The sequence below is a fragment of the Sminthopsis crassicaudata genome, chromosome 1, assembly GCF_048593235.1.
Source record: "Sminthopsis crassicaudata isolate SCR6 chromosome 1, ASM4859323v1, whole genome shotgun sequence".
NCBI lineage: Eukaryota > Metazoa > Chordata > Mammalia > Dasyuromorphia > Dasyuridae > Sminthopsis > Sminthopsis crassicaudata.
In genome coordinates, this window is record NC_133617.1 from 528,387,045 (window position 1) to 528,531,223 (window position 144,179).

The 144,179-nt window shown below is 34.4% G+C and overlaps 1 long non-coding RNA gene across 1 annotated transcript; it reads left to right on the forward strand.

Moving 5' to 3' along the window:
- The first annotated feature begins 40,119 nt into the window (after window positions 1–40,119).
- LOC141550806 (uncharacterized) lies at window positions 40,120–103,809 on the forward strand. The gene is made up of 3 exons (XR_012484685.1): window positions 40,120–40,307; window positions 64,099–64,193; window positions 100,445–103,809. It is a non-coding gene; the product is annotated as an uncharacterized LOC141550806 (long non-coding RNA).
- Window positions 103,810–144,179: the final 40,370 nt, after the last annotated feature.

Sequence of the window (144,179 nt, forward strand, 5' to 3'; positions counted from 1 at the left end):
ACCAATGTTATCTTTTTTTAATTTCCCAACAATCTTGGGAGGAAGATACTATTATTATATTCATTTTATAGATGAGAAAAAAGTTAAGGAAGGAGTTGCAAAAGGGGAAGAAGGGAATAAGGATTTATAAAACAGCTACTATGTGCCAGGGATTGTGCTGTAATATTATTTGATTATTGTAATAACCCTGAGAGAGGAGGGGGCTGTTACAACCCCCATTTTACAGTTGAAGAAACAGACAAATAGAATTTAAATGATTTGCTATAGTCACATAGCCAGTCAATGTCTAAGACTGTATTTGAGCTCAGATCTTCTTGACTCCAGGCTCAGAGCTCTAACCACTGCATCACCTAAATACCTTAAGGTACCTCAGAAGTCATCCAGTACCTCAGAGGTCATCTAGTCCAACTCCATTTTTTAGGTAAGAAAACAGAAGCCAAATAATGGTTTAAATGTCTTAAGTGATTTAAGACCATACTAAAAGTAAATAGCAGAAAGATTTAAATTCAGCTCTTTTGACTTTAAACCGGACACATTTTACATTGCACTGTTCTGCTTCTTGCTACTCCAAGGGAAGATTGAATATACTTTTCTTTATGTATCATTTCCCGAATTAGGAAATAATTTGTTTGGTGGTAGTAACATTTATTTACAAAAATAATTCATAACAGCATAATTTTTAAAAATAGAAAAAAGTTGAAAACAAACCCCTGAATGGGGAACATTACAATATATGAATATAATAGAATATTATTATACCATTGGATTAATGATCATGAAAATTTATAGAACTAAAAGAAGGCATGTCAGATGATGCAGAATTAAAGAAATCAACATAAAAGAATATGTATATATATATATATATATATGTATATACACACACTAACAAGAACTCTGCAAATGAAGACAAAATTAGATAACAAAATTCAGGTTAAATATAATAGGTGACATTGGTACTATTTTGTCAAAGTTAAAGCATACCTTCTCTTCCTTTAGCAAATGCTTACCTACAAAACCACTGGCTGTCCTCTGCTCTCAGAAACAAACTGTGTTTTGTATTGTTTTGTCTGAGTTTTGTGTTTTAAATGTTTATTTAAAATTGTCAACAGCGCTAAAAGACAAAAAACAAAAAAGTTGCCAGGAACATAGTAGGCATTTAATAAATTCAGGATAACTTAACTATATGTTATTTACTTTTGGTGAAAACAAGCAGATTTTCATAATTTTAATAAATCTATTTAAATCTGCTTGTGAAGTACAACTCAGTTGATATAAAAGAGATCCAAAGAGGCCCAGCTTGGACTAGCTCCTTCTGACAGAGTACTCTCAGAATAAATTTTAATTTAGTTTCTAAATATTGATGTGTTTCTGTGTCTTCTAAAATATATGCTTACTGGAAATTCTCATGCTATCCTTTAGTGCTTTGCCAGCACTCTATCCACGGTAATTTGCACAAGAGATTTGTAAATATCCCAGAGTGGTCAATGACAAAAAAAAGGTCCCATAAATACCAAAATATTCATAGTGGCATTTTTTGTAAAAGACAAAAAAGAACCCAAATCAAACCTGGAAACAGGGTGAGTACACAGTGGATAAATAATGGCTGAACAAATTACACACATAGATATAATGGAATATTATCATACTGTAAGACATGATGAATATGAAGAATTTATAGAAACATGAGAAGACTATATGAACTGATGTAGACAAAAAAATCATAACCTGAAGAACAAAACCAATGCCAATAATAGTAAAAGATACTCTTAGTGAAATTAGATGCAATGACCAATCCTGGCTCCAAAGAACTAATAACAAAATGTGTTTCATTTCTTGCAGTAGAGAGGTGGTAGGGTAAGGGTTCAAAGATATATATGTCATATAAAGTTATTGTATTGGATAATTTTGTGCACCTATCTTTTAAATAAATAACATTTCTAGAAGAGAGAGTGTAATAGAAACTAATGGTGGAATAAAAACAAAAAAGTCATTGAGACTTTTGAAAAATTTTAAATACCTTGCATTATTGTTCCTAGTTATTATTTTTTAATGTGAACAGACAGAATCATTTTGCTTCATGTTGCTCATCATTGACTACTTTACTTTAGAATCCTTTTTCTTTTTCTCTTTTGAACATCCCAAGTTATCAGAACTTTAGCACTTAAATGACATTTATGACCAGCAAACAGAGGAGCTGACTTTACTTATCAATATTGACTCTAGAAACAACCAAAACAAGGATTTCCCAAAAAGCTCAAAGTCACTAACAAAGGGCATAGTGTTCACCACTATGCAAAATGGACTACTTAGATATTGGATTAACTATAAGGTCTATGTTCTTCAGTTATGAAGTTACATTATAATTGCAGTTGATGTTATATCCTCAATATAAAGTCTCTATTCAAGACATTAGATTATTCCTATGGAAAAAAATAGTCTGTTAACAATCCATTCTTGGGTAGGGACATATTATATTAGGATAGAAAATAGGTAAAATTGGCATAGGGAACACAAGTTCAAAAACAATTTATTTTACTAATGAAGGCTTTCCCTTTCTTTGTGATTTGGAGTTTTAGAATGTTATCTAGAACAAGGAGAAAATAAGTTATCTCCCAGCATCATAAAGTCAGTATGTTACTATTGTTGATTAAGCCCAGAAAAAAAAATCATTTAAATAAAATAGCGCCTTCTACAATACTTTGAATTTGAATTTACAATCCATTAAAATTGCCTTGAAATGCTATATTTATTTTTAAGTTAGATACAAATTAAACTCATATTCTTCTATAAAACATATTTGAAGGCAACTTAAATATAACTACTGATAAATTTTTGAAGAAAAGGTAAATTTTGGCAACAAGGTCAATTAGATGAAGTTATTTTTAGGACAGAGCAATTCTGCGTTTACAATATAATCCTAGCTTTCTTTAAAGGATATATTTTCTCAAAGATAAACTTCATATATTGTCTTATTTATATTTTAACTTAATAGAGAGATAATGAGCAATGTGGTTCAGTGGAAAGAATGATGAATACTGAATCAGAAATTGGGTCTGAAGACTGGTTTTACCACATACTAACTACCTCTCTGACTTTGGGATTTGAAGTCTTTAATCATCAGTTCCTTCAACTGTCAAATGAGGGCTTTGGATTAGGTCCCACCCAGCTCTAAATCCATGGTCCTCTGCCTTTAAATCAGAAGAGCATATGTTAATCTCTATATGCTGAACAAGGAGCTGGAAACCAAGGCCCATAAAGGGTGACTAGTCCAAGGTTATGCAGGTGGTGGCCATCAGAGAAGAATATCTATCAGAAAAAAAAACCAAACAAACAAACAAAAAAAACTTTGCACTCAGTGCTTGAATGTGAGTCAACATTCTTTATACTGTCCTATGATACTTCCTATTATAAAGCCACTAGTTAAGAGTTAGTAGAGTTGGGACTTGAATTCGGGACTTAATTGGGTAACCCCAATTGCACATAGAAACAGAAAGATTATGTGATAATCACCTATGATAGACTTTTGGTATTCTATGGCATAGAACACCAGCCATTTTTGGAATGAGTCAGGTATAGTTCTTTTTAGAAAGGAGGGATATACTTGAAAGTTTCTAGATTATTCTTCCACCAATATGATTCTATAAGAAAGGGCAGTAAACTATGGTCCCTGGCCAAATCTGGTCCACTTTCTGTTTTTGTATAACGCATGAACTAAGAACAAATTCTACATTTTGAAATAAAAATATAATTTTTGTTAAATTTAGTAAAAAAAAAATTTTCATTTTAAAATCTAAAAACCATTCTTAACTTTCAGGTCATGTAAATACAGACAGAGTCAGATTTGATTGGCTGGTCGTAGTACTAACCTATGTTCTATAATGTCTCTTTCCTGTCCCTGAATCTATTTCAAAGGTTGGGTACAATTTCTCCCTTCCGCGCCCATGGACATTGTATGAATATATATGACAGAATGTTAGAAATGTCTTGTGATTTATTTTCAGGCTTATATGCTTTTGGCATTTAAATTACTATTACATAAACCACAAAAAAGAGATGGCTCTGGAAGGAAGCTTCCTCCTGGAGGGAGGCTGACCTCCCCCCAAAAATAAAATTCTTCTCACATTCATTGGTTCATTATGCTTCCACCTCAGAACAGAACTTTGAGCAAAATCCCTTAGGTATGATTCATGTCACAGCTCTCCTAAAAGGATTAACAGATGTAACTTCTAGAAAACTTGCTAACTGTACAAAAAAATTGCTATCAGATAAAAGACAACTATTTCCTCTGCCACATAGAAATTCTGAGAGAGATTCAAAGAGAGAGACAGATAGACAGAGACAGAGAGATAAAGAGAGCCAGAGCCAGAGACACACAGAGAGAAAAACACAGAGAGAGACAGAGGGAGAGAAACAGAGATAAAGACAGAGTGATATGTCTTGAGAAATACTTAAAACACAAGACTATTAGTAATGACTTACTTTGATTTATATTCTCCTGAGAGTTAAAAACTCCCAGAAGACTTGTGGGCTTGCTGAACAGATACTTGATTTGTCTGCACACCTCATAAACCTGAATCTTCTCACAAGCCATGATATGGTTTTGTTTCTTTTTTTCTTTTATCTTGTAATATCCTCCTGCTGTTGATCATTTTTTTTTCCTCTTCCTAGAATTTGTTATGAAGATCATTTTCTTCTAGGCAATTAAAACAAAGACCCAGAAGCTCCCAAACTTTTTTTTAAAGTAAAGCTTTTTATTTACAAAACACATGCATGGGTAATTTTTCAATATTGACCCTTGCAAAACCTTTTGTTCTAAATTTTCCTGTCCTTCCCCCCACCCCCTCCCCTAGCTAGCAGGTAGTCCAATGCATGTTAAATATGTTGAAATACATCTTAGATCCAATATATGTATGCATATTTATACAGTTATCTTGCTGCACAAGAAAAATCAGATCAAGAAGGAAGAAAATAATGAAAAAGAAAACAAAATGCAAACAAACAACAACAGAAAGAGTGAGAATGCTATGTTGTGGTCTATAGTCAGTTCCTTTGGTCCTCTCTGACTGTAGATAACTCTCTTCATCACTGAACAAGTGACATTGATTTCATTATTGAAGAGAGCCATGTCCATCAGAACTGATCATTGTATAGTCTTCTTGTTGCCATATAATGATCTTCTGGTTCTGTTTATTTCGCTTAGCATAAATTCATGTAAATCTCTCCAAGTCTCTGATATTGTCCTGGTGGTCGTTTCTTAAGAACAACAATATTCCATAACATTCAAATACCATAATTTATTCAACCATTCTCCAATTGATGGGCATCCACTCAGTTTCCAGTTTCTTGCCAGTACAAAAAGGGCTGCCACAAACATTCTTGCACACACAGGTCCCTTTCCTTCCTTTAAGATCTCTTTGGGATATAAGCCCAGTAGCAACAGTGCTGGATCAAAGGATATGCACAGTTTTTTAGCAATTTTTTAGCAATTTTCCAAATTGCTCTCCAGAATGGCTGGATCCATTCACAACTCCACCATCAATGTATCAGTGTCCCAGTTTTCCCACATCCCCTCCAACATTGCTCATTATTGTTTCCTCTCATCTTAGCCAATCTGACAGATATGTAGTGGTATCTGAGAGTTGTTTTAATTTGCATTTCTCTGATCAATAGTGAAGCTCCCAAACTTTTGAAGTCACAAGGTAATTGCCAAGTCTATGAACAACAAACTCAGCATCTTTGTTTCATCTTCATGCTCAAGGAAAGAAACATCAAACAACAGAAGAGGAAGCCAGGGACTTGAAGACAGGTTTCATCACCATCTAGGCAAGCACATGTTCTCATTACCATGTGTGTACAATCACTACTATTTTGGGGGAAGGAGGAAGAGGAAAGAAATCCCCATTCCAATTCTTAGGAAGTCTGAAGGAGAGGATGAGACCCAGTTACATTTGAGATAGAGAAATAGAAAAATAGACAGAAACAGAGAGATAGAGAAAGAGAGATATAAAGAGAGACAGAGAGGTAGAGACTCACAAAAACAGAGAGGAAGAAAAATGAGGAGGAAGAGAATGGAGAGGGAAGAAAAAGGATGAAGAAGGAGTATGCAGAGACAGAAGAAGAGGGAGAAGTCAAGGGTCAGGAAAATGGGAAGAGGCAAGAGAGAGAAGCAGGGGAAAAAAAGAAAGGGAGGAAAGGAGGCAGAAAGAAAGAAAGAAGAAGAAGAGGCAGAAAATAGGGAGAAGTAAAGGGAGAGACAGAGGGAAAAAGAGAAGAGAGAAGAAGGAGAAAGAAAGGGAAGAAGGTCAGCAGAAAGAAAGAAAAAGAGAGAGAGAAAAGATAGAGAGGAGGAGGAGGAAGAAGAGAGGGAGGAAGGAAGAAGGAGAGAGAGAAGGAGGCAAAGCAAGACATTCATAGGCTCAGAGGATTAAATTTCCTATTGTCACACTTGTACTCTTTCTTGGATTTGAAACCCTAGATTCATGTTAACCTTAATATGAGAGTAATGGACTCAGCCTTTCCTACTCCAGCATCAACATTCTAAGATTCTATGATTGATCCTTAGATCCTTTAAATCTCAGTTAAAGCTCAGCTGTTTGTGACCTCTTGTGAACCTACCTAATTGTAATTCTCAAACATATGGGGAAATTTGGGTCTAATTCGAAAAGTCTTTAGTAATGATTATTAAGCTTGATATCTTCATTAAACGGGCCACATACAGGGATTCCAATTAGCTTAGCAAGCTTTGCATTCAACAGATAGAGAACAGATGATGCAGAGTGATATAAGAAAATTTGAATAAAAATGGAGAAAGGAATCAGTATTTATATAGTGCCTATTTTGTGCCAATTCCTAAGCTAGGAGTTTTTTTTTTTTTCACCAAATATAATCTCATTTTAATGCTCACAACAATCCTATAAGGTATCACATTTTACATAACAAGAAAACGAAGTTAATATCACTCTTTTTATTGTTTGCTGGTATTTGTTTTCTTTCTCACTTTTTTTTCCTTTTTGATCTGAATTTGTTTGTGCAGCATAATAATTGTGGAAATATGTATTGAAGAATTTCACATGTTTAACACATATTGAATTACTTGTCATCTAGAGGAGGGGGAGAAAGGAGGAGAAAATTTTGGAACACAAGGTTTTGCAAGAATGAATGCTGAAAATTATTCATATATATGTTTTGAAAATAAAATGATGTAATAATAAAAAAATGAAGTTATTTGTCCAGGCTTAATTTGATTAAAACTTTCTGATCTGAGGCCTGAGCACTCTATCTACTGGGCCATTTGGTTGCCTGTACTTATTTAAGCCACCAAGATTTGACATTATAGACTGTATACTCAAAATAACATTGTTAATTGTGAGAAATATTTTATTGGTAAAATTTTAGAATACAAAAATAAACAAATATTATTCCACGGCATCCCTTCTTAGACACATAGTTCACTCTACTCAATATTTTATTTAGCTTTTTTTTAATCTAAGCATTTGAATGATAGAATTCTCTAAACCCTTAGCTTTTGGTTAACTAAGGTCTTACTGGTAGTGAGGAAGAAGAGAGACTTAAATTAATGAAGTTTTATTATATTCTAAAACACTTATTTATCAATTTTGTATTCATTGAAATAATAAAAATGCAAAGATTGGAGGGGACTCAAATGCATCATAACTTTAAGGGCAGCAGAGGACCAGTTTTGAAGGAAACTTGTATCTATCATCCTAAGTCTGAGCTATGAAATGTGCCCTGTGACACTGAAATTAGTAACTGAGGATATAGATATGCCCCACAGGATCAGAACAAGGTTTTGGACCTAACTCTGAATGAGACTTGAACATTGGAAATTTACTAGTCCACATAATATTCCATGTTGCCTTTACCCATTATCTCCATCCCAGATTTCCCTATGTATGGAGTATCCAATCATAGAAATTAGAATCACTGTCCTCTTTTGATTCCATATTCATTTACCATGGCTTCCTGATGTTGGAGGGTGTGAAGATTTATCATTTTGTTCATTGTACCTCTTATAGTGCACAAACTTACATAATTTGCTTCCGTTATTCCTATGATTTAGAGTCAATGTCTGAAATATATGGTCTTTCCATCTCCTATCTTTTACCTCTCCCTGTATTCTAATCTCTACCCACGACAACCTTAGCTCTTCATAACCTATAATATTCTTGGGAATCTGTGATCTACTAATAACAAACTTCCATTTACCCTGCATCTCATCTCCTCACTTCATGCTCTAAAATAAACTGTCTCTTTCCAGGAAATGCAGCATCCCTGATCACCTTATCCAGGACTTCTTGAGCTTTCTCTTGTGCCCCTTGATACACTCACCTAGAAGAAATAGATGTACCCTTCCATTCTCACTGCCTCTATCCCATTTTCCCACATTCATGTGGATGTATCCTACCTCCTATCACCATTACCATCACTACCATCACCATCACCATCAGTATCATCACCATCACCATCAGTATCATCACTAGCACCATCATTCTGAAATCTCTTCTTTGAATTTCACTCCATGTCTGCAATAGTCACTTCAGGTTCTTGTAGCAACAATCTACTGGCCTCTATATCATTCTCCTTTCTTTCTAAAGACATTCATTATTTGGCTTATAATTGTATCCTCCACTACAATCCCTACCTTTATATCTGGGGCCATCAATATTGATCAATCAATCAAATAATTTTTTAAGTCTTTACTATGTGCTAGGCCTTTTGCTGAGCACTGACAATACAAAAAGAAAACCAAAAGATAAAAAAGTTCATGTTTTGATGATACATACATTCAAATAGAGGAGACAATACAAAAATAACTAAGTTTATAGGAGACGTGATAATAATGTTAATAATGATGGTGATGAAAACAATGATATCTTATATTTACATAGAGTTTCAAGATTTTCAATTTCAGAGGGAAAGGCATTAGCAAAGGTAGGGCTGGCAAAGTTTTCTAATAGAAGGTTAATTTGAGCTGAGACGAAGGGAACCAAGGACACTGAAAGATGGAGGCAAGAAGAAAAAGCTTTTCAAGAATGGAGATCAGTTACTGAAAAAAGCAGAATTAAGCAATAGAATGTCAGATTTGAGTAATAGTAAGTGGACCAGTACAGCTAGAATATGGATTGCATGGAGGGAAGTCATGTGTAATAAAACAAGAAGGGTAGGAAAGAAGTAGGCTGCTAAAGGCTTTCAATGCTAAGCAAAAAATGGTATAATTGATTCTTGAGGTAATAAAGAGCCACCAGAGTTTATCAGGCAGGGAAGTGTCAGATTTATGTTTTAAGAAAATCATTGTGACATCTGAGTAAAGCATGGGTTGGAGAGGAGAGAGACAAAGAAGGGAGACCAATTAAAAGGCCATTAGTCCAGAGTGAACAGGAAGAAAAGTTGTCTCAGTAGTCCAGACTATGTGAGCAGGGAGAAAGGAAAATATATGAAAAGTGTTATGAAAATAAACACAAAAAGCAACTGGGTGGTACAATGCATTGATAGAGCATTAATCCTGGAGTCAGGAGGAACTCAAATACTTACTGGGTGCATGACCCTGGGCAAGTCACTTAGTCTCAATTGAACACAAAAACAAACAAAATAAAGAGAAAATTAATATAATATATATCTCTGCTTTCTACTTATTTTTTTTATCCCTGAAATCTGGGTTCTGACTCAATAATTTGACTTAAACTGTTCATCCAATATTACCAATGATCTCACCTATTAAATCCAATGACCATTTTTCAGTTCTCCCTCTATTGCTCTCCTCTTTAGATTGATCCCTTCTCATGTATATCATCTCCTTCCCTGACTTCAAGGACACTATTCTTTCTGATCCTATCTACTAACAAAAGAAAATTGCATTTGAATTAAGAGGGCATGGGCTTAAGTATTGGGTTTGCTACTACAGACATGGTCCTGGGTGATTAATTTAAATTCTTGGCCTCAGTTTCTTATTTTTTTAAATTAGAAGATGGACTTTCTTCTTTTAAGGCTCCTTCTAGCTCTTAATGAGTCTTGGTGGAGTTGCCATCTGCTTCTCCTTCCATTACACCTTGTTATCCCTTAAGGCTTTGTTCTGTGCTCTTTCTTTTCTTTTTACATGTTCTCACGGTGATCTCATAATCTTCCATGATTTCATCTATCATTCCAATGCATATGACTCCTAGTTGCATATATTTAAGTCTCTTCTTTCTCCTGAATTTCAGTTTTGGCATTGCCAACCACTTTTAGACATCTCCATCTAGATGTCTTATGAAACATAACTAAAATAGAATTCATGTTATTTTGACCCATATCTATCCGTTCTTCAATTTTTGCTTTTCTGTTGAAGGCATCACCATTCTTTCAGTCAATTAGAGTTACAACCTCGGAGTCATCTTTGAATCTTTCTTCTCCCTCATCTCTGGCATCCAACTAGATTCTATCTTATCCCTTCTGTTTTAACAACAGTTCTTCCCTCTCCCATTATTTTTACCGTTATGGCTATGGTTCTGATATAGGCTCTCATTACCTCTTGCTTGGACTGCTGCATTTTTCTTCTCAGTCAAAGTTTTCTCCAAGTCCATAGTCACAGAGCTAGCTAGATTTGAACATGTACTCTCTCCACTCCACTAAAGGTCAGAGCTTAAAAAAAAACCCAAAACTTGTTGATATGGAATACTGTCTGAGAAGAAGGTAGAGGACTAGATGTAGGCAGAAATTTAATTTTGCAAAAAAAGAAAGCTCTCAATAAAATATATTTTTTGAAAATGTATGTATATTTGATTGAATGAAACAGTTAATATGAAAAAGAGTGGTATATGGTAGGTAGAGTGCTGGAGTTGGAGTCATGAAGATTCACGTTAACTTCTCTGATCTTTCTTCATCTGTGAAATGGGGATAATCACAAAATTTTATCTGCAGTTAATTAACTCATAAGATTGTTTTGAGATAATATATTTAAAGTGTTTTGTAAATTTTAAGTCATTATTATCTAGGAGCATTAGGTGCAATTATCATCCTTATTTTATAGAAAAGGAAACTTAGACAAGAATTAAATGATTTGTTAAAGATAACATTGCTAATAAGTATCAGAATCAGGATTTGAATTCAGATCTCCCTTACTTCCAGGACTGCCTTCTATCAATTGTACCATCAAGTTGCCTCTAAAATAAATGACTTTATAGTTATGTAATATTTTGTATATTTAAGTATACATTTTGTATCTTATCTAAGTACATATTTTCCCCCAGATAAAAGACAAACTCCCTGAAGGGAGAGACACTTGTTTAGTCATTGTGTCTCACAAATCTGGCACATGATAGATACTTAATAAAATTTTGTTAATTGATTACATAAGTAAGTTTTACAAAGTGTTCTTCTTACAACAACCTTAAGTGAAGAGCATTACAACTTTTTAAAATTATTGTAAGGTGGTCCTTTAGGCTAGTATAGCATGCAACACAGCAACAAACAAAGAACTAAAAAAATGAATCACATACTAATATCTCAATGGAGAGGCCTACGGTAGGTGTGAGTAAGCTGTCAAGTGAGATGATGAGGTATTTCAAAGAACAGGAGCAAAAGATAGCACGGAGGACATGTATAATAGAAAAAGAAAATGGGCTGATCATATGACAAGGCAAGTGATGACTGGTAGAAAACCCAAGACATTAGGACAAAATGAAGATAACCCCAGCACTTTAGACTCCTATTATCAAACTTTGTGGAGGACATGGGAGAATCTAAGGTGTGTTTGGCAGTGATGATCCATATCACTAGAGGGAACACTAATGAATTCCCTGATCCTCTGAATATTTAAGTGAATAAAAAATGTGAGATGCAGGCTGACTTTTCCATGGCCATGTTGCTAGTAAATGTGAGAGCTCTGGAATCTCATGACTTGACGTTCATTGCTTTTTCCCATGAACCATTTTGCTCTTGTTTATGAGAAATGCCTTTCATTTTCAGCCCCTCCCTAATGATGCTAAAGAAATAGGTAAGCCTCAGCACATTCCTGCCCAAACACTGTCCTTGGAACACTGGGATTATTTGGCTAGTTCTCTGAGTTGCCACATGCAAATTTATTAGCTCTCAACACAGGCTTGGTTTAAAATATGTTATCCCTGGATGTGTATTTTTTTTTCTTTCTTATCTGAGTCTTTGAAGATATCCCTAAAAATGCACATAAGCCACTGGAAGAAATGGCTTATTGATTTCTCTCCTTCACACTGAAATAAGGTATGTGTTTTTTTCAAAAATCCACCCCCTCTTTTATAGGGATTTAGAGTTAAGGACATGGAAGCTTGCTTCCTTCATCATGCCCTTGCTTGTTGGAGAGAGGCAAATATGTAAATTGAAAAGTTTGCTGAAGATGAGTACAGGCATCCATGAGTGATCTAGGTGCCCCAGACAAAATCTAATTGAAAGGCTATAATGGATATTACCCAGCAATGAAATGAAGTTTCCATCCCATAACCAGTTTAATGCTATTGACAAGGCAGTCATGTAGAACTCAGCACAGATGTTTGTTTGAAAATCTCCAGGATTACAGCCAAAACATTAACAATTCCCTTTTGGGTCAGCCCAAAGTTTCCATTTAAAACATTTTATTGGTTTGAGAAAAAGAAATGGAGTCTGAAATCCTTAAGAGCTTAAAGGGAGGGTGAAAAATCACTAGGTACATCAGCTTTAGGGAAGTTTAATGAAAATGAGGGAGGCAAATACCCCAGGCCACTTATCATCCAATCTGTCTCTCCCAAAAAGGCCAAGGAAACTATTTAGCCAGAAGTGTTTGGAAAAGAGCTGTGTGGCAGTCCATCAATATAACCCATTCTTACAGCTGCAGAGCAAGCACACTGTAGGGCTTTTGTTCTAACCCTATTGCGATGATCTGGATGGAGGCATTTTTACAATGATGAACATGACTGAAGAGAAGGAACGAAAAAAAATACCATCTGGGCATTGCTAGAGCAATGAAGAAGCATGAGGTATTTTGAAAGGAATTAGTTTTCACTGACCCAGAAAATTGCTTAGTCTTCTTTTACTAGAGTATGTATTGTTGTCCTTCATATTTGATGAGCATGTTATTAGGCAACTCATTGTCTGAATTTAAAAATGTGAATGAAAAGACAAATATACAACTGTCAGCTCTTCCCATTATAGGCTGCTTAAGGAGATACCACAAAATTTGTTATAAAGCAAATTTCTGTTAAGTGAATCATGTTTTCCCTCTCATTTTAATTATAGTGGAAGGAATTAGTTCCAATGGAAAGAAATTAAACCATAGACATAATAGAATTACACTTTCAAGTGTGATAGACTTTTTTAAACCATGCATTTAAAAGGAAGAACAACAATTTTCTGATAAAACACTAAACATGGTACTCCAAATAATAAGGGACTGATTCAAAATAAGTACCCAATATAAAGACAATAATGTAAATTTCTGGTTTATTGTGTTCTGGAGTCCTAACTAGGAATTCTTTCATTGAAGGCAGGCAGTTGTAAGGAGGAAGAAGGGTGGGAATTGTGGCTGAAAAAACAATTCACTGCTCAGCAGTGAAGTTATGGCAGGAGAAGAGGTGGTTAATGTCCTATAGAACCTGACTCTCATTTTTAAAAGGGTTGGAGGAGGAGGCAGGCCTTAAGAGTAACAGGATTTTGGGGGTGACAGACCAGGGAGTTAGAAGAGCAGAGGAGGTGTAGAGATAATAATAATGTGAGAAGTGTGGTCCTAGGGAAGTAATGCATCCCCCCACACACCCATACACACTACTATCTAAATAAAAATGACAGTCCCTTAGATATTAATCCTTAAGGCAAAGCACCATTTGCCCCTTTCTAGATATAATTCTGAATGCAAGACCAATGACTATGACAGCATACTGATCTTCCTCAAAGCATTCTTCCTTGATGAGCTAGCAATATCTAACGCTTAACTTTCAAAGGGCCCCAAACAAGTTTTTCTTCAACTTTAATTCCCTTTCCCTTTTTTTTTAAAATCATGTCACTCTAAAGACTACTTTTCAAACATTTTTCTAAATGATAATAATTTTAGGGTAATTCAATTATTTTTAGTTGTGTCCAATTCTTTGTGACCCAATTGGATCTTTTTTGGCAAAAATACTAAAATGGTTTGCCATTTTCCTCTTCAGCTCATTTTACAGATGAGAAAACTGAGGCAAGCAAGGCTAAGTGACTTATCTAGGGTCACACATCTAATAAGTGTCTAAAGTTGTTTTTGAATTTAATTCCTCTTGATTCCAGAACTATAACTTTATCCACTAAAACACTTAGCTTCCCACTTAAATTCTAGTAATTATATCTAATAATAAAAGGGATAACAAGAGTAATACTAATGTCTCAAATGATTTTGAAGAAGATGTTAGTGTTTAGACTAGGATTTCAAAATATCTTTTTAAGTTTGGTAGGATTAATTCATTTAGAAAACCAATTTTACCAACATATGCCACCATGTTAACCATGGATGACCTAAAGCTTTGCATTTTTCAAGGAGGTATTTTGTGTTTATTAGAATTCTGCTTAGTTTTAAATCCATCATTATCATTTCCATATTAAAAAGTAAGTTGAAGAAAAATGTCTTATTAATTAACATGAGCAAACCATATGGTTCTACTGGAAATCATGTTAGATTTATCTCATGAAAATTTTCTCCATTAATATCAAAATATTTTTTTGAAATGTTTTTTGTAGTGGCAGGAAACTGGAAATTGAGTGGATTTCCATCGACTGGAGAATGGTTGAATAAGTTTTGAATGTTATGGAATATTATTTTTCTATAAGATATGATTGGCAAGATAATTTTAAAAAGTCCTGGAAAGACTTACATGTACTGATGCTAAGTGAAATGAGCAGAACCAGGAGATCATTATACACGGCAACAACAAGACTATATAATGATCAATTCTGATGGACATGACTATTTCCAACAATGAGATGATTCAAACCAGTTCTGATTGTTCAGTGATGAAGAGTATCAACTACATCCAGAGAGAGGACTGTGGGAACTAAGTGTGGATCACAACATACCATTTTTAGTTTTTGTTGTTGTTCGTTTGCTTTTTGTTTTCTTTCTCATTTTTTCTTTTTTTGATTTAACTCTTCTTGTGCAGCAAGATTATTGTATAAATATGTATATATATGTGTGTGTGTGTATATATATTGGGTTTAACATATATTTTACTATGTGTAACATATATATTGGATTACTTGCCATCTAGGAGAGAGGGTGGGAGGGGAGGAATTTAGAATCCAAGGTTTTGTAAGGATTATCCATACATATGTTTTGAAAATAAAAAGCTTTAATAAAAATGTCCTTTTGACTCAATAAGTATAAAATCCTTATTGTGCCCTAATGAAGGTAAAAAATGATGGTTTAAAATTTGAATCTGAAGACCTAATTAAAATAATATAAGGAGGCAATGATTACAAATGTCTTGGTTTCCTCTAGGCAAAACATATGGAACATAGTTATTAAGGGGAAAACTGCTTTTGTATATGTCAAGGGATTCACTGACATTTTGAAATCAAAATTTAGTGGACAAAACATTTTTAAAGCAAGTGGCACATACTCAATGCCAATTAATGTATTATAAAACATAAAATAGACAATAACAAATTTGGAAACAAAAATCCATGCCAAATTAATGAAACGGGATCTATGACCACACAGCAACTTGATAATTGTTCTCAGAGTACATCAAACATGTTCAAAAATTTATAACAAATAGATATCACTTTGTCAATTAGAAATTAAGTCTGACAAAACATGCACATCATTGGGTTTGTCTAATGTAATCAAAAATAGTTTGTCTTTAGATGAAGATTATGTAATGGCTGAGACTCAAGAGTAAAGACAAAGCCTTTATGGATAAAATTCATAGGAACTCTGTAATATGTTGCTTTCAAAAATGTATAGAAAAAATGACTGAGTCTTGATTGTTTATAGAAACGTAAGAGATTGTAAAAACAGTTCTGTTTAAGTTCATTGCCACCAAATTCTTGAGTAATCATGTTCATGAACTTTGAAATCTCTTTTATCTGTTTATAATCTGGTGTTTTTCCATCTCACTTTCAGCCTTGAATTCTTTAACCCTGTTCTTCCTCCCTTTGACCTTTTACCTCCAATCCCTACATCCTCAGTTTTTTTCATAGGCTATCAATCCTGTTTTGGCTATACTCCCCCAACTTGATCCATTGGTCAGCCAGTTCAATTCTATACTGTCTACATCACTCAAATTCTTTACCCTCTTTTCTTGTCGAAGTTTATGTCCTGCCAGACATCAGCCTTAGGTTATTCCTACCATCCATCACATGCTTACTAAACAAAACTGGAGAAAACAAATGAGAAAACTATGTTGAATGTATCCATTACAGACTTATATTACATAATCTCAATTGGGCTCTCATGTCATTAAGACAATACTTTTGTACTTCCATAATTCTTTGGACTATTACAATAGACTGTTGGTGAGTCTCCTTGCCTCATGTGTTCCTATAATTGTATATCCTCCATTCAGCTGTCAGAGTAAACCCTTTAAAGCAGAGGTCTGACCATGTTACTCCCTACTCAATAAATTTCAGTGATTTCCTATTATTTCTAAGATCTAATATAAAAATCCTTATTTTGACTTTTTAAACTCTTCATAACCTGTTTCCTTCTTTCCTTTTCAGTATTGTTACACCTTACTCCCACCACATAATCTAATATCTAATGATATTATCATTTTCAGTGGAAATGACAATGCTTGATGTGGCAAAAAAAACTTGAAAATTAGGAGATGTCCATAAATTGGGGCATGGTTAATAAGTTCTGGCTTATATATAATACAATTCTATTGTAAAAATTGATGAATTGTCTGATTTTAGAAAATATGGAAAGACTTACATGATAGAATGGAGAGACAGAGAGAGAGACAGAGACAGAGAGACAAAGAGACAGAAACAGAGACAGAGAGAGACAGAGAGAGACAGAGACAGAGAGACAGAGAGAGACAGAGACAGAGAGAAAGACAGAGAGAGACAGAGACAGAGAGACAGAGAGAGACAGAGACAGAGAGAAAGACAGAGAGAGAAACACATATAGAGAGAGCATAGAGTACATAGAGTATAGAGTAGCAGAAATATTGTTCAAAAAACAATTATAAACAACTTTGTTATTCTGAGTATTAGAAACACTAAAATCAACTACAAAGGACTTATGAAGGAAGGTACTATCTACTTCCAGAAAAACTGATAAATAAAACTATGCTTTTACATTTATACAAACATACATACATATATATGTATATATATATGTATATATACATATATACATATAGATATGTGTGTATGCATAATCTGTGTCATATGATGGTCTTCTATAGTGCAGGGTGGGGAGAAGGGGTAGAAAAGGAGATAGTTGAAAACTTAAAAAAAAGGAGCAAAAAATATAATTTAAAAAAAATAAAAGAAGTAACATGAAATTTGTTTTCCTGCTGTACTTAATGATCATGGGACATTTTTGTTTGACTTGGAGTTAAAATCTTCTGTATGTGCTTTCTCTCCCATTAAAATGTTTGCTCCTTGAAGATCAGGAATGTTTGCATATTATCTCCTTCATTAGTGGAAACAGCATGGAAAGACCACTGAGGATGATCCTGGGAGAAAGTTCTGTTTTGTTTTGTTTTTTCTTTGTTGATTTTCTTTGTATCTCCAGCACTTACAATAATCCCTGGCATATAGTTGGATGCTTAATAAATGTTTATTGATTTGACTCAACCAAGACATAATGGAAGAGTTATCCTTAAGGAGCTCTGACATAGTAAGCAATGCAGATAATGGTAAAAACTGAACAGCACCTTACTGCAGGTTGCAAAGTTTTAAGATTTATCAAATATTCAGCAAGACATGTATTGATAAACTCCAGTGGCATTCTAATGCCTCTATGATCAAATATAAATGCCTGTGTTTGGCATTAAAAGTATTGCCCTCATTCTTATTTTTGCAGTCTAATCATATATTGCTCTCCTCCACTCAATCTGGGGACAAGTTAAACAGTCCTTCTGTTTCATCCTCACATCTCTTCCACATCTATAGCTTTGCTCTGTCTGTCATTCATGCCTGAAATAGACTCCCTTTTTAACCTCTGACTCTTGGAATTCCCACTCCCCATCCTCCCCCTTCACAATTAAGGTCAAATACCACCTAGTGCTTGAGAAGTTTCCTGATGCCCACCTACTTACTACTACTTCCCTCTTTTAATCAACTCCATATATCTTTTGAATATACTTATTTGCATGTTCCTATCCAAAATGAATATAAACTCTTTGAAGATTGATGATGAAAGAAAGAAAGAAAGAAAGAAAGAGAGAGAGAAAGAAAGAAAGAAAGAAAGAAAGAAAGAAAGAAAGAAAGAAAGAAAGAAAGAAAGAAAGAAAGAGAGAGAGAAAGAGAGAAAGAGAAAGAAAGAAAGAAAGAAAGAAAGAAAGAAAGAAAGAAAGAAAGAAAGAAAGAAAGAAAGAAAGAAAGAAAGAAAGAAAGAAAGAAAGAAAGAAAGAAAGAAAGAAAGAAAGAGAAAGAGGGAGGGAGGGAGGAAGGAAGGAAGGAAGGAAGAAAAAAGAAGGAAGAAAAAAGAAAGGAAGGAAGGAAGAAGGGAAAGAAAGAATGAAGGAATGAAGGAAGAAGGGAAGGAAGAAAGGAAGGAAGAAGGACAGATCTGGAAAATCATAATTTCATATTTGTAAATCATCTAGTACATACCAAATATTTAATAAATGCTTATTTCCTTCCTAAGTGTGTTTCCTCCTCAGGAAAGTGGAAAAGTCATGCTACCTGATCTCTTTAAAGATTTTTTTCATCTCTAAATTTCCATGATTACAAATTAAAATTTTTTTTCAATGAACAAAAATATATTTTATGTCCCTTCTTCCTCCCTCCCAGATTATGGGGGGGAATAAGATAGATAAAACCCTTGTAACAAATATGCATAGTCAAGGAAAACAAATTCCTGCTTTGACAATGTCCAAAAAAATCTGAATCTGCACCAATTGCATCACTTCTCCATTCAGAGTTGAATAACATATTTCATGTTTCCTCTATGACTAAATATTAATTGAGTGTTTACAACATTCCAGGGATTACTCTGGTATGCACTGTTGGCAGTCAACTTTGGTCCACAATGACTGCACAATGACTGCAATATTTCTTCTTCCTAGGTTCCTGCTAGACTCTTATCTCTGTCCTGGGAATCTCTGTATGGGCTTTAGCTTCTGCTCCAAAACCTTTGTGAGCAATATAGCTACATCCCTTTGACTCTTAGCCAGTTTGACCATAGATTCTGAAAATAACCAAAGAGATTCAGTTCTAGGATTTGCCTATTTGAATCCATTTTTTGAGGTTGGCATTGAAACTTGGGGAAAGAAAAGCAGAGAAATGATTTTACCCTGAGAAATCTGTGGTAAAGTAAAAATAGTTGGGATATTTGAGGGGTATCCCCTATGAAAGGGTTACCTCTCAGTAATACTGCCCTTACAGTATGCCAAGGAGTCTTGTGAACTGCTGATGCAGAATAGTTGTAGTTGAATTAGTAAGTAGGATAAGAGATTAATGAGAGATGAATGACATATTGATAACTTTAGAACTTCCAGGAATGCCTAGACACTATTTCTTCCCATTAGCACAAAGTCTCTTAATTTCCATCTGTATGATGGGACACTGGCTTCTAAGCCCTACTTTCCACCTCTTTGGTTAGAAGATGCAGAGGCAGAAGGAGAGACAGAGGTCCTCCCCTGCTGACTTCTAACTACTCACTTACTTTATCTACTTTCTGACTAGTATCCTTATGCATTTTTTATGGCATAGTGGATAGAGTTCTGGGCCAGGAGTCAGAAGGACATGAATTAAAATTGAGCCTCAGAGACTTATAGGCTATGTGATCTTGGACAAGTCACTCAACCCTATTTGTCCCAGTTTCTCATCTGTAAAATGAACTGGAGAAGGAAATGGCAACCATTATAGTATATTTGCAAAAAAGAAGAAGAGGAGGAGGAGGAGGAGGAAGAGGAGGAGAAAAAATCAGGAACAATTGTATATCACTAAAACAACCTAACAACAACAAAAACATAACTAGAATAATATAAATAGCAAAATGTAATATATGTAATATATTATAAATATATTATAATAAATAAAATGTAATAACATGTAAACTTCATTTAGGTTTAATTCTTTGAGTTAAACAAGAGTCTAGAAAGTGTAAAGCTCACGAGGGATGAGATTTGGGAATCTCAAGGAACATTGACTTTTATAGAAGTTTATGATAATGTGACTTCCCAGGGACCAATTTCCCGAATTAGTGATATCTTCAAAAAGAAGGAAAATAGAAGGGAAAACAAATCCACCTATGATTTTGGAATCAGAAAATTCTGATTTCTGCCACAGGTGATCTCTATGATTTTAGGAAAGTCCATCTCTCTCTTTGGAGTTGGAGATGAGAGTTTCCTCATCTATAATAAGTATGATTGGGGTTAGGGTTGAATTAAAGGATCTTTGGATCCTCTTTCAGCTTGAAATCCTGTGACACGAAAATGAGAGTAAGATTTTTGCCTTCAATTCAATCCTCAGAGCATTTTTTTTATTCCTTCCATACCCCAAACATTATTTGCTAGGTTCTGGGGGATGGAAATGGGGATTACGAAGTAAAACTAAAAAAATATTGCCTGTACTCAAAGAATTTATACTCTATACTCCATTGAAGGGATATAACATGCACACAGATAATTGTAATAAGGGTAATAAAGAGGGAAAATACTCCTAATCAGCAAGATTAGGATAGATTTCTCAGAGGAAGGAGCTTACATTTTAGGACTTTAGAATATTTAATATGTCAATAATCTTATGATTTCATTGGTATTGACCTTTTACATTAATGTAAATCACAATTTCTCCACGCTTAGCAGATGGTATTTGTATCTTGCTAGGGCTGGGGAAAAGCTTTTGGTGATAGGTATCTCTTAATTTAGCTATCTATTCTGGTCCTCAGAGAACAGACACATAGATTATTGATATGGAGTTCTCATTCAAAGCTTCTCCAGACTTATCAAACTTGACAGTGATTGCCCTTTGCTACCATGGCCTTTGGGAATACATTATGACTTGGCCAAAGTTACTCTGGACTCAGGAAGTGATCCTAATCCAGATCTCGACAACTTGATGAAATTCTTTGAACTTGACATTGAGGGAATTCCCACATTGACATATGGGAAGTAGAAGCAAGAAAGAGATTTTATTGTAAGAGACATACTAAAGTGCAAGGAGAGGTTGGGGTATTTGAGAAACAGTCCCTATCCTATATTCCCAGCATACCAAGACTCTTATGAACTGCTCAAATAGGACAGAAGTAATTGGAATATGGAACAGAGATTAATGATAGATAAATGGTTTGTTGGCAAATTTTGTGAAGCATTAATCTGAGTACATCTTTATAATATTTACAAACACATTAAATAAAAATGGATAAATTCCCTTGTTAACACATTGCTCTTTAGAGAAGTGCCTGCCTATTTCCATCTTTTCATTCTTATATCTAAATCAATTTGTCTGCAAGATCCCTCCAAAAATTCTTTTAATCATGACTCAGAGTAAAGAAAGACAGAAAAATCAGGAGTAAAAGAAAGAAACAAACAACAACCTGGAAACATGTCGTTTATATGGACACAACCAAGGATGCACACATGGAGAAGTATAAGAGTGCCTACTAGTACAGGATTACGGAGAAGTCTTTAATGATTAAAGTCACAAGAGGAGAATACAAGAGGCATTTTGGGAGTGGGGAGTTGTAGGGATGGACAGCATGTTGATGCAGGTTCTAATCTCAAAGTCTGTTTTGGTTGGGTTGGGATGGTCTGGATTGTTACAGAATTTACTCAGGGGAAAAACTCAGGCTTCTGGGTTAGAACAAGATTTGTGTTCATGGTTCTCTTTGGTAATTAGTCAGGTCAGGTCTCTAGAAATGGAAGATCTAGCTAAGCTATAGCAGAATCAAAGTCATTTTCACATGTGGAATCTTGGGGTCACAAGTAACTTCCTGGCATCTTAGAGTCCAAACATGGCACTTGATAACTAAACAAGAATTTCCATAAAATATCCTCAGCAAGTAGCCAATCACGCTCTCCTGAAGATTTGCCAGTGGGAGAAAAACCTTATTTCATTCAAACTGTGCATAGTTCTTCTTTCAGAAATGAACACTCACTAGGAGAACTTCTATCCAGAGCTCTAGGAAAGATCGCCTTCAGTCATTTCATTTGCCTAAGACTTGAAAGGCAGTATGTCATGGTAGATTGTAAGGAGGCAGCAGAGTCAGGAAAATCTAGGTTCAGGTCCTTCCTGTGCCATATATTGGACAATGGAGGGCATAGTCAGTTGAATTTCTTAGTTCCTCAAGGCAACTCTCTCTTTTTTAAATTAAAACCTTTTATTTTCAAAACATATGCATGGATAGTTTTTTAACATTGACCCTTGCAAAACCTTGTATTCCAAATTTCCCCCTCCCTCCTTCCCTCCACCCTCTTTTCAATATGTGTTAAACATGTTAAAATATATGTTAAATCCAATAGATATATACATATTTATACAATTATCTTGCTGCACAAGAAAAATCAGATCAAAAAAGGAAAAATGAGAAATAAAACAAAATGCAAACAATAAAAAGAGTGAAAATGCTGTGTTGTGATCCATACCCAGTTCCCACAGGCCTCTCTCTGGGTATAGATGACTCTCTTCATCACTGAAAAAGTGGAACTGGTTTGAATCATCTCCTTGTTGAAGAGAGCCTTGTCCATCAGAATTGATCATCATATAATCTTGCAGTTGCCGTGTACAATATTCTCCTGGTTCTGCTCACTTCACTCAGCATCAGTTCATGTAAATCTCTCCAGGCCTTTCTGAAATCATTCTGCTGGTCATTTCTTATAGAACAATGATATTCCATTATATTCATAAACCATAGCTTAATCAGCCATTCTCTAACTGATGGGCATCCACTGGGTTTCCAGTTTCTTGCTACTACAAAAAGGGATAAAGCAACTCTCAAGGACCACAAGGTACAGAGGAATTGTTTTTCTGGTAAGAGTTTCTATGTTGGCAGGTTACTTTATGGATGAAATCATAGAAGAAAAGTCACAGTATAATCATAGATTTAAAGTTGCGAGCCATCGTGGAGGCTATCTAGTCTAGATGTCATTAAACCCAAGGGCCAAATATGGCCCACCACCTGTACAGCTTATCAGCTAAGAACAGTTTTTGATTTTTAATTTAAAATGTTTAGATTAGTAAATAGACCTAGAAAGGTTAATTAATTCCCCTCAGATCATTTAGGTAGAAAGCCCTGGGATTCAAATTCAAATGTTCTCACCCCAAATTCTATTGCTTCACACTGTCCCTCCATACATCCTTCTAAATATAATCTTTGCACTCTCTGGGATTTATTTAGACACACATTGAGCCAAAAATAGACATTATTTTCACTCTGAAGGTAAACTGACGCAGATGTGCAAGATAAGTTTTTAAGGCATATGTCTGTTCTTTATGTTTTTCTAACAGGCAACTACAGCCCATCATAATCCATTCAACTTAGGTATGGAGCATTCCCTTCTGCTGAAAGCAAAAGCCCTGACTGATAACCTGAGAGTGGAAGTGCCATTAGGGAATATTTTTATGTTTAACATGATGATTTTTATATGTCAGATTTTTATAATAGAGCTTTATGTTACAAATTTTTTATATTACAGTTACAAACTACATGAAATTATTTAAATTCTTTATAGCCTTATCTAGGATCCATAGACTTTCAATTTGTTCATATTTTCCTATTTCCTGGACCTAGAAATAAGTGTATATTATGTTAAAGAATGACCTGTCAGCAGCAGGGAAGAATAGTCACTAAATTTGTGAATTACTCTCCGTGCACACTTTTTAATTTTGATTATAGGCCATTTGTGACCATTAAATATTAAATCATGATTTCATAAGTGTATTTCAGTCACAGATTGGCATTTTTCACAGGGGAACTGAATACAATTAATATTTTCATATGGAAATACCTTTGAACAAGACATAAAGCTAGACTTCAATGATTGCTCCTGGAATTAAGGCATAAAGGAAATAAAAGTAATAGATCTGCAGATTTTTTTTTTTTTTTCAGTTTAGGTATCAGCCAGAGTTTCCCATTATCTGGAACATTTTAATAAGTAGAGAAATCAAGGGATGAGTCTTTCCTAAAAGTCTAGTAACTTTAAGAGACATTTAAAAGTACCAACACACTTAGAGAAAAACTCATTACCAATGCAAATGAAAATTATCTGTCCTTGTGATAAGGACAATAAACAAAACACCTAAAGCCATTAAGGCTTTCAAGGTTTGGAAAATTCGCTAGGACTAAGATAGAAAGAGAGAAGTTCCAGAAAGCTCTTTCCAGTGGGGCAGAGTTTGTTTATTGTGCTTATCTGAAGTTAGAGTCAACAATCTTTAATGGAATGGAAGGTTTCTAGGTTTTTAGGTTAAAGTCCCTGGTCAGAAAGGGAGACCTCTGAAATACACTTGTCAGAAACACATGGCATGCTAATGTGAAGCTACAAAAGAGGGTCAGAGAAACACAAAACAAAAACTCAATTAGGACTATTGTGTACTCTTCATATTTTTTCTTTCTCTTTCTCACATCTACTAATTCTCCACCTTTGAGTCTTTAGGGGGGATTTCTTTTTTTTTATTTTCAAAATATAAGCATGGATAATTTTCAACATTCACCCTTGCAAAACTTGTGTTTCAAATTTTTCCCTCCCTTCCCCTCATCTCAACAAGTAATCCAATATACGTTAAACAATACAATTCTTCTATACATATTTCCACAGTTATCATGCTGCCAAAGAAAAAGCAGATCAAAAAAGAAAAAAAAAAGATGAGAAAGAAAATAAAACACAAGCAAAAAACAACAAAAAGAATGAAAATACTATGCTGTGATCTACACTCGATTACCCCAGTTCTTTCTCTAGGTACTGATGGCTCTCTTCATCACAAGACCATTGAGACTGGCCTGAATCATCTCATTGTTGAAGAGAGTTGAATCCATCAGAATTAATTATTCTATAATTTTTCTATTGCCGGAGATAATGATCTCCAGGTTCTGTTCATTTCACTTAACATCAGTTCATGTGAGTTTCTCCAGGCCTTCCTGAAATCATCTTATTTATGACAATTTGACAGTCCTTTGGGTATAGTTCCAACTTGCTCTGCAGAATGGTTGAATCAGTTCACCAACGATGTATGTGTCCCAGTTTTCCCACATCCCCTCCAACACTTGTCATTTTCTTTTTCTGTCATCTTCACCAAACTGAGAGCTGTATAGTGGTATTTAAGGGGGGATTTCTACTTATTTTATTTTTAATTTATGGAATAAAACAGACATTTCCACCATAAAGTAAAATAAAAAGGATGATTTCATATGAAACCGCAAATCTATTATGTACAACTTGCTATTTCTTTCAAATATATGAGTTATCTTGCAAATTTCCTTTTTTCCCCATATGTAAAATTTTTCTATACATACTTCTATTTATCAGTTCTTTTTCTGGATGAAGATAACATCTTTTTATATGTCCTTTATAGTTAACTTGGGTATTTATAATAGAAAAGTAATTTATTCACTCAAAATCATTCTTAAAAAAATATTGTTGTTACTGTATACAATGTTCTCTGGGTTCTGCTCATAGGTTAAAGTGGAGGGGAAAATGTTAATTATGTAAATTATGCTTAAAATATATGTGCCATATGCATTTTTCCAGAGAACTGATTGTTAAATATTAAATATAAAGTGGCACTGATAACTTTCAGAAAATAACAATATTTCCCACGTTTCAGTAATTTCCTACTCTTCATGACTTTGATGTGCTCAAGGTAGCAATTCCTCGTTCTGAATGATGTGTATGAGGTTTAAGATAAGATAACTAGAATATTGTAGGTACCAAATGTTGGGATTTGGTCATGTGAAGAATTCATAGTGGCCATTCTCTTTGGCAAGTGATAGGTTTATTTAGGAGAAGATGTTACAGACAAAATGAAGAGATACAATAGACACCAGGAATGGTAAATATGAAATAGAGTGGGAAAACTTATAGTTAGCAAGGAAAGATTTTAAAAATTAACAATGAAAAAGATAGGTTCCCTAGTGGAACTCACAATTAACCAGAAGAAAGGAAATACTTCATGAGGTGAGAGTATAACATTAACTGACAGGCTAAATCCATAGAGTTAACCCTAAAAGTGTTAGTTAGTTAGTTATAAGAAGGAGAAAAACATTATTAGATATATTGGAGAAATAAAAAGAAAAACTACTATGAAGCATAAGGGAGGGATGAGGAGATCTTGTTACAGTTTTTCATTCTTTTTTTTCCTACTATTAATTATTGTATTTTTTCTGGTTATACATGTATCTTAACTTTTTAATACACATTTTTTGTGTGTGTGAATCATGTTGGGAGAAGAAAATCAGAACAAAAGGGAAAAACATGAAAAAGAAAAAAAAACAGAAAAAAGAAGTGAACATAGCAATTTCTCTTTCTGGATGCAGAAAGCATTTTCTGTTCAATGTTTATTGGGATTGCCTTGGATCATTGAACTACTGAAAAGAACCAAGTCTTTCATAGTTTATCATTATGCATTTTTGTTGTTATTATATACAATGTATTCCTGGTTCTGCTTGTTTCACTTAGCATCAGTTCATGTAAATCTTTCCAGGCCTTTCTAAAATTAGCTTGTTCATATTTTTTTTAATAGAACAATAATATTCCACAGCTTATCCAGTCATTCCCTTATTGATGGCCATCTACTCATTTTCCAATTCTTTATTACCATACAAAAAAGCTACTATAAACACTTTTGCACATGTGGGTCCTTTTATCTCTTTTATGATTTTCTTGGGATATAGACCAAGTAGTATTATTGTTGGGTCAAAAGGAATGCAGGGTTTTATAGCCCTTTGGGCATAGTTCCAAATTGCTCTCCAGAGTCATTAGATCAGTTCATCACTCCATCAATAATGCATTAGTGTTCCAGATTTCCCACATCCCCTCCAACATTTATAATTATCTTTTACCATCATCTTAGCCAATCTGTGAGATGTGAGATGGTTCCTCAAAATTGTTTTAATTTGTATTTTTCTAATAATGCTTTAAAGCATTTTTTCATGAGTACAGATGGCTTTAATTTCTTCATCTGAAAAGTGCCTATTCATATCCTTTGACCATTTATCAATTGGGGAATGGCTTGTATTTTTATAAATTGACATTATATATTTTAGAAATGATACTATTAGCCAAGAGGGTTAAAGAAATTATTCAAACAAAAAATCCCACACCCCCAAACCCCAAAACTTCAGTATTAGATTCAAGTGATTCTACCTGGTGATAGAGTACATATTTATATTTTTATACCCCTCTATGGAGCTCTGATTTCCCTGTCTAGTTATACTTTCCGACCAGTCTCACTATTGAATCACTGCTATTTTCTTTCTGGCTTATGATTCCCCAGACTATTCTGCCAACTCAACCCTTGATTGCTTTCTTTTTTCAAAGCTTTTCCTTTCAGACAACAGCCCTATTAACTTCTCTTTTCCCCACTTCCTTATGTGTAACTGAATTTACATTTTGCCTTAACCTTCAGTCCCCTTCCATTAACCAGTTCATCAAGCTTATTGCATTCATTTATTTAATTACCCAGTAAAGATACCACAATCAGTTGTTTTTGTTTCTTTTTGAGTGGTTTTGGATACTTAACCTCCTTGACTCTCAGTTGTATAACCATGCTAATCCTTAAAAATTGATAAATCCCTACTAAAGTGTCTGGCTAGATGATTCTTTCTGATAGAAGATAAAAAATTGGGATTGTATCCATCACAAATTGATGTTATCTAGATTGCTTAAATGGGTAATGACTACTGTTTACTAATCAATAGCATGCAGAAGCTAGCTCTTGTAGGCTAGTTAGAGTTAATTGTTAAAAATTTTAATAAGAACATTTACATATAGGAAATCAGCAAATGCTACAAATTATCTTGAATCAATGTTTTTTGTTGATTTCTAGAAAATGACAGAGAAAATCTCAATAGTGCAAATTAAGCTTAAAATATATCATATACATATCCACCCTCCAGAAAACTGAGATTTTAATATTAATCAGCATACTACTGTTGGTAATTATTTTTATTAATTTCTTCTTAACCTATTATCCAATAATACATTTTTCTATACTCCTCAAGCCCTAAGCATCACTCCCTCTCCCATGATCTCAGAGAATCCTGTGTATTGGCTTTAAATTTTTAAAAATATAGTTATATGTTTGTCTTTACTCCTTTACTAACAATCAAATACTGAGTCTACAAACTCCTTAAGAGTAAAGTCAAGATGTTAGTTATTCTTGTAGCCCCCAAGGTTTAATGTAGTATCCTCACTAAGAAATCCAACAATGATTGTCCTTCATTCTGAAAGAGTCCTAAAATGACTTCACTGTTTTAGAGCCAAGTTACAGTATGTCAGTTTGTGGTTGAATTCAGAATGCTTTACCAAAGGTCAGACACAAATAGTCCAAGAGAACATTTGGGGTAGATTCTCTAAATTTATTTATCTCACATTTCTCTTGAGCTAAGTTCATTAAAATCAAAGAAGCTAAATTTCTATTTAATAAATGAATGCACACATAGTCTGGTGTAAGGGGTGTTCTGAAATAAGATGACAACATTGGGAATATAAAATAAGTTATTCATTTAAAAATACCCTTAGTGAATGATTTTATATATTTCATATGCATATATTGATATATATGTATATCAATAAATATATAAACATATCCATATATACATACATACACACATACACACATACACACACACACACACATATATATATGTGTATCTCTGCCTTTCATTTTTTTCAGACATAATTTATAGTTTTCTCTTGGCTTACACCTTTAAATATCAGGTTTCAAATCTAGAATAAAATTAAACACTGGACCCTGAGTCCCCAAAGAACATGGTTTGTACCAGAAAGACTAATAGAGCTTTCAGTAACCCTGAGGTAGATTTCCAACCAGTGTGACTCCTTGGATTTGAATCATGCCCTTAAATCTCTCTTGCACAAGCCCTTGTGACACAAACAAAATAAGCTTAGCAGCTTACATTGATGGAGACATATGGAGTTGCCAGAAAAAAACATTAGAAATAAGGATAGAAATAAGGATACTAGTAAGTAATGGACAACCTTGACAGGGGGTCCCTGCCCCTTCCACCAAACAGTTACCTTTCATTAGAAGCCACATATTTTTTGCATCTATTTTGAAACCTGTTTTATTTTTTATTTTTTACCAGAAAACAGATGATAACTGCCTTACTTTTGTGTCCAGTCACATCCCCGAAGGGTTGCTATATGTAACATGGAGGACTTCTTTGTTTTTCTCACTGTCACTTGTTCACCTGCCTGATAGATTAAGGCTAATATCCCTGCCCATTTTTAGGCCTTCTCCTGAGGAGTTTCACCCACATTAGATCCATATATTTGGGCACTAAGGTAATTTGTTTGCCTAGACACTTTTACAAATACCTTTGGTTAGAATACTTTTCTAAAAAAAAAAAAGTAATAATAAAATTTATTTGAAAGAAATAATGAAAATAAGAAATGATGCTACACCTCAAAATATATTACTGCAAATCAGAAATTATCAAAATTATTTGATAATTCTTATAGCAAAATAGTAGAAATGATGAGCTTTAAGATCTTAAAAAAACCTGGAAATACTTGCACAAAATAATTTAGAGCAAAATGGGCAGAATCAAGAGAACATTATATATAGCAAAAGCAGTATTGTTTTAAGAATGACTTTGAGGGAGAAAATCATTTTGACTACTATAAATATCCTCGTTAAGTATAAAGGACACATGAAGAAAGATATTATCGAGATACAGAAAAAGAATTGATAAATAGAAGCATGTAAGAATAATTTTATACACACACACACAAACTACTTGTGTCTAATGGTGGTCTTCTTGAGGAAGAATGGATGAAAAAAGGAAAAAGAGAAGCAATTTACATGATAACTTTGTTATATTTTTAAAATAAATAATGAGTTGTATGTAGTAGATTAGTAGTTTCATGTACATTTTTTATTATACTGTTATGGAAATGCTTGTTTTGTTTCATAAATGAAAAATAAAATATTTTTAAAAACTTAAAAAAATTCTTTCTTTAGTATTGGTTAAAAAGGGAAAACTAAAATATTGGAACAGATCAGATAAGAAAGAATCAGAAAAAAATTGAATTCACTAATTCAACATTCCATAAACTTATGAATATTAATATGTATGCAGAAATATGTGTATTTATTTATATATATTTGTTTGTATATATTTTTATTACATGGGAAGATTTATGTATATTATAAGGGTAAAAAAGTCTCTCTGAATTCCTGTGTTTGGTAGCTGCTTCCAAATTTACCACAATGCAGAATTTATAGAGGTAAAAATCTAGGTTTTAATATTATGCTCAAGCACAGGTTATGCCTTGGAGAGAATCTGAACTATTAAGAGCATTCTGACAAAGCTTCTTATAAGAAAAATTATGTGAGAATGACAGAGAAATAATTCATTTATATGTTGCAGTCTTGTATATTCCCCTTGAGCATAAAAATTAAAGACAAAATAGATCCATAATGCCATGCTTTTTTCCTTTAATGTCATAAAAGTTGAACAAACAGTTAAACAGAATCATAATCTCACATATCCCCTAAGGAAACAAATATTATCAAAGAAACTCTATAGATTAAGTAAAATCAGGTTATAGATTAAACTTCATTTAGAAGATTCACAAACAAGCTGATTTAGGAGGATGATTTTAATGTCAATAAGGAGTCAGGGAGGAGAACATTTTTCTGGTGTCTTATCTAATGAAAATTTAAGATGCTTAAAATGTTCATTCCCATAGGAGAGGTTTTGGTGAGGTAGGATTAATATTAAAATATTAATATTAGTTTATCAAAATTTGCAGGAGAAATAAAAAGAAATTTTAAAAATCCATAAAATCCAACTGACAAAATAGGTGGGAAAATTGTAAAGATTGGAAGAAATTAATTTTAGAACAACACCTTATACCACATAGATAAAATAAGATTAAAATGAATAACTTGAGCATGAAGAGTTATATAATAAAAAAAATAGAAAATATTCAATTCAGGTACCATTAATGATTATACCCACAAGGCTAATTCTTATCCAAACAAGAGATAGAGGCAGAGGTTTTATAAGGCTCAAATGAAATCATGTATGTAAAGAACTTTCAAAATCTTAAAGTGCTATATAATTACCAGTTATTATTAATATTATTATTAGCCTCCAGTAACCAGGCCTTCAGTCCTAAGATGATGTCATCCTCTAGTTTACTGCAGTCCTGCTGAGCTCAAGCAATGTTTATAGAAAAATACAGGAGTGAAAAAAATATGTGCACAAACTTTTAAATTTAATCTGCATTATTAACACTTTCTTAAGTTGAAACAACCAATAAAACAGAAAATGAAACCTTATTTGTACAATTGTTGATTTCTGAGATTTTTCATATTGAAAAAACAATGGGCTTTTATAAGCTAATTAGAGCTGGCTCTAGCAAACCCCTGGATACAGATGATCACTAATGATAAATCTTGCCATTTTGATTACACAGAATTGACAAGCTCTACAAGATTACATTGCCAAAAGGATAAGAAGTAAAACAGCTAATTGAGAAATAATTTTTGTATAAATTACTTCTGAAAAGGTCAGCTATCAAAAATATTTAGGAAATGAACACAATCACATAAGACAAAAAAGTTTTCAAAAATATGTAATCAAAAGATAAGAATGAGTTCTCAAAAGAACTTCAAACTATTAATAACATATATAAAATTACCAATAAAAGAAATGAAAATCCAAAAAATTCTGAAGTTTTTCATCATACTCAGAAAATTAGATAACAAAAAAAGGGAATAGCCAGTGTTAAAAGGATTGTTGAAAGATGGAAATACCAGTACTCTGTTGCTGGAGTGTGAATTAGTCTAACAGTTCTGAAAGGCAATTTGGAATTGTGCTGAAAAAGTGAATAAAATGCCCATAACCTTTAACCCAGAAATTCCACTTTGAGGCATGTGCCCCATGGAAGCCAATGTCAAAAAGAAAGGTCCCAGGTCCCATATTCCCTAGATAGTTGAATGTTTTGTAATAACAAAGAATTGAAATCAAAGTAAATGCCCATCCATAAGGAAATGGTTGTACAAGTCATGGAATATCAATGTAACAAAATACTACTATTTTGTGAAAAAATGATGAATATGATGAATGCAGAGAAGGATAGTAAAATCAAGTTAGTCACATGATTCATGTTGAAAATTAGAAGGGAATGAAACACTTATAGACCACTTAACATTTTTTTTTGTTTGTTTGTTTTGTTGTTTCTTTTTCTTTTTTTTTTTTTTAAAGGAAGTTACTTAGCTAAAACAGGAAAAGGATAATCTGGGTGATTATAGCATTGAGTTGAGCATAGCTGTCCAAGTTAGTCTACTGATCATAAGTAGGAGAAACATTTAAATCTTCATATCTTTGCTTACTGAGGTCTAAGCTTTAATCCTATCTAAGTTTTAAGACTTGTTTCAATACATTTTAAGGAAAAATTAGGCTTGTTTGTGTGAGTTAGAATCCAGCCCAGTTTATGTGGCAAAAACTTAGGAAATATTTCTTCTTACTACACAAGTATGGACTAAGTATGAGCATTAACACGGAAACAACATACATGAAAACTACAATAATATAAATGGAAACAACAACAATAAGCCAACTCAAATTGTATGATGGGATTTTATGATAACTAAGCTTGACCTTGAAGGAGAGGTGTCAGGATAAAACTCCTTCCATTCTTTGGCAGGGTGGGGGAAGTATTAAGGGGTAGGTATACAATGCTATGAAATATTGAATTGGGTGAAATGTTAGCATTGCTGAAATTTTATTTTATTTTACTTTTATTCTTTGCTAAAAGGATTGCTCTCTGGGAATATGGAAATATACTATAGAAAGTAGGTGATTTAAAACAAAAGTTATCAACAATATTTTTTGGAGAGGAAAAAAAAAAAGAGAAATGCTGTTGGAAAAATTCTTTCCTTTGAGATCTATGACTCCTAAGCCTAGGAGGTGAATTTTGAAGCAATGTGCTCCCTATGGACATCATTAACTATAGCACAGGGTTGTAGGAGAAGCCAATAGACTGAGATGGTGAAAGAGCAAATACATTTCTAATATGTATTCTACTTAATGCATCTTAATTTGTTTTTTTAAAGAAATTCTTATCACAATAGAAGAACTAAGATTTTACTATATTCTAGGGCAGAACTTCTTAACTACTTTTTGTACCATTATCTCTTATGACAATCTGGCAAACCTCTCTCAGAATAATAGTTTTAAATACATAAAATACATAGGATTATCAAGGGAACCAATTACATTAAAATAATAAATAAATATATATGTATATATGTACATACACACATATTATACACATGTCCACATATATATATACACATATGCATACATATGCATATACATGAGTTCTTAAAAGAAGTTGAAACTATTAATAATCATATACAAGATTACTCCAAATTACCAATAATAAGAGAAATGAAAATCCAAAAATTCTGAGTTTTTCATTACAATAAGAAAACTAGATAACAAAATATGGGAATAGTTAGTGTTGAAAGGGTTTATTAAAGATGGTAATATCAATACCCTGTTGTTGGAGCTCTGAAATAGCCTAATAGTTCCAGAAGGCAATTTGGAATTGTGCTGAAAAAGCGAATAAAATGCCCATAGCCTTTTAGCCAGAGATTCCACTTTGAGACATGTGCCCCATGGAAGCCAATGTCAAAAAAAAATTCGCACATTCACCAGATAGCTGAATTTTATGTAACAGCAAAGAATTGAAAACTGGGAAGAAACTATATGTAAATACAAAAACGACAAGATCATGGACCTCAGATTAAGAATCCTTGTGCTTAGAAACACTGGTCTAATTTCATGATTTCAATTCCTTGTTCCTTTGCATCTTTTGACGGACAGTTTGTATTTGAATGATTTCCACAGTACAACTGCAATCATATTTTCTTGATTTTTCACCATTATTGAAATTGGACATAATCACTCACTCCAGTGAGAAAGGGATCTTAGCATATTGGACAACTGAAAATTATAGTAAAATTCATCTCCCAGTTATTTTACCAATCAAGGGGATATGGCCTTTCTCTAGGAATAGAACAGAATTATGTAAGTAAATTCTCCTCTCTGGGCTTTTGCTTCTTTTTCTATAAAGTTATAATATCTGATAATATCTCATGTTCCATTATAGGCACTAAGTGGTGCAGTGGATAGATACTAGGCCTGGAGTCATGAAGACTCATTTTTCTGAGTTCAAATCCAGCTCTTAGATGTCACTTAGATGTTTGCCTAAGTTTCCTGGAGAAGGAAATGGCAAACTACTCCAGTATTTTTGTCAAACGGGGTCCATCAGAGTGGAACATAATCGAAATTATTGAACAACATGTGCTATCCAATTATAAATTTCATTCTCATATACAAGGTGCTTTGGGATTCCTTTAGAGAATTTAATACCATTCAGTGCACAAGCTAGGGCTTGTACCTAGAGATGTTCTAGTTGTGGAGAGATTTGGAACCTTCCCCTCCTCCAAATAAAATAAACAAATAATTAATATTAGCATAAGGCAGCAAGCACTTAAGTAAGGTAGGTAAGATTTTGTCCTTACTGTAGTGAATGTGTCCAGTTTTAATAATGGTGAATAATGAACAGAATATGATTCAGTCACTACAGAAATAAGAAATAAATGCCATAAGGAAACAGTAGAAATTAAATGAGGTAAACACTGAAACCCTGAACAGTTCTACAATTTCAATATTTTTAAAAATAATCTTAATATAGAAAACCAATTTTAGGATGAAAAAACATTAGATAATATTTTTCTATGGAAAGAACAGATCAACTATATGTTGTTAATACTACTAATAATTAATGTTTCTTTTTTTCCAATATCCAAAAATGATATAGAGGATAATATAGCAAATGTTGCTCCTTCATGTTCTGATATCCAGGAAGTTATGATAGAACAAATCAGAAATACTAATTTTCTGCTAGATAGAAATGCTACAACAGTATTGTTGCTGTTGAGTCATTTCTACCATGTCTGATTCTTTGAGACCTCATTTTGGGGTTTTCTTGGCAAAGATCCTGAGGTAACTTGTCATTTTCTTCTCCAGATCATTTTACAGATAAGGAAACTGAGGCAAGAAGAGTTAAATTACTTACCCAGGGTCACACAGCTATTAAATGTCTGAGGCCAGATTTTAACTCATGAAAATGAGTTCCTAATTTTAGGCCTAACACTCTATCCACTGCACACTAGTCTGACACCAAAGAGTCCAAACAATGAGTACTCATAAAATAGAGAATTAAGTCATAAATATTTCATTATGTGTTCAATACCATAGGAAAACAAAATTGGAAATAGATAACATTAGTTATAAGCAAGGCTCAAACACATCAGTGAGATTAAACTGATTCATGAATTACTAGAAAGAACTTTACCTGCTTCCCAGAAACACAAACCTGATTCCATTTTTCTGAACAGAGGGCATTTCATAACATTACTAAAAGAAAAGAATTCTAGTGGCCTACAAATGTAGGTTAATTACATGTTTATGTGTTTTATGCAAAGCATCCATAATTTATAATTTAGAATAATTATAAATTTATAAATATTCACAAGAAAATGATACATTGACTGAGGAGCCAAAAAGGCAGTTAGGATAGAGTTTTAGATCTGAAGAAAAATTCTGAATACTCATCTTCTTGAATTCAAATGTGGCCTCAGACACTTCTTAGCTGTGTGACTCTGGACAAGCTTGCTTGCCTCAGTTTTCTCATTTTTAAAAGGAACTGGAGAAAAAAATGGCAAACCTTCAGTATCTATAATACCACAATTTCAAATAAGATCATGAAGAGTTGGACACAATTGAAACAAGTTGACAATAACAACAAAACCACATTAAATAGCTCCTTCATCTATCTCATGGTGATGTTTTTTCTTTCCTCAGTATACCTTAAGAGTTTGACACTAGTCAAATGACCTTTAACTATTTATCTAGTATCAAATTCTTAATATACCCCAACCAAAGAGAGACTTTAAGCTTGAACTCACTTTCTAATGCAACCATAGCTTAGAAATTGGCATTTCAAGTTAGAATAACTTTTTTTTAATTAAAGCTTTTTGTTTTCAAAACATATGTATGGATAATTTTTCAACATTAACCCTTGCAAAATCTTATGTTCCAATTTTTCCTCCCCTTCCCCCACCACCTCTCCTAGATGACAAGTAATCCAGTCTATGTTAAACATGGTAGAAATATATGATAAATCCAATATGTGCATACATAGTTATACAACTATCTTGATATACAAGTACAATCAAATCAAATAGGAAAAAATAAGAAAGAAAACAAAATGCAAGCAAACAACAACAAAAAGAGTGAAAATGCAATGTGATTCACACTCAGGTGCCACAGTCCTCTCTCTGGGTGTAGATGGCTCTCTTAATCACAAAATGATTGGAATTAGCATGAATCATCTCCTTGTTGAAGAGAGTCACATCCATCAGAATTGATCTTTGTATAATCTTGTTGCCGTATACAGTGATCTCCTGGTTCTGCTCATTTCACTCAGCATCATTTTATGTAAGTCTCTCCAGGCCTCTCTGAAATCATCTTGCTGTTCGTTTCTTACAGAACCATAATATTCCATAACGTTCATATACCATAACTTATTCAGCCATTCTGCAGTTGATGGGCATCCACTCAGTTTCCAGTTTCTTGCCCCTACAAAGAAGCCTGCCACAAACATTTTTGCACATGTGGATCCCTTTCCCTCCTTTAAGATCTCTTTGGGATACTGGTCCAGTAGAAACACTGCAGGGTGAAAAAAGGTATTCACAGTTTAATAACCTTTTGAACATAGTTCCAAATTGATCTCCAGAATGGCTGGATCCATTCACAATTCCACCAACAATGTATTAGTATCCCAATTTTCTCACATCCCCTCCAGTATTCATCATTATCTTTTCCTGTCATCTTAGCTAATCTGAGAGATGTGTAGTAGTATCTCAGAGTTGTCTTAATTTGCATTTCTCTGATCAGTAGTGATTTAGACACCTTTTCATATGACTAGAAATAGTTTCAATTTCTTTATCTGAAAATTGTCTATTCATATCATTTGACCTGTATCAATTGGAGAATGGCTTGGATTCTTATAAATTTGAGTCAATTCTCTATATAATTTAGAAATGAGACCTTTATCAGAATCCTTAAAAGTAAAAATGCTTTCCCAGTTTATTGCTTTCCTATTAATTTTGTCTGCATTAGTTTTGTTTGTACAAAACCTTTTTAACTTAATATAATCAAAATTATCTATTTGGTGTTCAATAATGAGTTCCAATTCAACTTTGGTTACAAATTCTTGAGGAAGATCTTTTGTACTGTCACCCACCAAACATTTCAAGTAAGAGTATAACACTGAGATGAAATACTTTTTTATGCAAGATATCGGCTGTAGATATAGGCATTTCTTATAAAGTGCAGAGACATTAATGTAGCCTGAGCTCTCTACAATTTTAAAAAGAAAGGACCATAGCTCTGATCAGGCTTATGATCTACCCATATTAACAATCAAGGATATGGATCAGAAAGTAACAAGAGAGCTAATTTCAGTGATGATCAAATTAATGTTCATTGCTCCAGAAAATGCCAAATAGTTACACATATAGTCCTATGATAATGTTATTTACTCATTTACTAGATACTTTGCATTTCATTCCATATGTTCATCATGCATATGTTAATTATGGCATGTTTTTAATATATATCTGTTAAATTAATTTTTTTTTTGCTAATGATTCTCAAATATGTTTATTCAGCCCTAATCTCTCTGCTCATCTCCAGTCTTGCATCAGCAACTATAAAACATCTTGAATTGGATGTTTAGTAGATATTTTAAAGTACAAAACTGAACTCTTTCCTTTTCAGATGCATTCTTTTGGGAAATGAAGCTAGGTGGTCTTTTGCCTTAATTCTTATTTAATCACTGAATGGGTATTCCCTTGGACAAACTGAGACCTGAGAAAAACTTTAGTTTAAAAAGGCCAAGGTCACCTACTGCATTCTGGGCGACCAACCATCATCTTGACTTATACCTTGCTAAGGGACTACAGTGTCTGGAGGAGAGAGTAAGGCAGATGCTTTTGCAAAAGTGTACCTCACTTAAATCCAATTCACAAGCCATTACCATTGATCCTCTTTAAGAAGAAAGGATAGACCTCAATTGAACAGGAAAAAGATACGATATGATAGATGATTAATTGGATACCTATTTTATTCCAATCAGTATTTTTCAATTTGATATGATTCCATAGGGATAGTGATTACAAATTCTATACATTGCACCACAGAACTGTGAATTGCAGATTGTAGGTTCACTTGCTTAATTATAGGAAGTTAATTAGAGGTTTTCTACTCTTTGTTCCTTGACATGGTGACCAAGCCCAATTACATAAAAATTCCCCTGGTTATTTTTGTTGCCTGTGTGTCCCTTGTTATCCCTCTATTGCCCAGAATGGAGAGATGACTATGAGCACATAAACAATGAGTGATCCTGGTTTTGGTCTGTGGCCTACCCTTCTATCAGCCTGTAAGCCCATGTAGATATTTTGACATCTTCTTATTAGCCCAACCCCATAAACCTGATCATCAACTTTATAGGACTTTTTGGAAGGTCAAATTAGGTCTGTTAAGGTCTGCTCTTTATTGCCTTTGTCAATCAATAGGATTTTATGTTGTGTAGACCTTCCCGGAGGGCCAAGGCAAGATCTATTAACCAATGAGATTTTATATTTTTATCCTGCTTCACCTGTATTGTCCAGGTTCCAAGCATTACAAAACTAGAGTCCTGGAGGAAGTAGAAAGCATCTTACATCATGAGGAAGATTGGAGGTCTACTTCATTAGAGTTGGCAATGGATCCTTGAATAAAATGCCATTGGCTCAAAATTCTACCTCAGTTTTTTTTTTTTCTTACAGATTTGAAAATCCCCACAATAGTCAGACCTGTGTTTTAGGAACAGTATTTTGGTAACTATGTGGATTGGGCAAAGGAAAGACCTGAGACCTTTAAGTATTGCAGTAGAGAAAGTACTGAAGACCATTTATTAGCTGTCTGACTTAACTGGTGTCTACCTCAGTCTCCTCAATTGCAAAATGGTAATAATAAAAATATTTGCCAACCAGTGTTGTTATGAGGAATAATTGAATATTTGTAAAATGCTTACAACAGTGCTTAGCACATAGTAGGTGCTTAATATATGTTTATTTTCTTTCCTACTATTTGGGACAACAATTACAATATTCCTAGTGAGAGGTAATGAGAGTTTGAATTTTTGTTTCATTTTGCCTTTCACTCTTGTATGTATCTTTTTATTTATATGTTGTAAGCTTCTTGAAGGCAGGAACTTTTTGTGTTGTGACTTTTTTATATCTTCAGCATTTAGCATAGTGCCTACTACATAAGTAAGCACTTTAGTTTGTAGATTGATTGATTCCACTACTGTTAATGTTGTGTTCCTTGGAATAAGGATGGGCAGATAAAAGGGATACTGATGAGACAGAATTATCACTGGCTCTCTCGCTGGGCTATGACACATAGCTAAAGCCTTTTCCTTGCACTTCCCTAGAGTCAGAGGGATTTCAAAATTGCTTCTTCTATTGTAGAAACATTGTTTAGCCAGCCAGCCCTCCCTCACCTAGGCAAATATTTGCCAGCTCCACTTGAAAAGAAAAGATGAAACAGCTTTCTTCTTCCTGGGTCCCTGGCACTAAAGCTTGCAGTGTTTGTTTAGTCCCCCAAGTGTTCTTGGGCAAAGCTCTTCCCCTTTCAAAGGCCAACCACAGGGAGCAGGAGCTTGTCCGTCCTGAATGAACAAAACGGGCTTTGTGTTCTTTGTGTGAACCTCGCCTGACAGGCAGCCGGCGCTCCCCACTCACTGCTGGCCTTGGGCACAAAAGAAAAGGAAAATGAACCAGAATCGGGCTGGCTGCTTCAGCTGCTTCTATGGCCTCCTGGTCCCCCTGTTTGGTGTCCGGTTGTTCAGGTAACACATGATTCCTTTACAAGGTCTTCTCTCTGCTCCGCAGCAGGGACCCTCTGGGAAGCCCCTCATCCACCTTCTCTGTTTCTGCTTAGTAGAAGACTCTCAAGGATTCCTTTGAGGGTAACTGATGAATACACTACATTTTCCCTTCCATTTCCTCCCTTCTTTTCTTCTGTCTGCTCCCCACAAGAATCTCTACTCTTTTTTTGCTGAATGTTTGTTTAAAAAAAATTATCTTCATTTCCATCGTACAGCCTAAAGCTAATGAGAGTTGCCTCCTGTGATGGGCCATCTTTACTTGGTCTGTATTATTCATTGTCAATGAGAACCAAATGATATCAGAAGTTTGATATCTTGACTTGCAAGTCAATTGGATAAGGCAGAGCTGTGCAAAATCAACAGCCCCACTGTGTCCTCCAGAATCATCTGGGTCCAAGGATAAGATATAGATCAGGAGGAATGGTGATGGCCCTGGCTGCAGTGGGAGACCCTGGCGCTTTTAGGTTAAAGTCTTTTCCAACAAATCCACACAGCCTCTTCGACATGTTCTTGAGGTTTGAGCATCAAGGGAGGAGAACAGGTTGGGGGTGAGGAGGGACTTTAATTCCCAGGTGTTCTGTCCCTCCTCAAATGTGTTGGGACCATCCTATGTGGAGTTTTCCTTTGCTCCCATCACATTCCAGTGATACTTAGCAGTTTTCCCCTTAGTAGTTTATACTCAGTGTACCTACCTTGCCTATTTAACTTATTAAAATATTTACTGAATTGAATTCCTCCTAATTTCACTTTCAAAACATCCCAAAGCACTCCATGAGGCTTCTCATGCTCTCTGTGCTCTTTTGGTGCTCTTTCCTCTCACCTTCCTCCATTTTAACACTTTCTTTTTTTCCATTTAAAAATATTTTTTTCCCAATTACACATTCGATTTTTAAAATTAAAAAAAGGATTTCAAATTCTATGTCTCCCTCCTTCCTTCAGCTCCCCTTTTCTTAAAATGTAAAGCAATCCAATACAGCATATACTTGTTAGCTCTTTCTAGAAATTGTTTTGTGATATTTTATGAATTTTCTGCATTTACTCATTTGGATGCATGTTGTATCCATCAAGATTATAATTTTTTTGAAAATATTTCATTTCTGTCTTTGTATTTCCTGTTTCTTGCACATTGTGTATACACTACTATTACATACAAAAAAAATGCCAAATTGAATTAATGTCCTTTTTCTCTGTAAAATAAAGAAATGCAATTTTCTCCAAGCCCCTCTTTTGCATCTCCAGCTTCTTTGGGGATCATTCTTTGTCACCCTAGGCAGGTAGGGTTCAGCCACCCACAGTCTCAGACCTTGCTACCCAAAATAGACAAGAAATCACCCACATGTGACTTCCTAGAGTTCTTTGAATGACTTAGAGGTCTCAAAGAGATCTGGGTCATGCAGAAGGTGGAAAAAGATGGAGGGACAGATGGGTTGATAAAGGAATACATTAATAATGAGTATTTCTTAGCTAATTACTAAGAGTAATAAAGAACATGTTCAGTCTGTTGAGATGAGGGTGTTATTTCAAGCCAAGAAGCTGCTATTCAAAGCCTAGAAGGACAAGTTTTCCCATCTGCTACCCTAGGCTGAAGAGCCCTAATTAATGCACTTACATGGGACAGGTTTGCCAGCTCCATTCAGGCAAAGGCAGCCTACTATCAAGACAAAGCACAAAGCTGAGCTGTGAATGGGTCTCAGATAGAGGCATGAACTTAATTGTGCCTTGCTAATGAATTTAGATTTCATCTTCTAGCAGTGAAAAATGACACAAGTTTTTTCTGTGCTGAAAAACCTCATATATCTCTATGTCCTGCTGTGTATCTGTATGTGTGCTGGGTCTTAGCAAATCAGGAAAAATATATATTATGAAAAAAAATTATTATTACTAATTCTGATTATTGAAATGCTCATCATCATTTTTGTTATAATAATCCTTACTGTTACCTATCATCAATATTTTAACTTTTATTATTTTATTATTATTTTTATTGTTACTTTTGTTTTTATTATTTATTATTATTATTACTAATCTAGAAAAGGTCAGAAGTTTTGAAAGGCCTGCCTGTTTTTTGTTTGTTTGTTTGTTTTTTGTTTGAATAAAATGAATGAAAACCCACAGTCACAAACTCTAGGTCAAACAAAGGAGCTCAGGAAAGTGTAGGCTCTCATCTATTTTTAGCATGTGAGCAGCTGTTTTGAAGCTCCTTGTAACTCTTTCTTGTTTAATGAAGTCAAGAGTTTAGCTAGGCCTCTAGCCAGTGGAATTAGAGATGAAGAGTAGTCTTAAAATCCAATTAAGATAAAGAAAAGGAATCTTACAAAGGGTTCCAACCAAAGCCTAAAGTTTGATTGGCAAACCAGAAAACACAGATGTACTTCAGTATATATGACATAAAATGACCACATGTTACAGTGTTTTCACATGTGTGTGCTTTTGTGTGTTTGTATGTGCTATGGCCCATGAGAGAGTCTACCTCCCCAACAGCAGTCTGGCTGACCTACCTGGGATTTGGCAGGGAAAGCCTACACAAGCAGAGACAGAGTCTTTATGAACGTCTTTAAAAAAGGTTTACATTTCTGAATTTGGGTAGTTTAAAAAGTAAGACTTTTATTAACTCCATTGTTTTTAATTCACTTTTTTGGATGTTTAGATTTTTTTAAAAAATCATTCTTGTCTCCATAAGCATTTCCCCTCTAAATAGATAAGTTTAGTCTATAAAATCAGAGCCTCAATTGTTTTTATACCATCTCACTTGGGTCTAACCCATTCTCCCCCCTACCAAAAAAAATCCATTATCATATCCAGCAAGAGAGTATCCATCCTTTTTTTTTTTTTTTTTTTTTTTTTTCTAAAACCTAAAATGAAAGGCGAAGAACCCATTATCTCTTGAGGGCACTTATTCATCCTTTGGGCAGCTGAATTAATAGGAAGTTTTTCTTGACAACAAGCTTTTGCAATATCAATCAACAGTCAACAATTGTGGACCAGGTGCTGTGCTAAGTACTGAATGTCCACACATTGCTCCCTTTTCTGCCCTCTGCAGCCAAACAGTACATATTTAATCCATCTTTTACATGACAGCCCTTCAAATACTTGAAGATGGCTGTCATACCCTCCCATCTCCTCCAGCTTTCTCTTATTTAGATTCAACATTCCTATTTCCTTTGACCAGTTCTCACTGGTATGGATTCAAAGTACTTTGCCATCTTAGTTTGTCCTTTTGGGATCCATTTCAGTTTTTCAAAGCATATAGAAAAATAAATAGGGAGACACTGAGATTTGGGGCTGGCCAATAGGACGCAAACAAAAAGAGGAGGAGGTTCAACTCATACTAGTCCAAATCAATCAGTTTATCCTTAATTAATCCACATATTGGACAGTTCTAGTAACTATCTTCCAAAACTCTCAATGAAGTTGTTAGTGATAATGTCTACCCCCTACATAGGAAAGTACCAAGCCCCTAATAAATGTTTGTTTACCCTTTAACTCATGAAGTTGATCAAGGAATTCTAACTCAATTGCACATGCATATATATATATATATATATATATATATATATATATATATATATATATATATATATATATATGTATTACTATATATACATATATGTATATATGTGTGTATTTATACTCACATCATCGGGGTTAGGGGCATGGTACCCCAGAAACTTGGAAAATCCATGTACAAATTTTTGGCTCTCCTTGTACCAGAGAAGAAGTCTGAATTATTATGGTATCAAAAGATAAAATATGCTGATATTTACAATAGTATACATACATTTGATCCATTTCTGAGTTTCTAAATCCTGTGTCATCTGTGGCTTCTACAAAATATAAAAAAACCCATGCTATATTAAAACTAGAATGGGTAAAGTCAGCTGTGGAAGGGAAAACAATATGTGGGTATGTACGCATGTATATGTACATGTATACAAACATCTGCATATGACCATGTGTATGCATGAATATTACAAATGTGCAATTTATTCTTATGTGTATATGTGTACACATTTATATAGATGCATATATATACACACATATAAACTGAATATGTTGTTTATAAGTCTCACATAAGGAGGTGCAGTGATAAGAACCTAAGAACCGGGCTTAGAATCAGGATGATTCATCTTCATGAGTACAATATATTTGTGTTATCCGGGGCAAGTTACTTAATCCTTTTTGCTTTAGTTCCTCAGCTATAAAATGAGCTGGAAAAGGAAATGGCAAACCATTCTATTATCTTTGCAAAGAAAACTCTAAATGAGTCACAAAGAATCAGATATAACTGAAAAATGACCAAATAACAATTTTAATTTATGAGACACAAGCTCTGATTGGACAGAATCTATATTAATGAGTTCATTGGATATGCTGTATACAAATTATAAATTTATTCCTATACATCAATATATATGAAAATATATGTTGCAACAGAGTATGAGAGCTTAATTAATTATATTGATTTAGGTTATTGATCACTCACGATTATTAACATTTCCTCATAATAACTCAGAATTAGCTTCTGAAAATTTTTTAAAATTTATTTATAATTTTTTGACAGTATATATGCATAAGTAATTTTTTTAACATTATCCCTTGTATTCATTTTTCCAAATTATCCCCTCCCTCCCTCTACTCCCTCTCCTTGATGACAGGCAATCCCATACATTTTACATGTGTTACAATATAACCTAGATACAATATATGTGTTTTTCTTGTTGCACATTAAGTATTAGATTCTGAAGGTATAAGTAACCTGGGTAGATAGACAGTAGTGCTAACAATTTACATTCACTTCCCAGTGTTCCTTCTCTGGGTATAGTTATTTCTGTCCATCATTGATCAACTAGAAGTGAGTTGGATCTTCTTTATGTTGAAGATATCCACTTCCATCACAATACATCTTCATACAGCATTGAAGTGTACAGTGATCTTCTGGTTCTGCTCATTTCACTCAGCATCAGTTGATGTAAGTCTCTCCAAGCCTCTCTGTATTCCTCCTGCTGGTCATTTCTTACAGAACAATAATATTCCATAACCTTCATATACCATAATTTATCCAACCATTCTCCAATTGATGGACATCCATTCATCTTCCAGTTTCTAGCCACTACGAAAAGAGCTGCCACAAACATTCTGGCACATACAGGTCCCTTTCCACTCTTTAGTATTTCTTTGGGATATAAGCCTAATGCTGCTGAAAATTTTTGAATGACCATGTTACAAATGAAGTGAGACGCAGAGCAATTAAGTGACTTCAGTAAAGTCAAACATTTAGGAAGTCCTACAGCCAGCAACTAAGCACAATACATGTAAATCTGAGCCTACAATTCTTTCTGGTACCACTTGCCTCCTCGAAGCAGATGATATGACCCTGTGCTGGTTATTATGTAGGACAAGCTCATGTCAGACTATTAGATTATAAACTTCTTGAAGAAAGGGATTGTTTTTCCTTTTTTTTTCTTCTTATTCCCAATGTTTAATACAGTGCCTGACATATAGACATTTAATAAATATTTATTTTCAGACTGTCAAATCAGAATTCTTTCCATCTTGGAAAGATGGAACCTTAAGATACAACCTAAAAGGAACAATGGCAAGTGCCCAATGGGATAAATAGAAATGAATCACACACAGAGATAAGCTAGAAGTAAATAAATAATGGGATGAAATAAAGAAAAACATTCTCTAAAAGGTGGTTGTTGGTGTTCAGTTGTGTATAACTCTAGGAGGCACAGTGGATAAATTACTGGGTTTCAGATTAGGAGCACTCATCTTCATGAGTTTAAATCTGAATCCATACACTTACTAGATGTGTGACTCTAAACAAATTACTAATTTTGTTTGCCTCAGTTTCCTTATCTGTAAAATGAACTGGAGAAAGAAATAATAAAACCCAAATGGAGTCACAAAGATTTGGACACACCTGAAATGACTCAATAATGACAACTCTTTATGATCTCTTGGATCAACTGTCCATGGAGTTTTCTTAGGGAAAAAAACCAAAACCAAAACCAAAAACACTGGAAAGGATTGTCATTTCCTTCTCCAGTTTTATCGAGGCAGAGGTTAAGTGTCTGATATTATATCTGAATTCTGCTCTTTATGACTCTAGATCTAATACTCTATTCATTGTGCCATTTAACTGCCCCAACACCAAAATGTTTTTCTTTACTGGAAAGTGTGAGTTGATGATGATGGGAATAGAAGCAAGTAAAAATTACTTTTCAACCCCATTTAGCAGAGGAAGATTTATTGGAAAGTGTAAAATGTTTCTTTTTCTCTCTGTCCCTGGACTCCTTTCCCTCCTAGCCCTCTAGGGAAATATTTTTGTCTCACATATTCTAAGACTCTTAGACAAAATGCATCATATACATCTTCCATACTTTAAACAGTATTTTCTTTGTCTTGGCCTTTTCTTCAGAAATCCTCTGGGCCTTGAGAGCTCTTAAAAAGCCTTCATTTCAAATTTCTAGAAATGATTCAGGGAAGCCTGCTGATGGGGTTACATTCTTCAAACAGCTCCAATGCATGACCTGCTCCAGGGAAACCAGATTTTAGGTATTCTGTTTGCAGAATCCTTCCTTTAGAGAAAGAAACTCATTAGGGCAACTCAAAGTACATCTGGTACTGCTCATGGCTCACACGCCTGCCTACTTTGTACTATGCTAAGCTGTTTCTGTTACATGGGGATGGGACAGAAAGGAGTCAAAGTAAGGTTCAGTAATTACACAATGAGAGCATCTCTGTGAATCATTTGTTAGACAGAACATTTACCCTGGAATATTTCAATGTGGGAAAAGTTTGTGTTTGATACCTTTTAACTTTCCTTCATATATCTCTTCCTTATCCTTTTAGCATCCACTCAACACTCATGGGTCCAATGCACTCACCTAGATGTAGGAATCTCTAAGGAATCAAGAAGAAAGACAACTAAGGTGTTAGTGACGTCAATTTAATGAGCATTATTTTAAAAAATTAATTTATTTATTTTAATACACATTGCTTTATGAATCATGTTGAGAGAGAAAAAATCAGAACAAAAGGGGAAAACCATGGCAGAAAAAAAGAAGTGAACATAGCATGTATTGATTTATATTCAGTCTCCATAGTTCTTTTTCTGGTTGCAGATGCATTTCCTGTCCAAAGTCTTTTGGGATTGCTTTGGATTACTGGACTACTGAGAAGAACCAAGTCTTTCATAGTTAATCATTGCACATTTTTACTGTTATTGTATACAATGTATTACTGGTTCTGCTTGTTCTACTCAGCATCAGAAAGGCCTTTCCAGGCCTTTCCAAAATCAGCTTCTTCATCATTTTTCATAGAACAATAATATTCCATTATCTTCATGTACCACCACTTGTTCAGCCATTTCTCAACTGAGGGACATTGATTACTTATTTTTCAATTCTTTGTTATCACAAAAAGAGCTGCTACAAACATTTGTGCACATGTGGGTCCTTTCCCCTCCTTTATGATTTCCTTGGGATACAGACCCAGTAGTAATATTGCTGGATCAAAGGATGTGTACAGTTTTATAGCCTTTTGGGCATAGTTCCAGACTGCTCTCCAGAATGGTTAGATCATTTCACAACTCCACCAAAAATGATTAATGTCCCAGTTTTCCCACATCCCCTCTAACATTTATCCTTATCTTTTCCTGTCATTTTAGCCAATCTGAGAGGTGTGAGGTGGTAATTTGCATTTTTCCAATTTAGAGTGATTTTGAGCATTTTTTTTCATATATGGCTTTAATTTCATCATCTGAAAATTGTCTGTTAATATCCTGTGACCATTTATCAATTGGGGAATGATTCAATGAGCATTTTTAAAGTGCCTTATAAACAAATGCCTTATGTCCAGGCTATGGTATACAGTTGGTTGGATAATATATAGAACTAGTCTCTCAATATATATGTCTTTGGCAGATACTATGTATGAATGGAGAATAAGCTGTATTTAGATTGAAGCTAATGCTCAGAACACACTAGAAGAGGAGAATAAATTAGGCTACCTTTGAGAGACTCTACAATGCTTTTTATTACCCCAAATCTCTACCTGAAATAAAGGCACATTAAAAAAAAATTCTCAATATGTCATTTATTTATTTTGAGTTTTTATTTTTCCAAATACATACAAAGATAGTTTTCAACATTCACCTTTGCAAAACCTTGTGTTCCAAGTTTTTCTCTCTCCCTCCCTTCCACCACCCCCTTCCCATAGATAGCAAACAATCCAATATAGGTTAAACATGTGCAATTCTAGATTTTCCATACTGTGCAAGAAAAATCAGATCAAAAGGTGAAAGAAAAAAATATAAGAAAGAAAAAACATTGCAAAAGGTGAAAATACTATGTTTTTTTTAATTTTTATTTTATTTTATAATTATAACATTTTTTGACAGTACATATGCATGGGTAATTTTTTACAACATTATCCCTTGCACTTACTTCTATTCAGATTTTTTTCCCTTCCTCCCCCAACCCCCTCCCCCAGATGTCAAGCAGTCTTATATATGTTAAATATATTACAATATATTCTAGATACAATATATGTGTGTAGAACCGAATTTTTTGTTGCACAGGAAGAATTAGATTCAGAAGGTAAAAATAACAGTTTACATTCATTGAAAATACTATGTTTTGATACACATTCAGTGTCCATGGTTCTTTCTCTGGATGCAGATGGCTCTTTCCATAATACGTCTATTAGAATTGCAAAAGCACATTTTTAAGGAAATAAATTTTTATTGATATTTTAATATAACTTATATTCCCCACCATATCTCTGTCCCATTTCCTTTCAGAGCAATATCCCTTATTATAATGAATAAAAAAGAAAATAAAAGAAAATGTTTCATAAAATTAACCAATAAATTTGAAAATATCTAGATTACACACAATATTCCATGCCCATAGTTCGCTGCCTCTGAAAAGAAGCAGTGTCTTCTTTAATATTCTCTTGGGCCAAGCTTGGGCATTATGAATTTATGGCAGCTTTAACTTTTTGGCTGTTGTTTCCATTTACCTCATAGTTATTGTTGGAAAGTTTTCCTGATTCTGTTTACTTTATTCTATATATAATCTTCTCTGTATTCATCATTTTTATAATTTCTTTTAACACAATAACATTATCCTACATCATAACATCCATACACAATTTGTGTAGTCATCTTTTAATTAATAGGCATCTGCTTAGTTTCTAGTTATTCACCACCACACAAAAATATTGCTGTAAATGTTATAATATGTATGGAGTCCCATTTTTTAGCAACAATAATCTTTTGATGTCATATGACAACACTAGATAACCCCTATTGGAAAATTATCTCCAAAGAATTAAAATTGCAGGTCATCCAAAGGGTAATGGGTACAATTAGATTACAACATATTACCAGTGAGGAGTTGTCTGGGAAAAGTTATGTAAAAGCTTTCATCAAATAATGGTATCATCAGAAAAAGTAAAGGAGCTATTTATCAAGAATAAGAATAATGACAAAATAGATCACATATTGATAGCTGCAAAATTTTAAGAGATCCAAAGAAGGCCCTCAGCATACTGAGTATAATCTTGGTGGAAGATTTGTGGGAGAGACTGTCAAAATGAGTCATAAAAGATGAAAACAGATGGAGGGGCTTAGATCTGCACCTATGGAGGGCCTGTCTAAATTAATAAGCAGCTAGATGGGGCAGTGGATAAAGCATCAGGTCTAGAATCAAGAAGGTCCACATTCAAATCTGGTCCCAGGCACTTGAGGCTGTGTGACCCTGGGCTTCACTTTGTTGCCTCAGTTTTCCCATCTGTAAAATGAGCTAGAGAAGGAAATGACAAACTGCTCCAACACTTTACCAAGGAAACTTTAAATAGGATCACAAAGAGTCAGACATGACAGAAATGACTGAATAATGACCCATGTTAGTGATATTTTATGTTGTTTGAAGCACAGTTTTAAGTCATTAGCTTAAAACAGGATCCTAGGAAATTTTGTATTAAGAATAGGATAAGAGTGAGGTACACAATGCTTATTTTTTTTTTAAAAAGGGATAAATATTTAATAATACAGTTTTAGGTCTTATGGTACTTACAAAATTCTTTGGGGCTAAGGTAAAGTTTCCAGAACACTTAAAATGGTGACAGGGAGCAAATGCCTACCCTTTATTTGGATCAGGCCAGCCTTATGGTGTTTGAATGGGATCTGCTCTAGTAAATTATAAGTTCTGTAAGAGGACAGAAGAAAGGTCTTCTCTTTTCTTAGTCATTGGATTCTTAACAAACATTCTGGTGTGATTGTTGGCTCTGTCTTAATCTAATCACTGAGCTCTTTGTTAAAATATGCTCTCCCTTCCCTAAAAGTATTATGACTCGAAAAGCTTCCTATAGTTCTAATTTCCTAGGGTTCTGTTATTTTATCTAAGTTAGTAGCTGTTATAGAGAGAAAAATACCAAAATATAGACTCCTACAATCAGGAGACACCGCAGAGCTTGTTCAGTTCAACCTCCTGCTGGATGTACAAATCTCTCCCACATCATCCTTTGTAGGGGGTCATTCAGCATTTTTTTAAGCACTGACAATTCAAAAAGCATTCTTTCAACCTTGCTGATCTGAGAATCTGATATATATCTATTGATTGGGTTTTTAAAAATCTGCCTAGTCCATACAAACTCTCCCCCACACACACCTTAGATCTAGGATTTGCTTTTCTCCTTCCCTCAATCAGGATAAACAGTGAATGAAATTAATAAAAATAATTCTACAAGGCTATTAAGAGAGAGAGAATCAGACAGAGAAAGAGAGTGGGAGAGAGAGCGAGAGATAGAGACAGAGAGAGGGACAGAGACAGAATTAGAGAGAGACCGACAGAGGCACACAGAGAGAAAGAGAGTGACAGAGACAAAGAGAAAGAGACACACAGAGAGATATAGAGAGGCAGAGACAGGGACAGAGACAATGAGACACACAGAGACAGAATTAGAGAGATAAAGACAGAGGAGAGAGACAGAGGGACAGAGGGACAGAGAGAGAGGCAGAGAGACAGAGAACATCAATTGTGTTTACTATGTGCCAGGCACTGTTAAGTACTAGAGATTCAAATACAAGTTAACAAGATAGCCCCTTGAGCTTACATTCTATTGGGGGGGACATAAAGGGGAACTGAAAAAAGGGGAAGGGACAGAAAAGGATAAGGTTGTTCTCCACAAAGAGAAGTCCAGAGAGAAAGTGAGCCAGAACTACAGGAAACATGTTTGCACCTCATGAAATGATAGTCCAGGCAGGAGAACTCACCAGAAAAATGGACGTCTGGACAAAGGCATTTTTATAACACGCTGCTGATGAGACCTTACATGTGCATGTTGAGTTTACGGTTACAAGATGTTTTACATAAATTATCTCATTTAGGTCCTCACAATAAAACTGAGGTAAGTAGGGAAGGCATTATTTTATCCCCATTTTTCAGTTAAGGAAACAAAGGCTTTATTAAGATTTAGTACTTCATCTAAAGTCATACAGCTATAAATGGTAGAAAGGATTTAGACCTAAGTCTCCTGTCTTTTCAATCAGTGTCCTTAACATAATGACCTTTGGGTAAAGAAAATCTTAGAGTCGTCTCTCTGTGTAGTCAGAGAACATTAAATGGGTCTTTTAAAAAAATCTAGTATTCTTTTGATTATACCATAGATTCTATCTCTAAATGAATGACTTTTAGAGATTGAATCTATGGTATAATTGAAAGAATACTGAATTTGATAATGACATAATTTTAAATAAAATTAAATAATTTGAATAGAAGAATACTTCTCAGGTTAGTAAAAACTGTGGTCTTGAATATTTTCAAGAATTTTCCTACAGTCATTTTTTCCCTCTTGGATAAAACATGACTGCCTGGCTAAGTCCACAGCTGCCAACAGAGCTTCACTAAAATATTCTTAGATGGAGAAGAATCCCGTCTCTCTTTCATCAGTACCCAGTGGAAGTGAGCAAAATTTTCAGTTTCTATCTTCAACTAATCCAGTGAATTGTACCCGTCATGGGCCTCTTTTTTTTTTTCAGTCTGAATGAAATAGGATAATAAAGGTTTCCCTCAATCTTTACCTCACCTCCCCCAGATTCCTTTTTTGTACATTATTACTGATAATTGGTTGACTTTTTTTTTTCAAGAGCAGGTGGGCCTTGATGTATTAATTGGCTGTGAGAAGTTTTCCCTCCCCTTTTATTGCTAGGGTGTTAATTACACTAGGAGAAGGATGCTCCCCTGCCTCTCTGGGTACCTGGATAAAGATGACTGCAAGTGGTAGCTGGGGGACACTAAGAAATAAAATATCTCTGAACCCTGGGCCCCATTAGTGGCTTTGAAATACAAAGTGGCAATGGGGAATATACATTGGAGCTTCTTGGTGGTTTTCTTGGAAACTACCGTTCCGACACTGAGAAATGGGGCATTCTCACAGCACAGCCTGAGAGGGAGATGTCGTGTCAGGGGAATAGCTGGAGCAGCATCTGAGAGGGAGGTGTTGCCAGGTAGAGGCTGGAGCACTCAGATGCTCTCTTGCTGACATGCTTTGAGAGCTGACTATCAAGAATGAACTCATCTTGCTCCAGGAACCTGACAGTTCTCAGTTCTTTCTAGTTACTGAAAATGTCTGCCCTCTGCATGTGCCCAAAACAGCTGCTGCATCTGGGAGATGATTGTCAGGAAGCACTAGGAAAAGGATGATAAAGAGAAATCAAGCCTGTGATTTCATTTTGTCTTTTAATACTCAGAAGCCAGAATCATCATGCACGTGCACTGCAGGCAGAGGATAAAAATAGAATTTCCATAATCACAACAATTAATAAACACTTCCCTTTTATAGTATGAAAGTTTTTAAAGTGTTTTTTCTGCTTATTATCTCATTTGTTATTCACAACAACCTTATAAGCTAAGAAGGACACAGATAATTAATATTCTTTTAAGTATAGGGGAGCGTATTTCAGACCACACACACAAAACCACACACATATTTTTATGTGATTACTAAAAATCATATATATATATATATTTATGTATATATGCAAAAATACACACATTATATATAATATGTATATTATTACATATATATACATACATACATACATATATGTACATATACATGTATATATATATATACACTTGTATGTTTGCATGTATAAGTGCACACACTTATCCAAGAAAAGTGTGGCTAAGCAGGAGAAAAAAAATCACTTTGCTTGTTGGGTTTAACATTTCACTTCTGTCTTTTTTTCTTCCATTAATTCAAATGGGAGAACAAAAATATTTGAGGGATTTAAAAATGGGTGGCCCCAGTTCCAGAAAACCTTTGATAATTTGTTGGAAAAGCTTCCTCTAAACAGAGTCTAACTGCAATGTAGCCAATAGACATTTGCTGGGGAGTTTCAAAGGATTTCTAACCCTTAGTCAAAATGAGGTTTATGAGAAAGACTCTACTTGTAGTAAGCAGGAAGGGGAATTAAAAAAAATAAACATAGGTTTGTGAGTAGCCCAAAAATCATGGTACCTAAAGGGAGGAATATCATTTTGGAAAGGAGATGTCTATTTTAGCTAAGACTGAAAATGGACAGAGCTTTAAGAATACAGAGGTCTGTATTCTTAAAAGAGCTAGGGCAACAACTTAAATGGAAAGAACAAAACAAATAAAACAATAATATGTAATTTTCATGACCTTGTTTGGTCACAAGGTGAGACTTCCTTGTAGAAGATGAAAACTATGATTGCAGAATGTTGTACATACATACTATCAGGCTCAAGTGATGCTTGGGTTAGTTTTGCTAAACTACTTTTCCCTGTTCTTTCTTATTTATTCTATTTCATAAAAATGGCTTGTTGGATAGAGGAAAAACTTCTTGAGAAGTGAAAAGGATGTATAAACAAACAAAAATTTTAATTAGGAAATGAAACAGCTGTGGTATAAGACTGAGCTTTCAGGTAAGAGTTCACTTTTCCTTTTATGGGAAAGAAGTTAATACTTCAACTGTAGGCTCCAGCTAAAGGATCTGGAAGCAGAGAAAAGCCCCTTAACCTTGCGCTTAATGGAACCATGTCTGGGTAGCAACCAACAACTAATGTAAGAATGAAGACCAATTTACTAAGCAGGAGCTACCACTCCATAAACAGGAAGTAATACACAGTAAGCACTAGAGCATATGGCAGATAGTAAGTGCTAAATAAATCCTTATTGATTGATTGGCTGGTTTATATATTGATTACCTACACAGCAGAGAAGGCAGTTAGGTGGACCCCAGTGGATGGAGCACAAGATTTGGAAGCAGAAAAACTCATTCTTCATGAATCCAAATTACTAATTGTATGACTCTGAGCAAGTCACTTAACTCTGACTCAGTTTCCTCATCTGTAAGATAAGCTGGAGAAGGAAATGGTAAACTATTTTAGTGTCTTTGCCAAGAAAACCCCCAAATGGGGTCACAAAGGGTCTAAAATGAACAACAAATCAGGCAGAGACAACATTCTTCACAGAAGCTCTGTATTTCTTAGAAATAACAATGAGCAAAGCTAAGAAGGAGCAACATAAAGATTTCATTAAGGAGTATCAGCAACCCGGCTATCATAGAAATCTAAGGTTTAGCTCTATAGAATCCTGTTCACACATTCCTCTTTGTATGTGCCCCAACCACACAGATTGCATATCTGTGTATTCCTCCAAATATGGATATTTCCATATGTGTTCTCTACATAGATGTACTTTTCCCACAGATGGCATATGTACCTGTGGGAGCATTTCCCAAGTTTACATGTTTTAAAAGCTTTAGTGTTCATTTTTCTTATTGTTGTGCTTTATTAAATGCCTTTCCTTTGAATCACTTGAAACAATAGAAAACATAAATATATCAACTAGAACTCCCTGAGTTCTATGTTTCTGAGTAGATGCAGTCACAGAAAACCATAAACCTGGAGCAGGCTTCTCTGGGGACTCACTATGGAAATAATGAGGTGTCTTCAGTTGCTACATATAGATGAATAAAAGCAAAAATTAAAGAGATTAAATAACTCACTCAAGATCACCTAAATAACAAGTGGTGAAGCCAGAACTAGAACTATTCTTCTGACACTTGACACCTGGAACAGCCTCTTTTCTTTAAAAAAATAAAAAAAGTGGCAAGAGTTCATTAGTACTCAAATTTATTCAGCTTTTGTATAGCACCTACTGCTTTCACAAGGTCAAATTCATGGATAACTTCCAGAGATTCCAAAGGGCTCAAATGAATCTGCTTTACAAAAATCATGTCTGTTTTATAAGTCAGGGGTGATTTCCTCTTCCATCAACCAATGAATGGAAATTGTCCTAGAGGAACTGAATAATATCATTCTTGAGAATCTCAACGTAAATGAAACCAGATGACAATAGGAAGTTGTAGCTAAAGGATGACTCCAAGATTCTCCTTGGGAAAATAAATAAAAGATTTGGTAGAACTGGTTTTATTATATATCTAAAAGCAACAAAAAAACCCATTATTTCATGGACCATTTCATCAGATTTGGCAGTTGTTATGATAAGCATTTGCATAAAAACTCCCATGAAGATAAACATTTTGCAAAGACCGCTTCCCCCAGGAAGCTTTCCTTAATTCCCCCAAGTCCTCTCTCAGTTCTCATATAATATATTGTCCCCCTTCTACTGAAGCTTTCAAGTAACATTCTGTATTATAATTGTGTATGTCATATCTCTTCACTAGACTATAAGCTAGTCTAATGTAATTTGTACCTCTACTGGTGTCTATATAGTGTTCTATATAGAAATGTTGCTAAACAAATGTTTATTGAGTTGAAATGAATTGTTAGCCATCAAGAAGGATTATCCATCCCAGAAAGATTATTCCTTTCTGCACACCTTACATATTTTGTTCATTGGATCCCACTACTGATATCTTGTTATGATTCATTCTCATCCCTCTCAATTGTTTGAAAGAATCTCTTCCATCTGCTTCTCACCCTAAGGTTGGCAAGGATTATGGAGAGATTTGTTTGAGATCCTGCTTTTCTAGCACTGACCCTCATGATTAGAGAAGGGAATACTTAAGGGCATGTCTGCTTGTGGTTGAGGGGTTTGCTAATCAACTGATATTGGTTTTTTTCTTCATTCTACTGAAGAAGCCCTTAACCTGGAGTTCAAGAATGTGTTGTTGTTTTTAGTATTCTGAAAATCACATTCCACTATCATTGCTTTCCTTTCCTTTGTAATCCTATGTATTATTTTATTTAATTAAAAACATCATTCTGAGGAGTCACAAGATGGTTTCTGTAAATAGTATTTTATTTTTCAAATTATATATAAAGATAATTTTCAATATTCATTTTTTAAATAAAATTTTGAATTCCAAATTTTTCTCTTTCGATATCTTCCCTTACTTCTCCCGAGATGGCAAGTCATCTGATATAAGTTACACATGTGCAATTATGTTAAACATATTTTCACATTAATCATGTTGTGAAAGAAGACAGAATAAGAGGGGAAAAAACAAAAAAACAAAATAATGTACAAAACACTTTTCACATAAATAAAGCCAGATCTAAAAAATTGGGAAAATATTAATTGCTTATAGCTAGACTGAGCTAATATAATAAAAATGACAATTCTACCTAAATTAATTTATTTATTCAGTACCATAATAATCAAGCCACCCAAATATTAATTTTTTAGAACTTCACAAAATTTTCAAAGGATTCTATGACAAACAAAAATGTTAAGGACCCTTGTTTGAGTATCTGTCTTTATGTATAGTCTGGAGAAACACCAGTGTGATAAATGTAAAGGGACGGGAAAAAGCAAAGGAACTATCCATCAATGTGGTGAATGTAGAGGGATAGAAAAAGATCAAAGAAGAAACTACCTATCAATGTTCCAAAAGAATAAAGCCTTGCAAGTAAAATGGACTAAATTTCAGAGTTTCAAGAAGTCATGCTAAAGTGCCATTAAAAATGCATCAGAATTAGAACCAATAATTGGAACTTATGGGAAGGCAGAAGAAGAAAATACTATCCAGTAATGAAGAAACAAAACAAAACAAAACATTTTGTCATACATTCTAGACTGGAGTTTTACAAACCATCTAGACCAAATCCCAATTAATTTCAGAGGTGAAATTAAATGACTTGCCAATGTCACACATATGGTAAATGTATATAGCCAGCCTTTGAACCCAAATGTCCTGAAACCAAATTCCGGACTTTTTCTATTACTATTGGGGATATTGGGTAGAAGGTTGGGTTAGATGATTTCTGAATTCTTTTTTATTCTTTTTTTATTAAGGCTTTTTAATTTTCAAAAGATATGTATAGATAATTTTTCAACATTAATCCTTGCCAAACCTTGTCTTCCAATCCCCCCTTTTCCCTACTCCCTCCCCTAGATAGCAAAAATCCAATACATGTTAAACATGGCAAAAACATATGTTAAATAAAATATATGCATACATATTTATACAATTATCTTGCTGCACAAGAAAAATCAGATCAAAAAGAAAAAAAAAACCAAGAAAATAAAATTAAATGCAAGCAAATAACAACAAAAAGAGTAAGAATGCTATATTGTGATCCACACTGAGTTCCCACAGTCCTTTCTCTGTGTGTAGATGTCTCTTTTCTTCACAAGATCATTGGAACTGGAATCAATCATCTCATTGTTGAAGAGACTTGAATCCATCAGAATTGATCATCATATAATCTTGCTGTTGCTATGTACAATGATCTCCTGGCTCTTCTCATTTCATTTAGCATCAATTCATGTTTCTCTGAAATCATCCTGCTGATCTTCTCTTATAGAACAATCATATCCCATAACATTTATATACCATAAATTGTTTAGCCATTCTCCAACTGATGGGTAGCCACTCAGTTTCCAGTTTCTGGCCAGTATGAAAAGGGCCACCACAAAACATTTTTGTATATGTTGGTCCATGTCCTTCCTTTAAGATCCCTTTGGGATATAAGCCCAGTAGAAGCACTGCTGGATCAAAGGATATTCACAATTTGATACCCCTTTGGGAATAATTCCAAATTGCTCTCCAAAATGGTTGGATCAGTTCCCAATTCCACCAACACTACATTAGAGCCCCAGTTTTCCCACATCCCCTCCAATATTCATCATTATCTTTTCCTGTCATTTTAGCCAATCTGACAGATGTATAGTGGTATCTCAGGGTTATCTTAATTTCCATTTCTCTGATCAATAGTGATTTAGAGCACCTTTTCATATGATTAGAAATGGTTTTAATTTCATCTGAAAATTGTGTGTATTCTTTGACCATTTATCAATTGGAGAATGGCTTGAATTATTATAAATTTGAGTCAATTCTCTCTATATTTTAGAAATGAGGCCTTTATCAGAAATTTGAATATAAAAATGTTTCCCCAATTTATTGTTTCCCTTCTAATCTTGTCTGCATTGGTTTTGTTTGCATAACAACTTTTTACCTTAATATAATGTTTATATTAAATCAAAACTTATCTATTTGATGTTCAGTTATGAGTTTCAGTTCTTCTTTGGTCACAAATTCCTTCCTATTCTACAGATCTGAGCGGTAAACTATTCTATGTTCTTCTAATTTGCTTATAATATCACTCTTTTTATTTAAATCATGGACCCATTTCAACCTTATCCTGGTATAAGGTGTTAGGTATGGGTCAATGCTTAGTTTCTGACATACTAATTTCTAATTTTTCCAAAATTCTTTTATAGTCTAAGAATTCTACATGCAATATTTACTATGAAAGAATTAGCACAGTCCAAAGTGAGCTGTTTCTCTCTTCTCAAATAGAATGAGTGCTTTGGCTTGAATAGTCAGTATGTTGCTTCTCTAATCCTAACCCAGGAGTCTAATTTAGTCCAAAGCAGAGACAATGGGAGGTAAACTGATTTCCTGGGTCAAGCGACTGACTTTTCAACTATCAATGATTTGAATACCTGCAGGCAAGGCTAGGAACTCACTCCTTTAAGCAACTTTAGACAGACACGTCTTTTGGCTTCCCACACTGAAAGCAAAGTAAGGAAATACATTGGTTCCCTCTGCTGCTAAAAGATTCTGGGGCATCTGACATAGGTTGAGAAAGCACTGGCAGCTGCATAGAGATAGGGTCACCTTTTGAGTAGTGATAACACTTCTGATCTGTCTGTCATCAGTTCAGGAGATACTGTAAAATCTCATCTGATCGTTTTGCAAAGGAAAGATAAAAACAAGGTTTCACAGTGAAAGGGAAGTGTTGGAAAGCTGCCAACAAGACCATTAGTGAGATGCTGTAGTGTGACTGGGCAAAAATTACAGATGAGGAAAAATGGGCATAACGGGGCTTCACTGTGAGAGCATACAAAAGTTCTTTGTCTTCTCGTAGGACCTTTTCCTAAAAGATTATAAATTCACATGCTGTAATTTTGGACTTATAACTCTTTCTGGGTATTTGTCACCCATCCTTGGAATCTAGCTGCATCTTTTCTTTAACAAATCAGACTGTTTATAACCCACAGATTGTGTATACATTAAGCCATTTAAGTAGAAATATGTGCTTTTGAAAATGGGCCAGTCCATCTGGAAATGGCCTGCCAGAACTGATAGAGTAGAGATAAACTCTAAAGGGATGCAGACAAAATGAAGCTAATAAAATTTTTTAAAAATTAATTTCTACCATTTTGAATTCATTGTTAACTCAATAATAAAGAGGCTTCAGTATCTTAAATTGAATTAGCTGATTTCTGCTTTAGTTCTAATTTTAGAGGCTGGGGATACCTTATACCAATCATTGCCTCAGTTTCCTTGACTACTTAAAGATCTCGGGGCACTGAATAACTTTTCATTCAATCCATTTGAATTTACTACCATATTTTATTCACACACACACACAGGTTATCTAAATCCATAAATGCAGAAATCATTTTTCAAAGGAAAAAATCCAAGCAATTAACCACAACATGATTTTTTTTCAAATCCCCAAAAACTGAATAAATATAAATTAAAGTCATTCTAAGGTTCCAAGTCATGTCCATCAGCTTGGCAAACATGACAGAAAAAGCAAATGACAATCATTGGAAGAGCTAAGGAAAGGCACACTAATGCTGTTTTGAAATGGTTTAGTCACTTAAAAATATTTAGTATTTCATTTTCTCCCAGTTACATGTAAAGACAACATTCATTTTTAAAACTTTGAGTTCCTATACCCAAAGAACTATCAAACTTTGCATATCCTTTGATCCAACAGTATCTCTACTGGGTCTGTATTTCAAAGAGATCATAAAAAAGGGAAAGGAATTCATGTGTAAAAATGTTTATAGTAGTCTTTTTGCAGAGGCAATGAATCTGGAAACTGAATGGATGCCCATCAGTTGGAGAATGGTGGAATAACTTTTATATATAAAAGTAATGGAGTATTATTATTCTATAAGAAATAATGAGCAGGCTGATTTCAGAAAAGCCTGAAAAGACTTATGTGAACTGATGCTAAAAGAAGGGAATACAACCAAGAGAACATTGTACACAGCAACAAGAAGAATATATAAAGAGCAACTGTGATAGACTTGGCTCTTTGCAACACTGAAGTGATTCAAGGCAGTTCCAATAGACTTGTAATGGAAAGTGCCATCCACATGCAGAGAGAGAATTATGGAAATTGAATATGGATCAAACAATAGTATTTTCATCTTTATTGTTGTTGTGTTTCTTTGTTTGCTTGTTTTTCTTTCTCACTTTTTCTGTCACCTTTTGATATGATTTTTCTTATGAAGCATGATGAATATGGAAATATGCTTAGAAGAATTTCACATGTTTAACCTATATTCGACTTGTTTGCTACATATGGGATAAAGTGAGGAGAAAAATGGCACACAAAGTTTTGTAAATATGAACGTTGAAAAACATAAACCAAAACCAACATCAACCACAAAAACATCTCAAGAAAAATAATAAAGTAAAAATGTATATTTCAATTTGTATTCAAATACCATCAGTTCTTTCTCTGAGGAAGGACAGCATTTTTTTATCATTGTGTCCTTCATAGTTCTTTTGTACTAATGTATTGCTGAGAATAGGTAATTCATTTACAGCTGATCATCTTAAAATATTGCTTTTACTTTGCACATAGTACATTTCACTCTGCATCAGCAAGTAAGCCTTAGAGGTAATTCTCAGATTTTCCTGAGACATTCTGCTCATCATTTCTTATAGCACAATAGTATTCCAATACATCAGATACCACAATTTATTCATCCATTCCCCAAATGATGAGCATTCCCTCAGTTTCCAATACTTTGCCATTAGAAACGAGTTGCCATAAGTATTCTTGTATATATAGGTCCTTTTCTCTGTGTGTTTTTTTTTAATCTCCTTCTGAATACAAACCTATAGTGATATTTCTAAAACAAAGGGTATGCAGGATTTAATAGCCCATTGGGTATCGTTTTAAATTGCTATACAGAATGGTTTAATCAGTTCATAACTCCATCAACAAAGCATTTTTCATGTTTCTTTTCTGTACTATTAGCTAATCTAATAGGGATGAGATAGTAGCTCAGAATTGTTTTAACTTGCATTTTTTCTAATATATAATGAGTTAGGGCATTTTCCACATGGCTATAGATAACTTATTATTTCATTTGCAAACTGTTCATATTTTTGGATCACTTATTATTTGGGGAAAGGCTCTTTTCTTTATAAATTTGACTCAATTCTCTATGTGTTTGAGAATTTAGCCTTTATAAGAGAAACTTGCTTCAAAATTTTTTTTCACAATTACTACTGCTAAATGTATTTCCCTTCATCCTATTTCCCCTATATTTATTCTATTCTTTCTCTCCTTCTACCCCTTTGTTTCTACTTTTATTTCTAACTAGCCCCTCCTCAAATCTGCCCTCCCTTCTATCACTCCTCCTTTTCTCTTATCTTCTTCCTCTCTTTCCTATTGGGTAAAATAGATTTCTATACCTGTTGTATATTATTCCCTCTTTGAGCTAATTCTGATGAGAGAAAGATTCATTTATTCCCCCTTATCTCTTTCCTTTTCTACTTTACTTGAAAAATTCTTCTTGCCTTTTTATGTGAGATAATTTACCCCATTCTACATACATCTGCTTTTCCCTTTCTCCCAATACATTCCACACTTACTACTTAATTTTATTTCTTTTTAGAGATCATCCCTTTATATTCAACTCACACCTATGTTCTTATCTCTATACACTTCTTCTAATTGCCTTAATAATGAGAAAGTTTTTAGGAGTCACAATTTTCATCTTTCCATGTAGGAATGCAAATAGTGTAACTTTATTAAATCTCTTATGATTTCCCTTTCCTTTTAGCTACTTATGCTTTTCTTGAGTATTATATTTGAAAGTTAAATTTTCTATTCAGTTCTGGTCATTTCATCAAAAATGTTTGAAAAGCTTCTATTTCATTCAATATCCATTTTTTTTCACTTGAAGTATTATACTTATTTTGCTGGGCAGGGTTTTTTTTTAATTTATTTATAACCTAGCTTTTGTCCCCCAGAATATTATATTACAAGCCCTTCCTGCCTTAATATACAGTGGTCCTCAAATTTTTAAATGGGGGGCCAGTTCACTGTCCCTCAGACTGTGGGAGGGCCGGACTATAGTAAAAACAAAAACTCACACTCTGTCTCTGCCCCTCAGCCCATTTGCCATAACCCGGCAGGCTGCATAAAGGTCCTCAGCAAGCCGCATCTGGCCCATGGGCCGTAGTTTGAGAACCCCTGATATAGAAGCTGCTAAATGTTGTGCTATCTTGACTATAGCTCCATGATACTTGAGTTGTTTCTTTTTGGTTGCTTACAATATTTTCTCCTTGACCTAAGAACTCTAGAATTTGGTCAAAATATTCCTAAGAGTTTTCATTTGGTGATCTCTTTTGGGAGGTGATCAGTGAATTCTTTCAATTTCTATTCTATCCTTTGGTTCTATAGGGCAATTTTCCTTGATAATTTCTTTAAAGATGATGTCTAGCTCTTTTTTTTTGATCACGGTTTTCAGGTAGTCCAATAATTTTAGAATTCTCTCTCCTGGATCTATTTTCCAGGTCAGTTGTTTTTTCAATAAAATATTTTATAATACCTTCTTTTTTCATTATTTTCTTTTTATTGTATTGTTTCTTGATTTCCCATAAAGTCATTAGCTTCCAATTGGTCAATTTTAATTTTAAGTTTCATACTTCCTTTTTCAGCTGGCCAATTCTATTATTTAGTGAGGTTTTTTGTTTTTTTTTTTTTTTGTGTGTGTGTGTGTGTGTGTGTGTGTGTGTGTGTGTGTGTGTGTGTGTGCCACTTTTTCCATTTGGCCAAATCTGATTTTTAAAGCATTCTCCATATTATTGCCTTTTTCTTTTGCCATTCGGGGTAGTATGTTTTTAAGGTGTTATTTTCATTAATTTTTTTTCTGTGTGTCTCCTTTATCAAGCTATTGCTTCTTTTCCTCATGATTTTCTTGTTTTACTCTCATTTGCCATTCTAATTTTTACTCTATCTCTCTTACTTGATTTCCAAAATCATTTTTTGAGTTCTTCCATGACCTGAGATGAATTCATATTTTTTTGAAGACTTTAGATGTACAACTTTGTTATCTTCTTCTGAGTGTGTGTTTTGATCTTCTTGGTCACCTTAGTAACTTTCTATGGTTAAAAGTTTTTTTTTTGTTTGTTTGTTTGCTTATTTTCCCAGCCTATTACTTGACTTTTAATTCTGTCTAAATAAACTTCTATTTCCAGGGTGGAGGGTATATTGTCCCAAGATTCAGACATTTTATGCAGCTGTCTTCAGAAATATTTCTAAGGATGTATAAGACTTCAGTTCTTCCAAGGTGGTATGTATGATCTAAGGAGAAGTGTGTTTACTACTCTTCTTGCCTGTTCTGTGATCTGTGAGGATCCAAAAATACTCTTTTCTGTCCACAAATTTTGATGAGTCTCTGTTCCACTATGTCTTCAAACTGTTGTGCACTAATCCTCCTCCTTACCCAGGGACTGCCACCCAGGTCGGCATCCAGGAACTAAATGTGGGCAAAGCAACAGAGTTATGATTCAGTGCTAGCAGAGACCCATGCAATCTCTTTCTGAACACTTGTTTGACCCCTTACCATCTGTGTGCTAAGAGCTCTGAAAGCAGTTGCTGCTGCTCTTCCTGATTCAGTGGCCCCCATGGCCTCTTCCTGCTTTGTAAGGGCCTGATCTGTGCTCACCTTTCCTCATCATTTCCTGTGACAGATCGTTCCTCTTGGTTTTTTACGTTGTCTTTGGCTCAAAATTATTTCACCTTGTTCTTTTGTGGGTGCTGCTCTTCCAGGAATTGTTTTATGGCATTATTTAAAAGAGTTTGGAGAAGTTTTTAGAAGAGCTCAAACTAACCACTGCCTTTTTTGCCCTCGCCAATAGTATTTTATTTTTCCAAATACACATAAATATAATTTCCAACATTCATTTTTGTAAGATTTTGTGTTCCAAATTTTGCTCCCACTATCCTTCACCTCTCTCTTCCCCCTAGACTGCAGGCAATCTGATATCCTTTTAAAAGGATATATAATCCTTTAAAAAATATTTCCATATTTGTCATGTTGCTTAAGAAAAATCAAACTGAAAAGGAAAAAAAATCATGAGAAAGAAAAGGCAAACAAAAAAAGGTAGAAATACTATGCTTTGATCCATATTTATTGTCATAGTTCTCTCTGCATTCAGATCCATCTCAAGTCTATTGGAATTATCTTAAGTTACTGCTGAGAAGAGCCAAGTGATGACATAATCTTACTGTTACTGTGTACAATGTTCTTTTGGTTCTGCTCATTTCATCAATTCATTTAAGTCTCTCCAGACCTTTCTGAAATCATCTTGCTGATCGTTTCTTATAGAACAAGAATATTCCATTATATTTATATACCCTAATTTATTCATGAATACTCATATATTGAGGAATGTCTAAATAAATTAGAGTATATACATGTAATTAAATATTATTAAATAGTTTCAAAAAACCTAGGAAAATCAGTATAAACTGATAAAGAGCAAAGTAATAATTTAGTAGGACAATTTATATAATAATATTAAAAAGATAAATAACTTTCAAGAATTTGAGAACTCCAAGCAATACAATGCCAAACTGTGATTCCAAAGAATTAAAGATGAAATATACTACCTGCTCTCCAATGCATATTGAGATATACATTTCTAGATAAAACCATTGTGATGATTTACTTTGCTGGACTATGCATATTTGTTACAAAGGTTTTTATTTTCTTTTTGTTGTTTAATGTTGGTAAAGGAGGTGGAAGAGAGAAAATAAAGACTTTTTTAAAAAAGACTCTAAAATTTAAAATATTTTTAAAATCCATATAAATAAAAGTAACAGATATCATTTTGTTTATGGACACTATTATTAGAAGTGATCTGAGGTTTGGTCCATTTTTTTCCCCAGAAGGTAGAAGAAATGGGATATATCTATATTATTAGCATATTAACTGAGGATTGTTGTGGGGTTGTGGAAGAAGGCAAGATCCAAGACAGATGTGGTTGAGTAGTCTCTCTCCTAGTATCCAAAAAGAGTATTAGTCTGGAATTATTTTTCTGGTATGTGTCAAATATCTCTGGTCTATATACAATAAAGTCATAATTCAAACTACTGATTACTTTTAAGGGAAAAGGATAGCCCTTAGCTTACCCTAGCTAGCCCAGATATTCCTCACCAGAACAGGAAAACCATCATAAAGGTTGTTCGGTTGTGTCCCATTCTTCATGACTATTTTGGGGCTTTCTTGGCAAAGGTGCTGGAATAGTTTGCCCCTTTCCTTCTTCAGGTCACATTACAGATAAGGATAACAGGCCAAGAGGGTTAAGGGATTTGCCAAAGATCACACAGCTAGTAAATATGAGGCCAGATTTGAACTCAAGAAGGTAAATTTTCCTGATTCTAAGCTCATTGTTCTATCCACCTAGCTGACCTATTGCAAATAGTGAATAGAAGTAAATTCACTTATCTAATCAAAATAGCGGACCCAAATCAGAGATTTTAATATTCCACAGAATACTGAAGAATATTAAGCTCTTTAGCTGGTAGCAAGATAAGATCTTAGCTCAAATCAGGAAAATGTGAAAAATTTCACCTTTAGGGAAGCTATCTCTCTGCAGTCCCTAAAATTGTAAGTCCTGAAAGTCAGAGACCAAGTTCCAAATGTACCTGTGGCTCAGGGGGCTGAAATCCATCATTCAAAAGCCTCTGCCTTCCTCATCTCCCCAGAAGGTGCAAGAAAAGAAGCAGGTCCGCTTAGCTAGGGGAGAAGATGATTCATGAGAGCTGGAGACAAAAAGCTACAGAGAATAGATTCCATGAGATTAGTGTTGGGCTGGGATAGATGTTATGTGAATATATCACATGTGGGGTTTTTCCTTTGGGGTGGCCATTTTGCTGCTGAAAACCAATTTGGACTGCAGACAAGCAGGGGATTCTTAAGAGTTTGCTTACACTTCTTTGCTTATAAGCCTCTAATTGTGATCAAAGCTATTAAGCACTCACATTGTAAATCTCTGTGTATTACTGTTGGAATGCCCTTGAAGGCAGGCAATGGGGGACTTCCAGGGAAAGGAGAAAAAAATAGATGGTGGTCTTTTGCCAGAGAGATCTTTGACTGGGGAATGAGAGCTATGGCAGAGTTATTGGTTCATTTTTACAACTTCTTAGGTGCAAGGGATTGTTTCTTTCCTTCCTCCTTTCCTCCCTTCTCTCCTCCCTCCCTCCCTCCCTCTCTCCCTCCCTCCCTCCCTCCCTCCCTTCCTCGCTTCCTTCCTTCCTTCCTTCCTTCCTTCCTTCCTTCCTTCCTTCCTTCCTTCCTTCCTTCCTTCCTTCCTTCCTTCCTTCCTTCCTTCCTTCCTTCCTTCCTTCCTTCCTTTCTTCTTCCTTTCTTTCTCTCTCTTTCTTTTTCTTTGTTCTTTCTTTCTCTCTCTCTTTTTCTTTTTCTTTCTTTCTCTCTCTCTTTTTCTTTTTTCTTTCTTTCTCTCTCTCTTTTTCTTTTTTCTTTCTTTATCTCTCTCTCTTTCTTTCTTTCTTTTTCTTTCTTTCTTTCTTTCTTTCTTTCTTTCTTTCTTTCTTTCTTCTTTTCTTTCTTTCTTTCTTCTTTTCTTTCTTTCTTTCTTTCTTTCTTTCTTTCTTTCTTTCTTTCTTTCTTTCTTTCTTTCTTTCTTTCTTTCTTTCTTTCTTTCTTTCTTTCTTTCTTTCTTTCCTTCCTTCCTTCCTTCTTTCCTTCCTTCCTTCCTTCCTTCCTTCCTTCCTTCCTTCCTTCCTTCCTTCCTTCCTTCTTTCCTTCCTTCCTTCCTTCCTTCCTTCCTTCCTTCCTTCCTTCCTTCCTTCCTTCCTTCCTTCCTTCCTTCCTTCCTTCCTTCCTTCCTTCCTTCCTTCCTCCTTCCTTCCTTCCTTCCTTCCTTCCTTCCTTCCTTCCTTCCTTCCTTCCTTCCTTCCTTCCTTCCTTCCTTCCTTCCTTCCTTCCTTCCTTCCTTCCTTCCTTCCTTCCTTCCTTCCTTCCTTCCTTCCTTCCTTCCTTCCTTCCTTCCTTCCTTCCTTCCTTCCTTCCTTTCTTTCTTTCTTTCTTTCTTTCTTTCTTTCTTTCTTTCTTTCTTTCTTTCTTTCTTTCTTTCTTTCTTTCTTTCTTTCTTTCTTTCTTTCTTTCTTTCTTTCTTTCTTTCTTTCTTTCTTCTTTCTTTTTCTTTCTTTCTTTCTTTCTTTCTTCCTTCCTTTCTTTCTTTCTTTCTTTCTTTCTTTCTTTCTTTCTTTCTTTCTTTCTTTCTTTCTTTCTTTCTTTCTTTCTTTCTTTCTTTCTTTCTTTCTTTCTTTCTTCTTTCTTTCTTTCTTTCTTTCTTTCTTTCTTTCTTTCTTTCTTTCTTCCTTCCTTTCTTTCTTCCTTCCTTTCTTTCTTTCTTTCTTTCTTTCTTTCTTTCTTTCTTTCTTTCTTTCTTTCTTTCTTTCTTTCTTTCTTTCTTTCTTTCTTTCTTTCTTTCTTTCTTTCTTTCTTTCTTTCTTTCTTTCTTTCTTTCTTTCTTTCTTTCTTTCTTTCTTTCTCTTTCTTTCTTTCCCTCCCTTCCCCTTCTTTCCCCTCCCCTCTTCTCCTCTCCCCTTCCCTTCCCTGCCCTGCTCTATTCTCCCTTCCCTTTTTTTGACATTAAGAGTTTAAGTAATTTACTCACCTAGCCATTCTATCTGTGCTATATTTGTAATTAAACATATTTATTAGTGTCAGTAAGTTAACTGTTTCCATTCTAGAGCATACTTTTTGTTGTCCTCAAAGTTCCAATCCTGCCCTTCTCAAGGAGAGTATTTTGACTGGAGTTTCTCTAGGCATTTGAGTCAGTATTGACTGGGGCAGTGACTAGAAACTGGCATCGAGTCAGGGTCTCTGCCATCTTCCTGAGCTTCATTGGAGAAGAATATCCAGCCCTCTGAGGGGGAGGGCCTGAAGGAGTTATAGGAGAAAAAGTAATACTGAAAAGAGTAGGAACAATGTGGGCCACATTTTTTTTTTTCCTTCTGGGGCAGTGAATAACAGTGATCCATTAACTCGGTAATCACCATTTGTAGATAAGCATTAGTAATACTTATGTCATTGCATATTGTTTTTGATATCATTATATCTATTTATATTTAAGAGTGCTGCATTTAAATCCTGACTGCCATTTTTTAGTTTCCAACTTTGTAGTGTTTTACTTCTCTGAACCTTAGTTTCCTCTTCTGTTAAATGAGGAGATTGTACTAGAGGTTCTTTAAGATCCTGTTCAGCTTTAATTGTATTGTCCCATTTCTATATCATATCCTAACTATTTATTTCCATGTTCTTGTACTGGATGGAAGGATGTACTTAACATTTTAATTCCATTTCTCTAATTTAATTCTCTCCAAACCTTCAGCTTTTCTCATCTCAAAGCTTGTCAAATGTTTTTATGAAGTAGTATTTAATCCACTGTGAACCATTTTTATGTGATTCTGATTCTTGACTTTCTCTGAATGCTTTTAGTATAACCTCAACAAGCAGACTAATTATAAAGCACAGGACTTGGAACCAATAAAATCCAAGTTCAAATTTTATCTCAGACACTTATAGGTTGTATGAAGCTGGGCAAGTCATTTAATCATTATGTGACTCGGTTTTCTGATGTGTAAAAATGGAGATAATAAAAGTACCTACTTCCCAAAGTTGTTGTGAGAATAAAATGAAATCATATTTTTAAAGCCACACAAAGAGTAACTATTATTTATTTTCTGTGTAACCTGGGAAAAGTCACTCAAATATTCCAGAGATGAATCAGAGTAAAAGAAAGAAAAAATGCACATATGATATGTATGTGTGTGTATATATATATATATATATAGTATTTAAAGTATAATGTGTATATATAGCACATAGTATATATTTACACAATTTACTATAATTACAGTATATACTATATATCACTAGGCATGAAATATTACACATATAGACCATACATACATATGTATCTATCATGAGTATATATATATATATATATATATATATACATATACATATATATAGTACATATATAGTATTTCATGTGTGTATGTATATATAGTACAGATAATATATTGTGTGATATATAGAATATTATGTAAATGTATAGTTTTTATAATACAATGTATGTATGGTATATACAGCATATGTATACAGTATATAGTAACTATAGGCTATATATGTATACTATATATATAATATATATAGTATATATATATTATAAATATAATATAGTATATTGTATATATAGTGACTATATAATATATAGTACATATACATATATCTATATATATGGATAAAGATATAAATCAGAAATGTTGCAAAGTCAGTGTCAGAACAAGCAATAAAATGAATTTACCAATAAAGTGAGTCAGATGAATTTCTTTTTGGTTTCTTAGTGCATATAAAAGTAATGTTTAGGCTATACTCCAGTCTATTAAGCATACAATAGTATCATGTTTAAAAAACAATTTTAAAAAATACTTTATTGTTAAAAAATGTTAACCATTTTCCAGCTCTCAGTGAGTTGTAATCTTTTTGCTAGCGGAGGATCTTGTCTTTACATTGATGGTTTCTGACCGATCAGGAGGTAACTATCTCCACTTTCCACATGTCTTCCGAACTAAACTCATTCATTTCTAGATTTTAATTTAAAGGAGAGAGGTGCTACTGTCCTTGCATTTGAACACTTAGATGCCAATGTATGGTTATTAATTGACCTAATTTCTATAGTGTTGTATCTCAGGGAAAAGGAGGGCCAAGAAGAGGGAGAGAGACTGCGAACAGCTAGTCAAGGGAGCAGTCAGAACAGTATTTGTCAATTAAATTCATCATCTTATATGTGCACGGTTTATGGAGCCCCAAAACAGTTACAATGGTAACAGCAAAGATCACCGATCATGGATCACCATAACAAATCTAATAATAATGAAAATGTTTGAAATATTGTGAGAATTATCAAAATGTGAGAGAGATACAATGTGAGCAGATGCTATTAGGAAAATGGTCCCAATAGACCTGCTATTTGCAGGGTTGTGATAAACAAAACCATAATATCTGCAAAGTACAATAAAGTGAAGAGAAATAAAACAAGGCTTTGAACTCTGACATTTAAGATAATTGGGGATTATATGGTTGAATGCACCATGTTATATAGTAGGGTAGTGATAAGGCAAAAGAAAATGTGCATTAGCAAAAACTATATGAAAGTTGTGAAGGCTTGTGAAGAGAATCATACAATTCAGGGTCCAAAAAAGAAACTACATTCTTATTGTTAATTGCATTTTTGTATCCTATCAGTATATGGTGTGTTACAGAATGTCAAAACACGTATTTGGTAGAAAGGAGAACTGGATGCTACTCAGTTTAGTACCTTTCCTTTAACAAGTTGTATGACTTTGGCTGTCACTTCTATTTGGGCTTTAGTTTTTTAATCTATAAAATGGAAGAGCTGAACTATATGATATCTAACTTCTCTTCCAGTTCTTAATCTTCTGATTTATGAGAGACACCATGGAATAGTGAATAGATGGCTAGCCTTTGAGTCAGGAGAATATGGAAAGGAAGAGGGGAAAAGCATTTATTAAATACCCACTATGTGCCAGATACCAAGTTAAGTGCTCTACAAAAATTGCCTCACTTGGGCCTGTTATCCTCATTTTACACTTGAGGAAACTGAGGCAAGCAGAGGTTAAGTGCCTTACCCAAGGTCACACAGCTAGTAAAGTCTGAGGTTAGATTTGAATTATGTTTTTTTTTTTGTTGTTGTTGTTTTTGTTTTTTAACTCTGTGTTCTTCATTATCTAACTACCTCAGTCTTACTAATTTCTCTTTCTGGATACATGAGCAAAGACAAGTAAGGAGCTACTGAGTTTCTCATTTAACTCTCTAAGACTATAATGGATATTATGGATAAACTCAGAAAAGAGAGCTTCCATTTGAGCAGTTCCTCACATAGATGAATTAGAAATCAAGACCAAAACAAGGCTTGTGCATCTAAGTCAAAACAAAACAAAACAAAAAACCCAAACAAAAAACATAGTTATCAACAGATCTTGCCACTGGCCCACCAAGCTAGGAAAACCGGCTTCTACTAAGAGGCTTCAGTTGTGAATTTAGGTACAGACTAAGTTCAGTCTTGAGGGAGTCAGTACTCTAAAGAAGGGAACAAGCTTTCATCTGGAAAAAAAATCACTTAAAGAGAAATTATGTCTAGACTTGTGTATATGATCCCCAATGGGATCAGAAGAAGTAGCTCTAGGTTAGGATCATTATTTATTTCCTACACACACACACACACACACACACACACACACACACACACACACACACTTGCCCAAGACTCATAAACATGCAGTGACAAAGATTAAAACATGAAACTATTCATAATTCTCATTATATTCTCCCAGGAAGCTGATAATTAAAACATCAAAACAAGAGACATTTAATAGTACTGAAAACAGCTATTTTATATTTACATTGACTTTGCATTTTTTGAGCAAATTCCCTCAAGGTTCATAGCTTTCAGCAAATCATAGCCAGCGACCATCTTTATCAATGAGGGTGTGGGGGCAGAAAACTCCTATCACCAGTCAGTTCTGACTGAGGGGCTCAGGAGTTCTTAGTCCCTTGAATTCACAAAGATTGATCAAAGCTGGGAACATCCACCACAATATCACAAGGAAAACAACACAAGCAGAGGAAGGGGCCAGGAGTCTGAGATTCCTTAGGCTAGCCTGGTACTCTATGTGTGTGTGTGTGTGTGTGTGTGTGTGTGTGTGTGTGTGTGTGTGTGTGTGTGCATATAAGAAAGAGACAAAGAGAAAGACAGAAATGATAGAGAGACAGAGGACAAAGAAAGACAGACAGAGACATAGAGAAGGAGAGAGGGAAAGAGGGAAGGAGAGAGGGAGAGACAGAGAGAGACAGAAATAGAGAGAGGGAGGCAGACAAGAAAAGAAAAGGAGAGACAAATAGAGACAGAGAGAGATAGAGACAGGGAGACAGAGAGAATGAGACAAATAGATAAGAAAAGAGGAGAGAGAGAGACACAAAAAGAGAGACAAAGAGACCAAAATAGAGACAGAGAAAGAGATAGAGACAGAAAGATAGAGAGAGACAGGGAAAAAGACTGAGGGATAGAAAAACAGAGACAAAGAGAAAAACAGAAACAGAGGGGGGAGAAAGACAGACAGAGTTGTTTTTTTTTTTCCCTTTAAGATTATCACTCTTAGAGATTGTGTCCCCTTTTCTGATCTCAGAGATCAGGATCTCCCAAGCTCTAAGGAGTACAGACAGAGCCCATCCTCCCATGATAAGAGAAGTAACACTATTCAGGGGCAAAACAACTGCCATAGAAATTCTAAATTCTCATTAAATCGAGGAATCCTGGTCTGATCAGCTCAGGCTGTCCCAACTGCCACCAAGATACCCAATATAACAGCTTCCTAGAGCTAAGCTCTTTACAGCAGCCCTAAGGTAGCTTGCTCAGTTACTAGGACTCTGTCCGCTGATTCTCTCAGGGTAAAATTCCATTTCCCTAATAGGTCTTTTCCACTATAAAAGTCAGTCTTTTGGCAAACTGGTTTGTATCCAACAATTAACTTTCATTTTGCAATTAATAATTCAGGAATAAGTGAATTCCTTTACTTTTAAACCTGCAGCGGATGAAAGGGGATAATTAACAGTTCTCTTATTGCCTCTAGCCTCATGACCACCAGAAATTGAGGGCATTCAAACCTCATCAAATGGACTGCTCTTGTTGGCTCATGGGCCAACCCTCTTGGATGGGATCCTCTCCTTCTGCCATATCATCATAAAATCTTACAGGACTGAGAACATTTGTAGTTGCTCAGTCAAAAAGCTTTTATTAAGCACTTGCCATGTGTCAGGAATTGTGCTAATCTTTCAAGATAAAAAGGAAGGCAAAAAACATGCCTCTTCCTTTCAAGGAACTCCCATTCTAATGGTGGGGATGTCAACTGCTACACACATATTATATTATATAATGTAAATGTGAGGTAATCTCAGAGAGAGCACATCAGCAGTAGAAGGGACAGTCTGTATCTGTCAGAGGCAAAATTTGAACTCGGGTCTTCCTGGCCAGCTCTCTGTCTGTCTACTGCAAGTCACAAAAAAATAAAGAACTAGCTTATTTTTGTAGCAATTCCAGAGTCTTTGTCCTCTGTGCCAAAATGACTTTGTTTCAGGAAGCTGGCTTTTCAGAATGCATGAAACAAATCTAAAAACATAAATTTGAATTAAAATATCTACAGTTTTGAGATGGAGAAGCCCATCTGTCCTCAAAATACACAGCCTTCTTACCTAAAAATTAGCCTGGAATCACTAGACTACCTCAGCCAAGCAGAGGGTGCAAATATTTTATGTAAACAAGATCATTCTTAGTAGCTCCTGAGAAACCTCATCTTATTAAAAACAAAATAATGGAGCATATTCTTAATGAGAAAATATGTCCCCAGATCAGAATTAAATTTCAAACAATATCAAGTTGAATCAAACATTCAGAGAAATTCTTAGAACTCAAAATGACAACCTAATTGCCTGAAAAAATGAGGATGAAAAGATTTCTAGAGATTCAATCAGAGCAGATGCAGAATGAAATTATTTCTCTTTTCTTCCTTCTATTCAAGAGCTGTTCCCTGATGGCCTATACTCAGTCATCAATATAACATTAATACTTGGGGTAAAAACAACTTCCCCCCAAAGTGTGCAGAGAATACAAGGCACCACTGAGGGATGGAGAGACAGTGCTGTAGGTAAGAATTATTGTTATTGTTTCCATATCTCAGGAGTTAGAATCATGACCCTTCAGTGATCTGGAAAATCCCATAAATTTTTTTGACCCTCTCTTCATAGTAGAGAAGTCTGCAGTTTTTTTTTTCTTTTTCCTTTTATTGGGTGTTTACATTACCTTATTATAAAATTCGAGCTAAGTATTTGGAAATAGGCTGTTTTGTCTGCAGCTTCTGCAACACTCCTCTAAAATTCCCATTTAATTTCTTATGCTGATTAATGATATATTGAAACCATCTTGGGGGAAAGTCCCCATGTGGAAAGAATAACTATATACCAGTGTGGTGTGATATATACTCTATTGGGTCAATTTTCTAGTAATCCTCCCTGCTCACTTTCTAGGAAGGCAGAAAGAAAAACTAAAGTACAAGATTGTTTGGGGGGTCTGCATAAAGGTCTCTAAAGGTAATGGGGTTCAACATTTAGAGATAGTTTGGGCTGTTTATGGACTTGATTGTGAGTTCTTGAGGTAATTGTAGTTTGGGAGTTTGTATGCATAAGCTGCTATGGAAGTGAAATACTTTTAGAATTGAATCCTTTTACCTTTTCTATAGAGACTTAGTCAAGTGCTATATATTCTGATAAGGTTTATTCTAATTTGCTCTATTGAACACTATTCAAAATTATAATAGAGGCTAACTACTCAGATTTATCACTTCATCCAGATCCTAGAGGTTATTATCTACCGCATCCTTATTATTCCTTCTTCTTTCTCAGGAGTTCAGACCCTAGCTCATAGTCTCTCCCCATCTCCCACCCCCCACCTCTGTCCTTTTACCAAGAACATTCCTCTATCCCTCAAATTTTTTAGGTCATCATTCCTAAATTCACTTTCCTTCCCTAATAATCTTGACTATATAGTTAACCAGTTCAATTCATGAAGTTATTCTTGAATTTCTCATTATTATTAGTGGGAACTCTAGGTTATTTTGGTCACTTTTTAAAAGCATATTATTCCAAATTGTTTTCCAGAATAGTTTTACCATTTCATAGCTCCCCAAGCAATGCAGTAATGTATATTTACACAACCCTTCCAACATTGACCATTCCTATCTTTTATCATCCACGAATTTTCCCAGAGTGAGATGAAACCATGGACATATTTAGATTTGCTTTTCCCTTATTAGTGATTTGAAGCATTCTTTCACATATATGGTTGTAAATAGTTTACAATTCTTCTTTAGAGAGCACTTTGATTTGTATTTGACTGTGATTTGCATAAGAATAGCACAAATTACAGTTATCCCTTCCACATCATGACTTTCCCCACTGTATATAAAATAGATTGGCTTAAGAAATTAAATGGAATTTTTCTGGGTAATCTTGATGAGAATTAGGGAAGGGGAACCCCTTTTGGATTAGCACAAGGATAGTCCCGTGATGGCATAGAGTTCCCTGTAAAGAAAACAGGCCCGAAAACCTAGATTGATAAAAAGGTTTATTGTAAGGATGTAGAAGTAAAGTTTAGTTAGTAAAGTTGAGGGTAGAGATAAAAGGGCACCAGAATAGGTCCAGTGGGCAGAAACCCTTGACATGACTGACATACGGATGCCATGCTTAGGACTTCTGCAAACAGGGACTCCAAAGTAGCTCCTTTTATAATGGGGGTTCTTGGTGATCTTGAAGGTGGGTGGAGTCCCAGGCTCCAGGAGGGTTTTTAGCCAGGGTCAGCATTGAATAGAATTCAATGGGTTTAAACTGTGGGGGTTGGGAAAACCCAAGTTAGCTCAGATCCGGTGGGGGCTGGGGAAAACCTGGATATCATTGGAATTCAAAAGGGTGCTTTTTGGCCAGGATTTGTGAATCAAAAGATCCTAGCTTAAAGGGACCTCAACCCCCATCAATCTGAGGAACTGCAGATAACATGGAAAGGCCAGCAGATAACACAGGAAAAGTTTAGAAACTCAGAAATGCATAAAATTAATGTATTATATTACATAATATCAACATACTTTATCTTTTAATAACATAATTACGCAGGTTTCCTCTCCGGTACAAAGGGAGGGCCAAAACATTTTATGGGGATTTTCCAGATCATGGAGGCACCACATCCCTAATCCCCACCACCTCCTAGTCCCCCAAATTTGGAAGGAATAACTGTATTTTATGCTCCATTTTCAACAAGTTCTTATTAGTTATCTGCTATGTACTAAGGGAGCTGGTACAGTTGTTACTAGGTCACACAGTGGATAGAACACCTAAAGTCAGGAAATCCTGAATTCAAATATGGGCTCAGACACCTAGCTGTGTGACCCTGGAAAGTCATTGAACCCTGCTTCTTTTTTTCATTTAACTCTAGTATCTTTGTCAGGAAGAGTCAGACACTTTTGAGCAATAGTAACCAGAAAGAGAAAAAAACAATCAAATCAGTCTCTTCTTTCAACGAGTTAACTTGTACTTACACAATGAATTCTCAGTCATATGGTATTTATTCACACCTTCATCACTACTTCCTTGAGAGGATGGATCAGCTCTGACTTATCTTATTGAGATTTCTCATATCTAGGACATTATATAATACACAAAATTCTCTTGAGGATTGATTGAGCAATGAAAATACAGATCAAGATCATCCAACCAAACTACTATTTGAATAAATATAGAATGAGGAGCCACTAAGTTCTATTCATCATAACTTTAAAATAAAACAAAAGATTTTAAGGGAATATGCTAGAGTCAGTTTCAAACTGCTAATGAAAACCAATTATTAAATTTACAGTGTGAGCATTTACAACTGAATTGGCAAATCCAACAAATCATGGCTTGATTGGTTGTTTTGTTGATTGTTTAGCCTGAAGAAAGTAATGGAAAAAATGTTAGCAATTCAGATTAAACTTAAAAGTATGTTCTATGTATATTGTTTTATTACTGAGAACTGATTGGTAAACATTAACCAGAAAGTCTCTGTAAAAGAAGTAATTGGTACAAGAAGATATTTCCAAAGCTATTATGTAGCATGAGTCTCTGGAAATTTTACTTAATATGAGGGAATCTGATTACTCTGAGGAAATGCACCTTGGAACGGAGAACCTTCACCACTGAAAATACCATGTATGTCCCTTGTGTGTGGTTGCTCATTGTAATTATGAGAACATACATGTATGGCAGAAACAGCGGAAGAAATAAAAGCTAATTACACAACAAATTGCCAGGAATTTCTAGTCATATTACAAAAAAACCCAACAATAACAAACTTTAAAAGTAAAATGACAAGTATTGCTTTTAGTGCAAGTGAATTTTCTCCCTATGTTCCTTAATGCTGGCACCTGGCCACAGGATATGAAAGTGACCCAAACTAATTACATTAATCCTCAAGAAAATGAAAAAGCAGGAAATCAATGCTGAAGCCACGATCAATATCCATTAAATGTCAATGTCAAAGTTGGCCCAAATCTTGGCTTTCTGTTCTCATGATTGCACAGAAACACGGAATGGCTTTGGAAAGAAGATTAAAAGCTGTCGTCAGAGAAGAATGAGCACTGTGTGGTAGAGCATCCTTGGAGGCTCTGCAAGTTGGCACCTGGGAGGGCAGGCTCGTACAGAACAGTGGTTAAGGTTGAGGGGATCTGTGGTATAAGCGGAAATCAGAGAATCCACAGAACCTCAAGAACTTCATAGGATTCAGCAAACCTTTTAAGACTTCTTTGTCAGTGTATCTGTACTGTCAAAATGATAGTCCTTTCTTGGGTGGCAGAGCAGTGATAGAAGAACCGAGATCAAATATGTTCAAAGATATTTACTAATTGTGTGACTATGGGCAAATCATAACCCTGTTTGCCTCGGTTTTCTCATCTGTAAAATAGGAATAATATAACTCCTACATCACAGGGTTTTTGTCATCAAATGAAATAGTATGTTTTTGTTTTGTTTTGTTTTTTAATTAAAGCTCTTTATTTTCAAAACATAGCATGGATAAATTTTCAACATTACAAACATTACAACATAAAATTTCAACATTAAAAACTTTGTGTCCCAAATTTCTCTCCTTTCCCTCTACTTCTTCCCTCATTCAGATGGCAAGTAATTTAATATATGTTGAATCCAATATATGCATACATATTTATACAATTATCTTGCTGCAGGGGCAGCTGGATAGAGCACCAGCCTTGAATTCAGGAGGACCCAAGTTCAAATGTGATCTCAGACACTTAACACTTCCTAGCTGTGTGACCCTGGGCAAGTCACTTAACCCCAGCCTCAGGGGAAAAAAAGAAAAAAGAATTATCTTGCTGCACAAGAAAAAATTAGATTGAAAAGGAAAAAAAAAAAAAAAACAAACCTGATAAGGAAAACAAAATACAAGCAAACATCAATAGAAATCATGAAAATTCTATACTGTGATCTCCACTCAGTTCCCACTGTCTTCTCTCTGGGTGTAGATGGCATAAATGGCTCTCTTCATCACTGAACAATTGGAATTGGTCAGAATCATCTCATTGTTGAAGAGAGTCACATCCATCAGATTTGATGGTTGTATAATCTTGCTGTTGCTGTGTATAATGATCTCCTGGTCCTGCTCACTTCACTCAGCATCAATTCATGTCAGTCTCTCCAGGACTCTCTGAAATCATCCTGCTGGTCATTTCTTACAGAACAATAATATTCCATAACATGCATATACCATTACTTATTCAGCCATTCTCTAACTGATGGACATCCATTCATTTTCCAGTTTCTAGCCATTACAAAAAGGGCTGCCACAAACATTTTTGCACATGTGAGTCCCTTTCCCTCCTTTAAAATCTCTTTGGAATATAAGCCCAGTAATAACACTGCTGGGTCAAAGGATATGTACAGTTTGATAATTTTTTTGAGCAAATTGCTCTCCAGAATGGTTGGATCTGTTCACAATTCCATCAACAATGTATTAGTGTCCCAACTTTCCTATATCCCCTCTAACATTTGTCCTTATCTTTTCCTGTCATCTTAGCCAATCTGACAAGTCTGTAGTGATATCTCAGAATTGTCTTAATTTGCATTTCTCTGATCAATAATAATTTGGAACACCTTTTCATATGACTAGAAATAGTTTCAATTTCATCATTTGAAAATTGTCTGTTCATATCCTTTGACCATTTGTCAATTGGAGAATGGCTTGAATCTTCATGTAATCTTGTTGCCATGTACAAAGAATGAGATAATGTTTGTAAAGCACTCAGAATGGTACCTGGCACATAGTAGGTGCTTATTAAATTCTCATCTTCTTATCTTCCCCTTCTCTCTTTGAATGTTTTTAAGACTGAGTCAATGCTTGGGCAATACATGTAATTGTAATTGATATTTTAGTCTGTTCTTGGTGGAGTGAAGAGAGTATTGGAATGAGGAAGACATGAGTTCTAAACCTGCCTTGGAAACAAGTATGTGATCTTGGGCACATCAATCAAGCTTTTTTTTTTTTTTTAACTTGAATGTCTTCATCTGTAAAGTGAAGGTACTAGCACCTGCCTTACAAGGATCTTGTGAAGGACAAATGTGGTAACACATGTAAACTGCTTTGCAAACTTTAAACTACTCTATAAAAGCTATTATTATTAATTTGCCTCATAAACCAGATTGAAATAGTGGACCATTTGGCTACCTGCATGGCATGCTGCAGAATGCCAGTCACAGCCTCCTAAGACGTACTCTTCAGTGCTTGTTTGTCTCCAAGCTGTAGACTTCAGGTGTACTCTAAACCAGAACCAGCATGCGCTTCTCTGGCCATCTTCATGACCACATGGTTCCCCTCCCCACTCCCCATATGTTGTCTTTCTACCTCTTGCCCTAGGAACAGTCATCAACCAATATTTCCATTCCCCAAAAGAGTATTTCCACTTACCACAATTGTAACTTCCCAGATGAAAAGTTCTGCCTGACCCTCACTTCCCTTTCTATATTGCTTTCCCCCTACTAGAATGGAAGCTATTTAAGAGTATAACCAGTGATTTGGGGAATTAAGAAGTTTCCTCTTTTCTTTTTAGGTAGATATTAATAAATGTATTTATTTTAACACATTGCTTTATGAATCATGTTGGGAGAGAAAAATCAGAGCAAAAGGGAAAAAAACATGGTAAAGATAATAAAACAGAAAAAAGAAGTGAACATAGCATGTATTGATAATGAGATTGAATTAGGGATCTTCAATATTGGTCAGACCCCACCCAATTTTACAAATTTAATCTAAGAATTTAATCTAAGGTGAAGAAGACCAGGGTGTTCTCCTAAGGTTTTGATTAAATTGCCCAAACCTAGGAGTAATGAGGAGTAAACTGAGGTTCTAAACTGAGATAGGTCAGTTCCTTTCCTCCTGGGTCTGATTATCTCTAGCCTTCCCAAAATAACTACTGGGCGGGTTCAGTAGCAAATGAATTCACTACTCAATGTTTTATCAAAACAAAGTCTTTATTGATAGTAAAGGGATAGACAGGCATTTGGCCTCCAGGAAGACAAACTGCCTGGGCACAAGGCTGGTATGAACCTAGTGCAAGGTTTGGAAGCAAGGTTAAAGTGGGGTTAGTAAAAGGCATTAGATAGAGGAAGATACACACCGAAAGCAGCCGTGGGGACAGAGAAAGTTTGTGAGGCAAAGCATGGTTGCCTGGCATGATTCAACTCTCTGCTGAGGGCTGATTTCCACCTAGGCTCTTTTATTTGCTTCAAGAAGCCTAGGGCAGTGGCAAATTCTTGGTGGGCTTTTCAGATAAGGAAGAAACTGTTTTGGGGAAACCTGAGCAGATAGTGGGGGTTGAGAAAATCCAAGCCAGCTCAGATCCAGTAAGGGCTGGGTACAACCCAAACTGGCTCAGAGAGGATGTCTCCCCTGGGAATACAAAAGGGTGGTTTTGATCAGATCTTATAATCAAAGGTCAGTCCCAAAGGAAGTTGTAGATCAGACAAGGAATCTTAAAGGGGGTTACACCTGCATCAATCTGAGTGTAGAGATGGTCTCTTTGTTCAAGAGTGACATGATGTTACTCTCTCAGGCTCTCATTGATGTGAGCCCACTTTTCATTTTAATGTTCATTCTCTCATTTTATTGTCAACCAACCAGAGTTGATTGCTTATCTCTCAAATATCCATTTTCTAAGGGCATATAAGCATGAGCCCAATGCCATGATTGTCCTTGACACTGGAGAGTGCCACTGATCTTTATTATTAAAATACTAGTATTATTGATAAAATGAATAATTATCCAGAAATTATGTCTCTTGAATTTTAAAACATAACAAGCAGGAAGTGTAGGGTTTTGTTTTGTTTTGTTTTGTTTTGTTTTGTTTTGTTTTGTTTTGTTTTGTATTTGTATCCCCAGCATTTAGCACAGTACCTGACCTACTTTGTTCACTCAGTTCAGTCATGTACAACTCTTTGTAACCTTATTTGGGGTTTTCTTGGTAAATATTTTAGAAGGGTTTGCCATTTCTTCTACTCATTTTAAGATGAGAAAACGGATGACTTGTCAGGGTCACACAGCTATCACCTGAGGCAGGAAGACTATAACAAATGCTTAATCATGCATTTCCATTCATTTATACACATTCTTTATTCAGACTGGTAGCCTTAGAACCAGAAACACCATGTTCAAGTCTTACTCTAACACATATGGACTGTGTCATCCTGGCTCTTAATCTCTCCATGCTCTAGGACTATAAACCTCAGGAATGGTGCTTTGTTAGGGGAAGTTATTTATACCATTACAATCTCAGGTCCAGTCCCTGTTCTTGTTGCCTGTTCATGTTATCTCCCTTGCATTAATAACAACAGATGGACATGCTGCCTCTTCAATTCCCTCTCTCCACCACCTAAAAAATTAGGGAGAAAAACATGACAAGCAGGTTTTCTCCTGAATCAGTGCCAGGCCAGCTTTTCAGAACAGCCTGCAAATTGAAGGCATTGACACCAGGCTATCACCTATCAACTTGAAGAGTATATGCCCAGGAGGAGTTTAGCAAAGCTCCCCTGAATCCTTCTGAGGAAGTGTTAATCCTTTGACAGGGCTAGCTCTTTGATGAAGTGTGAACTCGCTGGGTGTCAGCTCCCCCTCATCCCTTTAACGCCACTTTAAGGAAGATTGATTAATGCATGTCCAGTTCATATATCTAGCCTGAACCTTTGGAGTTGGCCTTTGAAAAGGAAAGCAGATAGAGAGAACCAGAGTTGAAAGATGCAGAGGAGAGGCTGTACCATCAATCAATTAACAAGCCTTTATTCAGCCATTATTAAGTGCCAAGCATTGTGCTGTAGGTATGAGAAGAAAGGCAAGAAGAAGGGAAGGGAAGAGATAGAGGGAAGAAAGGAAGAAGGGAAGGAAAGAGGGAAGGAAGGAAGGAAGGAAGGAAGGAAGGAAGGAAGGAAGGAAGGAAGGAAGGAAGGAAGGAAGGAAGGAAGGAAAGAAGGAAGGAAGGAAGGAAGGAAGGAAGGGAGGGAGGGGCAGAAAGAGGAAGAAAGGAAGGAAGGAAATAGGGAGGGAGGTAGAAAGGGAGAGAGAGAAGAAATGCAGGAAGGGAAGTCACTTCTCTGGACAAGAGTTAACAGCAACTGCCTGGAGACAACGGTTCGTTACAGGAAGAAGAATCAGTCGGAGAGATTTGAGTAGAAGACACAGCAGATCTCTTCCCAGAGAGTGAGCGTGGGATAATGCAAGGGCTTCTGGGAAGAACCACTTAAGCCAATGAGCTTGCTCCTTCTATCAAGTCAACCTGAGTTCTCACCTTGTAATTGTCCAGACAACCTGAATTCTCACCTTGTCACTGTCCAGACAACCTGAGTTCTCACCTAGTAATCCTAACACCAGCCCACACCTATTATTGATAAGACTTGAATCCAAGCAAGGGTACCATCTTGCCACTCTGAACAAATATTGTGAATAAATGAATGGAAAAGCATTATGAATTATTATGTGCCTGACAAATTTAAACAAATATACATTGCAAAAAGTGTGAACAGATAATAGAGATAGAGCCCAGTGGTATATGTATGGCATGGAAAACTATTGTGCTAGAAGAAGTAATGAATAGTATAGAGAAAATCTAAGAAAGAAAATTCTTCCTCCCAATGCAAATTGGCACCCTCTCTGCATTTTATATAGCCTTAGAAAGTTACCCAGAATACTCAGAAGTTAGGGTGACATACTCAGAGTAACACACCCTGTAGGGCACAGAAGTAGATTTTAAAGTAACATCTTCCTGATTCCAAGACTGATGCTCTGAATAGTGTAAATAAATAAATGAATAAAAAAAACATCATTAAGTGCCGATTTTATGTCAAGCACTACATTGAGTAATGGAAATACAAATACAAAAAAATCCGGAGATTAAAAAAAAATAACCCAATAGTTCCTTCCCACAAAGACTTTGTATTCCAAAAAAAGAAGACAACATCTAAAGAGGAGATGGGCTCATGAAGAAATGTTTTGGTCTGGGATGTCACAGTGATGGTAAGTAGAGCCATAGTGCTAAGTGCTTACAAATATTATCTCATTTAAACCTCAAAACAGCCCTGTGAGGTAGGTACTATTATTATCCCCCATTTTATAACTCAGGAAACTGAGGCATCCAAAGTTACATGACTTGTATAGAATCCCGCAGCTAGTAAATATCTTAAGTAGGATTTGAACTCAGGTCTCCCTGACTTCAGACCACAGTTCTTACCTTCTGTGTCACCTAGCTTCTGAGTATTAAAAGAAGAAATATAAAATATTCATATCCCTCAAAGAGTTTATTTTATGATGGGTGTGACAACATATACATGTTGCAAAATGTATATATATATATGTATATATACATATATATATATATATATATATATATATATATATATATATTTAATTACTGTAAGATTGTTTTGGGAGAAAAAAATTTTAGCAGCTTTGGGAAAGAGGTGGTAGAGGGAGAATCAGGAAACATTTCATTTTTTTCATTTTCCAATTAACACTTTTTATTTTTAAAACATATGCATGGATAATTTTTAAATTTTTCAGCATTGACCCTTGCAAAACCTTGTGTTCCAGATTTTCCCCTCCTTCCCCCCCCCATCCCCTCCCCTAGATGGCAGGTAATCTAATACATGTTAAATATATTTAAATATATATTGGGGACAGCTAGGTGGCGCAGTGGATAGAGCATCAGCCCTGAATTCAGGAGGACCCGAGTTCAAATCTGATCTCAGACACTTAACACTTCCTAGCTATGTGACCCTGGGCAAGTCACTTAACCCCAGCCTCAGGAAAATAAATAAATAAATTAAATATATATATATATATATATATATGTTAAATCCAATATATATATATATATATATATATATATATATATATACATATTTATATAGATATCTTGCTGCAGAAGAAAAATTGGATCAAGAAGGAGAAAAAAAAAACTAAGAAAGAAAACAAAATGCAAGCAAACAACAACTGGAAGAGTAAAAATGTTATGTTATAATCCATACTCAGTTCCCGCAGTTCTCTCTCTGGGTGTAGGTGACTCTCTTCATTACAAGATCATTGGAACTGATCTGAATCATCTCATTGTTGGAAAGAGCCACATCTATCAGAATTGATTGTCGTATAATCTTACTGTTGCTGTATATAATGATCTCCTAGTTCTTTTCATTTCACTCAGCATCAGTTCATCTAAGTCTACCCAGGTCTCTTTAAAATCATCCTGCTGATTGTTTCTTATAGAACAATAACATTCCATAATATTCACACACCATAACTTATTCCAGGAAACATTGCTCGAAAAATATGAACCAGTTGGATATTGAGGGAATGCTCATCAAATGGGCCATATTTTTCAAGAAATGTTTCTTGAGCAAGTTGTCGTATATGTATGGCATGGAAAACTATTGTGCTATAAGAAGTAATTAATAGGCAGATTTCAGAAAAAACTGAAAAGATTTGCATGAACTGATGCTGAATGAAATGAGCAGAACCAGGAGAATGTTGTACAGAATAACAAGATTTTGTGATGAGCAACTGTGATTTATCTGTTCTCAGCAATGCAGTGATCCAGGGTAATTCCAAAAGACTCTTGATGGAAAATGCTATTCACATACAGAGAATGAGTTTGGATGTTCATTAAAACGTACTGTTTTTACATTTTTCTTTTTTTCCATGATTTTCCCTTTTGTTATATTTCTTCTTCTATAACATGACTAACAAGGAGATATGTTTAACATGATTGCACATGTATGGCCTATAGAGATTGCTTGTCATCTTGGGGAGGGTGAGGAATTGATAAAGTCATCAATGAGAGAGAGATGAATTGGTAGGATGGAGTCTTGGGCTACACTCATAAAAAAGCATGATCATGAAAATGGATTAAGGAGAGAGAGAGAAATGGGCAGACTGACAGAGACAGAGAGAGACAATGAGAAAGAAAGACAGAGCGAAACAAAGAGAGACAAAATCAATGAGAAGGATGAGGACTGAGAATGGGCCATTAGACTGAGCAATTAAGAGACTCTTGATAGTTTCAGAGATGATTTTTTTCTCCTAGGTGTTTGCCTACTGGTTAGGTATGAGGGTGCAGGTTAAAAGATTTGGACATGGAGAGATTCTGGGCATTTTTGCAGATATCGGGAAGGAACAATAAGATGAAGAGTTTAAAAATTAGAGAAGATATGCTAAAGGAATAATCTGCTGGCAAATATGGGAAGGGATAGGAACAAGCTCCTTGTAGAGATATGTCTTTTGAAGAAGGGCCACATTTTTGTCAAAATCCAGAGCAAAAGAGAAAATGGTAGAGGATGATGTTGAAGGATTGTGAGGCAAGAAGTGGTTATGAGATGAAGAGGGAAAAAGAAAGAGCTAATAATGAACATTCTCACTTTATAAAGTAGGAGGAAAGAATCTCAGCTGAGGAGGTAGAGAAAGATGCAGTAGGAGAGCCATAGGAAAGCCAGTTGGACAAAGGAACAAGACACTCAGATTTGTATCCCTAGAACAAAACCCCTCACATCTCAAGATCCCTTTAGGGCACCATGCAGTCCCAGATATGGAAATAGCCAAGAGACCTGGAGGTCTCGTAGGCTTTCTTGAGAAACAGAGGATGTTGTTTGATAGCAGAGCAATGATAAGGACAGAGAATTTCCTAAACCAATCTTCCTGGGCCTATCATAGGAGTCTTAGACACAGCTCCACCTGTGTATTAGCAAGGGATAGAGTCCAGGGTAGACAGTGCCCAATGTGGAAGAGCGCAGTGTAAGCAGTGTCCAATGTGGAAAAGCAGACCTTCACTTTCACTAAGATTGAAAGAGCCATATTTAAGGGACTGCAAGTGGTTTTTCCTAGTGGGGAAACCTTAACCCTAGGATAATACTTTAAGTCAAATCAGAATTACTATATAATTCCCTTGATGGGGCAGGGAACAGGGAGCAGGTCATCATTTATTCACTGTGAATTCGAATAATAAAAGTTGTTCCTTGGATTAATTATTCACACTAATCAGAACCTCGCTGCATTTCAAATTTGTAGTTATTAGGGTTGTAGAAAGCCCAGTTTTTTGGTCTAAGATAACAAAGAAATGGAACTGCTTTTATCTGTGATTAGCAGGCTGAGAACAGACTTTTGCTGCCTGGAACACCAATTTTCTCTTTTACTACACCATACTTGTGATTCATAAAGCACTTGGGTCAAGAATGGCAGATGGTCACAATCTCACTATTTCAAGAAAGCCTCCAAATACCGATGTCCAAAGAGCCTTTGGCAAGCCATGTGTACACAGATGGCTGGATTCACTCCTGTGCCTTCTTTTTTTTTGCCAGTCTAAAAATAATAGGAAGGGCAAATTAACTCTAGGCTTACCAAATTGCCCTCATAGGGGATAATGCAAACAGGATATCAGACATTCTCTGGACACAGAGGAAATAAGATCAGAAAATGGACCTGAACTCGCTTTAATGATAAATTAACATGTTTCATTTCCATAAACCAGATCATTGGCATAGAAAGGATAAGATAAGGAATTAGAAGACATGGATTTAAATATCAATTCTGACATGGGCTATGTAATCAAGGGCAAGTCACTTAACCTATTTGATCATCAGTTACTTCATTTATAAAATATCAATAAGGATACTTGAAGAAAGTGCTTTGCAATTATGAAGTGCTATGTAAATGAATAATTCATATCACATCATATTATTGTATATTTAAAATATTTTCATTCTCCACTTGGTTTTCTCTAAAATGTTATCTTATTAACAAAGGAATAACATCTATTTTATGGAATTCTAGAAGAAAGATATGAAAAGGACATTAAAAATTATCCTATTCAATTAGCCCTTTCCTCTTGCCGCAGGAGAGGTAGTTAGTAATGGAAAAAGTACAGGACTTAGAGTTTAAAAAGATCTCTTTTGAATAAGGAGTGTGCTAGTAAATGTTTAACAACTGACTCTAAATAAAGCAGGATAGACTTTTAAGTTTTTATATATTATGAATGTATTCTTCATCATTTTCTTAAGTCTAGACAACCAATAAAACAAGCCAAGACCTAATTTGAAGTGTTTGCCAACTTTTGAGACATAGATACTAACACTGAAAATTTAATGATTAGCTCTACCAGGTCTGTATGAGTTAGTTCCAGCATAATCATGATTTGATCCCTGCCTCTGATAAGGGGAAACATGCCAGAGGGATTCATGAGCTGGTGTTAATGAGCACAAGTAATCCCTAAAACCCTGAAAATAGCAGTAGCCACTTCTCTGAGGAACGCACCTGTTGGTTACAGTGTGAGTTGGGTATATGAGCCTGAGGGTGTGGGGGGGTGTTAAATCACATAACAAGGAATATTCCATTGAACATGGCCTCCCTTATTCTAGCCAACCTCATATGTAATTCAGCATTTGGTTGAACTATTCAGTACTGAAAAAACTCAATGTGTCAAATCCTTTGGTTATCTCCTCTAAGAATAGTTATTTCTTAGAAAAGAAAATAGATAGTTCTCTAAATGTATATGTTCAAGTTTGGAGGTGACCTAATGAGTTTAAAAGATCTGGCCATTCTGAGTCCTATGAATAGAGCTAACTGGTAACATGGAGAATTTCTCATTTTTTATCAAAGATGAACACTATCAAGAAGAAAACTGGGAGCTGTTTGAATAATGCAGATCTGGGATGATAAATGACCATATCTATTCAACAGTTCTACAATATGTTCTGCTTAATGTTTAAATATGTGAGGTATCCCAAAAGTCTTAAGGAAGTTTTAAGCTTTAATAGTTTAAAATGTTAACTAAAACGTTTGGAATATCTTGTTAAATCACTTTTCTGTCACATCTGACTCTGACCCATTTGTGGTTTTCTTGGCAGAGATGGAGTAGTTTGCAGTTTTCCTCTCATTTTACAAATGAGGAAATGAAGCAAACAGGATTAAGTGATTAGTCTGGAGTTATACAGCTAGAAAGCATCTGAGGCTGAATTTGAACTCTTGAAGATGCCTAGTTCCCATTGTGCCACTTAACTTGTAATATTTTGTATATTTATAAATATGTCTCCAAAGAGATTTTAACAGTTACTATGTTGTTACTCAATGTTATTTTGTCACTCTGTCAATGAACACTTTTGTGTCCATTAGTCTTTCTTTCATTCTTAGGAAATAAATACCTGTTCCATATCTGATCTAAATTGTGCATCGAGCACTTTTTTTTTAACCTTGGGAGACCTGAATATCAGTCAATGAATATTTAAGCAGTTCTATGTCCCCCTCTTCCAAGGTAGATGACTTTATAAACTGAAGTAGATCAGACTTCCCCAGAATTGAATATGGTGAGCATTTTAAGCCTGGGTCCAGACCAGAGAATTCCTTTTATGAAGAAGGGAAAGTGGTGAGTGCCCCAGGTTCCTGACCATGGCAATGCAATGTTAGACTTATATAAGAACAGGGTATCTTTCCTCATTAGAGAGAATGTCCTTGAAAATAGACTTTTTTCCCCTGAGGCAATTGGGACTAAGTGACTTGCCCAGGGTCACACAATTAGGAAGTGTTAAGTGTCTGAGATTAGATTTGAACTCAGATCCTCCTGACTTCAGGGTTGGTGCTTTCTCCACCACACCACCTAGCTGCCCTGAAAGTAGACTCAAAAAAAAAAAAAAAAAAAGTGTACCTATCCCTGACACGGAATAAAAACTTAGGAAATATTTGTTGATTATTGGAGCATGAACCTTATTTCTCCCAATTTTCCTTTGTCACCTGATCAATTTGCTTTAAAATGAGCAATAGATTTCTATTTTCTTACCCTGCAGAGTAACTATAAAACATTTCCATTTTAAGAGAACACTGGCATTCAAAACTTTCAACAGATATTCTGGGGTTTCGATTATATTTTGAAGTTCTCCACCAACTCATGTTTTAAACTTGGTAATTATCTTGCAAGATAGCTTTGATTTGAGCCCTGAGTTCTGATTCAAGCTCAGATACTTTTATCTGTGTAACACTTGTCAAGTCACTCAATATTTGATTCCTTATCTGAAAAAAGGGGATAATCCTAGTATCATACAGTACAGAGTTGTTGTGAAGGTAAAATGAGATAATATTTGTAGAACTTTAAATGCTATATAAACATTATAAATCTTATTATTATTACTTCCTTCTCAAAATATTTGGCTCTTTGAAGTCACATTTTAAAAATCTTTCTTTTGTTTCTTTTTATTTTCCTTTTCTCTTGGAAGTTTCTGCTTTTATTTAGCTCTTCAAGCTGCTGTTTCCTTTGATCACTTTTGGATGAATAACACTTTTAATGGGAGCATTATTGGGAACTCTTAGGTCTTCCTTTGTTTTTTGTGAGCACACTTCTTGGCTTCCTTTCTGACTACTTGCCCCTATATTTATTCTCCTCCCTACCCCCAGATTCTAAACTGCTTATTAAAGGTTATGTGCTTATCCCTTAAAAAAAACCCACAAAGATTGGACCAATTCATGGTAGCAACAGAAAGAGCAGCTCCTCTCTTCTCCCAGCTTGGATGTCTTGGACACCACAGGTGGTATTTTCATCACTATCACTGATCAAAAGCAAGTGCTTTAGAAGAGGAAAGACGACTTGGAAAGTGACCAACTGATTCAGAAAAAGGAGCTTGGGTTTTAGATTTCTGGACGACAGCTTAAAAATCTAGAAATGACAGGTCCCTGGCTAGCGATGGAATACACCCGACAAGGGCTGGTAAGATATATATTTGCTTGCAAAACTAATCCAAAGGATTTTAAAATGAAAAGGAAAGGAGAAGGAGGAAACTGCCAAGATTTATCTATCAAACTGTATATCATAGAGAGGAACAATGCTATAGAATAAGGAAAAGCAGCAAAGATGCTCACAAAACATCTGGGGGTGGGATAGGGGGCCAAGGCTGAGGTCATGTGCTGACATGAAAGATATCTGCTTTCTGACCTTGTTCTGAATATGAATTCATTGCTATCTCAAACTTATACTCAGGATATATGTAAATCTTTATTTAAAAAATGGGATTGAGGAGTGGAAGGAGGGAGAGGGGATCGATTCATATAGGAGAAATAGAAAATACCTGAAAAGATTTTGGCTATAAATTATTGTTAATATCTAGAGCAATTAAACTAGCACACTTAGACAATGTGCTTATAAACTAAGATAAATATCGTTTCTAAAAGAGCAAAGATGGGAAAAGCAGCTGGATGTGATCAAGTATACATACAGGGGATCTGGACTGTGGATAACACAAATATGAAGGTGTTAAAGGGTATATTCATAAGATATTTGAAGAAGAAGAAGATACCAAAGATGGGGAAAAAATCTAGAACCCTATTGATACTGAAAGAAGGTGACAACCAACAGAAACAAAATTGAAAAGGAAGTACAAAGCTAGGAAAAATCTTTACAGCCAGTATTTCTGATAAAGGTCTCATTTCTAAAATATATAAAGAACTGTTTCAAATTTATAACAATATAAGTCATTCCTCAATCGATAAATGGTCAAAGGATATGAACAGACAATTTTCAGATGACAAAATTGACATCATCTATAGTTATAGGAAAAAATTCTCTAAATCACTATTGATTATAGAAATGAAAATGAAAATGACTCTGAGATAACACCTCACACCTCTTTGATGGGCTAAGATGACAGGAAAAGGTAATGATAAATTTTTGGAGTGGATGTGAGAAAACTGGGACACTAATGCATTGTTGGTGATGTTGTGAAATGATCCAACCATTCTGGAGAGAAATCTGGAACTAAGCTCAAAGGGATATAAAACTACATACCCTTTACAAATCCATTGTCCTAGTAGTGTCGTTACTGGCTGTATCCTAAAGAAATCATAAAGAAGAAAAAAGAACCCGCATGTGCAAAAAATGTTTTTAGCTGCTCTTTTTGTGATAACAAAGAAATGGAAATTTAGTAGATGATCATCAATTGAGTAATGGCTGAGTAAGTTGTGCTATATAAAGGTAATGGGATATTATTGTTTTGTAAAAAATGATGAACAAGCTGATTTTTAGAAAGGCCTGAAAAGATTTACAGGAACTTATGCTGAGCAAAACAAGCAGAACCAAGAATACATTATACACAATAACAGCAAGAATGTGCAATGATCAGCTATAAAAAACTTGGTTCTCTGTACGTGCCAAAATGTTTGTGGCAGCTCTTTTCGTAGTGGCTAGAAATTGGAAGATGAATGGATGTCCATCAACTGGAGAATGGTTGGGTAAATTATGGTATATGAAGGTTATGGAATATTATTGCTCTGTAAGAAATGACCAGCAGGAGGAATACAGAGAGGCTTGGAGAGACTTACATCAACTGATGCTGAGTGAAATGAATAGAACCAGAAGATCGCTGTTACACTTCAATGCTGTATGAGGATGTATTCTGATGGAAGTGGATATCTTCAACATAAAGATCCAACTCACTTCCAGTTGATCAATGATGGACAGAAACAACTACACCCAGAGAAGGAACACTGGGAAGTGAATGTAAATTGTTAGCACTACTGTCTATCTACCCAGGTTACTTACACCTTCGGAATCTAATACTTAATGTGCAACAAGAAAATGGGATTTACACACATATATTGTATCTAAGTTATATTGTAACACATGTAAAATGTATGGGATTGCCTGTCATCTAGGGGAGGGAGTAGAGGGAGGGAGGGGATAATTTGAAAAAATGAATACAAGGGATAATGCATAAAAAATACTCATGCATATGTACTGTCAAAAAAATTATTAATAAAAAATAATAATAAAAAAAACTTGGTTCTTCTCAGTGGTTTAGTGATTCAAATCAACCCCAATAGACTTTTGATAGAAAATGCCTGCTGCATCTAGAAAAAGAAGTAAGGAGACTGAATATAAATCAACACATGCTATATTCACTATTTTCTGATTTTTTTTTTAAAAATCTCTCATGGTTTCTCCCTTTTGCTCTGATTTTTCTCTCCCAATATGATTCATAAAATAAAGTGTGTTAAAATAAATTTAAAAAGGTGACACAAAACATCAGCAACAATTAACCTATGTCCCCTTTTTCTTATCTCTACAAAACGTTTATGAGAAAAATCTATACACACACACATTAAAGAATATTTTGTTTAGTTGAATCTGACTCTTTGTTACCCTATTTGTGAGGCAAAGATTCTGTACTAGTTTGTCATTTACTTGTCCATTTAATTTTTTTACTCATGAGGAAACTGAGGCAAACAGGGTTAAGTGACTTGTACAAAGTTATGCAGTTAAAGTACCTGAGATCAAATTTGACCTCAGCTGAATCCAGGGTCTGCACTCTATCTACTGTACCACCTACCTGTTCTTGATGACTGTAGTAGTAGGAAATAAGCAGACTTGCAAGTGATATTCAATAGTAGACTACCTTGTAATCATCATACAATTAACTAAAAGATACAGTGTGCTTATTGTTGCTGATGATCAAAAAACCTAATTATATAGATTACAACCTTGTGTTGAAGATTCACTTTTAATGACATACTTTCCTTGCACCCATCAAAATTATTTAAGGCTATTTGAAAGCAATAACTTCAGATAATGTTTTCTGATGACCGTCTGATGATTAAAATCAGATCAAAATAAGACGATGTATTTTCATGAAATATAGAGTATATAGCGGTGATAGTAATTAGTAGAGGATGGGGGATGCCAGAGGTAATTCACATTAAATCTCAGTATGAAGAAGTGGTGGATTATAGGAGTAGCACCAGGAGCATCAAGGACACAGAATAACACAGCACAGTCATTGATCTTTATTACAGAGCATAATCGGCTATGGTAAAAGCCTATATCAGGCTCTAACTTAATACTGAGTCAATCAATCATGACCGCCCAGTGACTGTTATCCAGTCTACCAACCAGGACATCTTTTTCATGAGAATCCCAATTTATGTGTATGTGTGTGTGTACAGAAAGAGGTGGGGTGAAGATTAGGGATAATACTCAATCTTTACTCTTTTAGAGCTACTCAAAAACTACCATCCTCTTTCACAGGGGTTGGCAAAGGATTCTCTGTCAAGTTTATTCAGAGACTGAGGATTTACCACCAAGACAGCAAAGAAATTTCTTTTTTTGGGAAGGTGGGGATGAATTTTTTTATTAAAGGTTTTTTATTTTCAAAACATATGCATGGATAATTTTTCAATATTGACCCTTGCATAGCCTTGTGTTTCAGATTTTCTCTCCTTATTCCCATCCTCTCCCCAGATGGCAAGCAATCCAATATATGTTATACATGTTAAAATATATTGATATTGACATTGCTTCATTATCGATGGCACCCTTTAGCAAGATATAGTTTCCTTCTTTATCTCTTTGTTGTTTACTTGATCTATGATCAGGATCGGTACCCTTGTTTTTTGTGGGGTTTTTGTTTTGTTTTGTTTTGTTTTGTTTTTTACTTCACCTGAAGAATTATAAATTCTGCTATAACCTTTTACCTTTACTTTGTATGTATCATTCTGCTTTAAATGTGTTTCTTGTAGAATCATAAATAGATTAGAGGAACAGAGGATAGTCTACCTCTCAGACCTGTGGAGGAGGAAGGAATTTATGCCTAGAGAAGAACTAGAGAACTAGAGATCATTATTGATCACAAAATAGAATATTTTGATTATATCAAACTAAAAAGTTTCTGTACAAACAATACTAATTCAAACAAGATTAGAAGGGAAGTAACAAATTGGGAAAATATTTTTATAGTTAAAGGTTCTGATAAAGGTCTCATTTCCAAAATATATAGAGAATTGATCCTAATTTATAAGAAATCAAACCATTCTCCAATTGATAAATGGTCAAGGGATATGAACAGACAATTCTCAGATAATGAAATTGAAACTATATCCACTCATATGGAAGAGTGTTCCAAATCACTATTGATCAGAGAAATGCAAATTAAGACAACTCTGAGATACCACTATACATCTGTCAGATTGGCTAAGATGACAGGAACAAATAATGATGAATGTTGGAGGGGATGTGGGAAAACTGGGACACTGATACATTGTTGGTGGAGTTGTGAAAGAATCTGGCCATTTTGGAGAGCAATCTGGAATTATGCCCAAAAAGTTATCAAACTGTGTGTACCCTTTAATCCAGCAGTGCTACTACTGGGCTTATATCCCAAAGAAATATTAAAGAGGGGAAAGGGACCTGTGTGTGCCAAAATGTTTGTAGCAGCTCTTTTCATAGTCTAGAAACTGGAAGATGAATGGATGTCCATCAATTGAAGAATGGTTGGGTAAATTATGGTATATGAAGGCTATGGAATGACCAGCAGGTTGAAATCAGAAAGGCTTGGAGAGACTTACATCAACTGATGCTGAGTGAAATGAGCAGAACCAGAAGATCACTATACACTTCAACAACAATACTGTATGAAGATGTATTCTGATGGAAGTGGATATCTTCAACATAAAGAAGATCCAACTCACTTACAGCTGATCAATGATGGACAGAAACAACTACACCCAGAGAAGGAACACTGGGAAGTGAATGTAAAATATTAGCACTACTATCTACCTTCAGAATCCAATACTTAACGTTCAACAAGAAAATTGGATTTACACACATATATTATATGTAGGTTATACTGTAACACATGTAAAATGTATGAGATTGCCTGTCATCTAGGGGAGGGAGTAGAGGGAGGGAGGGGAAAATCTGGAAAAATGAATACAAGGGATAATGTTATAAAAGAATTACTCATGCATATATACTGTCAAAAATGTATAATTATAAAATTAATAAAAAAAATAAAAAAATGTGTTTCTTGTAAGCAACATATTATAGTATTCTGGCTTTTAATCCAGTTTGCTATCTGCTTCCGTTTTATGGGAAAGTTCATTCCATTAAAATTCACAGTTAAAACAACTATTTCTGTATTTCCTGCCATCTTATTTATCCTAAGTTATGCTTTTTTCTTTCCTTCTCCTTTCTTTGCCCCCCTTAGTATTTTGCTTCTGATCATCACCTCTTTCAAACGACCCTTCCCTTTTAGAGCCTTTTCCCCTTTTTTATACCTTTCCCCTACTACTTCTGTTTTCCCTTCTATTAGCCTTCACCTTTCTTTTCCCCTTTCCCCTCCCACTTTTCTATAAGGTGAGACAAGTTTCTCTATGAAACCATGTATGTCTGATATCCTCTCTTTGAGCCAAATCTGGTGAGAATTAAGATTCACACAATGCTCATCCCCCTCCCTTCTTTCCCTCAATTATAATAGATCTTCTTTGCCTCTTTGTGAGATGTAAATTCCCTTGTTTTACCTCCTTTTTTCCTCTTTTTTCCAATACAGTCCCCTTTCCACCTCGTTTTTTCGTATTTTCATAATAAAAATCAAATTATACCCACATTCTCGAAATATACTCAGAACAGAAATATAATTCTCAACAGTTCTTTCTTTTTATTTTTTTTTTATGCTTTCCTTGAATTCTGGGTTTGGAGATCATTTTTTTTTTTGTTCGGCTCTGGTCTTTTCATCAGAAATAGATAAAATTCATTGTATCATTGAATGTCCATCTTCCTCCCTAAAAGATAATGCTCATTTTAGCTGGATAGCTTATTCTTGGCTGTAATCCAAGTTCCTTTGCTTTTCAGAGTATCAGATTCCAAGCACTTTGATATTTTAAGGTGGAAGCTGCTAGATCCTGGGTAATCCTGATTGTGGGTTCTCAGTATTTAGATTGTTTCTTTCTGGTTGCTTTCAATATTTTTCCTTAGTATGATCATTCTGAAATTTAGTCACAATATACCTTGGAGTTTTCATTTTTGGGGTCTCTTTCAGGAGGTGATTAATGAATTATTTCAATGGCTATTTTGCCTTCTGATTCCAGGGCATCAGGGCAGTTTTCCTTTGTGATTTCCTGTAAGATATCTAGGTTCTTTTTTTTTCATCATGACTTTCAGGAAGTCCAGTAATCCTTAGATTATCTCTCCTAGATCTATTTTCCAGTCAGTTGTTTTTTCTAGGAGGTATTTCATATTTTTCCCTATCTTTTCTTTTTTTTGGTTTTGTTTGACTGATTCTTGAAGTTGTATTGAGTCCTTCACTTCCATTTGTTCAATTCTAATTTTTAGTGTATTATTTTCTTCAGTTACATTTTTTAGCTCCTTTTATATTTGGCCAATTGAACTGTTTTGTTCATTGCATTTTTTCCATTTCACAAATTTTTTTTCAACAGTTGTTATCTTTTTCATATCTATTTTGTAAGGAGTTATATTCTTTTTCCGTTTCCTCAAAAAAAAAATATATATATAATATATATACGTATATATATATAATATATATATACGTATATATATATATATATATATATATATTTTTTTTTTTTTTTTTTTTTTTTTTTTTTTTTTTTTTTTTTTTTTTGCTGAAGCAATTGGCCAGGTTCACACAGCAAGAAAGTGTTAAGTGTCTGAGGCCAGATTTGAACTAAGGTCCTCCTGGCTTCAGGGCTGATGCTCTGTCCACTGCACCACCTACCTGCCCCTCATCAAATCTATTTTATAGGGAATTATATGCTTTTCCCATTTCTTCAAATCTGTTTTTAAAGAGTTTTCTTCAGATAATTTCTGGTTTTCCTTTTCCATACACTCTTGCAAAGACCTCATTTCCTTTCCCCATTTTTTTCCTCACTCTCTTGTAAGATCCTCTTTGAAATCTTCCAAGAAAGCCTTGTAAAATAGGGATCAGCTCATATCTCCTTTTTTGCCTTCGTCTACAAATTCATATTCAACTTCACTAAAACTCTAAATCCTTTTCAGATACACAACAGTCTTCTGTGGCCTTGCCTCTCCCATATTGGTATTGTGAGGTTGATTTTTTTGAGCCAAAATATATGACTTGACATTTATGTCTAATAAATGTAATCTTTATCAGAGACAGATCAATGTTCTAGTCTGTTGAGAATCTTTTAAAATTCTGATTCTGTCAAGCATCATATTATTTCCTTTTTGCTTTTTCTGTGAATTATCATGCCATCTTTTCCTTTATCCAAGTCAATTGAAAAAAATGCTCTTTGACCAGTTTTAAATCCCACCTAACTCTATCCATTCAGTTTATATCCTTCCATCTTATCGATAAAGTTAATAAAAGAAAATATCAAATGCTTTCTTGCAATACCTAGCATCTGGTCTTCTTCTAAGTTCCCTAATCAAGCTTTTCTAGTCATCTCTCAAAGGAATGGGTCCATTTTTGAAAGTCAAAACATTTACCCTTCTCCTTTCTTTTGGTACCTCTCCTATTCTGTTCTCTATAATTTATCAAATGTTATTACCATGGCTCTGCAGTCACATTTGCCCTAGTGTATACTTAGGCTGACTCTGATGACTTGAACTCCTCAAATGTACCTATGAATATTGTTGACATATTATTTTGAGTTTTAACTCTTTAAAAAACTCATTTTTAAAATTTTGTTTTGTCAATATACCAAGGATTGGATAAGGACCAGATAGGGGTGAGACCTACGATTTCTTTGGTATATGAAACTATCAGATGAGAGAACTTCTCCTACCAGTATAATGCAACATATATGGAGTTACCCAGAGCAAAGAGATTAAGCAGATTGATCAGGAGTCAAACAGATTATATGTATTCAAGGTGATATCCATATATGTTATATTCTGCTGCCTCATTTATCAACATTTGGATGTTGTTTTACAGGGATTATATGATACTAAGTCAGATGGATTCAGCACAGTTTGAATGGTTGCATTAAAAAGTAGTTCTTAATAGTCTAGTGTCACTAGGCAGGGAGTATCCACCAGAGACACCCAGGGATCTGTACAGGCTTGATCCTGTGCTACCTAATATTTTTTATCAATGATTAGAGATCTGGGAAGGATGACTAACATTCTGGTTTCAAAGTCAGGATTCAAAAGGATCTTGACAAGCTAGAGCATTTAGCTAAATCTAGAAAGATGAAATTTAATAGAGGAAAAATGAAAAATATTACAACTTTATAAGTATAAGAAGCTGGAAGTATAATTAGGCAGCAATTATCCTAGAAAAAAAAATCTGGGGGTTTTAATGGACTTCAGGCTCAATATGAATAAACTGTATGATATGGCATTTTAAAAAGGGATCTTGCATGGCATAAAGAGAAGGGTAGCTTCCAGGAAAAGTAATCCCACTGTACTGTGACCTCATCTGGCTTCATCTAGAATACTGTTTCCATACTGGGCATCACTGTTTAAGAATGACATTAAGAAATTGAAGTTTACTCAGAGGAAGTTAACCAGAATGGTGGAAGGATTTTGACTGCATATCATATGAGGATCGGTTGAAGGAATTTGGGATATGTGAGCCAGAGAACTGAAGACTCAAGGAGATGTGATAATTGTCTTCAAGTATTTGAATGGCCATCATGTGGAAGAGAGATTCAACATGGAAATTAGGAGCCGTGTATGGACTTTGCAAAGAAGTCAATTTAGGCTTTAAGTCAGAAAAAAAAAAAAAAAACTTCCTAAAAATTAGGGCTCTTCAAAAGTGGAATGGGTTTCCTATAAGGATTATTAGATTCCCATCCCTGAAGATCTTTAAATTTCTCTTATTTATTTATTTTTAATTTAATTATGAAATAAAACAAAAACTTCATAAGCATAGATTTTTTAAAAAGATGATTACACATGAAACTGTACATCTGTTATGTACAACTTGCTATTGCTTTTAAATATATAATAAAGTTACCATGTAACTTTCTCTTTTTTTCGCTTTTTTATTTCTTTCCTTCTCCCGTGCCTTAGAGATGACAAAATATGTGTGTGTACGTATGTATGCATATAAAATTATTCTATACATACTTTTATTTGTCAGTTCTTTCTCTGGATGCAAACAGTGTCTTCCTTCACAGGTCCTTTGTAGTTAATAGTCAAAATGACTTAATCAACCAAAGTTGTTCTTAAAACAATATTATTGTTTAGTTATGCCCTGGAGGTCTTCAAGTAGAGCCTGGTAGTTTATTGTTAGGATTCTTTTGGGTATTGGTTAGACTAGATGGCTGCTTATGTCCCTTCCAGTTCCTAAATCATGTGATTCTGTTCTCTTTCATGAATTCTCCAGAGAGGATTTAGCTAGTGTAGGGAAGATTTCTTTTGAGGCCTTTGACATTTCATGGAAACCAGTATAATATACAAGCTGTCCATCTGTTGCTTTTTCATTGTTTTACCAGACTAAACTATTTCCTTCTTTAGTCATTTACTCCCTTTGCAATAACTTTAATCCCACATACTATGGGCAAGTCACCATTGATAAGGTACCGTAGCCTTCTTGTACTTATAAATTTTTCATTGCCTTTTTTTCAGTCAATTAACTGGCATTTACTGCTCTGTGCTGACCTTTCTTCTGGGCATGGAAGATCAGACTAAACCAGCTCCTACAAACATGCATAGTATTCTCTGCTGATGCAATCCCCATGTGGATTTCAGAGGGGAATGAACAGGTATTGTTTCTGATCTGCTTACCGTGAGGAGCCAATCTTTCCATTGATTTCCAAGCTGGATTTGAAAACATTCACAAAAAGTACTAACTGGATGATTTGTACCACTTTTCTCCATGTTGTGATCAAGGGAGGACATGCTGTCAGACTCTGGCGTGGGGAGAAAGGCCTCAGGCCTTAATGTCGCCACCCAGGTCCACGCGTGGTTAGAAATGTAGGTCTCTGTTCTTTACCTCCCTATTTGTTTTCTCATGTTCTTATGTGAGGGAATATCAGACATTATGAGCTTCAAAAGGCTGGCAGAGATCTGGCAGAGATTCATGCCAGGTTTCATAGACAACTGAGTCTGGTGAAAAACGAGTTCCCAGGGAATCTTGACGCACCTTGGAAGGGGATTGAAGGCAGCCACAGTTTGGACAGTATGTATTACACTATGGCACATCCTAAAAGGAACCAGAGGGGCAAATGGGATGGCAAAATCCTTAAGGTTAAGCCCACTCTCCCCAGGAACAAAAGTGTATAGAGAAGAGTTTGTCTTTTGGCATTGTTCTTGGTGTATCTTTTCAGCAAATATTCCTTTGTTAAAAAACTAATTTATGTTAATTGGTTAAATGATAACAGGGCACCAATCATTAGCAATCAATATTAGAAAGAAAACCAGAATGGAGGTTCAAGTCAAAAGAAATAGAAAAGATTCTCTCCACTTCCCTCAAGAGTATTCTAGAGCCCTGAGCTGAGAAATGTAGCCTCTGATAATGGTACATAATAAACATACATGTATATATAGTCTCTGATGCTGGTACATAATATATGCATACAAACATGCACACTATTACACATGCACTTTACATATATTATATATATATATATATATATATATATAAAATGTATGTATATGTAGCCTCTGCCATTGTACATAACACACACATAGATATATGTATATGTAGTCTTTGACATGGGCACATGATATATACACACAAACATGCACATCCTTAAACATACATGATATTTCTATATTATATATAAATATGTGGTACATAGTGCATGAATTTATGTGTGTGCATGTGCATTTGTGTGTATACACCATATACCAATCAGATACCTGGTCAGTTGTAGCCACACATGCACATATGTGTATGTGAACATATGTACACATATGTATTATGTGGTATGGGTGTGTATGTATGTAGACATAGCTTGTGGTACTAATACATAATGCATGTATACTGAACAGATACTTGATCAGTTTTAACCAAATGTGTGTAAATATGTACACATTCATGCGTATATATACCCACATAGGCATGGGTGTACATAGCTTCTGATAATGGTGCATAGTGTGTGTGTGTGTGTGTGTGTGTGTGTGTGTGGACACCTGATTTTATTTTAAACGCGCACCCGCACATACAGCTTCTAATACTGATGCATAGTATGTGTGTACATAGTGATCAGACTCTTAATCAGTTTTAGCTCTTTTCTCTGGCCATCTCTTTGTCTCTTTCTTTGTCTCTCCCTGTCTCTCTGTTTCTCTGTGTCTCTGTCTCTCTCTGTCTCTCTCTGTCTCTGTGTCTCTCTGTGTCTCTCTCTGTGTCTCTCTCTCTCACACACACACACACACACACACACACACACACACACACACAAATATTTGGGCTGAAAGGTACATTAGCTATTCCCTCTGATGATTGGTCTGGACACCATGATCTGCTCCCCCACCTTACCCGTGCTAGATTTAGTGTGGATCTCAATCAGCTTTAGCCCTACTCAGAACTGAACTCAGAACTCCAGAACCCAAGGGATCCATCAGCCTCAACTTCTCTAGCAGCAGAGACTTCAGCCTTGAGCCAACATACCTGTCTTTCCCTTTTTACTATTAGTCAGTAAACATGGTCTCTCAATATCATCACACAATCTTCTGCCAACAGCCACTTTTAATAATCTTCTCAGCAAGACAGGAAATGAGCCAAACTTTGCCTGCAACCAGGGGAAGGAAGAGTAAGTGGCACTACATCCCTGAATTTTAAGATATTCAGTTGCCAAAGAGATTTGAATTAGAAATTGAATAAGACTAAAATTATAGGTGATTAAAAAAAGGCACTGATGGCAAAAAAAAAGAAAGAAAAGAAAAAAGGATCATTTACACCAGAAATTACTTTTTTAGGAGATATTACCACACAAACATCATCTGATAATGCTGCTAAAACTGTGTCTCCAACACCCTAAAACATCTGGATGAAAAATGAATCCTATCAAGACATTTGGCATGAACTAAATGACAATTTTTTTCCTCTTTTTCCATCCAGATGTTTTTATTCTGTAGGCACAGTCCCCAATGTCAGTGAGTAGACAAAAGGATCTAAACCCAGAGTAAAATTGAATTCAGGAATTAGGCAAGAAATAAAATATGCCAACATCAGCGCGGGATCGCCCTCATTAAGCCTAACAAGACCATATAAACCTTATGAGATTAGAAGCCATAGGTCCCATAGGACCAGGAAAAGGAAATATGTAAGGATATTTTGAAGGTATTATAACAAGGAGGTGAAAATATGAAGATCATTGAAAGTTAGAAAAGGACAATTAGAAATTAGTACGAATCAGTATGACCTCAGTACAAAGCAAATGAGAAGGAGTTTCAATTTTCTGTTTTTCTCCTTTGTGTCCTCACCTGCTTGGTAAGCTTCATTTAGTCACTTACTAGATGATTGGAATTTCCCAAAGCCTTTCCCACTACACTGCAAATAACACATTCAATCACCTGAAAAGTCATTTTAGATAGCACTTAAAATATCTTTTTGTTGTGTTATATGTGGGTTGGGAAAGCAAAGGGAGAAATAGGATGAGATTTTTAATCCTAGTTGATGCCATAAATAAGTAGCAGACTAATAAAAGAAGACATAAAATCCAGGGGCCATTGGATGATCAATCAATACTGTCTAATTATCTAATACATATTGCAAATAACAAATAACGTGCCTACCGACAAGCTGAGCTGAGAGAGAACATGATGTAAGGTCTGAAGAGCTCATAATATACCAAATAGACAATCTTGGAGGATATTTATTCACTTAGTTTCATTATTTTTTAAAAAATCCTTCACTAACTACTTCCCTCCCAAAAGATATAATTTGTCTACATTGTGACTGATTTGATTCTTTATGCCATTCTACAACAACAAGCAAATTAGAGATTTCATTAATATCCACCATATGGACTTAGAAAACTACTTGGGCTGCAGAATTGAAATTATGCAATTGTGTGTGTGTGTGTGTGTGTGTGTGTGTGTGTGTGTGTGTGTGTGTGAGAGAGAGAGAGAGAGAGAGAGAGAGAGTGAGAGAGAGAGAGAGAGAGAGAGACAGAGACAGAGAGAGACAGAGACAGAGACAGAGACAGAGAGACAGAGACAGAGACAGAGACAGAGAGAGAGACAGAGACAGAGAGAGAGACAGAGACAGAGAGAGACAGAGACAGAGAGACAGAGAGAGAGACAGAGACAGAGAGAGACAGAGACAGAGAGACAGAGACAGAGAGAGAGAGAAACAGAGACAGAGAGAGACAGAGAGAGAGACAGACAGACAGACAGAGACAGAGACAGAGAGAGAGAGAGACAGAGAGAGAGAGAGAGAGAGAGAGAGACAGAGAGAGACAGAGAGAGAGAGAGACAGAGAGAGAGAGAGACAGAGAGAGAGACAGAGAGACAGAGAGAGAGAGAGACAGAGAGAGAGAGAGAGAGAGCAGAGAGAGAGAGAAGAGAGAGAGAGAGAGAGAGAGAGAGAGAGAGAGAGAGAGAGAGAGAGAGAGAGAGAGATTGTGCCTCTGTATCCTACAGCTATTCATGGGTTCAGTGATATTGAATATGGAAGCTTTGATCTGCATCATTTATGACCTGTGTAAATTCACCCTTCCTTAAGTGTCTTCTTTCCATTAAAACATGAATTCCTTGAGCTAGAAACTGAGTACTCATCTCTTTTTATTCCAGATCTTAGGGAAGACCTTTACACATGGTAAGCACTTCATAAATTGTTTTTTCATTATTCATTCAATATGTACGTAGCCTCCCTTCTCTTATGGGGGCTCATCATATCAGACCCAGATTAAGTGAGTACACTGATTGACTTTAATCTTACTGGAACCTTGGATTCCTGAACTCAAGAAATCCACCAGCCTCAGCTCTCCTAGTAGCAGTGAGTATATGTGTGTGTCACTATGCCTAATTGTGTAATTAAAAATATTTTTAATGGTAATATGACCATTTGTTGTTTTACTTCAGTTCAAAAGAAATTCTTAAGAAGGCAGTTTTCTCAAAACTAGAGAAACAAAGAAGCTAAAATGATTCTTTTTCTCTTTTGTCCCCATGTACTCATAAGACTTCCAATCAAATGTTTACCTTTTTCAAACAAGCTATTTTTACCCCATCCTTGCAGCCCCTTTCATTAAGACCATCTGGAGCACCAACCATGGCTAAATAATGTGGTTATCTCTCTAATTTGGGACACTGAAAGCTATATCTGGACTATAGCTGGAGAAACTGAAGTAGTAACAAAAATACTTTAAAAATGGACTTAGGCAAACTTAGAGACATCTTAAGAGTATCTTAATCTCTTCGGCCAGAGAGCTTCCAATAATTGTTCTTTTTCCTTTTCTGGGTCTTCTTTGTGAGATGGAATTTCATAGTTCAAATTTATAATTTGTTTTCTATTTTTCTAAGGTTTATTTCATATTTTACTCTTATTGTTTCCAATTGAATCATTACAGTTCCTTAAGTCAGAGGTATTAAATACATGGGCGGTATGCACTCTTGAGTGTGGCCCAAACCAAATTAAAATGTATTTGAGAAATATTTAATAAAACAAATAAAATGCAGTAAAACATAGATCATATTAATATATGGTTTTCTAGGTCAATATATGACTCCAGGGATCCTTATGTACAGTTTAATGGCTTCTGATTCATTTGAGTTTGACATCACTGAGCTCAGTTGACTATCATAGTATGTTGCAAAAAGCAATGATTTTGTTCTGGTTTTTTTTTTCCTGTACTTTATTCTCTCTACTTCATTTTCTTATCTTATTGCTGTATCTATTATTTCTAGAATTACATCAATTAGAAAGGACAGCAATACAGCACAGTGTATAGGCTTGCTCTGGGTTGAAATCTGGAATATTCATCTTTGTGAGTTCAAATCCAACCTCAGGCACTAGCAGTGTGACCTAGACAAGTAACTTTACCCTGTTTATTCCAGTTACTCATTTGTAAAATGATCTGGAGAAGGAAATAGCAAATCACTGCAGCATTTTTGCCAAGAAAACCCCAAATAAGGCCATGAAGAGTTGAACACGACTGACAAATGACTGAACAATACTAAAACCAAATAGTAATGCTAAGATCAGACATCTTTGCTTTATTCCTGATCTTATTGGAAATTCTTTGAATGTTTCATCATTACAGATGATATAAGTTTTTGGCCTTAGATATATATTGTTACCATCTTAATTAAAGGTCCATTTTTCCTATGCTTTGTAATGTTTTAATATAAAAATAATTTTGTAATTTTTTAAAAAGAAAACATTTTTGTATTTATAGGTATATAATTGTTATTGTTTATTATTAGTTTTCCTAATATTGAACAGATCCTGTAATCTCATTATAAATCCAACTTGGTCATAGTCTATAATCTTCTCACTGTATTGCTATAACCTTTGATAGTTCATTTAAACTTTTGTTGTTGTTGCTGATTGTCATTCAAGATAATTGTTCTAAAGTTGTTTTACTGTGACATCTATCACTGCTTTAATAATACTCAGAATTGTATTTATCTCAAAAAAGGAGTTTGGTAGAAAGCCATATTTCCCCTGTTTTTGCAAATAATTTATGTAATGTCAAAATCTATCGATATTTGAATGATGAGTAAAATCCACGTATAATTCTATCTGATTATCTTTTTTTTATTTTCAGAGTTTATATATAGCTTGTTTCTTCTCAGAATGAGTTGTTTACATTCTCATTTCTTATTCTGATAATCTGGGAATTTTATGTTTTATAAATATGCATATATTTCATTTGTCATATTTTAATGCTATATAATTTGGCAAGTTAGCTTCAAATTATTTTTATTCATTTGTCATAAATTCTCTTTATCATTTCTGTGTCAACTATTTAGTCTATCTTTTTAAAAGCAGAAAAACTTTAAATTATCTATTTTGTTAGATTTTTAAAAATTAGATTTATTAGTCAATATTTATCTGCAATAAAAATTATCTCTTCCTTGATTTTTAGAATTTTTTTGCTATTTAGGTCACATTTTTGATTTGTTGTTTTTTTTCTAGTTGCCTTAGATTTTTTTCTCTACTTTACTGATTTATTTTTTCTATGTTGCTGAAGAAAATTTTCAAAGATATATATTTTCCCCAATGGATGTTTTGATCATTTCCAAAAAAAGTTTTGATATTTTGTGTTATTGTCATTTTTTGAATAAAATTATCTCTTGTTAATATGATGTGGTCTTTGATTTAAATGTTCTTGAGAATTAAAATACATACTATTCATTCCTTTAAAAATATATTGGTTACACATTTGTGTAATATTCTATAAAGCATGTATTTAATATTTCTGCTGATTGTGTGTGTGTGTGTGTGTTAGTTAGTTTTTATGCCTAAGCACATGGTCAGTTTTTTTTAAAGGTATTATACATAAATAATGAATAAATAAATAAATAAATAAATTATTTTCTACTCCTAAACATTAATCTATAGAGGTCTTTCATCTCCAACTTTATAATATTCTCTTCAGGCCTTTAATATATTTTTAGTTATCTTTGGGGGGAGGGGTAGTTTCATCTAGTTTCAAAAGAATAATCAGATTTCCCTCTGAATGGTTTTGCTATCTCTTCCTATACCTCAATTAACCTTCCTTCATGGACATGAATGCTATGCAATTAGGAGCATATATATTAACTTGATATTATTTTGTTATTTATTATATCTTTTAAATATGGCTATTAAATTTTTTGACTTAGTAAATGAAATTTTTTTCTACTGCTTTAGTTAAGATATGTGCATATATTTCAAGTGATTTCTTATAAGCCACAATTTTGGTGGTTCTGATTTCTAAAGTATTCTGCTACCCTTCTCCATTTTATGGGTAAATTCTTCCCATAATATTACTAATTTATTTGCCTTCGTCATACATAGTTTCCAAACTGGAACTGATTAACATTAAGTAGTCCATTTTTTCTTTCTTTTTTTAAATCTTATTGGTCCATTATTAAGTAGATGTCCTGAAATTAGGCAGTAGTTTCTATTTTCAAGCTTTTTTGTCTGATAATTTAGCTTCTATTTTATTCACATTATGAACATTCGTTCAAGTTTACTTTATTAAAATAAGAGCACCACAGTTTAGCAAAAAAAAATTTCCATATATAACTAACAAAGACTACTTTAATCAGATGCCCTTTACAATAAAGTAAGTGATTCTTGCATGAAGAAAGAAATAGTTAGCATTAGGAATAAGATCTACCAGTATGTGAATTATGGCTCATCAACTTCACACCCACTATTATAAAGATGAAAGCTAAGTGCAGCCAGATTGCAAAAATACAATAAATATGAATTTATATGATGTTATATAATATTTTAAAACATTTACATTTATTTTAAAGGGATTACATTTTAAAGTAGGAATTGGGTGGTTGAAGTCATGGTGATGCTTGAAATTCTAATAGCCAATCAGATTATTCTATTTCTCTCATTTATAATAAATGTAGGACACATACAAAAAATGAATAAACCTTCAATTTCAACCTATAAATATTTTTATCACATGCAGCAACTTATTTTTCTGAACTAACGATATTAATCTGTGGACTAGACCCTAGAAAAAGGAAAACCCTTCCTCTTCTTCCCTATATTACCAGCTTTATTTTAGGATCTTGACTGGAAATTCAAACTGTTTGACAAAAAAAAAAGACTGAAATGCAAATTTCATTATCAGAGTAACTAATACTCACCTTTTTGACTGTGGGGACAACCTCATGTTCTGTTTTGAAAGTGTACATAGGTTATATTCTTTCTCTTCTGTTGTATAGTCACCACACTATCTTTAGGTTAGAAAAGGGTTACCACTGGTAGAGCAAGGGGAGAAGATTATTATATTTGTTGCCTGGAATTTATTTAATCAAGTACTCTTAACTAACAACCCTTGTTCCTTTCATAAATGACCTAAAGGATGGCCTAATTCCAAATTCATCAACAAAAGGAAATTAATAGAATGCCATCTTATTTTTAAGGAATTAAAGTAGAAGACTTAGCAGAGATAGGGAACAAGATATATACATAAGCATAATAATCATCATCAGGGATAGAATTTATTAGATAAAAAAGTAGAGGTAGTAATCATTAATTTCAGACAAGTCAAAGTTAAAAAAAAAAAAAGATTCAACCAAAAGAGAGAAACTTCATTACATGTTAGCCACATTAATAATGCTTTAGATTATTCAAAACAACTACATAGTATAAGATTGAAATATTACTGTGGCATAGGAAATGAAACCTTGGTGGATTTAGAAAAATATGGAAAGACTTGAACCTTAGGAGGATGATACTATCCACTTTCAGAGAAACAGAGGAAAATAAGCATAATACAACCTTACCTAGATATCTATGAATGTATGATTATAGGTATTTATGTCTGTGTCTATGTATATATATATGTATATATGTGTGTGTGTATGATTATCTATCTATCTATATCTCTCTAGCAACATAGACATAGAAGAGATAGAGAGATCGATTGATCTGTGCTTAACTATAGCTTTCTTGAGGAAGGTGGAGGGGAAAAAAGAAGAAAAAAGAATAAAGAATGTACAATGGAAAACAAAAGAATACCTACAAAGAAGCAAAATATAATTCTATTAATCCATGTTTTTTTTGAAATGGACATTTATTTTTATATATTTTGAATCTTATATGTTCTGCAGTGCACATGACAATGCTTTTTTTTTCTTTTTTCCTATATTCTATTTTGTATTTGTCTTAAATAAATACAATTAAAAACTAACTTGGAATTAAAAAGAAAATTTAAAAAGAGCACACTGGAAAGGTGAAAAGTGATAGCATAGTATAATAGAAAGAAAGTGTGATTTGGAGTCTAGTAGATCTGGGCTTTAAATCCTATCTAAACCACTCTCCAAATATATGATCCTGAGCAAATCACAAAGGGAACATGATGACCAAGCAATTTATACTTACAAGGTCCTATTGTCCTTTCTCTTTTGTGATATCCTAGAACATTTTGCATATCAGTAATTCAAATTTCTGCAAAAACTCCATGCCTTTATGTGATTCCATCAATTCAATTGAGAAAATTGTTTATATCTTAAGACTCTCTTTCCATTGGCCAAAGTCTGAAAGGGCTGAACCTTTTAGGAGGTGAGGGTGAGCACTTATAGTCCACATTAGAATAGACACAAGGCTTCATGTTCTTTACTGTCTGTGAAAGCCATCACTCAGAGTCTGAAAGGGACAAAATCTTAACATCTTAATTATCTCTGTTGCATGACCTTTATGCCTTGTATTTCCATCAAATGAAATGGGGATTCTCAAATGATCAATCTTCCATTAATTAATCTCCCTCTACCTATTCCCCATTACAAAAAGAAGGAATTCTTACAGATGGAGGTGGGAAGGGAATGTATTCCAAGACTAGGGGATTATCTGGGCACAGACATGGACATGGGCTTATGAGAAAAAGAAAAACTTAACAGTCAATATTGAACTTATTAGACTATTTGGTATTGAGAGAAATTATTATTAAGTAACCATTATTGAGGGGCTACTCCTTTCCTCTCTTCAGCTTTGTAAATCTGGCTTTTTAATTATAGATTTTAAGTTGGTCACTTCAGAAATAGATTAGATTAGGTGAGAAAAAGAAAGGAGAAGAGAAGGAAGAAGAGAAGAGAGGAGGAAAAAGGGAGTGGAGGGGGAGAGTAGAGGACAAAGAAAAAAAATTGTGGAAGTTTTCAGGTTTCCCTAATAGAGAGGCAAAAACAACCAAATGCAGTTATTAGACACATGGGTTTTCCATGCAAGGATACAGGAGCTGGTTATCTCAACAGCAGTCAGATGGTTCCTTCTTGGTACAATGCCAGAAGCAAGAGAGACAAAAGAAAGTCATAGAAAGAGGCATTTTAAAAAGCCAGAAATTACTGAAAGCTCATGACAAGCAAAGAAAAATGAGATCAGAGACCTTATCCAATTAGCTAGGTGAAGGAAAAGAAAAATGTCTTTTTGAATCCTATGCACAAGCTTCCTAGAGAAAATTATGTTTTTATAAGGAAACAGAAAATGAAAGATATTTTCTTTTATAATGCTCTGAAGTGTATTTTATCATGTATTATAACTGTAGAAAATACCCGCTACATAAGTTTTAATTACATGCTTAAATATTTAAAAACAATTTTGTATAATCATGTAATAATAGAATTTTGGCTCTAAGACAAACTACAGAGTTTAGTTAGTTTCTAAAAAGATAAAGAAATTTAAACACAGGTTTAACATCGAGTCAGACGACATATTGAAGTTTTATTTCTGCCACTTTTTGACTATGTGATCATGGACAAATCACTTAATCTATCTGAGCCTTAATTTACTTTTCTGCAAAATGAAGGAAACAATACTATCTACCTCTTAGGGCTGGTATAAAATAGACAGACAAACAGATAGATAGATAGATAGAGAAAAAGATAGAGAGATAAAATATTAAGCATATACTATATATATATATATGTATATACATATATATATATGGATATGAATACAAACAAACAAGTCAAATGTGTCTTATAAAAGCTTACATTTTAATAGGAGAAGATGACATATAAAGGGGAATGTGACATGGATTTGTCCAGGAAATATTTGAGCCAGATAAGAAGAAAGCTAGATAGTCAGAACCCAAGCTTGTTCCAGGGGAGGAGTCCAAGGTCCTGATGGGGAAGAGGTAGAGATAATAGCCTGAGTGGAAAGGGGACTGGGTAGAAATAGTTGGGGAGACTATAATTGTTGGTATTCATTTTTGAAGACCAATAACATCATGATGGTGATGCCTTGACTTGTGAGTAAACTGGATTTTAGACAGCCAAAGTTTAGAGTCCTCGGTGTCACTCTCTTCCAGAGTTATCAAAGTACAGTGGAAAGACGAATGTCAAGACTACTGGGATATAGCAGATGACCTTGCCATCTTTGATATCTCACAAATTATAAATGGTAAACTATATATAAATATGAACTATTGCAGATATAGTCCAAAACCACATTGCTAATGAGTGGAAAAGCTCAAACAGCTCTTATAATATTTCCTCTTACACCTTTCATTTTCTGGATTTTTTTTTAATCAGGAACAACCTTCAAGCAACCTTTCTACAGAACAGTTTTTGGGAGGAAAGAAGAAGAAGCGATAGTGTTTAACTTAAATGTAGTAGCTATTTTGAAAATGTTTAAGTCTTCAAGTTCTGTTTTTTAAACTCCTTGAAGTCAGGGATTGCACTAGTTTATATCTTTGTATTGCTAGCACTACATAATCTCTCTTGCATTTGTAAATATTTATTGAATGGAATTGAATTTTCCTTTCCTTACTAACTTTTTAACACAAGCCACATAATTCTTGCCTTTTCTTTCTCCACAACTGAGTTGTGAAGGGAAAAAAACATAAAAAAGGCAATGTGATTCATGAAAGAACTTTGGACAGTCCCAGAACTGGACTTGACTCCTGGTTGTCCATGGTAAGTAGGGAAAACAGACATTTATCTTAACATGTTTCCTTATTTATAAAATAAGGAAAATAATGCTAGCATTCTTGGACTACCTTGAGGAAGATGGTTTCTGGGGTATAAAGTGCTGTAGAAATAAGTCATTATTATTAAGTAAAATGGGTTGCATTAATCAAGAAAGGAAGGATTCTTTGGGGTTAGGATTTTATTTTATTATATTGTATTTATTATAAATAATTGGTAGTTAATAGTTTCTTTATCAAAGATAAAACAATTTCTTTACCAAAAATTACTGATATATTTTTGATATATGTTCTTTATAGCAAAGAAGCTTACCTACAAAAATAAAAGTTTAGGAAAATCATGTAATTATAATTGGACATATCACATGATACTTCTATAACTTACCCAAAATTAACAGAATGTAAGGATGTATACTTTAATTTTCATCATATAAGGTATTAGCTCAAGACATTCTAGGCAAGACTATCTGGAATGGAGCTGCCTGCCTTCTTTCCTTTGATATTGTAGGCTTGTGAGATCTCAAAAGGCAACATTCATATGTCCCTGACAGAACATTCATGAAGTGTAATATAAGCTACCAGATTAGTTGTAGCAGAAACAGCACCAAAAGTAACCAAAAAGAGAAGAATTATCCACAAAGAAAGAAGCCATGGAAGAAAAAGGCCCCATAGGATGGTGTTGTTTGGGCTGTATTCAGGGCATAAAAAAAGTAAAATAACATTGAGTAGCCCAACAAAAAAATTGCTCCCCCCCAAATTTGAATACTAACCTCATCAGATTGCTTACAATTCTTTACTGCTTAGCAGTCACTTTATTTTCTTTTTTAATTTTTTTTTCTAATTATACATGTAGATTCATTTAAAAATACAGATTTCCTTACGAATCATTTTGGGAGAGAAAAATCAGAACAAAAGGGGAAAACCATGAGAGAAAAGAAAAACAGAAGAAAAAAAGAAAAAAAAAGTGAGCATAGCATGTTTTGATTCACATTCAGTTTTCATAGCTCTTTCTCTGAATGTAGATGGCATTTTCCATCCAAACTTTATTGGGATTGTCTTGGATCACTAAACCATTGAGAAGAACCAATTCTGTCATAGTTGATCATTGCATAATTTTGGTGTTGCTATGAACAATATATTCCTGGTTCTAGCATTCATTTTTTTTATGTGGGGGAATAAAACTACATATTCCATCCCAAGTTATTCTACTCTGGTTACCCTTTTACTTCCTCCACTCCTGTGGGAGGATCTTTTAGATTAGAGCCAAAAATGAATTGTTTCTCAAGAATTTGAGGTAAGAATAGAATGAAAGTACTCAGAGGTTAATTGTTTCAACTGAGGAGAGGAGTCACCCTAGCATGATGACCTGAAGGCAAACCATCAGGGCAAATAAAGAACATAGAATGGCAAACTTTACAGTACCTGGGACTTCGGTCTAATAGTACCTGGTTAGCCAATGTTTGTGTGAACAATGTTTGTGTCTATGTCAGTGTCGATGTATATGTATACATGTCTTGACATCAGTATAGATCAATGGGTATCCATATAACAATAAAGACATAGATATTACATATAGGTATGGAGGGAAAGCCTAGATTGTACATAGACTAATATGTACAAATAACTGATAATTTATATGTGTGAATGTGTATATATATATATATATATATATGTATATATATATATATATATACATATATATATATATATATATATATAATATCACAACTAAGCAATAGTTATTGTTCATCCACTTAGTTTTTTTTTTTTAATATGGAAGGTTGGACCAAATTATTTCTAACAAAGAGGGCAATGGAAAAGCATTTGATGGTTTTGAGCAAGTTGTTATCCATAGCAAACAAAGAACTTGGAAGAAGATCTAGAATAAAGCGTGTCATCAGGAAAATGTAGGATTGACAAAGCATATAGTCTGGTTCATGTTGAGATCAAAGGGTGATAGATTAATAGCTTGCTGTCAAGAAAAAGTAATGCAGGACTCCAGCATGTTGGATGGATTCTCTCTAGAAATGTTATTGCGGTTCATATTCTTTGATTACTATGTCAATTCACTTTAGATTTTGCATGGCAAGCTTTTATTAGGGATCTTTAATGCAAAGGTTTTATCCTGACCTTTATCTTTTCTTCTGCTTCTTGCTGCATTGATTTTTTATTTGTGAAAAAAAAAATCTCAACTCCATCTATTTTCCCTAATAGTTTTCCATTCTTTGGTTTGCTAATTAATTGGCCACTATTTGCATTTTCTTGGACTTGATTATCTAGTTTCTTCCTCTGATCTACTTCACTATTGTATATCTATTATCAGGTTTTTTTTCTTTTAAAAAAATAATTATTGCTTTACAATATAATTTGAGATCTGGCACTACTTTCAATTAGGTAAAAACCATATATTTCCATTTTTTTATATTCATATTGAACACCTTGATAGCTACCAGTACCAAATCTACAGAATAATTTAGGTAATACCATCATCTTTCATATATTGATGTGATCCAGCTAAAAAACATTATCTGACTAATTATTTTGGTTTTCTTTTATTTCTTAAAAAAGTTTTTTATAGTTGTATAATACTTATAAGGCTTTTGCATGTCATGATAGTTTAAATACCATAATAAGTCAATTTTGCTGTGATCCTAATTGGAATTTCTCTTCTAATCTCTTTCTCATGAATTTGGATAGGAATATATTGAAATCTTAATGATTTTTTTAAATTTTGGATCTTGTATTTTACAGAAGTTATTAAATCAATAAATAACTTTGGTTTTTCCCCACCTAAGACTCACTGTAGAAACAATCATACCAAATACAAATAGAAATAATTTTTACTCTTATTTGTCAACCCCTTTTTGCCCATTGTATTGCTATTTCTAGAATATTAAATAATAATAGAGACAAGGGACATTCTTGTTTCATCATTAATCTTATTGGAAAGTTTATAAATGTTTTTATGTTACAAATAACATATTAGCTCTTGGTATTATATAAATGCCACAAATAATATTAAGGGAAAATCCTTTCATTTGTTAGTTTTTCAGCATTCAAAATTTGTTCAAGATTTTTCTGCAGCTATCAACAATATGATTAGTCATATTAGTAATTTTTCTCATCTTGAACCAGTCATATAGAATTGTTTTAAGTCTATCCTAATTATAATGAGCAATACTTTGACTATATTGTTGCAGCCTTTGCTAATATTTTATTTAATAATTCATATTAATATTTAGTAGAGATATCAGTCTATAGATTTTTTCTCTATCTTTTCTTTTTTTTTTCCTGAGGCTGGGATTAAGTGACTTGTCCAGGGTCACACAACTAGGAAGTGTTAAGTGTCTGAGACCAGATTTGAACTCGGGTCCTCCTGAATTCAAGGCTGTTGCTCTATCCACTGCACCATCTAGCTGCCCCCTATCTTTTCTTTGTTTGGAGAACCAGCACCATATTTGTCTCAAAGAAAGAGTTTAGTTAGATGCTACTTTTTCTTTATTTTTATCAACAGTTTACACAGTGGGAATTTTTTGCTTTAATATTTGATAGAATTAAATTATAAATATATTTGGATAGGGAATACCCCCTTCCTAATCCTTGTTGTTTTTTTTTCTGAGATCATGTTACTTAGATTGCCTATTTCTTTTTTCTTTCCTCCTCTTCCTTTTCTTTTATAATTGGTGTATTTTTATTCATTCTTTCATTCATTCATTCATTCATTCATTTCAATTTTGTGGATATATTCAAATATTTAAATTGATCCCTTATTTCACTGATTTGGATATTTCCTCAGTACTTCTGATTAGAATACATTAATGCTAGGCAATCTTGCATAACTCCATTCCATATTCTAGACTAAGTTTACCTCAGAGGCAAGCCCAATCTATTGTTATCTCCCTCACATTTTCCTGCCATCAATACCTTTCCATGCTATGTATCTGTCATTTACTCATTCTTATCTGGTGACCAGTTAATCTTTTCCTCCTATCACACATTTCTCTAATGACATTCTTCAATTCTATTTTTCCTCAAATTTCCTCATTGGGAATATATCAAAACCTTCTCATACCTGCCATATATTTTTACATTGGATTCTGTGTAACATTAAGTTTTAATTCTTTGGAGAACTTTGTGTCTTTTTCTCATATGGCAATACTAGCAAGAGAAACTCTGATATAAAACTAAAGCATACCTTTATTTTTCACAAATTGTCACTAAACTAGCTCTGCAATTTGCTAATGGCAATCCAGTCTGCTATTCTTCTGTTCAACTCTATGCTGAAGTTGTGGTCCATGTGTATTGTCTGTCCTAGTTATGCATAGTAACGATCAACAAACTCTATTGGTTATCCATCCAAATGTATGTCCTAATTTGAGCAAGAGTTCTTTTCATCTACTTGTTTTTTCCTGTGTTGATGGGCAGGTCAAATTCTTTAAAGTGGCTACAGGTTTATTTACTTATTCATTCACCCAGTTATGTATTTATCTATTCATTAACTTATTTTAGTATATGTGCTGTTGAAATGAGCATTCATTAATTTATCTAACCATTCATTCAGATCCATTCATTTATTTATGTCTTCAGATATTAACTGATTTGTTTATTTATTGAAGATTTTGTGATGTTGCAGGGTTTGATTCAACCAGTGCAATTTCATTTACAAACTTGTAGCATTTGGAAAACTTCACCATTAACAAGGGATCCCTCTTCAACTTAGATTCTAAACTAGATTTTCTCTCTCACAACAGTGAATAAGCAAGTATATATCTTCCTGCTTTGTGTTTCATTTGTGGCTTATCTTAAAAACAGTTGGTGAATAAGGTTATTTCTGCTCTTTCTCTCTCAAGGAATCTTAAATGACTTTAATGCATGAGTGGGAGATACATTGTTGGAATAAAGCTTTTAGTGCTTTTTGTTCTACTAAACCAAATGTTTTTTTCATAATCGAGAAACACTATAATATCTTGCATTCTCTCTTTCAGTAATTTTTTTCAATTGAAATTGCTGACATTTTCTAATGGTCTTCTTTATTTCTTCTCTATTTGTTTGACTATTTTCCCCTTCTTTATTTTTGACTCCTTTTATCCCCTTTTCTTATGTCTTACTTTGATAATTTGGTTCTTCCCTTCCCCCACTTTTAAAAAGCAAATTAGATGTTTTATCTATTTATTAATCCTTTCGAAGTAAAATAGCTCATTAAAAATTTACTAACCCCAAAGGCTTTTAAATTTTTTTTTTATCATTTCTTTGATTTCCATAATTTTAGCATTTTTTTCTTTTTTTTTTCTTCTAGTTTTAAAAATTTATGAGATTCTTGGGAGATAGAGCCAAGATGATAGCCTAAACTCAGGGAGGAATCTGAGCTATACCTCCCCAAACCCTTCTAAATACCTTTAAATAATGACTAAACAAATTCTAGAGCAATAGAACTTACAAGAAGATGGAGTGAAATAATTTTCCAAGATAAGATTAGAATGTCTGTAGAAGAGATCCATTGTACCAAGGTAAGATAGGAGCATAGTTCAGTGTAGAGGGCCCAAACTCTGGAAAAGTATACTTGAAACAAGGATACTTAGAACAGGGTATTTACTCAGTGTGATTGATGAGATAATGGTTCTCTAGATCACATATACTTAGTACTTAGTATGGTGATGTAATGGTTCTACAATTGGTACATGTTCAGTGTGCTGTAGTGATGTAATTGTATTTAAGGGCTGAGAGGACTGGAGATAGGGAGAGAGAGCGAGTGAGTGAGAGTGAGTGAGTGAGAGTGTGTGAGCTTGAGCTCAGACTCCAGATTCTAGACTCAAGACTCAAGAATAAAGACTCCAGACTCTATCCCTGACCATCCATGTGGTGACTCTCTTGCTAAGACCAAGACTTGTCCAGAGATCCTCAAGAAAGTTAGCCCGAACATTACATTCCTAATGAAAAAAATCAATATCAAAATTAAAAATTGTATCAAATACAAGACTCAAAAAAGCATAAAAAGAGTAAAACAGGAAAAAGACCATAAGATATTTAATAAAATTAAATTATTTATCTTTCTCCATAGGAAAATGATATTTACAACTCCTAAAAAATATTAGGGAAGTTAGAGGGCATATACATAGACAGAAAGTAGAGGTATGAGTTGAATGTGATAGTATGATTATCTTTAAAAAATAAAATTAAATGATAAGAAAGAAGAATGCATTGAGAGAAAGGGAAAGGGAGAGATAGAATGAGCTAAATTATCTGACATAAAAGAGGCCTAATGGAAGGACAAATGAAGGAAGTGGGGAGGGGAACATATGAACCTTGTTTTCATCTGAATTGGCTCAAAAGGGATTTACATACTTACTCATTTCAGTAGAAATTCATTATACTATTCCAGAAAGTTGAAAGAGCTGGTGATAAGTGGGGGCTAGGGATAGGTGTTGAAGCTGATAGAAGGGAGAGCAGTTGGAAGTAAGGGTCAGAAGCAAAACACTTTTGAGAATGAACAGCGTAACAGGAGAGAGAGAGAGAGAGAGAGAGAGAGAGAGAGAGAGAGAGAGAGAGAGAGAGAGAGAGAGAGAGAGAGAGAGAGAGGAAAATGCGGAAAATAAGGATGAAAGAAATACACAGTTGGTATTCATTACTATGAAAAAATGTATAATGAATTTTTGATAAAGACTTCATTTCTCAAACATATAGAAAACTAAGACAAATTTATAGGAATAAGAACCGCTCTTCAGTTGATAAATGATCAAAGGATAGGAACAAACATTTTTCAAAGAAAGTAATCAAAGCTATCTATAGTCATATAAAATGCTCTAAATAACTATTGATAAGAGAAATGCAAAGTAAAATAACTTGAGCAAGTACCTCACATCTGTTAGATTGGCTAATATGACAGAAAATGAAAATGACAAGTATTAGAAGGTAGGTAGGAAAATTAAAACACTAATGTACTATTGATGAAGTTATATATAGAGATCATTTTTCCTTCATATTTTTTAATTCCTTTGGGATACAGAGCTAGAAGTTGTATTGCTTCATCAAAGGGTATGCATGGTTTTATAGTGCTTTGGTCAATGCTCCAAATTGCTCTCCAGAATGTTTGAATCAGTATATAACTGAAGTTCAGGGACATTAAGAATGTTTCCAAGGTCAAACAAGAAATAAGAATCATAGGAAGAATTTGGATCCAAGTACTATGATTACATAGTAAGTATTCTTTCTATTATTCATCTGGGGAGAGAGAGCTTAGCTTCCCTTAGGATCAAATTTTTTTTAAGCCCAAGAAATTTCTATATTTCTCCTTTTATATATGAGTTCTCTGAGGTCATTTACTTTGGTTAATAGAAATCTTATTTGATCTTATTATTCCGCTCTCTTTGTTCTAATATTTCTTGTTACTTCTCTGCATTTTAAAGTTCTCTTTCTCTCTCGTTTTCAGAGTACTCATTGTGTTATATTTTTCTAACTTTCCCCCTTAGTTTCTTTGTAAAGTTCTGATTTTTTTTGTTTTATTTGGAAGTGTTTTTCCCCTGCCTATCACATTCTCTCTTTCATGAAGTTTTTCAAGCTCTGTAGAGTTTACTGTAACAGTTCCTTTCTCTTTTTCAAGTATTCCACTTGTAGTTATTACTGATTTATTCCCTTAAACATTTTTTTTTCAAAAGAACTCTATATCCTTATTTTTAGCTATTAGGTTCTTTGTGTATGTGTGCATGTGTGTATGTATGTGTGTGTGAGACAGAAAGAGAAAGACAGAGAGAGACAGAGATGGAAGAAGGGAGGAGGGAGAGAGAGATTGATTTCTTTATACTCCCTGATAGTTCTCTAAAGGTTTTTAAATTCCTTTCTTTTGTTGTTGTATCTTCTTTTATTTGGAAGATTGCCTCGTTGTTTAAAAGTAATGAAAAGGAGATGTGATCTCTCATGTAACCATCTTGCAAGAACTCTTTGTTATTTGGTTTAAAAAAAAAAAAAAGTCATGGAGTTTTGGAAGACCATAACTGAAATCATAGATTCCTCACTTCCAAACCACCAAGAACATAGTAATTCTACTCTCTGGCTCCACCTAGAGAAAATGAATCAGTTTACAGGGTCACTATCATTCCTCTAACCCTCTGTGGAGAAGAGAGCTATATCATGGTTTTCTTTTAAGCAACCATCCTTTCAGATTATAATGCCAGAGGTCTCAGAGTTCATCATATTTCTTTCTAGATTCCAAAATTCTGGATTGTTAATGAGGATCTCTTTTGCGAATTGGATTTGGCCATAGCTGAAAAAAATCATTAGCTCCAAAATACATAAAATCCCAAAATGTTAAAAGGTTAAGGATATTAGAAAGGACTAAATCCTAATTTTATGTGTAAGAAAATTGAGGCTATGAGAAATCAAATTATTTCCCAAGGTACCAGTTGATGACAGAACTAAAGTTATATCCCAAGTTCTCCATTTCTAGTATGGTTTTGACTCTACCACACTGCCTTGTAATAGTTTTGGCCACAATCCGTAGCCAATACTACATAACCTTCAGAAAACCCTGGTCAATCTACCCTCAGTCTCTTTCAGAGGCAAAGCTAGAAATGCCAAAAGTGCTGTTGCAGAAGAAAACTAGTAACATGATAATATTGGCTCCTAATTGTCAACTGCTCTGTTCCATAATAATGTCACCTTTTTTTTTTTTTTTTTTTTTTTTTTTGCAGATAAAGAAACTGAGGATCAAAGAGGTTTTAAAAATTTATACATAATCACATACCTATCAAGTGGTCTATGTGGTATTAAAATGGAGATCTTACTTCAAAATCCAGGATTCTTTCTGCTTTACCACATGATGTCATAAAGATTTCTCCTGTGAAGTTTACCTCCTAGACATTAGTTACCAATAACTTTCAAATATTCAATAACAAAAAATTAAATTCAATAGTTCAAAAATAAAAAATAATAATTGAATAACAATTCAATAAATTGAAAAAAATCAATAATTTGCAAAAAAAAAAAAAAAAAGAATACCCTTAGTTAGGTCCTATGTCCTAATTTGATGCCCAGAAAAAAATCTGGTCACAGTAAGTTTGTCACAACTGGTAATCACTCATTACCACTAACCAGTTAGCTAGCAAGAAAGGACAACAAATTAACTATCTCAAGGCAAAAAATGACCAGCTTCACTGAATTTTCTTATTTTACTGAAAGTATTTTGGAAGGCTAAGAAACCACAGAATCACTGCTATTGCCACTTTTTTCCCATTTAAAATATTTTTGAACCGGTGTGAACAACAGCTCATGTTTATGTAGAGCATTGTAGTTTACAAAGGTCTTTCCTTATAAAATCCTCAATGTCAGAAAACAGAATTAGGATTCAGAGAAGAAAAATAACAGCTTCAAGATCTTAAAGCTAGTAAGATGCAGGACCTGATTCAAATTTTCAAACTTCAAGTTTAGGTGTCATCCCACCAGGGCCATAACTAGAATGAGGCCATAAGGCCTTTAGCCCAGACTAATGAGTCCACTGAGAGCAGAGTACATTTCCTCCCACATAAGTACACTTCTTTCCTGAGGCTATCCATCACATCTTGTCATTCAAAACCACCTTAACCACAATCCAGGGTGTTCTGGAGCCTGAGTGAACAGGCTCTCTCAAGATCTGATTATTAAATTTCCATTGTAATCATTACCCTTTGAAAATTGCCTAATGTTACAAGTTGGAACTTTTAAAAATTGTCTAGACCCAAGAAAATGCTACAGAAAATGTGAATAGTGCAGAAAAAACTTAAAAGGGTGTACATTTCCCTCCCAGAGAACTATCTTTACATGTATAACTTTGCCCTTGGAATTTAGAAACCAGAGGGAATATCAGCTGCTTTTCATGGAGCATCACTACTCAGGTGTGATGAGGAGCAATGGGAAAACACTCACCGCCTCAGTGCTGCTGCTTATTTAGGGAAATTTGTGAGTCCAAAGAAATCCTGGGTGCTCAGTTCAATCTGGATACAAGCAACTGTAGTTGTCCTTGTCTAACAAAAATCATTCACACTGTGAGCATTGCATTTTAATGTCAGCTGCTGGCAATATACCAATCATCTTTCTCATAAGTGGATTCAATCATAGATAGAACAAGCTTGATTAATCCATAATTAGACTACAGAGACATAGACCTAAATTTCCTTCTCATATGGCACTTGATTGAGATAACAATAAAAATTCACATTTATATATTTTATGATTATAAAAGCCTTTTGCATTTTAAAAAATTTCATCAGATCCTCTTAAAAACTCTGAAAGTGCTGAAGTATAATTATTATTATACCCATTTGTAGACAAAGAAAATTGAGGTTCAGGAAGCATTGTTTGATTTGCCTCAAATCACACTGTTGGATGAGTTGGGACTCAAACTGAGTTTTTCTGACTCTTAGTAAGACATTTTGTACTAGAAAGATATTTTATTATTTTATGTTATTTTGTATTTTATGCATTATTATATATTTCATATTTATATATAATAATTTTATATTGTTTTATTTTTTATTTTTATAATAGAATTCTCCCTTTCCAGAAACATTTCCTCCAGAGATAAATGTAAATTTAAATATTATTTAATTATATTTAATATTAAAAACAAATGTTGGTTGACTGGTTGAAAGAATTATACTTGTGTTTTTAAAAAAGAGGAAAAAATCTTTTTAGGAGGGGGGAGGCATGGAGCAGTGTTCCTGAAAAAAAATTGAGATGCATAACTTCTTGTATTGAGAGGTACCTATTCCTTTGTACTCTATTCTAGTGATTACCTGCCTAGTTCTGAGCATCACAGTTTAAGATGGACCATAAGGATAACTTAACTAGTGTCTAGAAGAATGTGATCCAATTCAACAACATTCAGTTGTGAACACTTTCTAATATCAGGTAATATACTAAGCCCTGGGGGACATAATTTATAAAAAAAAAACTGCCCCTGCCCTTAAGGAGTTTACAATTTAAAGGAAAGAAACAAAACACAAAAGGAAATGGGAAAAGGTTTGGGAAGTTTTAGGAGGATCTTGTTCCATGTAATTAAAGCCAGGTAGAGCAGCAGATGCAGAATGAGCTGAGAAAGTCCTTTTTTTTTTTTTTTTTTTTTTTTTTTTTTTCTATAAAAGAAGGCAATAGAAGGAACCATTACTACAATCAGAGGGGAGGGCACGCTGAGGGAGGTGATGTCAATCAAAGCTTGAGGGCTAAGATAACCAGAAAGATAAAGTATCTTCTTGATCCAAATCAAGGATATCAAGTCCTTGGTTGAAGGTCTTGGGGATGGTTACAATCAAGAATGAATAACTGTGAAGTAGAAAATGGATTAGATTTGCCCCTGGGGGAAAAATCAGAAGAAAAGTTTGAAATTTAAAAAATAATAATAATAATAATTAAAGATGACCAAAAGTACAAGACATCATCATGGGAGGTTATGAGTCTTTCTCCTCTTCCTCTTCTTTGTACTCCTTCTCTTTTTTCTCCTCCTTTTTTTTTCTTTTCCCCCTCTTCCTCCTCCTCTTCTTCTTCCACTGTTTCCACTTCCTCCTTTTTCTCTTCCTCTTCCTTCTCCTCCTTCTCTTCCTCTTCTTTCTCCTCCTCCTTCTATCTTCTTCCACCCAGAGTGCCATATTCTGTATATAGGAATCTAATTTTTGATTCTTTTATTTTGTAAGCTATTTGGAACTTTGAAGGCTAGAATTATGAAATTTTTAATATTAATTGGCTTTTTATTTTAAAAAGCTGGAACAATTTACTTTTGTCTTGTACAGCTTTCATTTATAATTTCCTGAAATATAGCTCTGAAAAAAAACAGGGTTTAAAAAAAAAACCAACGAGTTTCAAATAGAGCTACTTGGCTAAGCCTTTAAACTCAAATCATTATGGCTTTTATTTAATGCTCAATAATAGCTCCTAACCCAAACCTCCATGACTCATTGTTTAGTTTTTGATGGTTTAAAATGAGTATAATAAGCAATTGTTTCCAGATACTCTGGGGGTCTAAGATTAGTATTTTTATGAATCAGAATTGGGCCATCTTTTTTCTCAACTTTTACCTAGACCTTATTCATTGAATGGTGTAATCTCAGACAAACTAAGATGTGAGAAAGACCTTAATTTAGAAAAGCCAAGATCACTCTGCATCTTAGACCATTTGCTAGTTGTCTTAACTTTTGTCTTGCCACTAGATTTTGATGATTCTGAAGAAAAGAGTGAGCTGATGACTTAGCACAACTCTATCTTACTTAAGTCCTATTCACCCATAAGCCAAGACATCACCCTTGTGATGTTATTGCTCTTCTATGAGAACAAAGAATGAACAACAATACAGCAATAACCTGGAAAAATTTAACTTACTTTTTTCATTGGAAAAGACTCTGATGTTGGGAAAAACTGAAGGGAAAAAAGAGAATTGAATGGTAGAGGCTGAGAGAGATAGATAGTATCATGGAAACAATAAACATGAATCTGAACAGACTTTAAGAAATAATGGAGGATAGAGGCCTTGGATTGCTATGGTCCATGGGATCATGAAAAGACAGACATGATTGAATTATTGAACAATAACAATTTTTATAGCATGAGAGTTTTTTACCCAAAAGGATTCTATCACTCTCAAAAAAAAATTAACAGGATTAATTTTCTTTCCTTTTCCTTTCCCATTCCCTAGTGAGAAAAAAGAAAGAAAAGCTAAATTCTTGTTAAAAATATGGCTAGTCAATCAAAACAAGATTTCTATCTTGGCTCATATCAAAAAAAGAAAAAGATTCTTATTCTTATTCTACATTTTCAGTCCATCATTCCTCTGTCAGGACTTCCCTAACTTACTTTAGAGTCTATGATTTTACCAGTGGAAGCGCCAAATAGATTGCCATCTCTTTACACCTTGGTAGATGGTCTTTGTGAGCTGTGCCTCTGAAAATCAATCATTAGATGATCAGCTCCAAATGAAGAAACTTTTTGAACTTAGCTTCAAACCTATCAACAATTCCTGACAGGATTTTCCTGGAATAATAACAGCTGACATTTAAAGTTTTCAAAGTGATTTACATACAATTTGACTCATAGAACAAACTTAGGAGGTGACTACTACTATAAATATATCCCCCGTTTGATCAGGATCAGAGGATTTATGACATATCTTTGGATAGATTTTTGAAGGTAGAATTTGAGCCTAAAAATCTCCTGACCCAACAACTTCAATACTCTTTCACCATAACACACTGCCTTTGGAGCCAAAGATCAACTCCACAATATGATGGGGATGAGAAGAAGTCTTGTAAAAGAGGACTTGCTTTCTATTAAAGAAATTTTTTTATGAAGCTTTTTGTCTTATTAAAAAATTCATGGAAAATTCAAGTGTGACCCCTGTGACAGATTCCAAGAGATCAGGCTTACACTAAATAATAATTTAATTAAATTGGAGACAGACAGTACCACTAAGGACCTACAAGATGTGAGAGGTGAAGGAAGATACATTTTTAAAAATTTTAATACTTAAACTTTGGTATGGAACTTCTGAGCTCGGATCTATTATTAACTCTGTAATCAACTCAAAGTTCCCTAGTGAGTTCTTGTTCTGAAACAGACACCAAGCTAAGTGAGAGAGTGGATCTCTCTCCACAAAAATCCCTGAATTAACAGTCTAATAGGAAAATAAATATGAAAACATATATGTACAAATAAGATAAATTAGTAGATAGTAGTAGTTAAGGAAAGGCACTACAATCAAGAAAGACCAGGAAAGATATTGTATAAGGTGAAACTTTAGCTTGAGAATATAGTTGTTCTAAAATAGGTGCTATTCAGAATGAAACCAGATCACCTCCTCATGCCAGTTCCAATGGTCTTGTGATGAACAGAGCTATCTGCACCCAAAGAGAGGACTCTGGGGACTGAGTATGTATCACAACATAGTATTTTCACTTTTTTGTTATTGTTTTTTGATTTTTGCTTTTTTTTTCTCATTTTTTTCCTTTTTAGATCTGATTTTTCTTGTGCAGCATGATAATTATGGAAATATGTATGGAGGAATTGCTCATATTTAACATATATTGGATTACTTATTTAGGGGAGGGTATAGGGAGAAGGGAAGGGAAAAATTTGGAAGACAAGATTTTGCAAAGGTAAATGTTAAAAATTCTGCAAAAGAAAATTCTTTAATAAAAAGAAGAAACAAAAAAAGATTTTTAAAAAGCTATGAAAGGCTTAGTTTAAATAACATACTGGATTTGATTTTTGGTGTGATATTTTTCCACCTTTTTTATTCTTTGATTTTATGTTTAAGGAAATGGGGAAATAAAGAAACAAAAATTAAAATCATATTAAACCAAAAGATATCCATAGAGTTTTTTCAACTATAAAAAAATAAATCAGATCATCTCAGAGGTGAAAGGGACCTCCAAGACTATCTAGTTCACCTCATATCTGAATAAGAAACTCCTTTCTAACTTAACCAAGTAAGGATCATCTAGCTGTGATTTAGTCTCTGCTCCTCACTGCTGTGCAGAACAATGGGATATTTGGATTGAAGACAGAGAAAGGAGTCACAGTAAATGACATGATTTGGTTGTGACAGGGGGTGCAACTCAAAAGATCAAAGATGGAGAGGGACTTTGGGCAATAGCAACAGCATGGCCACCTGGGATAGCTACTGAGATAGTTATCTTGCTTCAGAGTGATAGCTAGCCAGCTCCAGAAGGCAAAAATCCCTACCTCAGAGTAGAAGGCCAAGATATGGGAGACAGCTAAAAGAAGAGGGCAGTTTAAGCGATGACAAGCCTCAAATTCATATAACATGAGGATAAGTTGAAAAAAAATCTTTGGATATTTATCTTGGAGAAACAAAGACTCAAATGGAACACAGTAATCACATCCAGAATTCTCATTTGGAAGCTAGATTAAACTTGGTCTGTTTGTTACCAGAGCACACAACCAAAAGCCATGAGTGAAGAATGAAAAGAAGCAAATTTAAGCTTGATGTTAAGAAAAACTTTCTAAACATTACTGTTGTCTAAATGATGATTGGCTCTTAGGAGATAGTTGCTTCTCAATGAAGGTCTTCAAGTAGAGGCAAAGTGATTAGTTGGTACTATAGTCAAAAAGTCATTTCGGATAGGAATTGGATTAGGTGACTTTAGAGTTCCCTTCCAATGTTTAGATTTTGTGATTCACGAGTTCCAGTTGACATCAGATGCCAAAAATCCCGACACCAGAATTTTTAGCTCTGTTGGATATATATCATGTTGGGTATATTCCAAAGAATGGAAATCCACAAGTGGAAAATTCAAATCCACATAACAGATGTAGAACTTTGAGAAGTGATACTAACTTAATGGCAAAATTATGATAGCAAAAGATTTAAGTGACAGTCTTTTGAAGGAATCTTACTGTTGTGACAATGGCTGAAATTGGAACTATGCAGCAGAGTGCCATACCAGACCAACAGTGATCCTCCATGTGATAGCAGGAAACAGATGGTACTGCAATACCCATTGCTCCATGGTCATGATAATCTGACATGATGATGTTAGGCATATGGGTCAAGAAAAAACTCTAAACTAATGTGAATTCTAAAATCTAAGATAGCAACAGGTGTCACCAAGAAGTTTGGGATTTGTATTTGTTGAATGCAAAAATGATTCAATAAACAAAAACTTAACCACTCAAGCTGTGTATTTGAAGAATATAACCAAAATCAAAACTTTGAAATTGACTTTCTATCTTTGGAAGGCAACATAATAAGAACATAAGACATATTGGCAGTGATTTGCCTGATTCTACTTTCAACAACAACAGCAACAACAATAACCACATTCATATGACACTTTAAAGTTTATAAAGGGCTTTACAAATACTCATTTGGTCATCATAGCAAGCCTGGGAGATAAGTATTTATTATTATAGCCATTTTACAGATGAGCAAACAATTTTAATAATAGTTATAACGGAGTGTACAATTTAGTAGATCAGGGATAGAATGTAATTCCCAAGAATGCTAGGTCTATTCAACGAGCAGGCAACTTGGTGAACTTTGATGTTACGTGGGAAACTAAAGAAATATATATATGTAAATGTATGCGGGTAAGTATATTTTATATATACAGATGACAATTATAATGTTAACTCATGTAAAAGGTACTTTTCATTGATCACATATTTATTACTTTACTTTGAATATCTTCTCTATCATTTTTGTATTTATGTTTATTTACTTTTGTTCTAACTCAGTTTATATACAGCTACTTTAGTTTGTCAAATATACATACTTTCATTGCTAATGCACAATACGTTATTGCTTCTACATATTTTGTTATTTTGCAGGCTTACCAATGTTAATATTGCTATATTTTCTGATTGTTATGCATATTTTCTTGAGTTCTATGGATTTGTATGTACTTCTTTGATATTGTATGTTATATTCTGCCTGTAATTCAGCTTGTGCTGTCTTATTATAGTATTATTGATGTATATTTGCTGTGATTCATCTAAAGATACATCTAATCACCTAAAGATGATTACCTGGGTTAATCAACCTTGTATTTCTTTTCTGATATTGTGTTGACCCTTTGCTACATAATCCCGGTATCAAGTGTATTACAGGAAATTTTGCAAAGAACTGCAAAATTTCTAATCCTATAGAGGAATGCAATTCGAGACACATTTTAGCTGGCAGAAGTTATTTCTTCAAATTCTGTCTATGTTAGTTCTTACAAACACTGAGGATGAGCAAGTTTCAAAATATATGGTGCTTTTCTTTTACCCTGGAAGAGAATATGCATTGGGGGTGGGGGTAAATAGAGATACTCAAAGTGAAATTTAAGCAAGCAAGAATAAGAGAGAGAGAACACTTTGGGAAGGGTGTTGTAATTAAAATGAGTGTGGAAATGGAGGAGGTGAGGGGAGTCATTGTAGATAAGAATTGAAGATCAGGTGAAAGTTGATAGGAAAAAAGGAAGGGAGGGAGGGAAGAAAGAGCGAGTATAAGGGAAGGAGGAAAGAAAGGGGAGAGAGAGGAAAGAGAAGTAAGGAGAAAAAGAAGGAAGAAAAGAAGGGAAGGAGGGAAGAAGCAAGGATAGAATGAAGCAAGAAGGGAGAGAAGGAAAGAAGAGAGGAAGGGAGGGAGGAAGAGAGCTAAGAAGGAAAGTAGACTCTCTCAAGATTGTTAGAATTTCATATGTGCAAAACAAAAGAGACTCATTGTTTTTATATTCCATAATTTACCAAAGCAAGTTCAAGATTTCAGAACAATGTTGATCTATATTGGTAGAGAAAGTTTTCTCACAGAATTGCCTACATCAAAAAAAAAAAATCACCTGTTTCATTTTTTAAAAAACACAAAACACAAACACAAGCTTTTACTTGATCTTTCCCCAGTTTTCTTATGTTTCCTCCTCCCCACATGAGCTCTACAATGCAGTTGACTTTGCAGTTCCTCTGACAAGGCATTTCATATCCCATTTCTGGCTTTCTACTTGTTACCTTCTATGTCTGGAGTACTCTGTCCCCTTATGTCTCTACCTTTAACTTTCTCTGACTTCTTTCAAGATTCATCCCCAATCCCACCTTCTATAGGAGACCTTTTCCAGTTTCCCTAGCTAATTTCGCCCTCCTCTCTCAGACTATCTTCCATCTACTCTGGGTATTTCTCTCTTATACTGAGTTATTTATATGTTATCTTTCTCAATAGAATGCAAACTTCTAGAAGGCAGGGCTATTCTTTTCTTTGTATCCCCTGTGTTTAGCATAATTTCTAACATATGTTAAAAACTTTATAAATTCTTAATGACTAATTGAATGATATGTATGTATACTGGGAGGTTGATTAGGAAAATAAATTGTGGAGCTAGTAGTGTCAGGAATAAGTTACTGGATAATATTCCATCTACTCTAATTGAAAAACATTGCAAGTAATCTCAATGATGTCTGTATTTCAGCATGCAACTGTGAAATTGGGAGAGCTTCCAAAAGTGACAAAAAATCACAAAAAAAGACATCATCTAAGTATAGGACCTGGTGCTCTCTAATAAAATATGCTACAATTTAAATACAATAAATACAATAAAAATCTTTTTCAGAAGATTTTTAAAGGAGGACCATCCCCTTCATCATTACTACTGGATCTAGTCCCTTCAAGGTTCTCTCCCTCTACAAATCAAAGAAAAGAATTTGGATTTGTAGAATTAAGTGAATTGATTAATGACTTTGTTTGTGTCACACATAAAGAATGAAAGAAAATTTCAAAATTATAAAACACTCCTCTGTCCCTTGGGAAATCAACCAATTTTGATAGCCTGCATAAGCAATTAGCCTGTCATAATGCAGAATTAAATGTCTCCCTACTCAGGCATGCATTTTGTTAGCACTTACTAAGGTGTTGCAACAATCCCTGTCAACAATGTTGGCAGAAAGCTATTCCATGCAACAATAGTAAAAAAAATAAAACGGCATAATTACAAAATCTGAATTTGGGAATTAAGAAGAAGAAAAAAAAAGGAATGAAATTGGAATTGTGTGTCTGAATAATGGAAATGAAATATGTGGTCTATAATGTTTCCACCAAGGGACCACCTAAAGGAATAGGGCAATGGGTAGATCAGAGTAGTGGAGGAAAGAAGACAGGCATTCAAGATGGATAGAACACACACAGTAATTAACAGCTGGCTGCCTATGAGAAAGCCAGCCCTTGGTTTCAGATAATTGCCTTCATGTCTCTTTGCTCCCTTGGGAGTCAAGTCATAGAAAGACTCTGAGTTTATTAAGATTAATTTTCTCCTTTGAGCAGGTGAATTGTCTGCTTCAGCAAGTGAAATGTTTGTAAAATGTTATTGAGAAAAAGTTCTGTTCTTGAGGTGGGCTGAAATTAAAGTCATAGACAGGACCAACCCTGGGCTATAATATGAGGTGAATAATTTGGTCTTTGGGGTCTTTTCCTTTTCCTCTTTTTAATTTGTATCTCTAGAGCTCAGCACAATGCATAATAAATACTGAATAAATGATTTCCATAAAGTCACTCATGTTTTTTCATTCATTTATTCATGTCTGCATTTCCCAATATTCTGGTCTTATTATCTTTGGTCCAATACTCTCATACTACATCCTAGGTAGTCATGGGTCACTGCCTGTGTAGTGACTCAAATTTGTCCTCTTTTTCACTGCTTTCCTCTTTTTCATTGCTTTCACACTGATCCCTGAAGAGTCAAGGATTGCTATTATTATGAATTGCTCTCTTCCCCACCCCTAGCTATATACTAAACCTGCTTTTTCCAGAATGTTGACTACTTCTTCTCATTCTCTAGAGTCCTGCATATGTGCTTGTCAATGATTTTGAAATCTTCAAAATCCTGAGTGAAGGAAAGAAGTGTAATGGAATGGTTGGTATGTGTGGGGAATTGTAGTGGGAAACTGATTATCTACTTTATCTCTGGGTTGTGACAATGCACTTGTATATAGGTTGTTCCCTGGGGCCTCAGGATAGCAATGCATTAGAGATTGTAAAGGGGGCTGTGGGCAAGGGAGCAGGGACAAGTAATTGTATGCAATGTACAGGGGGCATAGGGACTATGGCATGGGTCTTTAAAATGTAGAGATATTAAGATGAAGCACTACTGGATGTAGAAACATAGAATCCTCCATCTAAATTTCAGCACCTAGAGAAAATACCCGAATTGTCCTGCCCTAGTTGTGGTTTTGATCTCAAGTCTGTCACTATAATTTTGGAAGTTATTCTCCTCACTTTACCTCTTCTCTGCTGATGAAATGGGGATAGAAGTACCTACTTTATTTACCTTAAAGAATTGTTGTAAGGATAAAATGAGGCATAGACATGAAAGTGATTTGTAGCTATAAAGTGATACATAAAATGTCAGCTATTATTAGATATCACTTATATTTTTCCTCACCCTTATGCTCTTTCTCTTCATCATCTTCATCCTCACTCCTTGGCAATTAGATCACCTGTGTATTCCATAGTGATAACCAAGAGGATAAATACTCATGTTCTAAGGACTAAATTTTAAAGGATATACATCTAGAGATCTTTTTTTTCTACCATTTTACAATGGGTTTTAAATATACCTTTCTGAAAAAAAAATATATTCTCCAAACATTATGCTAAGTACCTGCTACATGCAAGTACATCCATACTACATACCAGAAATATAAAGATTTATAAATAAACATATTCCCTACTCTCAGGGACTTTAATTACACTCCTAACTTTGTTGATGAATCCAAAGGAATGGGTCTAGTGGTAAGAATTTGAGGTCAGAACACCTATATAGAAAACTGATCCTGCTATAGAGAGTTTTCATGAGTCACAGAGGTGCTTGAAGTTTCAGTCTTCATTGAGAATCATTGTTCAGTAGAATGATCATTAGCCCAAGAATTACAGGAAATTTACTCATTCATTAATTTATTCATCCATCCATTTAACATTAAATAAATCTTAAGCACTTATCATACTCCAGACAACATTCTGGATGATAGAAATAAAGTCAAGGAGCACTTATTAAGCACCTAATGTGCCAAACAAATAAAAAAGCTCAGTCCCTGCCTCCAAGGAGCATATGTTTTACTGGAGAAAAGTAACATGAATGAAGACAGATAAAAACAAAATATGTACATTGGTTGGTGGATATTAGCAATTGAGAGATATTTTAGAACCAGTATTTCTCCTGATTTCCTAATACCCAATTTGATTAGCCCTAATTCACTTGACATAGCTTTCTGGCCTGGGAACATATAACCTTGTAGCTGGAGTTTCTCAGAACTGGTGGGTGGCTGAGATTGTTGCAATACCCTGATGATATCCTCACCAACTTATCTTCAGGTTGAAAAGGAGGGGTCATAGCTATATAAAAACCAAACCTCTGTGTATTCTTGCCGAATGGCCTTGCTGTGTTTGAATAAGTAAACTCTGTTCAATGAGTCACAAGTGTCTCATTTCATCCCCAAATCTGACCTGGACTAAGAGGGTACTGGGATGAGAATAACATTTACAAGTATCTCAGGTCAGATTTGAATTCAGGAAGACTCATCTTTCTGACTCCAGGGATGGCACTCTATACACTATGCTACCCAGCTGCCCTTTGAGACTCATAGAAAAATGCTGTATAAATGAACACTTGTCATTGTCTTAGAATCTTTAACTTCCTTCAAGGTTAAATTCAAGTTCAAATTAGACCTCAAACACTAATAAAGTCACTTAATCCTGTTTGCCTCAGTTCCTCATTCAGAAAATGAGCTGGAGAAAGAAATGGCAAACAACTTCAGTGTTTGTCAAGAAAATCCCAAATGGGGTCACAAAGAGTCAGACATGTCTGAAAAATGATTGACATAAACCTCAGGACTGTGAAAGGAGTATATTTTAGGCATGGAGGGACAACTTGTATAAAGGCACCAAAATGGGAGAAAGAATATCACATGTTCAGTATGGGAGTTGAAAAACAGTAAGTAAGCCAGTTCAACTGGAATTTAGAGTGAATGCAGAAGAACACAGCATAAATTAAATTCAACTAACATTTACTGAGGACCTGTTGTGTAAAAGGTACTGCAGTAGATGGGAGGTACCAAGATAAAAAATGAAATTGTCTTTACTATTAAGAAACTTATTCTATTGAAGATATAAACATGGGACAAAGTTGAGTAAAATACTTACAAAATTGAGCAAAATACTTACAAAGTAATATAAAGTATTTTATTTTTCAAGCTTAATTTATTTTTCCCATTTAAGAGAGAGGATAATATGCAAATAACCATGTACATACATGAAATATACAGTGCAAATGGAAGATAATTTCAGAGGAAAAACATTATCATTATTGGGGATAGGAAGAGGGCTTTTGGACAGAGTAGTGAAGAAAGCCAGGAGGCTGAAATGAGATAGGAGGAGCATGTCAGAAATGAGGTCAGACTGATACATTGTTGGTGGAGTTGTGAACAAATCCAACCATTCTGGAGAGCAATCTGGAATTATGCCCAAAAAGTTATTAAATTGTGATCCAGCAGTGCTACTATTGGGCTTATATCCCAAAGAAATACTAAAGAAGGTAAAGGGATCTGTATGTGTCAAAATGTTTGTGGCAGCCCTTTTATAGTGACTAGAAACTGGAAAATGAATGGATGTCCATCAATTGGAGAATGGTTGGGTAAATTGTGGTATATGAATGTTATGGAATATTATTGAATATTATTGTTCTGTAACAAATGACCAGTAGGATGAATACAGAGAGGCTTGGAGAGACTTACATGAATACTGCTGCTGAGTGAAATGAACAGAACCAGGAGATCATTATACACTTCAACAACAATACTGTATGAGGATGTATTCTGATGGAAGTGGAAATCTTCGACAAAGAGAAGATCTAATTCAGTTCCAATTGATCGATGATGGACAGAATCAGCTATACCCAGAGAAGAAACACTGGGAAATGAGTGTAAACTGTGAGCATTTTTGTTTTTCTTCCCAGGTTATTTTTACCTTCTGAATCCAATTTTCCCTGTGCAACAAGAAATTCGGTTCTGCACACATATATTGTATTTAGGGTATACTATAACATATCTAACATGTATAAGACTGCCTGCCATCTAGGGAAGGGGGTGGAGGGAGGGAAGGGAAAAATCAGAACAAAAGTGAGTGCAAGGGATAATGTAAAAAATTACCCATGCATATGTACTGTCAAGAAAAAGTTATAATTATAAAATTTTTTTTAAAATGAGGTCAGGCAAAGAAAAAAAGTGCAGAGCATAGAAGAACAGTAGTGCAGCAGTGTCTATAGTATCATGAACAGAGGGGAATAATTTATGAGTAGAGTAGAAATGTAGCAAGGGGGGGAGGTCAACTCTCAGTGCCAAACAGAGGATCATCATACTTTCTTTTACTCTATATTTATAAGAAATAAATATAATGAATATGAATATGTTTTGTTGTTCTTGAGTCATCTCAGTTGTGTCTGACTCTTCAGGACCTCATTTGAAGTTTTCTTGGCAGAAATATTAATTTTCCATTTCCTTCTCCATCCCATTTTTCAGACAAGAAACTGAGGCAAGCTGGGTTACATGAACTCGCCCAGGGTCACACAACTAGTAAATGTTTGAGGCCAGATTTGAACTTAAGAAGATGAGTCTTTTCCACTCCAGGCCTGGTATTCTGACTACTGTATCATCTAGTTTCCCAATATGAATTTATACAAAGCAGATAAATATAAGGTAGTTAGGGAGGATAGACATGGTACTTGTGAGGATCAGCAAAAGTTTCTTGTAGAAAGTCACCCTATGAAAGAACTTCTGGCTAATAATTCTTAAACCAAAGCTTGGTTCTTTATTTAAAAAGTGTACCTGGACAAGTATAGTTAATGTAAAAAAAATCCATACATTGCTTGTATGTAAAAATATCTATCTCATTCTGTCTCTCTGATTCATGACCTCTTTCCAAGAGGAAGAAATTCTTCATTCTTCATTATCAATCCTCTGAAGTCATGATTGGTCATTGTATTGATCAGAGTTTTTAAGTCTTTACATAACTGTGGTCATTTTATAAATCTTTCTTCTGGTTTCATATGCTACACTCTCTATAAATTCACGTAAGTCTTCCCAGATTTCCATTCTTTTCATCATTTCTTTTGATTATATGATTTCACATTGATATGATATGATAACACATGATTGTATTCCTATATACTTTATTTCTAGTTCTTTGTTACAACTAAAATTTCTACCATAAATTTTTTTTTTTTGTATATTGCATTCTTTCCCTGTTTTTGACCTTTTTGGTGTGTGTGTGTGTGTGTGTGTGTGTGTGTGTGTGTGTGTGTGTGTATGTATGTACATATGTATGTATATATAGATAGAGATAGATTACACATATACTCATATTACCTGGATAGATAGGTAGATATAGATATGGATTTACACATATACCTAGCAATAGTATCACTGGTCAAAGTATAGACAGTTTAATTACTTTGGGGCTATATTATAGTTTTAAACTGCTTTCCAGAATATTTGAACCAACTCTTTTCACAGCTCTCCAACAACTGCCATTTTCTTTGTCATCTTTGCCAATTTGATGAGTGATTTAGCAATTCAACACCTTCAATTTCTAGTGATAACTGCACTCAGGGAACTCTACTTTTCCTTTCTCATCTCTTATATTTGAAAGGAATGTTTAAAAATTCATGAAAGGAAGGGGTTAGGAGGAGGGAAGATAACAGATTTAGAGGTAATGTAATGACCTGTGTCTTATGGCTTCTGAATGGTATAACTGGAGCTATAATGCAGATCCTGTGATGTCTAGTGAAGTTCTCTTTTCACTATAACAGTCAAACAGATTTCTTAATATACATCTCTACTCCTATGACAATGCCTGCTGATAGGCTCCATCTCTAATATATTTATATACCTATTCTATGAAAGAATGTTTCTATCAGCCATTTCTGCTTTGCCAGCTCATTATGGACAGGCTAGTGAATATTAACAACTAACCAAAGGCCTCTTAAAATATAAAAAAATCAATAAAACTCTTAACCTTAAATGCATAGTCTATTTTCTATAAAAGTAGCTACCTATTCAAATTTCATTACTTAATCTACTAACAGAGATCTAATTAATTCTTTGTTGAGCTGGCTCATATCTGATTGTTACCCTACACTTGAAGGTCAACCATCAGAAGCAGTATTCTACATGGAAATTAACCAATTAAAGCCTAGATGCCCACAGGGCAGATGACCTTGTGTGTTAACATTGAACAACTCTGCATCCTTTCCCTTGAAGTTTCACTGAAGATCTTATCTAGGAACTCAAATGATTTAAATATTGCAGCAGTAGAAACCAGAAGAACATTTTCAATGTTACAATGACATTCTAGTGGCTCCAAGGTTGGGTAGATCCTACAGCTAAATACCAAAATGTGATAGTTTATCAAAAGATATATGTTTAAGTGAGTAAAGAGACATAAGAATGAAATATTCCCTTTAAATATGTTCTATTTAAATAGACATGTAATACTATATTTTACTTCTTTTGGATTTCATTAAAGAAAAATTAAATATTATACTTCAAGTAATGATGACAATGTAAAGTTTCAAGTAAGTCCAGATCCCCTAAGAACATTCCCAACAAAGATTGTAAAAAGATGAAATTTCAAACAATAATCAATAAAGATAGAGAATCACCAGTAAAATATTATATTCAGCTTAGAACTGCAAAAGATTTCTACAAGCCTGGAACCATGCTCTGGATAGGATATGCCAGGAAAACCTGAAGCCAGCACAATGTTTGGTAAATAAAATCTGAACTCAGTGGGATCTTGGCCCTGGATTGTTGGAAGTGCAGCAGAGGACAAAAGCCAGCTAATTCTAGTAGAATTCTTGAGAACATAGAAGAAAAAGAAAAATAGTTAAAATAATAGAAGACTTTCAAAGCTATCCTACTTTAAAATAAAAACAGAAAACATCTCTGAAATATAAATACCAGAGGCAAGAAAGATGTAGACACAGCAAATTTTATCAATTTGAAATGGATAAATTTCTAGATTGTATTCAATGGTTGAAGAGATATAGTAATACACACTCCAGGAAGAAGCTTGCACTAACTTCAAGGTCTATAGAGACAGTAAAGGAAGACAAATTCTGGCCCAAGGTGTGGTTCTGTTTTGTCTTGTTGCTTTTAGGTGATGGGGAAAAAAGCGCAAAACTAATATGCTAGCTAAGAAATTTGGAAGGAAGGGGAAGAATATAGTAGGACTCATAAAAGGATGTGCCAGAAGAGAATATAAATAGGAAAGTAAAGGTTAAATGACTTAAATGAAGGAAATGAGAAATATTGAAGAAATCCTTTAAATATAGAGAATGTGAAGAAAGATTTCAAACTGGAATGGAGACCAAATGATATAACATTAAATAATTTTTTTAAAAATGAAAGGATACATTAACAAATAATTTTAGTTAAGAAAATGACAACAATGTGGTAACATACCAATATTTTGGATTTGTAGCCAAAGCAGTCATTAGGTAAAAATGTATAACTCTTAAAATTTTCATTAAAAATAAAAACTACAACAATAACAAAAATAATAATTCAATGAAATGGCTATATAACAAAAAAAATCTATAAGAATGACCAATCAAAAAACAAAAATAGGTATTACAAAAATCAAAGAAGTTAACAAAGCTGAAAACAAAAGAAAGTAATGAACCACAAAGTCAATAGTTTTATTGAGGAAAAATTCTTGAAATAGATGAACTGTTAGCAAATTTTTTTTTTTGAAAGCAACAGAAAGAAATCAAATTGCTGAGATAAAAAAATGAAGGTGAATTCACAATTAATTGAGAGGAAATGATGGGATTCAGTATAAACTATTTTCCTCATTCATATTTTAGTCTGGCAGAAATTAGGTTTAAATCAATATTGACATAATATGCCACGTTAAGTTGGGAACACAAAATTTTATATCATAAACAAATTAAAGGAGATAAGAGGAAGCTACTACCAAAGTTTTTGATCAAATGGGATAAAAATGCTAGTAAAAGATAAAATAGACAAGTTTCATTGCATGAAGTAGAAAACCTTTTCCATAATCAAAATCAATGTAATTAGAAATAGAACTGTGTAGCAGATAAAAATATTCAAAAGACTTTATTTGCATAAAAACAGATTGAATAAAAGTTCTCTCTTGATATCAGGTGTGTAGGGAGTTCTGCCTAAACCTAGCTACTAGGATTCCCTATTTGTCCTTATAAAATACTTGTGTTAAACCCTAACATATCTTTCTTCCTCCTCCACCCTTGAGTAACTTAAGATAAAAACAATTTTCATATAAAAAAGTATTGCTCTGTCCTGACTCAGTTTGCCTTCAACCCAAGCCAAGTCCACGACTCCACAACATCCTTTTATAGATTGTCCACTATTTGAAAATGTTCTCAGGGCCCACATGTCCAGAGTGGGAAGTCACTGTGTGTCTGAAGGAGAAAAGCTTGTTTTATTATGCAAGTTGTAGCATCTTTAACTTTATTTTGAGCTCTTATGATCTGAATTTTGTCTATCAAGACAGATTTCCCTCTAATTAAAACTATTTCTAGAGAATTAATTGTCTCCTGGTCCCCCATACTAAAGATTTTCTTAATGTTTTATTCTTGAAAAGGCAAGTAATTGTGTTAGTTGTAATATCCATACAGTGTCCTTGTTCAGCTTCCTAATAGCACATCAATACAATTTTCAAGTTAACTCACCATTATTATTATAGAAATGACAAATGTAGTCAAAATTGTCATTTTCCCCAACTGATACCTACAGTGAGCAACCAGGTGATGTCATAGACAGTGTCAGGCTTAGAACAAGACCTAGTCTCAGATACTTAATAGCGATGTAACCTGGGTTTAGTTTACTCTCCCTCCCTCCCTCCTTTTCTCCCTTTCTCTCCCCCTCCCTCTTCCTCTTTCCTTCCTCCCTCCTCTCTCTCCCTCCCTCCCTCCCTCTCTCTCTCTCTCTCTCTCTCTCTCTCTCTCTCTCTCTCTCTCTCTCTCTCTCTCTCTTCTCTCTCTCTGTCTCTCTCTCTTTATCTCTGTCTCTCTCTGTCTGTCTCTGTCTCTCTCTCTCTCTGTCTCTCTCTGTCTGTCTCTCTCTCTTTCTCTCTCTCTGTCTGTCTCTCTCTCTGTCTCTCTTTCTTTCTCTCTATCTCCTCTCTGTCTCTCTGTCTCTCTCTGTCTCTCTGTCTCTCTCTCTCTCTCTCTCTCTCTCTCTCTCTCTCTCTCTCTCTCTCTCTGTCTCTCTCTCTCTCTCTCTCTGTCTCACACACACACACACACACACACACACACACACACACACACACACACACACACACATACACATGTTTGTTTCAGCTTCGGCATCTGCAAAAAGGAGACAATAATAGCACTCACCTCCCAGGGTTGTAAGGATTCAATGAGATAATAATTGTGAAGCATTTAGCATAGTGTCTGACACATAATAAGTTCATATAAATGTTAACTACCATTATTAGCTATTATTATATAATGAAAATACTTAAATATATAAGCTCCTTAGGAGTAACAATTGCCTCATTCATTACACTTCTATCCCCAATGTCTAACACAATATCTGACACATAGTAGGTATTTAAAAAAATAAGTTGATAGATGTTAGCCCCACCCATTTCTTTAAAGAAAGAAAAGTAACATTTCCTTATTTCTATAAATTATTGAAGGCTGCCTTTAGTCCACCACTTTATCAACATAACCACAAATTTAATTCAGAACAGACTAGTTTCTATAAAGTGAAAATAATGGTTACAATGTTTTAATTACATTTCCCCCAGGAATGCCTACAGCGATTAGCCTGGAGAGAGTGGAGGAAGCCTCCAGAAAGCTCAGGCAAAGTGCCAGAAGCCAGATGCCTTAAATAAAGCTTTTCATATTCAGCAACATCCCACTAGCATCAATTCCTCGGACTTGGCTTGCCCAGTTTGGTAGGAGCAGATGGAAGCCACTGCCTGATGATACAGGATTATTGAATCCTGAAAACACATAGCCTTTCAATGCACACATGTACTGTACATTGTATGGCTGGGATGTATTATTTTGCAGATACAATATAGAAAGGTATTTGTAGAAACATTGCTGGACCTCTTCATGCCCAGTACCAAGAGACCCATCATGTGCAAGGCTAATATATGACATAAAAGGCAAAATCAACAGTGATTGATTTTACATTACAGCTGAATGACCTGGAGTGGTGGTGGTGGGAGGTAGGGAGGAGAATTCCAAATGTGTTTACCTCTAAATCTCCCTAGACAGCCTTAAAAACAATATACTGAAGAAAGAATTTAATCAGATCATTAGGATTGATTATGGCTTCATGCAACAGCACATACAACTAATGTTTATTTAAAACTATATTAGGCAAAATCTCTTTCAAAATTGAAGTACTATTTGATAAGGAGTTTAGGGAAAAGATTAGACAAACTATTGCATTTTCATTATGCTCTAAAATAATTAGCATATATTAGGCATTTTAAAAATACAATTATGCTTGCATCATGAAAACACTGGCAATTGAACAATATAGAAACATTTTTCTTTGTAATAGCCAATTTTACTATCAAGGTTTTATTCTGACCTCAAGGATCCTATAGCTTCTGTAACTGGTGCTTAAGAATATGGAAGGACATAGGAGCAGCTAGGTGGTGCAGTGGATAGAGCACCAGCCTGAAATCAGGAGGACCTGAGTTCAAATTTGGTTTCAGACACAATGTTTCCTAGCTGTGTGACCCTGGGCAAGTCACTTAACCCCAATTGCCTCAGGGAAAAAAAAAGAAAAGAACATGGAAGGACTCAACAAATTATCCTCAAGAATTCATCTGTTATTGATTCTGAGACATTGCTATTTTCTTTGCCTTAAGATCTCTAGATAGCTACAGTAAATTTCATTTCATGACCTTCATCTCAATCATACATAGAAGTTCCCAGACAAAGACTCAAGGAAAACTTTCCTGGACCAGATCCATAATTAGGATTTTTTTTTTCTTTTGGAATAAGTAACATATAACAAGAAATATGAAAGCTGTCCTCAAGTGGGACAAGAGGTGAGGTAAAATCATTCTTTGGTAGGAGTTTGAATTTGAGTTTGAGACTTGGTAGATATGCTGCACTACCTCTGCTGAAGAGCTGTTTCTTCAGAGACCACATAAGTGGTAGCTTCTTATTTTTTAGCTAATTTATTCTTGATAAATAGGCAAGTTGTTACTTCTTCAAAATGTTTATTGACATTAAAAAAAAACCTATATTGCTATCATTTTTCAGTGACTCTCACCATAATGTTATTCCCCAATAGAATCTTCCACTTAAACAAAGAAACACCATTAAAAAAGCCAAATCAACACATTGGAAATATCTGAAAATGTTCCTCAACTTCTTTGTTCCTCATGTATAGTTTACCAATTTTCTCATGAAACTTGAAGCTTTAAGACTCAGTTAATAGTATTGTATGATCCAATAATTTTGTATTTGCTTTTTATGTATCTTGTATTTACTTCTCTTTGCATGTATGATATCCATGTATTCTAGGGTTTCTTAATCTGAGATCTATGGCCATTTTCTTTTAATATTTTGATAGGTATATTTCAATATAATTGCTTTCCTTCATAATATTATATATTTTATGTTGTGCATTTAAAAATATGATTCAGAGAAGGGATCTATAGACTTTAGCAGATTGTCAGCAGGTTCCATGATCCTTAAAGGGTTAAGAATCCTTGCTCTAGTAGAATGTGAGCTCCTTAAAGACAGGATCTGCCTCACTTTTACATTTTTATCTTTAATGCCTAGTATAATCCCTGACACTTAGTAAACACTTAACTTGCTTGAAATTAAGATCTGTCACTGTCTTGATAAGAATTCTGAAATCTTTTAGTTTTACTTTCCTTTATTATTATTATGTTCATTATGTAAATCATTTCCCTCCATTTACTTATATAATTCTGTCAGTTCCTAACAGAAAATCTTTTGTAACTTCCTGAGTTTCAACCAATCATGTTTGTCCCTGAATTTACCTTCTTCTCTTCCCATTCAAGAGGTCAACCTCTATATCATTTTACCATGGATATTATTGTTGTATTATTGAGAGGATGATATTGCCTCCCCCAGAATTATTAATTCATTTACTTATTATATTCCTCATCACAGCTTTTATGACTTTGTTAGCCTTTTCTTCTTGATATTCTTTTTGCCTTCTCATTGTCAATATGTAAATATGCACATATGTATGTATGCATGCATGTGTATATAATATACATCTATATACATACATCCATATAACAAACATGCACACAAGTCAGACAACCAAGTAGAATATACCTTCATTTTAAAGTTATGTCCTAATCTAATGATAGGCACATAAAAATGAACATTTTATTTTTTTATTTTCACTATTTACTGAATGTATTTATTTTTTTTCCTGTGTGGAGAGTTTACATATGGAATACCCATATGGATACACATATGGAATATACATATGGAATACCAGTTTCCTTTGAAAGAATTGAAATCTTCTCTATCACCAAATGTCCAACTACTTTCTATAAGTTTTAGATACAGTTTTGTAGGATGTGTTTCTTTGGGATGACTATCTTCTGAATATTATACTTCAATTTTTTCTTGAATTTCTTATAACCACAAATCAATGTAAGTTATTTTGATTAGACCTTCTTTAAATTTGAAGAGTTCTTCCCCCAATTAAAAAAAAATAATTATAGTTCATAAATTTGACTATAAATTTTTTGCTGACTTAATTTTGGGTTTTCTCTCTTTGGTGTTCAGTCAGTTCTCTCAACCTGAATTTTATCATCTCTTTCCAATATTTCTGGACAGTTATTAGTATGATTTCTTAGAGTATGTCATTCAGATTTAATTGTCCATGGTTTTTTTCTAGAAGATTTATAATTCTCAGATTATCTCTGTTTATTATTTGTTCAAATTCATTATTATTTTGCATAACTCTCCAAAAGCTTTAGCACTCTTACACTCCTTGCCCAGTCCTTGCTGCATTTTCGTTATTTTCTCAGATTCCCAAGGTTCTTTAAAGTTTGTTTCCCTCAGAAGATAAGGCTAGCCATTGACACACTGCAGCATGGAGACTAAGTGGCTATTGCAATTGGAGCCATTCTCCATGTTTACTAATCCTGCACTTCTATGGTCTCTCACTTTTTTTTTTTATTTTTTATTTTATTTTTTTTTTACAACTGACTTTTTTTCAGTTCCCAAGCTAGTTTTTAAAGGCTGGTTAAGTAGGAAGAGTACGCTGAGAAATTTTTGCACTTACATTCTTTTTTCCATCTTTCT